Source organism: Pangasianodon hypophthalmus, chromosome 2, assembly GCF_027358585.1.
Source record: "Pangasianodon hypophthalmus isolate fPanHyp1 chromosome 2, fPanHyp1.pri, whole genome shotgun sequence".
NCBI classification, from domain to species: Eukaryota; Metazoa; Chordata; class Actinopteri; order Siluriformes; family Pangasiidae; genus Pangasianodon; species Pangasianodon hypophthalmus.
The window spans coordinates 25,844,699-25,948,528 of NC_069711.1; the positions used below are offsets into that span (position 1 = coordinate 25,844,699).

Consider the following 103,830-nt stretch of genomic DNA (forward strand, 5'->3'; position numbering starts at 1 on the left):
CCTGTCAGCCAAGAACAGAAAGCTGAGGCTGCAGTGGACACATGCTAACCAAACCTGGACAGTTGAAGACTGGAAAATGTAGTCTGGTCTGATGAATCTTGATTTCTGCTGAGGCATACAGATGGTATGGTCAGAGTTTGGCACCAACCGCATGAATCCATGGACCCAACCTGCCTTGTGTCAACAGTCCAGGCTGGTGGAGGTGGTGTAATGGTGTGGGGAACGTTTTCTTGGCACACTTTGGGCCCGTTAATGTGAGTCAATTATCCATTGAATGCCACAGCCTATTTGAGTATTGCTGCTGACCATGTGCATCCCTTCATGGCCACAATGCAGAGGTTGCATCTTATAAGAAGGCTGAAACATTTTGGTGTGAGCAAGCATATTTTAGAGATGGTTTATAAGAGTCTTGTGGAGGGTATTATGTCTTTCAATATGGTTATGTGGTATGGAAATGTGAGTGCTAAAGCAAAGCAAAAATTGTTCAGGGTGGTTAATATAGCTAGTGCGATTGTAGGAAAGACTCGAAAACAATTAAATGATATTTATACAGCTAAAGTTAAACAAAAAGCTTTAGTTATTATAGAGGATTCACTACACCCTTTGCACTGTCAGTTTCAGTTGTTGCCATCAGGGCGACGTTTTAGACAACCTCGGGCAAGTAAAAATGTGTATCAGATGTCATTTGTGCCAACTGCAGTTTGAATTTTAAATGCTGAGACATGAATATTAATATGTATGCAGATATATGTACATGTGGGAATGTATATATGTGTATGCTAAAGTGAAATGTTGAGTCAGTTGTATTGAATGGTATTTTATCTTAACTTTTAGAGTTGTTATGTAAGTGTCTTTTATTGTATTGGTCTTGTTAAACAACACTTAATATTTGGTTGCATATCCCTTGCATCAGGTCGGTGACCCACTGACATCAAACTGTTGTATTCTTCTTCTGTGATGCTTTTCCAGGCTTTTACTGCAGCTTCTTTCAGTTGTTGTTTGTTTTTTTAGCGTTTTTCTCCTTTCTGTCTCCTCTTCAGGAGGTGAAACGCATGCTCAATTGGGTTAATGTCTGGTGACTGACTTGGCCAGTCTAAAACCTTCCACTTTTTCCCCTGATGAAGTCCTTTGTTGTGTTGGCAGTGTGATTTGGCTCATTCTCTTGCTGCATGATGAAGTTCCTCCCAATTAGATTGGATTCATTTCTCTGTAAATTGGCAGACAGAATGTTTCTGTAGACTTCTGAATTCATTCTGCTGCTACCATCATCAGTTGCATCATCAATAAAGATTAGTGAGCCCTTTCCAGAAGTACCCATGCAAGCCCAAGGGACGACCTCCACCGTGCTTGACCAGTGAGCTCATGGAGAGTTTTGGATCATGAGTAGATCCTTTCTTTCTCCACACTTTGGACTATCCATCAGTTTGGCAGAGGTTAATCTTGGTTCCACAACTTTGGTGGCTCATCTTTATATTTCTTTGTGCATTCTAATCTGGCCTTCTGATTCTTACTGCTGATGAGTGGTTTACATCTTGTGGTATAACCTCTATATTTCTGCTCTCAAAGTGTTCTTCAATCTGTGGACTGTGATACCTTCACCCCTGCCCTGTCGAGGTTGTTGGTGATGTCACTGATTATTGTTTTGGGGGATTTCACAGCTTTCACATCATGCTTCTCTCATCTGTCAATAACTACTGTTGTTTTCCTTGGCCGACCTGTTCCATGTCTGGTTGTTGGTACACCAATGGTTTCTTTCTTTTTCAGGTCATTCCAAATTGTTGTATTGGCTATGTGCAATGCTTGTGTAATGGCTCTGATCGATTTCCCCTCTTTTCTCAGCTTCAAAATGGCTTGACTTTCTCCCATAGACAGCTCTCTGGTCTTCATGTTGGTGTATCCTTTTTAACAACAAATGCAGTCTTCACAGGTGAAACCCAAGAGTAGACATACACATTTATATATAAAAAAACATACAACAACAAGAAAAATATCAACTAGTTGATGTGTAGATTATAAACCTCTATAATGATATGTAACTATTAGTGAGTTTTCCTCCACAAGAAAGTCTTCAGGACCAGGCGTGGGGAGTAATGGAATACATGTAACGGTATTATGTAATCTGGATACAAAAAAACTGGTAAGTGTAATTCGTTACAGTTACGTCAAAAAACAAAGTAATCAGGTACATTTTGTGAAAAAGGGGGGGGGGGGGGGGGGGATACTATCAGGATTACAATTTTTCATTTAAAAACCAAAGAAACTCATCTTTTGACATAACACAATATAGACAGCTACTTGATTATGATTCTGGTTCTCTCTTGCTAGTCGTGACTCGTGTGAGCCTCCTCCTGGTGCATGTGCAAATAACATCTGTCTCTAATCATTCTGCTCAAGAGGCATGTTAAAATGGCTGTTTATCATGGTGATGATGCCCTCTGGAAAAAAATGTATTACAGTCATGTAAATTTCAAAATTATTTTGTCTATACAGGAGAAAATGGAAACAAGAACATCACAGTACTGTGCAAACTATGCCTTCCAGCTGTGAAGATGCTGTCTTTATTGAAGGACTCAACATCTAATTTAAAGAAGCATTTAAGCATGGAAATCATGTTAGCTAAGTTAGCTAAAATGATTTAGTGTAAGTTAGTGCTTTTTAAGTCCCTGGTTAGCATGATTACAGTTGTGGGTAAGGTTGCCAGCTGTGCTCAGTTAGCTGGGAACGTTCTGTATTTTGGTAGAAATGAACACTACTCCTCCCCATGATCACCTCACTCCATCCATTCCTGGTACGCGACATGCCTCCTGTCAAAGCCAATAAAGGGAACTCCTGCCATGAAGAAAGGTCACGGCCTTGATCAACAAGTATTTTTTTACAAAGTATTTTGAAATAGCCTAATGTACATGTATGGTATCGACTTTTTTGGTGTGTGTAATGGTAATGACATTTTTTTCCTTTTACTTGTTAACATTAGTTAATGAAATTTAAATGTATAAGAACAAAATGTATAAGGAATGTACAAAGAACTGGATTTTTCTGAATCAAACTTTTAAACATATAATAATGTATTTAGTCAGGATATACCATATAACAAAGCTTCTAAATGCATGTTGCAAAATTATGAAAATTAATAATATTTTCGATCTTCAAATTTCCGAATGGTCACTGCCTTTGCCGATGTGTGCTCCAGTATCACCTCTCATTTCCATCTTAACTTCAGTTGAAACTCTGAAGTTATTCTCTGAAATGCTTCTGTGATGCTGCTGATGTTGTTCATATTGCTTTTCTCTTTACTTTATTTACATATGTGACCTTGAAGTAATCCAAATGTAATCAGATTACATTACTTTCATATTGTGATACTTGGATTATGTTACTAATTACAATTTTTATGAAGTAATTTGTCACGGCAATGGAATACATTTTTTAAAGTAACCCTCCCAACCCTGTTCAGGACAGAGGAGTTTGTGATTTCTTGGTTTCTTATTATTAATCGAGAGGAAAAAAGGGAGGCTGGAGAGGGAAATGTTTATAGCTGTTATAAAATAAGTGGGAGCAGAAACCAACTTGTTTGTTGTTGATGTTTTAGTGCCATAGCACCCAAACTTTGCAATGCCATTCAATAGGACCTTTGTGACTGCACTTTCCCTAATTTAAATGTCAACTTAAAATGTACTGATTTTCCCAAAACGTTTTCCCTTTCTTCTTCCTACTAGTCTTTGTTTCCTACTCTTTTTAGATTTTTTAAATATATGTGCATGTGTGTACAGCAAGCCTGAGTGTTAGAAAGACTCTAACTAAATGAAGCGCATTACTATTACTTGCTTTGTGGGATTTTCAGAACATTAAATGTTACTATAAATGGATAAAAAGTATGATGTTCATTAATCAGTAAACAATTGTACTCATTGGCAAATTGCTGTGGTATAAGAGGAATAAAACCCTTCAGGATGTGCTGCTATAGAAAATGTATCAGCTTTGTGGTGTTAAAAGTAACTTCATCACAGCACCCCATTGTTGATTATTTTCCTGTAACAGCACACCCCCAACTGTTTATTCCTCATATAATATGTGAGACTAAATCATGATCAAGGATTAGAAAAAGAAAGACAGTAGAGCACTTGTTAAGAAACTGGGTAAGAATATATTTATAACCCATTACAATGACTCAGTTTACATGACAGCATTAAAAAAACATAAACATGACTTTAGTCCATAAGGAGTCAATCACAGTCTTTAGTTCTTCAACAGTATGGAAGTGACTTTGTGTTTCTTCACAGGTTCTGTTAACACGAGGTTCAGGTTTCTGCACTGGGAAAAAAAATCCGAGGTTTTGGAGAGGTCGTTCATAGTGCATGTACACACCCACACACACACACACACACACACACAATTCTACAGTCACGCACACTTCTTTTTCCCAGCGTTGGAGGCTCAGTATATCGGTTTCACAACTACAGTGGTGTGTCTGAAATCACTGAGGTTTAATAATGCATCTATAAATGTTTGAGAATAAAACTGTATTCATGAACACGAGGAAATACCAAACAAAAGATTTGACCTCGTGACCTCATGATGTCTTAATGAAAGTGGAACCTTAAGGGGTTAAATAAGGCAGGAGCACAGGAGGAGCTGAGCTCCGGTACTATAAAAGGATGGAAATATACAGTAAATCACAGCATGGCTTAATGGTGATTAAAAAAATAAAATTATTAGTATTATCATTAGTTTCTCACTCTTTTCCTTTTTTTAAACTTTTTTTGTTTACTGCTGTGTTTATGCAGGTATTAATTTAAGCAAATATTATTTATTTTACTAGTTTAAAGGCTTTAGTGTAGCATATACTTTTTAAAAAGAGAAAATATTTTAATATGATTTTAATATCAAAAGTGACAAATAATAACTGAAAATATCGTAAGGTCAAGCCTTTTAACTGTAGTTAAACTAAGGTCTTAGGGCAGAAAGAGATATAACATCCATGTTGGAAAAATATGTAACACAACTTACGTGGTACTTTTCCAATTCTTCTCGTACAAGACTTCTCATATCTCTAAGTGTTGCTATTTCTGTTGTTATCACATCAGTCACTGTTATCTAACTTTTAAACAGCCAGTAATATCGCTTATGGGAATTTTCAGCTCGTTAAGGTCTGTATTGGACAGGAAATGTTTCCTGTCACTCTCGGCATGATTTCTGAACACAATGGAACAAAGATCGGATGATAACGTGAAGATTTTCACTGTAGCTCTATAACAACAACTACAGAATCAGCCAGAATAGAGGATCGCAAACGAAGTGTGTGTAGGGGAAAGGTGTGAACTGATCTCCAGTTTGAGATATGACAGAGAAAGATAGAGAGATACTGTGTAATACTGTGACAAACAGCTGTCAAGCTAAAAGAGTGTGTACAGAGTGTATAGAGTGTGTATTAGGAGAAATCCCACACTCCTCCATCCGCAGGCTCAGGGCTCGTGTGGGTGTGTGTGTCAGTGTGGAGCAGCGGCGGAGACAGGGGAACGTCCACGGGGCAGGAGAGAGGAATGGCTGGGTACACTAGACTGAGGAACGAGTCCGGGGTGTATTTCTTCACCTGAGACACACACACACAATCAATCAATCATTATCATTTTTATTATGGATATTATAAGTAAGACATATGGAGAGACAAGGAGAGAGAGCAGAAAAATTGAGATTTTTAAATAGAGAGACCTTCAAACACTTTTATTATAAAACATTACATAAAAATACATAATTTTATTTCATTATAAAAAAAAACATTAAAAAACATCTAAATCTACTACCAAAAATAAACAATGCCTTATTAAATGAAAACCCCAAGTCTAGACATCAGTTTGTCAAGCAATACCAACAAAGGCACTAAGTGAAAACAGTCACAAAACAGATGAAAAGCATTTTCATTATCATTACAAAAGGACCATGTTGGTAAAACCAATGTATTAAATCTGGAAACAAAATTATTAATGGCCACTATACAATGAATTATCATAATATAGTAAAGTATAGTATAGTATAGTATAGTATAGAGAGAGTGAGAGAGAAGGCGAGAGAGAATTAGAAAGATGAAGAGAGAGAAAGAAGGATAAACAGAGAGACAAAGAGAAAGAGTAGGAGAAAAACAGATAGACAGAAAGTGAATGACAGGCAAAGAAAGAAAGAGCGAAAAGGAGAGAGAAAAGGAAAAAAGAGGGAGAGAGAGAGAGAGAGAGAGAGAGAGAGAACTCACCTGTTTAAAGAAGGGATGAGTGAGGAGAGCTGATGCTGATGGTCTGTGGGACAGAAACACAAAGAAAACATGTCTGTTTATATTTGGGGTGTAATGTATGAGTGTGTGCATGTGTGAGTGAGTGTGTGAGTGACTGACCTGCGTTCAGGTTGCTGTTGTAGGCAGAGCTGTAGCAGGTTGTGTAAGGTAGCGGAGTGGTTTTTGGGGGTGGGGCTTTGTGGTCTCTCTGCCGTGGCGGTCCGAGTTAGACTTCCTGCAGCCACGCTCTCACCGATCCCCGAGTCCACTCCGGAGCGAGACACCTTCAGAGCACTGAAATCTCCCAGAGCGTAGGGGGCGCCGTCGAGCATGCAGCTCAGAGAACCACGCAGCTTCTGCAGCAACATCTACACACACACACACACACAGACATACATACATACACACACAAACACAGAGCATACAATGCTATAACACTATATTCAGATATTCAGAGACAGGCAAAGTGTATTTTGTGTGTGTGTGTGTGTGTGTGTGCTGAGGTACCAGGGTGGGGGGCAGGTCCTGGAACGGAACTCTTCCACTGACCAGCTCCAATGCCAACACACCCACACTGTAGATATCAGACTTCACTCCGTAACCATGGAGATCCTGTAGCAACACACACACACACACACACACACACACACACACACACACACAAACACACACCTGATGAGATGAGCCCTGTGTGTGGTAAGAGATGGACTGGTTGAAAGAAGGAAAGAAAGAAGGGAAGGAAGGAGGGACAGAGGGAAGGAAGGAAGGAAAGAAAGAAAGAAAGAAAATAAATGTGCAGATAAGAAATGAATGAAGAGATAAATGAAGGGAGAAGAAACAAATATGTATGTGTGTGTGTCCTGTTTCCAGAGCTCTGGGCTGCAGTGAGAGTGTGTGTGTGTGTGTATATATATATATATATATACACACCTGTCTTAACAGCTCGGGGCAGCAGTGAGGGTGTGTGTGTGTGTGTGTGTGTGTGCACGCACCTGTCTCAGGAGCTCGGGGCTGAGCCAGGGCAGCAGTGAGGGTGTGTGTTGTGGCATATCGAACACAACCTCCATCCTCCTCCCGTCTCTCATGAGGCTGTACACACACTGCAGGCCAGAAAGACACACATGCCCCCCTGCCGACAGCAGCACATGACTCGCCTTCACACCTCTGACACAGCCGGAGAGAGAGAGGAGACAATGTGTGTGTGTGTGTGTGTGTGCGTGCGTGTGTGTGTGATCACCAGGTAATGCTAGCAGGTGGACAGGTAATGCTAGCAGAAGAACATTAACGTTACATTATAACCACACACAGAGGCTCGTTTTGGATGCTTAAGGAGTTGACCATGGTGGAAAAACCTCCCAGATGTTTCAGTAGCCATAGTAACCTCTGTTCGAGGAAGACCAGTCTCTGAGCTATAAGGATGCCTCTGTTGATGGACGTGAGCTTCCAAGCTGCACGTTATCAGTTACAGAACCAGCATTTTAGCTGAGACACATGGTTTAAGAATTGGTACACAGTATGATACACATATTTATTATTTGGCATTTTTGATTCATTTCTATTTATTGCCTAGAAAAACTACTAATCAACAACAAACTACTACTGGTCAACTAAATTTAAATTCCTACAACCCCTAGCATGTACCTGTGTATGTAGCCCATGTGGTGCAGGTACTTCAGAGCATTCAGGACTCCATAAAGCAGATACGCAACCAGAGATTCACTCATTCCATCTGGGAAAAATGACCTGAGTAACGAGTCTGCAGAACCTAAAAACACACTCACACACACACATCCCTCCATCAATTACACCTACTTCATCAGTTAAAAGACTACTGTATTTAAATGAATGATTAACAATAAGATCATGCAGCAACAATTTCTATGAAGGCCGTATGTACAGAATAATGATCTATGAATATATTTATAACATGTTATAAAGCATGCAATATACACATGGTTATAATTATTTATGAAAAGGCATTATGGTTTATAGCAATGTTCATCATGTAGATAAAAACTGATAACAGAATGCATCATAAGCATATAATGTGTCTATAACACCAATAAGACAGTTCTTGTGACGCACTGTAAAAAGGTGCACCTGGTTTCTTTCGTACTGGTGTTATAATGAACGAGGTTAACAGTTCATAATGCAGAATACATCTGTACAGATATAAAGTGTAATACATTTTCTTAAGTAATCATAACAATGTGTATAAAGCCTTATGAATGCATTATAACATGATATGTATATGAATGAATGAATGAATGAATGTCTTCATAGTTAAATAAATATGACCCTCATAGAAAGTGTTATGGATCCACAGATCAGCATTTTTATTGGATTTCTTTGGTAAGAAAGGGGTGTGTGTGTGTGTGTGTGTGTGTGTGTGTGTGTGTGTGTGTGTGTGTATATACCGTAGCTCATTAGTGGAGAGAGCACCCACAGCTGGCAGCAGGAACTGAACACCAACCTGGACGTCAGCAGGTTTGGGTGACGAAACAATCTGGACAACAGCGCCTCATTCTGACCACACACACACACACACACACACACACACACACGCACGCACAAAATAACAAAATAATTAGCTATTTCTAATAACAGTAATGAAATGAAGTGTGTATACATGCTAAGTTTACACTTACATTGACACTGTAAATTTTACATTTAGCATTACATTTTTTTTTTTCTTTCATTTTTTAAGCAGTGTACTTTTCTCAGCAAAAAACATTTTTTGCCCATTCTCGTAAAGGGAGCCAATATTTCTGGAGTTGACTCTTTAGATATATAGTGAGGAGGAGTGCATTTACCATAAGCTGCAGCAGCTCCTCCTCCGTACACTCATCCAGATTGGTGTTTTTCACCGCCACCAGTCGACCAGACGGTCTGTGACGGGCCATACTCACCTGGCTCAGGTTATTAAAGCCCCGTCCTACACACACACACACACACACACACACAAACATGTTATAACTTTGCACACTGCAATATTTATTTAGATGAGTTCTTTATGTGTGTATATGAGTCAGACCTGCAACATGTCTATTTTCATTTTTGAAATAAGAACTACTTCTGTGTTGTGTTATAATGACTGAAAATTACACGACACTTTTCCTCTTTTAGCTTTAATGTGGAGAAAGTTTTTGTCAGCTTGGTCTATCAAATGCACATTACAAAGCTAATGAGATGAATGTCTTTAGTGTGAATCAGGCTGGTGTCCCATGGTTTTATCATTCTTGTTGGATGGAATTTCACACACACACACACACACACAAACACTTACCGAGTACTGAGAGCAACTGATAGTCTGCAGGATCAGCGGACAAGCCGGAGAGATCATCATCAGCTCCGAAGAACGAGCCATCACTGCTCTGTTATACACACACACACGCAAAATTTGATATTTCTAACAAATAGCTACAGTACTAAAATGAAGAAAGGGGTTTCATATAAATATATATTCATACATCTGTCTATCTGTCTGAAGACTTTATCCACAGTCTGTGCTGCTCCTGTTTTTTTTTTGTTTGTTTTTTTTCCCACTAATATTTACAGAAATTCTGGACCAGGAACTGATTTCTGAGCACAGCAGGTGTTATGCTAATCTGAAACGTTCCCTTATCACGGCTCCTCCACTTGATTTATTCCGAATAATTATAAATGACAATACAAATTCTATTTTACATTTTCTGTCAGGAATAAAACACAACAGTGTGTGCTGTTATAGGAAACTAATCAGTGACCGGGTGGTGTGATAACGCGCTGTTACTGTTACCACCTCGAAGTGTTGTGGAACAGCCACGAGACAAGTTACTTCCTGTTATCACTTTTGTTATTACAGCGTCTCTTTTTTTTTAAATCTCTTCTGAAGGTAATACTACAAAAAAAAAATGTCATGTGATTGAGAAACCACTCTTCTGTCCTGAAAAATTTAGCAAACATCTAGCAACATCGTAGAAACCATCTGGAATGCCATAGCAACTGCCTAGCAACACCCTAGCAACCACCTGAGATATTGTTTAGCGGGCTTTATAAAGCCAACATCAATTCATTCACAAACTTTAGCCTTGTAGTTGCTGTTTGAAATCTGATTATTATTAAACAGCACTTGGCTTGACAGTTTTTGCCTTTAAAAGTGCTATAATAAATAAAAGTGATCTAATGAGACCACACCTTGGAAACACAGCACTGGTGAGAGTAAAAGATGAAAGTTTTCCCCCAATAAAACCTGATTTAACTGCTGTGGTGAGACATTTAACATGTACATATCTTACTTTCTCACTTTAAAAGGTGCTACAACAACTTGTGCATTTATTATCTAGCATTATTCAAAACCTTGTTAGGTAAGTTAGCTAGCCTGTTTAGGTGACAGTGTCTACACTTCCTCAGCTCTATGTTTGTTATTTGATCATTTTGTAGCCTTTTACTGCCTGCTGAACGTCTTGTATGTCTTAGTCATCTTTCTTCCTGATTGTCCTGTTTATTTTTTTTGTACCCAGTTAAACCCTGATTCTTACTGACCAGGTACGACCCACTGATGTCCTCATACTGATCCTCACAGCTGATTGGCTGGACCTGAGAGTGGGCGGAGATACAGGAGCAGTCCTGGGAGGAACATGAATATGAACAACAACAGCAACAACATGAATACCGTCAAGTCCAATTGTCTGAATGCACTACAACAAGACTTAGTCAATATCATGTTAGTCATTATGAGTGTGTCTTCGAATCTGAATAAAATATATGTTCTCGAACAGATTTTATATAATGAATATGTATAATTTCTCCCAATTCAGTCATCGTAAATCCCACACACTAGCTAGTTTTCCCCTAACATCTTTTTTTTTTTTCTTCAAATTGTTGCTCAAGCAAACCTCACAGTGCTTGGAACAGCGACGTTGAGAGCCAACTCACATACATGAACCACGTTTTTACTTCTTCTTTTTTTTTTTTGTAAATGTAGGCAATGCCATTACTGTTGCAGTGTCGTTTAAACTAAAGGTTTTAAAAGTTTTAAAACCTTTTATCAACATCTGAGCTGTTTGTTAGTGGGAATTCATTTAAATTACATAAACCAGGTAAACCTTTCCTTTCTTCATCTAATTACATCAAATAAAACTTTCATTTCTTTGTCTGTCTGAACAGTGTCCCCTGACTGTGGCTATGTTTCGGTTTAGATACAGTGCTGAAACATGTGACGTACGTTCCTTATGTTCTCGTTTAGTCGGAAAAACTTCTCAAAATATCACAAACTTTGTTCAATTTAAGACAAACTGGCAATTAAGGGAGCTGAGAGAGTCGACTCTTATTGGTGAGTCAAATGGTGTGACTCATGGACTCTCTCTTGGCAACATGAAGATTCATACTTATTATACATTTTATTCCAAACATAACGTAAAGTGAAAACACAGGAGTCTCAGGAAAAGAAAGTAGAGAAGAGTTTAAGTTAGAAAATGGCATTTTTGAGCAGGCAGGGACAGGAAGCAACCTCAGAGGGAAGGCAAAGATTAATGAGGACATTTATTCTTAAACGCTTATGTCTCTTGAAACCTGAAAAATCAGGACAGAGATGACATGCTTTTCAGCAAAACACAGATTTTAGAGGAGCAAGCTGAAACACAAGCACATGCACAGAACAAAAACTAGGCACGATAATAAGAGATCATCTTTACCAAGAACGACATGAGGTGCGTTTGATGGCAGTCCCGCTGTGCTGCAGTGCATTCATCAGTTTCTCACACTGCCGCTATGATACGCTTTAAACATCAACCGCTCGCCGGCAACATAAACAGACTTAATGAGCTGGAAAACCCAGAGAAGGAAAGTATTAAAAAGAATAAACATGATAATAGAACACAATACTGAAATAGCAATAATGAAGGAAAAACCCAAAAGAGTAATATGTAAGGAATGAAACACTTAGAGGCGTGTTGTTATACCACTTTTACCACAGCAATTTGCCAACGCAAACAGATTTCGAATTTATTAACAAATGACATGTTGTACTTTTATCTGTTTATGTTACATTTCATGTTGTGGAATTTCTGTGAAACAAGTTAGTTCAGCTTTTGAACATTCAAACTATGAAGGTTTTGAAACATGTTTTTAAAAGCTGAATGATTTTCTTCACATTTGGTTATGATTATAATAATTAATGTGCGTCATGAGGAAATCTTTTTAACCCCTTAAAGTCATAAACACGTCAGACTTCCACTCCTTACTCTTGTAACTACACACATTTTCTATAAGTATCAGTAGTATTGCATAATAATTCATAGAAGTTCCTAAATAATATAAAAAAGTTATATTTAAAAGGTTTTATGACAAATAACTAAATAGGAAACTGAACGTTTAATGAGAGATTTACTCACTCATTAATATGTCAATTGTTGACCTTTATGAAACATAAATGGAAACTGGCTGTAAAGTTTTAAAAAATCTGTTTGCACTATTAGGAGAAGAGGTTAAAGAATTTAAGTGACACACACTACACCACGGGATCCCAAACTAGGGGTCTAAACTCACAATATCCTTTTTATTTATTTTACAAATTATTATTACAAAGATTGTTCTAAATATAAACATTTTTGTGTGCTATGATATGATTTTGAAACCTTACTGAGAGTCTCATTCAAACAAGCCACATTTAATTAAAGAGTGTACAAGCTGTTTAAGTCTTTTTCACTATTCTAAAGGAGTTCAGCAATAGAAATGGTCTAAATTCTCTGCCCATCTACCTCCTCTATTTCCTCCATAACATCAAGTGACTCAAAAGAACAACAGAATTCAAGAAATCTAACACAAAAATATGCAGAAACATTTATTGAATATGGATTTACAAGTCCTAAATTATAAATCTGAAATTTAAAAAATGTAGTGTGATCAAAGCCTTGGGGTCGCAGAAAATTCATAACGTCCATTCAGGGTCATCTGTCCAAATGTTTATGAACACCAGTAGCTCCTACAGCAAGGGGTCCTAAACTGTTTTTTCCATCACCTGATAAAAGTATTTGCCTTAAGTGAGCATTGAGTGAAACTTTCCAAATAAATGGCAAAAACCTGACCGGGATCAAGCGCATACTGAATACGAATGAATGAATTCGGATCACAAAACCTGGCCATAAAGTTTATAATGTTCTTCTGGACTATCAGGAGAGGAACTTTATCACTCTGCTGTGGTATTTTTAATTAAACTGTAGTCAAGGTGAGGTGCGGTTTGTCCCCTTTGCCCCTCTACATGATGTAAGAGAGCCCTTTGTAACTCCTCACCTTTAAACTGACAGGAGAGAAAATCTGACCTCAAACATGATGAACACAACAATGCAGTGGATTTTGGACTACAGGCTGATCATAATTAGCTTTAGAGATAACACAGGTACAGACACAATTACCATGAAATCATATCCTGGGATAATTACATTACTGAAATCCCATCAACACTGGCTGAAGATCTCATCCAGCTTTCATCTGGTTAACCTTTAACAGTTGAACACGTCTCTCTCTCTCTCTCACACACACACACTCACACACACACACTCACACACACACTCACCGTGCGTGGTCTGGCTTGAAGGATTATCTAGATTATGATGTTCAAATCCGGACTCCTCTATTAGAACATCAAGGCAGCTTCTGTGTGTGTCCTTAACACACACACACACACACACACACACACACACACACACACACACACACACACACAACAACGTCCTCCTCCTCCAGCTGATCTCACACAGTGACGTCACACTGCAAGACACAATAAAAGTCCCAATGCTTGAAATATGTAATAATAATAATAATAATAATAATAATAATAATAATAATCATAATAATAATAATAATAATAATATAATGGTGACAGCAAGAATACAAGCAAAAATAAGTCAAAGGAATACTTCCGGTAGGATATATTCCTTGTTTACACACTTCTAGATATGCTTGTAATGTTATGGTTTGATTAACGGAAACATAAGCGCTAAGTCACAATTGTGTGATTTGCAAGTAAGTGTGAAATTCCCAGGTGGTGGAAAATGCAACAGAAAAGCATTTGATCTATTATCTGGAGGTTGTGGGTTCGAATCCTAACAATGCCACAACCATCCATGGCCAGGAGCCAAGAGAGCAAAACTGGCTGTGCTCTGTGGGGGAGAGGGATGGCATTACTCTCTATCCCCTGTCAATCACAGAGACATTAGCCAATCATGAGCATCGGTGAGCTCAGGTATGCAGAAGAGGGTAGATAGCGCTTTCCTTCGAGTGTGTTATGCTGCCCCATGATGCTGTATGAAACAGGTGCAGAGATTGTTGGCGTCACACTGCAGGAAGCATGTCTAAGCCTAAACCCTACCTGGCTGGTAGCTGTTGTGTGATGGGGAGAGAGTTAGCTAGTGAGTGGGAATTGGCAAGATGAACAAGTAGTTGTGTTCAAAAAAGTGGTGCTTGTTGGCGATTTACTCTCAGAGAGAGAAAGTAACTCACTGAGATTAAAAAAAAAAGTCACAATTGTGCGATATTAACTCACAATTGCAAGATAAATCTGTGTATTTTCAAAAAATGTTCGTGTCAGAAAATAGGCCCATATATGGGGCCTTGACCCTATACAGTAATAATGCATTGTATTAGTATAGGACATTGGATATAACATAATAACATAATAAATAATTTTGTATATAATAGTGTACTACATAGGGTGTTGTCATTTTTATTTTGTTTATTTTACAGTGTACAAGGGAGACAATTTGTTGGACAATTTAGGGTCACTTTAAAAACTAAAAATACAAGAATTCAAGAATAAATTTGTGATATTTCTAGAAAAACAGGTTGTTATATCTGACATTACAAGAATAAATAAGTCAGAATATTTCTTGCATGGTCTTTTAAAAGTTCTAATACTAATAATAATCTGGTTTAGTTGTGCCAGAAGATGAAGTATTTCTTAATTTCTAAAACTAATAGTAAAATGAGTGATAAAATAAATTTCAACTTCGCTCATTTTAACACACAAATCTTGCTCTTAGACAGTATTTATCATTTTGTCATAGTATTATGACTTTCGAAATATTGCTAATTTTTCTTGTAATATTACGACTTTATTTACGAAATCTTGTTTTTATTCTATTTTTTTAAACAGCGGCCCTAAAAACGCTGGAGTATATTTAATATTTGGACTCGGGACTCTTATTCTCAGATCCTTTATAACCGTTGGAAACGTCACGGCGTCCATTTTTGATTTCGTAATCAGAAGCACGCGCGGCACTCCTCCTTGCAGACTTCCGCCCTGCTCGCGCTTTGTCTGTTGACGGTTCGGGCTTGACAGCAGCGGAGTCGCGCGCGCTACAGAGAAATCAGTGGAAACGGCTATTTTAAGAGAGCTTACTGAAGGTTTGTGTGTGTTTATTGTGCTTATTGTTTACTCTGAATTTAAAACTGAATTGAGTTTATATGTGACAGTGTAGAAATATGAAACTAAGGAGGATGACAGCAGTAAAGACCCGGATGTTTCGCTTTTGCGCTCGTGCGTATCAGTGATGCAGCTCAGACATAATATACATTCTCTAATTGTATATTCTGCATGGCTCTATTTTATATTAAGTATAGATCCAGTTTAGATTAATACACTCGTGCATGGTGGATAGATACAGTGTGGTCCATCACCTCTCCTCCTAATTCAAAACGATTCACAGGAATGCAGCTCTAATTGTTATTTTGTGTACATTTCTGTATAAATGCATGGTTATACTCTGAATGCAATCATATATTTATATGTAGCATTGTTCCACTTATGCTATAATATGGTTTATATTTTTGTGTTCACACTAGAAAGTGATCTGCTCTTTAGTAAAGGACAATTATTGAGCCAGTTAGGAACTGAAACCATTGCATTCTATTATTGAAAATCACAAAAAGTGATTTTTTCCCCCCCTTCACAATGTACATTAGAAACCTTTACATGTATAAATAAGTCACACTTTAATGGATCATGTAAACATGTAAACATAAAAATTAAATAAATAAATACCACCACAGCACTAGGTGCACCAATCAATAAATATGTATTTTCTACTTATATATTTTGTATTGGTATATTTTATACTATAATATATAAAAACAAGTGTTACATAAACATCAGTACATTGTACACGAATGGATGGTGCACGCAGTGTTGTCCATCACCTTTCCCCCGAATTTAAAGCAATGCTCAGGAATTCAGCTCAGTGTTTGGTATTGATGCACTGCTATTTTTATGCTAAATTTGGTTTATGGTTTATGCATTTCAGACTAGAAAGTTTCCCAGAATAGGTCAGTGTTTTAATATATCACAGCTATTGAGCCGATGAAAGACAAAACAACTTTATTGCACTATATTATTTTTTCTATTTCTAATTAAATAAGCTCTTCATTCACGTTATAAAGCACAAAAACACAAATAGCTAAATAACCAGCATTTTAAAAAATTACAGCACAACAAATACTAGTCAGTTGTTGATGGTTCTTGGCTTTTTGCTTAATTTAATACAATTTGTTCATATAATCATTGATATCATTATAAATTTATATTCAGCACTCATATGCTACATTTTTGGATACAGAGATCCTGTATGTTTATATATTTAGCAGTAATACAGTGATACAGTTTGATACAGTGTAAGGCTATATGTAGCATTTATGCAATTCAGTATATTTATATTTAGTATTGATACATTTTTAATGCAGTAATATATTTTGATACGGTGATATGTTTAGTATTGATTCATTTTGAATGTAATGATATGTTTGGTCTTGGTGCATTTCATTACAGTGATATTTGTGGTCAGCTTTGGTACTTTATCACAGTGATATATTTGGTATTGACACATTTTTGCACATGTTGATATATTTGGGTAAATAGCGTGCTTCATATGCTACCTGTCAGGTGCTGTGAAATGCTTACTAAATGTATCCATGGAAACAACTTCTGGGGGGGGTTAAAAATACAAATATCCCTGTTTATCCGAACATGAGAGTGTTTGTTCTGAGACACTTCTGTGTACATTGCTCTGAGACACTTCTGTGTATATTTAACTTCTCGATGTATAGTGGATATAAAAAAGTCTACACACCCTTGGTTAAAATTGCAGGTTTTTGTGATGTAAAGAATGGAACCAAGGTAAATAATGTCAGATCTTTTTCCACCTTTAATGTGACATATCAACCAATAAACTTCAAGTGAAAAACAGTTACAAACATTTTAGGAAGAAAAAGGAAAAAAAAAAAAAAAAAACCTAGAATTACCTTGGAATTTGGAGCTATCCATGATTCCCTCTATCTTTACTAGAGCCCCAGTCCCAACTGACGAGAAGCAACCCTATAGCATGATGCTGCCATCACCATGCTTCACCATAGGTATGGTGTTCTTTGGGTGTTAAGCTGTCTTGTTTTTGTGCCAAACATATCTTTTAGAACTATGCCCAAAGAGTTTTACCTTGTTTTACCTGACATGGTCATATGGGCTTGGATATGGAGATATATAGGGCTTCAATCTAGCCCCCCTTTCCCATAGCCCAGACATGTTGAAGAACATGAGAGACTGTCACAAGCAGGGAGTCACCAGTACTTGCCAAGTATTCCTGCAGCCTCCCTGATAATTCTGTCAATTTTGGAGGGATGTCCTCTTCTTGGTAATGTCACTGTGGTGTTCCATTTTCTCCTCTTGTTGATGATGACCTTCACAGTGTTCCATGGTACATTTAATGTTCTGGAAATTCTTTTGTTCCCTCTCTCCTGATTGCTACCTGTCGACAATGAGATCCAGTACATGCTTTGTAAGCTCTTTGCAGACCATGGATTCAGCAGTCAGATGAAACCAAGAAGATGTCAAGTAAATCCTAGAGAAACAGCTGATCTTTATTTGAGGTTAATGAGAATCACTTCATTGATGACAGTGAAGGGGTGTGTAGACTTTTTATATCCACTGAAGATCATCATCAAGCATTGAGTCTGTTGTCTTATGCTGAATTTTGAACAGGACAGACTTTATGAAAGAAGGGAAACACAACCTCAGAATGTCACCTCGCTCATTTTATTTGTAGTTTGTATCTAGTGGGCGTGTAGCGAGAGCATAAATGGGAACTGATGGCATGTATGAACTAAACTTGATTATTGAGGAACTGAAATAACAATGGAGCACAATGGAGCACAGGCTTTCTCCAGTTCCAACGGTGAATTGGCTACACTAAATTGTGTGTGTGTGTGTGTGTGTGTGTGTGTGTGTGTGTGTGTGGGAGAGTGAGTGAGTGAGTGAGTGAGTGAGTGAGTGAGTGAGAGTGTGTGTGTGTGTGTGTGTGTGTGTAGGACTGGTGTCCCATCCAGGGTGTATTTCCACCTCACACCCAGCGTTCACGGGATAGACTCCGGATCTGACCTGACCCTGACCAGGATAAAGTGCTTATTGAAGATTGAGTGAATGATTGAATATGGATTGATTGGCTGCTAGAGATCTGATACTATAATATTGGGATCAGTGCAGTCATTTTGTGTGTGTGTTTTTGATATGGGGTTGTCGTCATGCAGCTGTCATCATATATCATCATACATGTCATCATACACTGACAACTTCCTAAATGAATGTGAAAGATTGAACATAATGACAAAAAAATCAGTTGTTCCTCTCGTGTGTGCGTGTGTGTGCGCGCACGCGCGGACAGTGTCTCTCTCTCACACTCTGTGTATCTTTCTATTTAGCTAGTCATCTGTCCATCTCCATCTCTCTCTGTTTATTTCTACCTTTCTGTCACTCTCTGTCTCTCTCTCTCTCTCTCTCTCTGTCTGTTTCTCTTGCTTTTGCTCTCTCACACACCCTTCCTCCCCCAAACTGTTTTCCTTGCATTGCAGCTCCAAATCGTGGCTGTGACTTAAGACTTCAAAAACAGGAAATACCCTGACACTGGAAGCGCGCGCGCACACACACATACACACACACACACACACACACACACACTCTGCGCTGGATGAGTGTTTGGCTGATGCACAGCTGTGGATGAGTAAATGTCACCAAGTGGGAGATGAAGGGTGAGAGCCACAGAGAATAAACAACCAGAGAGAAACAGAGTGAGATGAAGGGAAAGAAAGTGAAACAATGAACAAAGCGGAGAGAAAAGCGTGGTAACAGAAGCATCATCTGAGTCAAAGATTCCCCTAATTTGTTCACTTTTTCCAGACAGTTCTAATTAGTATTACGCAATTAATCACAACTATTGGCTTTCTAATTTAATGAAGTAAGGAATAAAACACAACGGTGCATGCAGTTTTAGGAAAATAATCAATTACAGTGTGGTGTGATGAAGCTGTGAGTTACTCTTACCACTCTGACGTTGATTATTTTCCTATAGCACCATGTCACAAAGTGTTTTATTCCTCTTATACCACAGCAATTTGCAGACATATACAGTTTTTAATTTATTAATGAATGATATGTCATGCTTTTTATCTGTTTTGGAACGTCCATAAAACAGGGTTGTTTCTATTATCACTTGATTATCATTCAGGTGATAAAAATCATGATTATCTTTTTAGCTGTTATCATGCATTCCCAGTTCTAATCCTGCAGTGTGTTGTTGGTCTCTTTCAGAGGGAGGAGGGTGTGTATGAGGTGGCGGTGGGACAGGATGTGAGGTCATGATTAACCTTTTCCGACTCATTGTCCTGCGCTTTGGGTGTGATTGAGGAGCTCCGCCCCTCTCCACCCAGCAGCCAGTCAGGATGCTCGAGGTGAAGCATATGAGCGCGGAGAAGAAGGAGACCGCTGTGGGAACAGGTGTGTGTGCAAACATAACTGTGTGTGTGTCTCTAAAAGTGAGCGTGTTAAGCATGCACCAGTGGCTATATTTATCTCTTGTCCCAGTGAACTACATATTCACCCAGCTACAGATAACATTCGCTGCCCTCAGAGAGATGTGGCTGTGTCTCAAGTTGTCCACGTCACCCCTTCTGCACTTCTGATGGACACTTGTTGATTAAGGCCTGTGATAGTCATATATGGTAGTGGTATATCATTACTTTATGCTACACTAAGTGGTTGTTTCTGTATTGTTATTGTACACTACTGAACACAGTTCTTTTTTAGCAAATCTTCTTTAAGTAAGGAATAAAAAGTTACTGTGCATGAGTTGTTACTATAAAAACGATAACGATATTAGAATAAACACAATTAAAGCCGACGCTACTGTCAGATCTGCTGTTATTGAAAATTAATCAACATATTCTGACCTATCTGAATTGAGAATTTAACAGCATTATAATATGTACAATATTAAACAATGCAGAGGCTTTATATAGTGAGAATGTTGCTTTGTTCTAGAAATAATTGCTTGAAGTGAGAAAAATTATAGAACAAGAGACTATTTGAGCATTGAAATTAGTAAGAAAAAAAATAGATTTACTAATCATATATTTGGTTAATTGTAATCTTTTACATGGAAGCACTAGATAAATTTGACTATTTAAGGTATTTTCACTTGCTAAGATCATTTTTTGCAGTGAAGGATTGCACAACAATATTAGCTAGCCAGTTAACTGTAATTGTTTGTAATCTAGCTAGCTTACGTCACTGAAAATTTCCAAACATGGGCTAAGATTATAGAAAATTCTTAAACAAAGCTAACTAGCTAACCAGAAAACTTGCTACCATTATAGAAACTCCCCAAAAGTTAGCTAGCAACTGCCAGAGAAGTGAAATCCAACCAACAGCTAGCTAGTTAATGTTTAGAAGAAAAATCATAGTCTTTAGAATTAGAAATCCTATTTGTTAGAGGATATTTTTGACAAAACTAGCTAACATCACAGAAATATCAAAACCCTGAAAAACATTACAGAAAATTCAAAAGCAAAACTAGCTAGCTAGCAAAGTGGCATCAAAGAAAATTTTCAAAAATCTTGCCAGCATTATCGAAACTCCCCAAACTCCCCAAAAGCAAACTAGGTAGCAAATGCCAGAGAAGTAAAATCCAACCAACAGCTCTAACCTTTAGAGAAAATCCCCTCTGTTAGAGAATATTTTCAGACAAAGCTAGCTAGCTAGCTAGCTAACATCATAGAAAATTTCAACAACTTGCTAACATGATGGACAATCCCTAAAGAAAACTAGCTAGCTAACCTCATAAAGAATCTCCAAAAACAAAAACTGGTTGACATTATTGAAAACAACTAAACAAATCTACCTAGCTAACACTGAAGAAAATCCCCTTCCAAAAAACTACCTAGCTAAGCTCAAAGACAATTTCCAAACAGAAACTGCTTAACACTATTGAAAATCACTAAACAAAGCAAGCTAGCAAGTGTCAGAGAAATAAAATCCAACTAAAATCTAGCTAGCTAACCTTTAGAGAAAAATCTCCTCTTTGTGAGGATATTTTCAGACAAAGCTAGTCAGCTAGCATTAGAAAATGTCCCAATACACAACTAACTAGCTATTGGTGATTCATCCAGACAGCTAGGTCTCTATGATTAATTGAAGGATGGAGGAGTGAGTCAGTATAGTTTGGGGAAGATGAGTTTGTTGTTTCTCTCTTTATTTATTGATTTTGATTAGTTTGGAGCAGTTGTGCTGTGATATTTTGGGGGGAAAAAACACCAAAACGTTGAGTTACAATTTTCATACTGTGTAATTCTCAGTCCTAACAAGAATCAAACAATTATAAAGGGTTCTAATATCTGTCTCTGTCATTTTCTCTCTCTCTCTCTCTCTCTCTCTCTCTCTGTGTGTGTGTGTGTGTGTGTGTGTGTGTGTGTGTGTGTTAGACGAGGGTCGTAGTATGTGTGTGAGCAATGCAGACCCTGTGTATGTGTACGAAACTCAGGACTGGATGGTTTCTCCCGCCTGCTCTCCAGATGAACACAGCTCCATCTCTCCACTGCTGGCTGAGGAGACGTTTCGCTACATGAGTGAGTCATCTGTGAGCGTGTGTGTGCGCGGGCGTGTGTATTCAGAGAACTGTCTGTATTAAGAACTGCATTTAGAAACTGCCCATTTGAAAGATGGCTGGATAGAAAGAAAAAAACATATGATGATTGGATGGAGAAATAGAAACATGGACAGGAAATGTAAAAGCTGAAGGAGATGCTGGTTAGTGGAAGAGTATATGTTCAGAGTGTGTAAATGGATAGCAGATAGGCACCTGCATTTTTTCAGGTCATTGGCTTGCTTTACTGGCTTCATGTGGTTTTTCCTCTGAATACCAAACATGCTAAACAGAAAAGTTGTAACCGTTTATTTTAAACCAAATACTTTTTTTGCCATCTGTTCTTTTGTGTAATTTGTACTTTGATCGGACAATGTGTGCTTAACGTGGCTAATGTTACAGAAATCCCATAAACAAAACTAGTTAGCTAACGAAAGAAGATATCCAAACAAAACCGGGATCATGGAAAATTTCCAAAAAATGTGCTAACGTAATAGAAACTCCCCAACCTCCCCAAAAGCTTGCTAGCAGTAAAATCCAATCAAAACCTAGCTAGATAACCTTTAGAGAAAAATCCTATTTGTTAGAGGATATTTTCAGACAAAGCTAGCTAGCTAAGCTCATAGGAAATTCATAACATCAATTCTGGCTGAAGTTGGAGAAAACCCATAAGCAAAACTAGCTAGCTAACCAAAGAAGTTTTCTAAACAAAAACTGACATCAAGGAAAATTTCTAAAAACATGCTAGCTCAATAGGAACTCCCTAGCAAATGCCAGAAAATTAAATTCCAACCAAAACCTAGCTAGCTAACCTTTAGAGAAAATTTGTTAGAGAATATTTTTAAACAAAGCTATCTAGCTAACATCATAGAAAACTCATAATGTCAATGGATGATATTAGAGAAAACACACAAAACAAAAATAACTTGCTAACATCGAATAAATTCCCCTAACAAAACTAACTAGCTAAATTCAAAGGTAATTTACAAATAAAACTGACATTACTGAAAATTTCCAAAAACTTGCTAGCATAATAGAAACTGCCCAAACAAATGGTAGAGAAGTAAAATACAACAAAAACCTAGCTAGCTAACCTTTACAGAAAGATTATATTTGTTAGAGGATATTTTCAGACAAAGCTAGCTAGCTAACATCACTGAAAATTTCCAAACACTGTCTGATGTTAGAGAAAATTCACAAACCATACTAGCTAGCTAACACTGAAGAAAATCCCCAAACAAAACTACTTGGCTAAGCCCAAAGAAAATTTCTAAACAAAAACTGACAATAAAGAAATAAAAAATAATTTTATAGAAAATCTCCATACATAGCATATATCAGAGATGTAAATGCCCAACTAAAAGCTAGCCAGCTAAGCTAGCTTTAGGGGGAAAATCCCCTCTGTTAGAGGACATTTTCACACCAAGCTACTCTACAGTCAGGGCTAGAAAGAAATCAACCCCACTGTCGATTCTTCATCATACAATTCTGCATATTTTTACGATGGTGCTGTTGCGCTCGGTTCCATGAAAGTCCAAATAATCCACCTTAAGACATTTGTTAGCAGCAAATAATCTGATTTGAATGGTAAAAATGAAACCTTATATTGATATATTTTCATCATTGAAAGCCATCCTAGCTCATTTATACCAGCCTTTCCTGTATGTTTATATGCTGTGTGTTATTTAAACTCATTTTATCTGTTATATTCTCTCTCTGTCTGGTTGTGAGACAGGCAAGAGTGGGACTCTTCACTGCTCAGTGTGTGTGTGTGTATGTATGTACTGTATGTCACTGTAAGTGTGTGTATGCTGTTTGCGCACCCTGTTCTGTGTATCAGACAGTGCAGCGAGGTCTGCTATTTATATACACGTTATTCAGTGTCAAGTGTACAGAGTTTGTGTGTGTGTATGTGTATGTCAAGGTCAGAGGAATTTATTGCTGGTCCCTTAAGTGCATCTGACAGCAGATCCAGGGCTAAAGTCACGGGATCGAGGGATGGAGAGTGGGGGAGGGAGGGAAAGAGAGACAGACGGAGAGAGAAGGAAAGAGAGGAGCAGCAGCCATGGCAGTTTTAAACCTTCAGAATGAGGAGCTTTATGACTGTTTTGTTGCTGAAGGTCAGAGTTTAAAAGGCATTGCGGTGTGTGTCTGTGTGTGTGTCTGTGTGTGTCTGTGTGTGTCTGTGTGTGTCTGTGTGTGTCTGTGTGTGTCTGTGTGTGTGTCTGTGTGTGTGTCTGTGTGTGTGTCTGTGTGTGTGTCTGTGTGTGTGTCTGTGTGTGTCTGTGTGTGTGCATGTATGACCTACCAATATAAGGTCACCCAGTAGTGTGTATGTTTTGAATTGTTTTAGTGGTGAGGAGTAAGTATTAAAATTGGTACACTTGAAATAGTGTTAGTGTGAGCCTGATGTCATATTTAAGTGTCCCTTGCTGCTAAAGAGGATACCTGAATAATACAGACACCCCTAGCTTTGCTGTTATAATAACCTCCACTCTTCTGGGAAGGGTTTCCACTAGATTTTGGAGCATGTCTGTGGGGATTTGTGTTCATTCAGCTACAAGAGCATTAGCGAGGTCAGGCACTGATGTCGAGTGAGGAGGCCTGAGGTTCAGTCAGTGCTCCAGTTCATCCCAAAGGAGTTCAGTGGGGTTGAGGTCAGGGCTCTGTGCAGGACACTCGGGTTCTTCCACTCCAACCTTAACACACCATGTCTTCATGTTCCTCGCTTTGTGCACAGGGGCATTGTCATGCTGGAACAGGTTTGGGCCTCTTAGTTCCGGTGAAGGGAAAATGTGAAAATATAAAATTCTGTGCTTCCAACTTTGTGGCAACAGTTTGGGGAAGAACCACATATGGGTGTGATGAGCAGGTGTCCACAAATTTTTGGCCATATAGTGTATAATTATATTTAAAACTGTTCGTGAGAACAAGTTATACAGAAATGTTATAAGAATAAAATTGTATGTATCAGTGCACACAGTTGCTGAAAGAGCAGAACCTCTTGGTGTAACTGTGTTTAATTTGCAAGATCCAGTTGAAAGTTTAAAAAAAAAAAAAAAAAAAAAAGGCTCCTCTGTTATGATGTGATGGCTCTGCGAAGTGAAGTGAAGTGCCGTGTGGCCAAATATGGTGGCCCATACTCGGAATTTGTGCTCTGCATTTAACCCATCCAAGTGCACACAGTAGTGAAGACACACCCGGAGCAGTGGGCAGCCTTTTTTGCTGCAGCGCCCGGGGAGCAGTTGGGGGTTCGGTGCCTTGCTCAAGGGTCTCACCTCAGTCGTGGTATTGAGGGTGGGAGAGAGCGCTGGTCATTCACTCCCCCCACCTACAATCCCTCGAACCCACAACCTTCAGGTTCACCTTCGGGTTACAAGTCCGACTCTCTAACCGTTAGGCCACGACTGCCCCTGTTGCTGTTAGGTCATACTGGAAATTTGGAGCTGAGTCTTTCATGAACGATGACATTGGGTATATCTGAGCTAGCATACGCTGTGTGAGTTTGAAATTTCCTGCCAGTTTGAACAGATAGCTCTGACTCTGAATTCCTGTCAATTATTATTAAAGGATTCCTTTAAAGTGTATAGAGAAGAAAAGATATTTCATGTTTCTGCACTAGTTTCAGGATGATTTCAGCACCTGTGCGCATGTCATATTTAGGCGCCTGGTGTTTTTGGTGCAGAGAGAGTGTCCTCAGTCGACCTTGTGTTCTGTTTTCAGTGCAGGGTCATGGAGTAGGCTGAACCGTCACTGTGTATGCAACAAGGGGTCAATTTGAGACACGCTGTAGATTGACAGAGTAGAAATAGGGGCTGAGCAGACAGAGAGGTCACTGCTTTAATTGGAATACTATAAACAGCTAAAAGAGGATGATGAGGATGGAAACAGTGTTTGAAATAAATAGCATAACAAGTGTGTTGCAGTCTTCCAAACGAGCAGCCACAATGATTCACATCTTATTTCTTCCACTTTGTGAAATAGTAAATAACGGCGTGTCATATTCAGAGTTTTTGCAGGGTAAGCTTGTGCTTTGCAAAGCTTCTGCCTTTAACCTTTGACTTCCAGTGTCAGGCTAAGGTCAGAGCTTGTTTGTTTCATGTATCTGAAACTCCTCCAGTACTCAAACATGCAGAGAGTGTGTGTGTGTGTGTTTGTTCATGTGTGCTTATATAATATATAATATGCAATAAACATACTTGTGTACATGGTTATGGTCTCAACCCAAACTTGTTTAATGTCATTGAACCTGTTTGGTGTTTATTGTCAGGGAATGAAACCCGTTACGAAGGACGGATTGTTTTACAAGGAGGTATAAAATCTTGGAGTTTCTTGACCTGCAGTAACACTGTGTGACCTATATAAATTTAGCCTCATGACCGTGAATCTGCTAACTATCCACAAATCTGACGTGTAGTGTGTATTAATTGTTACAAATTGTTATAAATTTCAATAGTATGTACTATGTATGTACCTTGATTTTGATTGTCTGGCTCAAAGACAGTTGAAGGGAAAGGGCTTCTCTGTTGTAATGCCGGTGGCTGTATGTTAAGTCGTATGGGAAATCTGGGGCTGAGTATTCGGCTGTACTGCTTTCAGGTGCGATGACATTGGATGAATCTGAGCTAGCTTATGACATGTGCATTTGAAACTTTAGCTTACTGTAGCTTTAAGCGCCTCTATGGATATCATATTCTTGAAAATGTATGTCTTTTAACTTTTCATTTGTGATGTAGTGTATATTACTTATTGTAAATTAATATATGTAATTTAATTATGAGCAGGACATGTTATTCATGCATAAATCGTATGACATTTGTTGGTTTTTATAGGGCAAGACAGATATGAAGCACAATTCTTTACCTAGTGCAGTTTCTTTACTTTAGTGCAGACTAAAATGTCCTGTTTTTACACACTGTTCAAAATCAATGACTTCATTTACAACACAGACCATCAGAGAAGCATTTGAGTATTATTTGCTTAACCTGGTATGACCGGTAGCAATCGACCCAATCAGGTGAAGAGGTCAGACTGCTTTGTAGTCAGACTAGTTTATGACTGAAACTAACAGTTTAGCTAGCTGACGTAGCCATGACAAAACAGTTAGGAACAGTAATATTTCTCACAGACAGGTTGGAAAATCACTATGGAAACCATCTTTTTGACTAAAATGACACTGTAATTGCACTTAGCATGGGCTGCAAACTGAACTTTCGTGGATTCAGCCAAACTTTACTACTTGTGAACTCTGAGCTCTCGTAAAATTTTGACTTCACTTGTGGAAAAAATACAATGACAGCCAAAGTTTTAAAGGTTAAACCAAGTTTCTAAATAATAACAAGCCAATGTTTTGAGATTCTGCCACACACACACACACACACCTGAGGGTAAAGAAAGCAATATAGAATTATAAGGATGTTATTTTAGGATAGGTGTTAAAGCCCATAGGCATTAATCATGTTTCAGCATGAGTCCTGTGCAGTCTGACTAGCCAGCATGTTGGAGTCAGTCATTGGCAGAATTGTGTCTTTTGGAGACTGAAAAGAAATAATAATTTTAAAAAAAGACAAACCGGGAATTAATAAAGCTAAACTATCATAAAAAAGACTAGGTAACACATGGTATGGTGTATGCTATGCTACAGGATGATGCAGTTAGGAGGCGCATGCTTATGTCAGAGGTGTCTACAGCAAGTTTTACACTGTGTGATTACTGCAGTCTTTTAGGATTATTACTTTTCACACTGTACTGGATGATCCCAATAAAATCTTGAATTTTACAACAGACTGTGTTACAATTATATAATCCATGTCAGATTATATGATGTGGAACTGTGATTAAAGCAACTCACTATGTTCTGCTTACGGCATCAACCAGTGTGATTATGGCTTGTAAAGAAAACGGGCAAGACACAGAAACAAGTCTTCAGTGCATTATTAACAGTGTTATATATGGAAAAAACATGGTTTAAAAGGTGATGAAGAGGAGTTTGGAGCAGTTCATGCCTGGGTAAGAGAGGAGAAGTTGGAAATTCTGTTTTTCAGTGTGAGCTTGAAGTAATAAGGATATTTTTCTGCCATTGCTAAAATATTTGCAGCCATCTTGCAGGTTTTTTTTTTTTTTGTGTGTGTGTGTGTGTGTTGTGTGTGTGTGTGTGTGTGTGTGTGTGTGATCCTATGCTGTGCTTCCAATGGTGAATTTTAGAGCATCATAGCAGTGCTCAGACTCTGACGTTAAAAAAAAAAAAAAATTATGTTGCATTCGACATAGCTCAAAAATATGAAGTTGAAGCTCAGAATGACGTTATTTTCCAATGCACCTCCATGTTTTCGAGTTCCAAAGTGGGGAAAAAACATGAGGTGTTCATGTTTATCTTTTGTTACCAACAAGCTAGCCAGCTAACTGTGATGACTGATGTGTGATTTACCTCCTCAAAACAGTGAACTATATAGTCGTGTAGTAGATTTAACAAGCGATTGTGTGGATGTTTTCTCATCTAAATACCAGTATATACATCATAACTCATTTAAAGGTAAGAAGTGCTACTGTATTTATTGTTGATGCTGTGAACAGCCATGTTGAATTGATGTCACTTGCTGATTTCAGGGTTGAGGAGATCTTCACGAGATAATGAATCGGAATTCTGAGTTGAGGGGGCGTTTTCTTTGGCTTTTCCTAGTCGGAGCCAGAAATTAGTCAAAGACAATATTTGTCATTTGCTGTCAAGTTATGTGATCGTAACTACCAACACTACCACCATCAACACACCACCGACCTCAACTCACGACCAAATTCTTTTACGATGTGCGATGTTTGTTTGTCTTCAACAGCAAATTCAGACCTAAAAATCATACAGTGTAAATCTGGCTTAAGGAAAAGTGTTGTAAGTAGTAAAACTGAGACGTGGCTGTTCTAAAATGGCAGTGTGGAAGGTTCAGAGAGGATATGGCCTGATTTAGTGTGTGTGTGTGTGTGTGTGTGTGTGTGTGCGCATGTGTGTGTGTGCGCGTTTGTGCGTGCGTGGTTGTGTTAAGTGTTGACATCACAGGCTACCTCCTTGTCTCAGGTAAGCGTTTGTATATAGGTGTGTGTGAATAAAATGAGGTAAATAAAAATGTTTGTATTTTTTTAATGTATTGTGACGCTGTAAGAAGTTAACTTTTTCTGTAAATACTGTGAGATTCAAATCCACTGGGATTGTGGGTAGTTTTTTTGGAATTTCAGTGCAGACAGTCATGTTGTGTTCATGACTAAGCAGAAACTGAGAAATCCAACTCCAACTTCTAATTGCTACTTGGAAAATCTGAGCTTCTCAAGAGTTTGGAGTTCTCCTTAAAATCACTTCTGCTTGGGAGCGGTCAGAGTTAGAAGAAAGAAAAGGAAATAATGACACATTTGGCATTTTAAGCAAATGTTTGAGTTTGTATTTGTGTATGATTTGCTTTAATTATAGTCACACTATGAGAATGAGACAATAGAATATAATGTTTATAAACTGTTATACTGAAAATAAATCAAAATAGTTGTGGGAAATATGTAAAGTAAATACTGAGCAAGTAGATTAGCTCTTTCTGGGTGTTTTTGTATGAAAGTCTATGTGAAAGTTTTTATATTGCACAGAGAGGTGTGTATGCTGGGTTCTGTTTTGTGTATATATGCATGGTTTGGTGTGTGTTTATGTTAAATGTGTAGATTTCAGCTACCTAGTTGGAGAGGTGTGTGTGTGTGTGTGTGTGTGTGTGTGTGTGTTGAGGTATGTGTGTCTGTCCTTTACTGTGCCTACTGTCCTGTTTAGTAATTGTCGTTCTATCTTGCGCTGTTACACACGTTGGCAGACGTGCACTTTATGCAGTCCTCTGTATGTCTTTGTAGTCTTATTTAGTTGTGTGTAGACTTATGTCGCACCATGGTCCTGGAGGAGCATTATTTCGTTTCACTGTGTACTGTACCAGCTGTATGTGGTTGAAATGACAATAAAGCCACTTGAACTTGATGATTGTCCTGAGGCATGTGTGGGTCTTGGTGTGTGTGTCTTGGTGTGTACGTTTGTCCGTGTCCTGAGGAGTGTATGTGTATATGTATGTGTGTCTTGAGACACGTGTGTGTGTGTATGGATGTGTGTGTCTTGAGGCGTGTGCGTTTGTGTGTGTCTTGAGGCGTGTGTCTTTGTGTGCGTGTGTGTCTTTGTGTGTGTGTTTAATATAAGCATTAATGTCACATTATGAATCTTCTTTTTGCCCAGGTGTGCTCTCTGTCTGAGTGAGGGGCGGAGCATATGGTCAGGTGCTGAGGCTCTTTCCAGCTCTCCACTCATCCCACCATCATTTTCTCTCTTTCGGTCTACTTTGTTCTCTCTTTTAACCCTCATTTGTATCCTCTCTCACTTGGCTGTACTATGGCCATTTTGCGCGCTCTCTTTCTCTCTCTCTCTCTCTCTCTCTCTCTCTCTCTCTCTCTGATGAATGGGTATCTCACATCTGCCTCAGCTGATTATACCCCCAATGTCCAGCATTTAACATATTTCTCTCTCTCTCTCTCTCTCTCTCTCCCCCCCAGCTTTTCTCACCCTGGAGCCCTCCTCTTCCTCCTCCTCCTCCTCTCTCTCCCGCTCTCACACTTTTTCCAAAGGTATCTTGCTCTAAAACTTCTCTTATTTACTTGTGTGTTCTTCTTGTGTTCTTTTTTTTTTCTCTTCGTCTTTGCTTGTTCTCTTGTACTCTCTCTCCCTCCCCCCTCCTGCTCTGTAGTATAGTTGTGCATGGGACTTAGCTCTGCCCACATGCTGTTTAGTGTGTTTTGCTGTAATTGAATCTGTGTGTAGTTTTGCAGTGGTAGTTTTAGGAGCTGGTCGTTCCTGCTCTGTGCTAATTGTAGGTCTTTGTAGCATGACACTGTGGGAAACATTTAGAGGCTAGATTTTGTTTCCTGCATGCAAGAAATTGTGCATAGTATTGTATGTCCATTTAAGTGTGTATATGTGTGTGTGCAGGTGTATGAATAAGTATAAGCCTTGTGTATATACACATTGTGTGCTTGTGTGCAGGCATGTGCCAATATTTAAATATTCATATTACTTAATATTTTACAGCATTGTCACATAACTTTTTGCTTAATAAATAATAGCATGTTTGTTCCAGGATATTTAATATGTTTATTTTATTTATTTATTTTTTTCGATATCCGATCTACCATTTTTTGCTGCTATCGGCCTGATCCTGGTACTAGGTATCTCTAATAGGAAAATGATCAACAGCAGATTGGTGTGATTAAGTGGAGTTACTGACACCACCCGGACATTGATCATTTTCCTATAACAGCGCATCCCGAAGTGTGTTATTCCTCTAACACCACAGTAACCTGCCAACTATTACAATATTTAGCATATTAAAGAATGACACTTCATAATTTATCTGTTTATATGTTGTGAAAAAATATGTTGTGAAACAAGTTATTTTCTGTTATCGTTTGTTATAGCAGCTATAAACGGTCGTTCCCTCACCAGCCTCGCTTTTTTGTCATAGTTAATCATACAAAAAAAGCATAAACTTTTGGTTATTATTCAGTTTTACTTCTCACTGTTACCAAGCACTGACACTGGAGACTCCTTCCATAAATGTTAAATAGACTTCTCCTTACTGAATCCTTTGTTGGCACATACCTACTTGTGGTGTGTGTATGTGTGTGTGTGTATGTGTGTATGTGTGTGTGTATGTGTGTGTGTGTATGTGTGTGTGTTTGACCCCGCTCTTTGTCTCTTTCTCTGTAGTTCTCACCTCTGACCGCGTGGAGCAGATGACCAAGACGTACAATGACATCGAAGTGGTCACACACCTGCTGGCCGAGGTGCATAATTGGTTGAAGTGTTTAAACAGCTGTAACTGTTCCTGACACCCGATTTGCTGTCTAATTCTAATGCTCTGTTTCGATTGGACAGCGGGATCGGGATCTGGAGCTGGCTGCTCGGATAGGTCAGTCTCTGCTGCAGAGGAACCATGTTCTTCAGGAGCGCAATGACTCGCTGGAGGAGCAGCTCGCGCAGATGCTGGATCAGGTAAACACACGCGCGCACGCGGCAGGGCTATAACCACATAGACAATGTTATGAATAGAATAGAGGTTATGGTCTTGTGGTCATCTTCAGGTCCATCAGCTGCAGCATGAGCTGATGAAGAAGGACGAGCTTTTGCGAATGGTGTCAAGTGTGAGTGAAGAGAGTGAGACAGACTCCAGCTCGTCTCCATCGCTCCCCCTTGCTCCCTCTAATCACACGCTCACACACACACTGACACTCAGCCAGCTGGAGGTGCTGCAGAGCAAACTGCAGGAGCTCGAGGAGGAGAACCACAAACTACGGGTAGAGGTGAGGGAGATCATGACTAATCACACACACACACACACACATACACACACAGGATAGAGAGATGGACAAACTGACAGACAGATAGACAGAAGAGGAGAATTGGCACCCTCCATGAAAATGAGCAAAAATGCTACAACTAATACTTGAGGCTTAAGCAAGACTCTTTTATAGTTACATTTTAATGCAAAATGGTCAAACTGGTTTCAAAATATTGAGTACCCTGCATTTAATAATTGGTTAGCCCTCTGTAGAGAGGACTCTGTCTTTAAAATTGTGAAAGGAGGCACTCTTACTGTGGAGCTCATCCAGGAGGCCTTCCCAGTGTCTTATCTAATCCAGGAGGTGTGTAGCTCGTGCAGTAGACCCCCTCTCAGTGTAAAGCTCATCCATGAGACCCCCTCTCAGTGTGCAACTCATCCAGTAGACCCCCTCTCAGTGTGTAGCTCGTGCAGTAGCCCCCCTCTCAGTGTGCAACTCATCCATGAGGTCCTCTCAGTGTGTAGCTCGTGCAGTAGACCCCCTCTCAGTGTAAAGCTCATCCATGAGGTCCTCTCAGTGTGTAGCTCGTGCAGTAGACCCCCTCTCAGTGTGCAACTCATCCAGTAGACCCCCTCTCAGTGTGTAGCTCGTGCAGTAGCCCCCCTCTCAGTGTGCAGCTCATCCATGAGGCCCTCTCAGTGTGTAGCTCGTGCAGTAGACCCCCTCTCAGTGTAAAGCTCATCCATGAGGTCCTCTCAGTGTGTAGCTCGTGCAGTAGACCCCCTCTCAGTGTGCAACTCATCCAGTAGACCCCCTCTCAGTGTGTAGCTCATCCATGAGACCCCCTCTCAGTGTGTAGCTCATCCATGAGACCCCCTCTCAGTGTGTAGCTCATCCATGAGACCCCCTCTCAGTGTAAAGCTCATCCATGAGACCCCCTCTCAGTGTGCAACTCATCCAGTAGACCCCCTCTCAGTGTGTAGCTCGTGCAGTAGCCCCCCTCTCAGTGTGCAACTCATCCATGAGGTCCTCTCAGTGTGTAGCTCGTGCAGTAGACCCCCTCTCAGTGTAAAGCTCATCCATGAGGTCCTCTCAGTGTGTAGCTCGTGCAGTAGACCCCCTCTCAGTGTGCAACTCATCCAGTAGACCCCCTCTCAGTGTGTAGCTCGTGCAGTAGCCCCCCTCTCAGTGTGCAGCTCATCCATGAGGCCCTCTCAGTGTGTAGCTCGTGCAGTAGACCCCCTCTCAGTGTGCAGCTCATCCATGAGGTCCTCTCAGTGTGTAGTTCGTGCAGTAGACCCCCTCTCAGTGTAAAGCTCATCCATGAGGTCCTCTCAGTGTGTAGCTCGTGCAGTAGACCTCCTCTCAGTGTACAGCTCATCCAGGAGTCCCCCTCTCAGTGTGCAGCTCATCCATGAGACCCCCTCTCAGTTTGTAGCTCATCCACGAGGTCCTCTCAGTGTGTAGCTCGTGCAGTAGACCCCCTCTCAGTGTGTAACTCATCCATGAGGTCCTCTCAGGGTGTAGCTCATCCATGAGACCCACTCTCAGGGTGTAGCTCATCCATGAGGTCCTCTCAGGGTGTAGCTCATCCATGAGACCCCCTCTCAGTGTGTACCTCATCCATGAGACCCCCTCTCAGTGTGCAGCTCATCCAGTAGACCCCCTCTCAGTGTGTAGCTCGTGCAGTAGCCCCCCTCTCAGTGTGCAGCTCATCCAGGAGGTCCTCTCAGTGTGTAGCTCGTGCAGTAGACCCCCTCTCAGTGTGCAGCTCATCCATGAGGTCCTCTCAGTGTGTAGTTCGTGCAGTAGACCCCCTCTCAGTGTGCGGCTCATCCAGTAGACCCCCTCTCAGTGTGTAGCTCGTGCAGTAGACCCCGTCTCAGTGTGCGGCTCATCCAGGAGACCCCCTCTCAGTGTGTAGCTCATCCAGTAGACCCCCTCTCAGTTTGCAGCTCATCCATGAGACCCCCTCTCAGTTTGTAGCTCATCCACGAGGTCCTCTCAGTGTGTAGCTCGTGCAGTAGACCCCCTCTCAGTGTGTAGCTCATCCAGGAGGCCCTCTCAGGGTGTAGCTCATCCATGAGACCCCCTCTCAGTGTACAACTCTTCCATGAGGTCCTCTCAGGGTGTAGCTCATCCATGAGACCCCCTCTCAGTGTGTAGCTCATCCATGAGACCCCCTTTCAGTGTGTAGCTCATCCATGAGACCCCCTCTCAGTGTGTAGCTCATCCATGAGACCCCCTCTCAGTATGTAGCTCATCCAGGAGGCCCTCTCAGTGTGCAGCTCATCCAGTAGACCCCCTCTCAGTGTGCAGCTCATCCATGAGGTCCTCTCAGTGTGTACCTCATCCAGTAGACCTCCTCTCAGTGTGTAGCTCATCCATGAGACCCCCTCTCAGTGTGTAGCTCATCCATGAGACCCCCTCTCAGTGTGTAGCTCATCCATGAGACCCCCTCTCAGTGTGTAGCTCATCCATGAGACCCCCTCTCAGTGTGTAGCTCATCCATGAGGCAATCTCAGTGTGTAGCTAAGGCAGCCAGGTTTTGGGTTAAAATACCCTGCCCCTGGACCAAGGCATGAATGAGCCACCTTGCCAAACATGATGGCGTACATGACCAGAAAGTTTGATTTGGTCTCATTTTATCACAACACACGATTTGAATTGTACATTTGCAGGCAAGTCAGCTGAAGAGGGAGACCATCACATATGAGGAGAAAGAGCAGCAGCTGGTCAGCGATTGTGTTAAAGAGCTCCGTAAGTTCATAACAGTCTGTCTAATGTGGTGCCTTTGTTTTGGTAACTCTTGAGAGAAGACTGATCTCAGAACCCACTGTAGTGAATATAAAAAATGTAGTTCACTGGGACTAAAAATTGGGGCTAAATGTGAGTGTTTGTGTTTCTTAGGTGAGTCGAACACTCAGATGGTGAGTCTGACTGAAGAACTTTCTCAGAAGAACGAGGATCTTATGAAACAGCAGGAGGAAATCTCCCAGCTCCTGTCACAGATAGTGGAGCTCCAACAACGCCTCAAACAGGTGAAACATGTGAAGGTGGGCAGACAAAAAAGAAAGATAGACAGAGTGGAAAACTGAGAGTAAGAAGAAGGAAAGAGAGAAGAGGGGACAGGTGAGGGATGTATAGAATGTGAAGGGGACAAATGGAGAGAGAGAACCCAAGAAGAGAAAAAAGAGGCAGAGAGAGTGAGATGGAGAGAGAAAACAGGAAAGGCAGATGGAGATGGGAAAATGTGATGTGTGTTGATGTTTTCAGTTAGCACTGGAGAAAGAAGAGCTGAGGATTCATCTGCAAGCCTCAAAGGATGCCCAGCGACAGCTAACCACTGAGGTATACACACACACACACACACACACACACACACACACACATTAATACAATTAAATATGGAATTATTTACAAAGATGCTAAAGATAGTATTTAGTATTGTAAGTAAATAATACTACATTAGCCAAATTTAGCTATGTTCTTAAACCTAGGTGGGTTTTTTTTTTCTTTTTTTTTTTCCCAAATAAAAGTCAAAGTGTGTATCTGCATGTGTGTCTGCGTGTGTTTTAGCTAAATGAGCTGGCCGACAGGAATGCGGAGTGTGTAGGGATGCTGCACGAGTCTCAGGAGGAGGTTAAGGAGCTGCGCAGTAAGAACACTCCGTCTGCAGGCCTGCGCAGGCATCTCTCTCATAGCCTCTACCCCATGGTGAGACACACACCTGTCTCTCTCTCTATCACTCTCTTCTGTTCTTCTACTACACATACCAAACTTTACCTTTCACTATAAGTGGTAGGAAGAAATGTTTCTGTGTCACACTTTATCTTCCTTTATCTTCCTCATCACCCTATATGGCAAAATTTAAAATACACTCCCCTAAATGAAGCCTTTTTATTTTATGTAAAGTTTTACATGATATCTTTTTTTACATCATGTTTGTCTGTCTCTTTCTCAGGAGTGCCTGGCGGCTGAGATTGAAGGCACTATGAGGAGGGAGATGAGTGTAGAGGAGGAGATTGCATTTCAGGACCAGAGGTAATACAAACACACAATTAATTACTGTTCAGACGGGATGAGAGTTCCAGACTTATGTCTGTTAAGTAATGTTGCAGGAGGAGATCTGGAGTAATTATGATAAACGGGATGCACGGAATAAGTGATCTCTGCAAATCACTGAGATGTGTTTTCACAACGTACTCGAGGTCATCACCCTAAAAAAAATCCATGTGTACTATATATACCTCATTTTATACTGATTGTTTTAACCTTTATTTAGGGTTGCACTTGATCATTAATTGGTCATATAACTATCACACAGTGATTAGGTCTGGTTGTAATTGGATCTTCCATGTCCTTGGACTATAAAAACATGCCTAATGCCATAGTGGCTGGCTTTACAGCACTTTAAATTATATTGATTCACATAGCTGCGTTCATTATCTATGAGGATTAACCCATGACCTTCGACCCTGTGTTGCAGGTCGAGCCATAAGCGTGTGTTTCAGACAGTGAGGTCAGCGAATGAGTCAATAATGCGAGCAGCAGCAGGGACACATCCTATTCCTGGGTCAGGGCACTGCAGTGTGGTGATGACGTCACAGCCGTTTCACTCCAACACACACCCCACACCTGACGGAGACATACAGCACGGCACGGACAAGTGAGTGTGTGGTCACTGTGCATCATACGTTTTTCTGTGTGGCCGTTCTGTAGTGACCTTTGTGTGTGTGTGTGTGTGTGTGTGTGTGTGTTCCATTCAACAGTGCATATGTGGGCCGCCCCGGCTCTCCTGGAGGAAGTGACCTCGTCTCTGCACTGCGTCGCCTCACTCTGAGGAGGCAGAACTTCCTGTGTGAGCGTCAATACTTTCAGGCCGAGAGGAACAGGAAGCTGCAGGAGCTCTCAGACGCGGTGGAGTCAGAGGGTGGCGGGAGCGGCTACAGCTCTCCAACGGGAAGCGTCCGTTCATCCTTTTCCAACCTATCAGAGTTCTCCGTGTCCTCCAGCTGCTTTAAGACGTTTTTGCCCGAGAAGCTGCAGATTGTAAAGCCCATGGAAGGTGAGTCCTTAACATAAAAGTCATAAATATTGCCCTGCTTGCTACACCCTACAACGGAGCACTATGTAGTGTACTCATATAGGGAACAGATTTTGAATGAATGTGCTGCCTCATTATCGGTCCACTGTGGAAGTGTCACAAACCACACCTCCTGTTCGCTGTACAGGGCGTATAAACATCATCACAAGCGCCACATCATTATCATTGTCTCAAACCACGACCCATATTCACCACCATCATAAACTTTTCACTATATTCTATCCACTGTGGATGTGTCCAAAACCACACATGCTATTCAATAAATAGGGCACATAAGAACCATCATAAATCCCTCCCCATCATCTGTCCATTGTGGACCTGTCCCAAACCACATCCTCTACTCCCTATGTAGAGCATAAATTCACAATTACAAATGCCTCACCATGTTCAATTCACTGTAGATGTGTCCCAATCCACAGACCTTATTCACTGTATAGGGTACAAAAACACCATCACAAACACATAACCTTCCTCAGTCCACTGTGGACTTGTCCCAAATGTCACATCCTAATCACTAATAGGGCACATAAAGACTGTCACAAATGCCTCATCTTCCTCTGTAAATCTTGGGGATGTGCCAAACCACACACTCCCAGGATTGACAGAGGATAGGGCTCATAACACACTAAATAGGGCACATAAACACAAACAGAAGTGCCTCGCCATCATTATTCCATCATGGACATGTCCCAAACCACGCACCTCTATTCACTATATAAGGCACATAAACACCATTACAAATGCCTTGCCATCATCAGTGCACCATGGGCGTGTCCCAAACCACACCCCCTTTGACGTTTGTCCTTTTCCTCCTGAAGGCTCTCTGACCCTGCACCACTGGCAGCAGCTGGCAAAGCCTCACCTGGCCTCCATCCTCGACCTGCACCCAGGTGTAATCACTAAGGGCTTTAGGCCCCTCCCCCAGGATGCTGTGTATCACCTCAACGACCTGGAGGAGGATGAGGAGAACGACAGAACTCCATGGGTGGACATCACAAAGAAGCGAGATGAGAGGAAGATGGGAGAGGAGGGTGATGATGAAGGGATCACGTTCAATGTACACTCATCCTCTACTCCAGAGGGAAGCAAAGAGAGGATTTTTTTCACACCACTTAAAGCCCCGCCTCTTTCGCCATCTATAAGAGCGTCTCCTGTCTCACTGGCTGCAGCTGTGACCTTTGACACCTTAGTAAAATCTGCGGCAGGGTCGACGGCTCTTCCTGTGTCCCAGCCAAGCCTGAGCGTTACTACAACAGCGCCCTCTATAGGTGAGAGGTTATTATTGAATTGTACCACAGCGCTGGTGAATTCTCAAATGTGATTGGTCAGAAGGTGTTGATTTTCTATAACAGCAGCTTTGATGGTAGTGCAGCTCCAAACTGCAGGTTTATATTAGTGCACTCATTCTGACCGTTTCTATAGTAACAACCTACACAGGAATGTTATTAAAGCCACTAATATGTTTGTGTGAGTATGTGAATGTTGTTTTTTTTTTTTTTTTCTAAAGCAGTGAATCCTGGTAAGTGTCAGAGCACCACCTTCTCCACCTACACCTTCACCACCTGCCGCATCCTGCACCCCAGTGATGTCACACAGGTCACACCCAGGTATTGCTCTGTGATTGGCTGTTGTTTCCATTCCTGCAGTATTTAATCGACTAGATTGTTGTGTGTGTTAGTGTTGTTGGATTAATGTGTGGGATTATTAACTCTATTGTCCTCTTTCTACCCTGTTGCTCCTCATTCTCATCCCTTCTTTCTTCTTTTCTTCTTCTACTTTCATGCTCTTTCTGTCTCACCCTTATCTATCTTTCTTTCTTTCTTTCTTTCTTTCTTTCTGTCTTTCTTTGTCCCTTTGTTGTCATAATATATTGTTTCTCTTTTTCATCACTCCTTTCCTGTCTTACACTTTTACTTTTTTCTTTAATTTCTATCTCTTTCTTTCTTTCTTTTTCTTGCATTCTTGTTTTCTTTCTTTCTTTTTCTCTTTTGTCTCTTTTTTTCTCTTTACTTTAATAACTTTTTTCCCTTTTCTACCTTTCTTTCTTTTGCTGGATTTCTTTTCTCATCTTTTTTCTTTCTCAATTTCATAACTATTTGTTTTCTTTCTTTTTTCCATCACTATTTTTTCTATCTTTCTTTCCTTCCCCTCCCCCCATACCTTCCCTCAGCTGTGCATCCACCCCGAGTTCCCTCCGCTCCGTTCCCTCCACCCCGGTCACTCCATGCAGGTTAAGTCTGGGTGACTCGTTTCCTCCTCGTCGCACCACAGCTCCCCCTACTGGTCTGGCTAAGCTCCTGTTAGAGAAAGGTATCTCTGCCCAGAAAGTTCCTGCTCCCTCCAGACTGCCCCAGCCCCTGCACCTGCCACCCAATACCCCTCCCAACTCCCCATGCCCCTCCCCTGTACCCTTCGAGTCAACCTCCACAATTCCTGACAACTTCCTGGCATCGCGGCCAGCTGAGCTCTTCCTGCAGGACGTATACGGCGTGAAACCCGACCTCGTTGAGCGTCTGCGCAAGCTCGGATTGGACAAAAACATCATTCGGACAGACTCGGACACTGCTCACCAGTCATCCACTCTGTTACCGACAGGAGGAGGAAGCTTATTGGTCGGTTTGAGGCGGAACCAAAGCCTGCCTGCTATGGTTGGTCAACGCAGCCCATCCTACCCTGCTCCCCCCCCTCACCCCACCTCCCTCGCTCTGCCTACACCATCCTGGGGTAACTTGAAACCACAGCCTACTCGTAGACATGCCTCCCTTTCTCAAGCTCCTCCTCTTCCATATGAGCATTAAAGAGTTGTTCGTGGTTTTGGGCGAAAAAGGGATTGGTGATTGGATGAAAATATATTTTGTGGGCGTCGCCGGGGGGGTGGAATAATCACTGACCTTTCTTAACCTTTGCTCGCCTTCCTATAAACTAACAATAGACTAAAAGGCATGAAGAAGAGATGGCCGCTCTTTTGTTGTGGTTTATTTTAAAAAGCACAATTGTGTAAATAGATTTTTGGCTTAGTTATAGGCCTAGTTGTACGTAGCAGCAGGAAATATTGCATGTCCTGATTTGACCTGGGTCAATAAGGGTGAAGCTTAAGGGGTGGATCTCACTTGAGCACATGGCCTCACCATTAGCTTTTTTCCATTTAATGTAGCTTGAAAATACTGGTTTCATCACATAATATAGTAGAATATGTAATGTTAGCTATCTTGCTAGCAAACTCGACAATATGTTAGCCTAACTTTAGCTAGCATCCTAGCAAAATTGTTTCCAGGATCTAATCCCGCATTATAATATTTAGCTCCATGGTATCTTTGTAAATAGCTTACCTAACCATAGCTAGCTTGCTAGGAAACATGACTAGCTATGTATGATTATATGGCTACTGTTTGGTTAAGAGGTAGTTAGTGGGGTAGCTGGCTAATGTTAGAACAGTTATGTATTTAGCTAGCTGCCTATATTAGCAAATTAGACTGGATTGTGTAAATAAAACCAATATTTTATGCTAAGCGCCGCCCTTGTTGACTCAGGAATGAGGACATGCAGGAATCATTGATCAAAATTTTATTTTTCCCCATTAAATATGACTATTTTGCTTTCACAGTTCACTCTTTCCACATTGAAGCAGTCATTCTCAGTCTTTAACCTCAGCTGAAGTCACGCTGTACGTTTATCCACAAGGCTCTGCAGGTTGAGAAAGGTGAGAGAACGTCGATCAGGGATACTGCACGTAGGGTGGAGTGATCAAGGGAATAAGGAAAGTGTTATGGAGTGAAAATTAGCAGTTCACATGTGGATTTATTAAAGTATAGAGGGTTTGTGGTAAGTCGAACAGGAGCAAGATAAAGATGGATCATGAAGGTGAATTGAAGGAGATGAACATGGGATTAAAAAGTAGAATAAGAGAAATAGGAATAAACGAAATGATGAGCTTGCAGAGCCTCAGGAAAGAAAGCGTGTCAACATTAAGTAGTACTTTAATTCAGTGCCAGCTAGTTTTAGTATTGCTGATGTTACTGTGTCTACAACTCCTCACCCAGCATGCACCTCTGCCTGGTATTCTAATCATAGTTTTAAACCCTAAAGCACATTTTACAGTGGGATTTCATGATCACTAGTCTATCAGGGATTTAAAGGTGCATTAGATAAGATTAGACTTTTTTATGATTGGGCCTCTAAAGATTAGGTAGGTTCAGCATTTGAATGCTGTCTGCCCATGTTCACAAAGTTCCGCCCCCAGGATATCCGTTGGCCTGTAGAATGTCTATATAATGACTGACTGAAAGCGTATCCAACCACAAACAAGCATTCCAGCCTGGAAGACAGTTTTCCAAATGAGTTTTCTCTGCGACTTAATACACTTTTGCTCAGGCCATGGCTTAATCCATTGTTTGTTTGTTTTTATCATGCTCTACATATCATTCAAGTTACTTGTACTTGTGAGGAATAAAAAAAATTGTCTATTGCAACTTTTAAAGCTGCTTGAAGAAACAGTAATTTTAGGGACTTTATGTTCAGGGAGCGAGAAGAGGGTGGGAACATGCTCGTCTTGCATATTTAATTTGTATTGTGTTTATTCTAAAGGGAACGTGCACCAGTTTGCCTTACATTTACACACACACGCGCACACACACACACACACGGTGGCACAGTAGCTCAATCCTGAGATCGCGTTACTGTCTGCCTGGAGAATGCATGTTCCCGTGTCTGTGTGGGTATCGGCTGGGTTCTCCGGTTTCCTCCCACTTCCCAAAAACATACCCATAGGTGGACTGGCTACTCTAAATTGCCCCTAGTTGTAGATGAGTGTGTGAATGTGTGTGCATGGTCCCCTGTGATGGACTGGTGTCCCATCCAGGTTGTAGTCCTGCCTTGGATAGGCTCCGGATACACCACAACCCTGACCAGGTCATTAACACTCTTCATTAGTACTACTTCAGTACAGTGTGTTCTGATTGGCTGAGAGCAGTAACACATAACGCACAAATATCACTATCGGTACAAACCAATCCGAATGGTATTTTCTCCTGACTCTCAGTTGTGACTCTGTGACCTTCCACCATCGCCTTTGATGTTTCTTCTTTTTCCCATTCAATGCACTTTTTATTTTAACCCACTAACATAATGATATTTATTACTAAATGACCATGTAGTATCTACAAGCAAGAGAATATAACCATAAACTAGTGGCATGAAGTAATTTTATTAAGCACTTTTATTTAGCAGAGGTATTTCATAATATATGTTGCTTATGAATTTATTTCTGTGAGTTTAAAAAGGGATTCACTTTCAAAACCTTTTTGTCCTGGTCCAAACCAAAAAGAACATCATTTGACCAGTGTTTTTGCTGGTTGGGCTTTATTACTGTTATTACTGTTACTGTTATTATTATTACTGTTATTATTCTTTTGTGTAAACTAAACTTGTATGTCTGTTGTTGCCAAGTCTTGCTTTTTGTGCCATTTTTAATAGTCATTGGATAATGCACTGAAATGGGGCGGGGCTTGTAATGTCACCAAGACATCGGCTTTAGATATTTATCATTTAATATAGTGGAAATAATTTGCTGAATGAATTAATTGCCATGTGATGTACTGTACAGGATTTACACAATGTTGGAATTATTGCAAAGAATGTAGTCTGGCACTGGAGCTACAAGGCTAATGTTCCTAACAAGTACAAGGCCTTTTCTGTGTATACATACACAACTTTTTATATACTTGCTTAAATCACATTAATAAATAACAATATAATTTTTAAATACACCATTTTTAACAAATATTATAGATAGTATAGCCTGCAATTAAGAAAATTAGGTTTAAAGTTTAAACTATAGTATACCATCATCTATCATCATCACTTTCAGCTTTCTGGTGGCTGCTTTCAAACTTTCCGACGATTCTGGCTGTCCAAAATGGCTGCCCATGGGCGATATTTTGTTCATGTTTATGGGTTACAAGAAGTCCCACTGTGTCCTAATAACATATTTTTGGAAAAGATTTTGCATGAGAAAGACTAGCTTTGTAGCTCCAGTCCAAAACTAACACAGTTGGACACAGAACATGTCTTAGCTGGCATCGCACCGCTACTCTCCTCATCCTCACGTCTTCTCAGTCACTCAGGATGACCGATGGAGATGATGTGTTTGTGATGACGTGTTTATGATGTTCATTTGATAAGCACAGAGATATGACTGTTGCCTTGTCTAAACCCTGATCAGTGCTGTTTTGTTGCCTCCTTTTTTTTAAATAAAGCAATGACAAATGTAAATTTGTGTTTTTGCCCTTTTTTCCCCACATATACCATGGAAGATAGTTCAGGTAAACTACTCTGTGTAAAGATCACCAAGTTTATTTACATATATTTGCAATCCTTATTCCTTCAACTGGTTTGTAGAAATGTAGATCACAAAAAAATACCTTAATAAACAATAACTTGCTTTTGATTAGCATTAGTAGTGGTAATTCAGAAACTTCTGTTTCTTTTCTACCAGCATGTGTAACTCAGGCTGTGTTTTGGCAGCTAAGCTCAGTTTTTTCAACAATCATTTATGAGCATTGTGTAAAATGTTTTAAATTGTTTACAAAATAAAATTTTGAATTATTGTCCACTGTAAGACAAGTGTGAAATAAAATGGCGGACAATAGAGGGCAGGAATGCAGGCAAAATGTCAGTTGCCCGTAAACTGTAGAAGTCCTGCTATTTTGCAAGACCCTGCTTATCATCTGTACATAAAAATATAACTGAATATTTCTGAACAGACTTGGAATTTTAACACCAAACTTAGAGCTTATAGAGTTAAAAAAGAATAGACAGTAATTGTATATCTATATGTAGATGATTAACTACACGCTGCTTTAAAAACCTGCTTTATGGTAAGTTAAACTAATGCTGTCTAGATGAGCTGCTTGGTTAAGAGTTAGTGAGTTCCAAATGGATTTCTATTTCTTGATTAAGTGCACTACATAGTGCATGAATTACTGGTTTGTGCACCTTATGTAGTATGGACATGATAATATTGTCATTATTTATAACTGTCAAATTCCTCATTTGTACTTTAAGTAGATTATTGTTATTAGAACAGAGGATACTTGTAAGATTTGGTGATTATCAAAACTATTAATCAACAGATTATTCCATTATAAATACAATCATCTGTTGCAGTCTAACTTTCTGTAATTTAAATTCTCACCTTTTTCTCCCTAATTAAGATGTAGCCAATTTCCACCCACCAGCCAGTTTGTGTAGTGTATGTGACATAAATATTGTCTCTTGATCATCATACAATAGCTACCAGCCGTTTCTTACTCTGAGACACGTGACAGGGTCACGGAGCAGCAGAAAACACTTGAAAGAAAGCGCTTTTCCTTCTGCTTTCTTCTGCATGCATGACTTCACAGATGCCCAACATTGGCTAGTGTCTCTATTATAACCAGCTGACATTCTCATCAAAACACACCAGCAATGTACATCACCATTAATGCCCGGGCAATAGAAATGAGCCATTAACCAGTGTAGCATTTTATTTTATAAGTGTTTCGTTTTCTGGCTCTCTTATTTGATTTTGCTGATTTTGCATTGGTGATGTATACGCCCTTCAGTACTGACCAGCGTTCAGTATGCCATGTGTATGCCAGGTGTATGCCACAGCACACCTTATCTACCCTAAGCTCTCCTACTCACCTCCCCACTGGCATTTGTTGAACAATGCAACAGCATCTTTCGTCAGGTGATAAATTGTTCGGGCGCTGCTTATTCAACAGTCTTCTCTGGCTGTGCAGGGTCCAGTCTTAGCCATAGGTTGTGGGAGCCAAGGAGGCTCTAGGTGAATGTGAATGGAAGGTCTCCTTCCTGCATTGACTGGAACCACCAGTTGGGCTCTTTTTGTGGACAGACCAACCTGCTTGACTTCGAAAATATCCAGATACACCTTGGCTTTATTCTTCCGTGGGAGAAGAAGCTTGTTAGTGGAAAAGTGGCAGAGGAGTAATAGGTCATGAGGCTCTTTAGGATGACTCAATCCACAATTTTGGCAAACATCTGCTGTTGCTGTTGCAGGCTGAGGACAGGTTGATGTTTGGTCAAGGACTAGCCCACTTGGGTGAGAGTATTTTGCTCCATACCTGCATTACAGTGTTCTCAGAGCAGTTCCCGGGTTTCGGTACCAGTGTAACGATATCAGTAGTCTGCTCATACTGCTAATATCAGTATGCCGCTCAGGAAAACAGTATTTTATTCACACCCATACCTCAGGAATTGTAGTCAGTCAAAAACAATATATTTAAAAAATTAAATTTTTATGTTTTGGTTAATTTGTTCTTTCATGTAAAGAAAAAGTGCCCATTTGAATGAGTGGCATACAACCAAGGTGGAGTTAATAAGTTTCTGCTCCGGCGTTATGTGTGTAGACAGTAAATTATAATTAGTGTTAGCATGGGGATATGAGGCTTACTGTCAGTGCCACAGACAGTATAATTTAAATAGGAAAAAATTAAACTTTTAATGGCCTCTCCAATCACTGTTTCACTGATCATGATCATCGTTTTGAGTCTTCATATCTGTAATTTTCACGCAAGCCAGAAGTGTGCAGTTAACTCAATGCAGCTATACTAATCAAGTTCTCGGGTAGAATTAGAAAAAGAATTAAATCTGACATAGTCAACTTATCTTGGATTGCATAAATTTTGTTAATTTTCACATTTTATGTGAAGTTAATTTTATATGAAATGCATACCAAGCTAATTGTTTTGTCTTTTTCTGATCTATGAATAAATGCTCTATCACTGCTCAGACTGCGGGATGAGTTTTACTGTTAGTGGAAATCTTGCGAAACACCAGCACATTCACACAGGAGAAAGGCCATATTACTGCTCAGAGTGCAGGAAAAGTATTAGTGATGCAGGAACACTCAAAACACACCAATGCATTCACACAGGAGAGAAGCCGTATCACTGCTTACAGTGCGGGAAGAGTTTTACCGAGAGAGGAACTTTTGTGAAACGCCAGCGGGTTCACACAGGAGAGAAGCCTTATTACTGCACAGAATGCAGAATGGAGAGGATTTTACATGAGAGGATAATCTCCAAAGACATCAGTGCGTTCATTCAGGAGAAAAGCCATATCACTGCTCACAGTGTGGAAAAAGCTTTAGGGATAGAGGAAACCTCAAAACACACCAGCACATTCACACAGGAGAGAAGCCCTATCGCTGCTCACACTGTGGACTGAGCTTCACTTACAAGTGTATTTAAGACACACAGGTGCATTACAGCAGAGCTGTCAGTACATAACACGTGAATTTGTCAAGAAACATAATAATTATTAGGGGTGTAACGATACACTTCGGTCACAGTTTGCTTCGATTCACGATAATGGCTTCACAATTCAAATCAATTTGATTCTCAGAATATTATGAACAGAAATCGAATGCAGAAAAATTGTGACTGAAAAGACTACTTTTTTTATTTCTGAATAAAAATAAACAATGCAAAACAATGTGCATTTTTGTCTGTATAAAACTAAATAAATCAAAAACTGCTATGAACAGAGGTTTAGTATTATAAACAAAATGTACTACAGGTTCACCATATCTTAAAAATAAATAAATAAATAAATTTATAAAATACTCCCAAAAATTTGATTTAATAAACAAAGTCTCTGATTGGGATAAATGATCAACTGAAACATAATTTTAACAGGAAATAGAGCTCCAAAGTCAGCTAAAATGCCTGATTGTCACAAACATGATTTGTGAACTTTTTTTGATGTTTTCATGGCAGATGCCAGTGCCAGTCCCAAGCCTGGATAAAACTGGTTGTGTCAGGAAGGGCATCTGGCGTAAAAATTGTGCCAAATCAAGTACACGGCCCAATGATCTGCTGAGGCGACCCCTAACGGCAGCAGCCAAAAGAGGAACAACAACAATAAATGATGCATAAATATAAAAAGTAGACTACATTAAAGGAAAGAACATTTTTCCATTCATTTCCAGTAACCATGTAACCTGCATGACCCGGTCAGGTTAGCAATATGGGGAGTGAATGATAATTGGTACTGAAAATGAATTAATTATTATAATCTCACTGATCTGTTTCATGTGACATCACTGTACGTATAACTACGCTGTCATATTTTTGACCGAAAGATTGTGGAGTTACTGACCAGTATCAACATGCCTTCAATCTGCTGCGCTGTGGGATGCGACACAATAGCTATAAAAAAAAAAATGATAGATTTTACTCCATATTCATAAGATATTTGTTCCAAAAGACCCTGGTTGCTGAAGAAGACTTTTAGGAGCAAGCAAGCAAGCAATAAACTTTAGCCCTATTCGGATTGGCTTAGTTTATCAGGGGGACGTCTTTTTTATTTATTACCCCACGACCCCATCTAATTTTAATCGTATCCAAATAGGGTTTCTGATACCAACAAAACACTTCCTTCTCTGTAATGAAGACTTTATATCAGGTAATTTGGCCAGCTCATTACATTGGCTTTGTATGATAAAGTTAGCTAGGTGGCTATATCTACATACACTAAGCTGAACAAATTATCTGAGCATTTATTGGTGACAGATGTGTAGAGGTTTTAATGTTTAATGTAGTTTGTTGCTTTACCAGTGGGTTTTCTGAATAATAAATACACTCCTGGGCAAAAAAATAGGCCAAAATGGCAAATATTAAGCTTTTAATGGTCTTAACAACAAATCATTGGTCTGAAAATTAGCAAGAATTAAACAAACGCACCCCTGAGACCTCCTGTGCCACCATTTACTCGTTTACTTTTGCTGCAGTGAAGTGTTTGGGGAAAAAGCTAGAAACAGGGAAATTCACTTAGTCTTGTGCATATAGTCTTGTACACAAATGTAAAATTATGATAATGATTAAAATGTTTGAGGTAAAATTCAAACTAACACACGTCTGAGTGCAGTAACATCTTGGATTTTTTTTTTTTTTTCTTTAAAGATTATTTGGTTATCTGCCACACTGATGCAGCTCATCAAGGGCCACAAGACTTCAACATTTAATGAAATCAAAGGGAAAAGCTCTCCCGTACTAAGTTCCTTTACCTATTTGTTTAATTCTTACTATTTTTCTGACCAATGATTTGTTGTTAAGACCATTAAAAGCTAAATATTTTGCCATTTTGGGCTTGGCCCATTTGTTTTGGCCCAGGAGTGTATATGGATTAAATATATGTAAATGTCCATGCATGACATCAGATATAGATATATATATTGTAGGAAATTCTCAGAATTTTCCTCCATTACTTTCCTGCCGTTGATCACGAGATAAAAAAATACATGAAGTGAATGCCACAGGTCAGTACCTGAGCTGAGCAGGTCTCTGGTGAAATACACAATCACTCACGCTAGGGGGCAGTAATGCTCGCAAAAACGAAACTGCTAATAAATCCCAGAAGAAGATGCAGAAGCAGAACACGACGCGCGGAACAGTCAGGTGAGTCTTCTGACTGGAACATAAAAACAATATTATTTACAGGATTCTAAAAGCATAATTAGATCTCGTCATGTTAAAAATGATTGTTATTGTATCTGTATCTGACATGGTTAACTACATGTGGCTTTAAAGCCAGCTTTAAGGTAAATTATACTAATGCTTGCTAGCTGAGCTAGAAGCTGGATTCCAAATGCGCTTCAATTTTTTTGTGCACTACATAGGTATGAATTACTAGCATATGCACCCTATGTAGTGCACTATGTAGCCAATGGCTCTCCATTTTGTATTCCGCCTTGGCGAACGTGTGGTGCATTGAGTTACAGTTCACTAAACTGATGATCAACACTGTAGCGAGTTTATTTCTTTTAAATTCTAAGTTTTGGTTGAGAGGCTTGGCTGGATTGCTAGCAGTTATTAGCATAATTATTATAGATAATTTTTTTCTAGACAAAACATTAGAGTGAAGTTTGTCAGTTTAGTATCTTTATTTTATACCATATATTTTCTGCCTTGTTGTTAAAAGAGGATGAAATATGACAAAATTATTGAATTCTTATAAAATACTAAATCAATTAAATGCAGAAATGCAGACTGTATGCCAAAATGAATGATTTTTTTTTTTTTTTTTATGGTTATTGATTTATTCTTATGATTTACATTTTGTTGCTCTATACATCGAGATTATTATTTTTTTTTTTCTTTCTTTGTTCCAGGAATGAGAACACCTCCTGACGATCGAGGAGATAGCTTTTTGTGTTCACTTTCCTGCAAACAAATCTCAAATTTCCCTCTGCACGCAAGCACATCAGAAGCTGCCACTATGATGAAATCAGAGGAGATTAAATATGAGAATGTACCCATGAGAATCTCCAGTGGTCAGGAGATTTCATCTGGAATTCACCACGTTAACAACACATGGAGAGAAATGCAGCCAGAAATGTTCCAGTGCTCCTGGTGTGGGAAGAGTTTTAGTGATATGGGGATTCTCGAAACGCACCGCTGCGTTCACACGGGAGAGAAGCCATATTACTGCTCACAGTGTGGGAAGAGATTTATTGAGAGAAGACATCTCGAACGACACCAGCGCATTCACACGGGAGAGAAGCCATATCACTGCTCGCATTGTGGGAAGAGTTTTACCCGAGAGGACACCCTCCAACAGCACCAGCGCCTTCACACAGGAGAGAAGCCGTATCACTGTTCAGAGTGCGGGATGAGTTTTACACAGCAGAGCACTTTCCAGCTACACCAGCGTGTTCACACAGGAGTGAAGCCTTACGAGTGCTTACAGTGTGGGAAGAGTTTTAGGCGGCAGGACACTCTCCAGCAGCATCAGCGCATTCACACTGGCGAGAAGCCCTATCACTGTTCAGAGTGTGGGAAGAGTTTCAGACAGCAGAGTCATCTCCAGCTACACCAGCGTGTTCACACAGGGGAAAAGCCTTATCACTGCTTGTATTGTGGGAAGAGCTTTAGTGATAGTCGAAATCTCAAAACACACCAACACATTCATACAGGAGAGAAGCCATATCACTGTTCACAGTGTGGCCTGAGCTTCACTTATTCAAGTGTGTTTAAGACACACAAGTGCATTACAGCAGAGGCGTCGCACATGAATTTGTCAAGTCAAGAAATGTAATTATTACTGTACTTTGGTTAATATGATTTTGCAGCTGTTTTGCATATAGCTCTTGGTTTTGACTAGATATTTTGAGCCTAGACACACATTGAAGACTGTTGATAGGGTAAGAGCACCTGGAATTGATTGTGAACATGCCGTGTGGTACACAGCAAGGCCCAATTTCATGGTCAGCTGTGAAAAATGTTTAGTTTGTGGACACCTGACCATCACACCCTTATGTGCTTGCTGAAAATCCCACTCCAGATTGAAGCACAGACAACTTAAGTTCTTCCACTCCACACTTGGCAAGTCATGTCTTCATGTTCCTCGCTTTGTGCACTGGGTTACTGTCATGCTGGAACAGGTTTGGGCCTCTTAGTTCCAGTGAAGGGAAACTGTAATTCTACAGCATACAAAGACTTACTGTACAATTCTGTGTTTCCAACTGTGGCAACAGTCTGGGGAAGAACCACATATGGGTGTGATGGTCAGGTGTCTACATACTTTTGGCCATATAGTGTGTTAATTTTGAGTTAAAATGGATCTGTCAACATCTTTACTGAAGATGCTTTATTGTACCACTGGTGGTGGTTTTTGTATATTCCTGAAAATATTTTCTGTGTCATTATTGCTTTGTTCCAAAGCATTATAAGTAGGGCTGCAAGATTAGTCTGAGTAATGGATGATATTCATTATGAAAAAACTGTCAACATAGAGTTTTTTATTTGATTAGTTGCTTACTTAACCATTTACAGAAAGATGAGTGCACATGCCTCTGTTCCTGGGTAGAATGTAATTCCACAGTGAAGCCAGTGGGGGCAGCAGTGCTGATATTAGTGCACCACACAGCACTGTGCACAAAGCTGTTTTCCCAACACTGATGCAGAACGCAAATAACTAGACTGACAGATTTCACTTGCAAAATACAGGCTTCTTGATTAGATAACAAGAAGTTGAACAAAGCCCAGACCAAATGTGGAAAAAAGGTTTTAATGTCATTGTGAATGTGACTGATAGAAAACACGATGGTGGGCCATGCTCTCGCTGTCTCGCAGACAGTTCTTTGAATGATAGCAACAATGAGAAAGGAATTAAAAAAAAAAAACAAGCAAAATTTAAATGAGAGTTCCACTGAATAAAAGTAAAAGCCCAATACAGCGTAGTCTGCACATAGCAAGATGCCTTTCATTGCAACACAAGCATTAAAACGAAAGTAGCCAAAAGCTTTTGCTTGGTGAGTGAAACATACTAAACCGTAGACATTATAGCCTCATTTTACGTTTCATTCAATAGGCTTGATGCTTTTTTATGTAGTAGAAAAATATATGTAGCAAGTTTAATGAAGCTGGTAAAGCTTATTTTTTAATTTTTAGCCTGTTTAATTTTGGCTTGTTAAAATTAATGATGAACATCTGTGTGATTTAGCATACTTTAGCTAGAGACAAAGATCCACTTAAATCCACAAAGTTCAAGTTTCTTGTGCTGTTATTGAAAACAAATTCCTTATTTGTAATTTAAATTGATTATTGCTCTTGTATCAGGGAATAATCATTAGATTAGCTCTAGAAGAGAAAGTCAGTAGAGTAACAATATGTTAAATGTTAAGTTGTTCCTCACACTATATAAATTACATTTTACTTTATATTATTGAAAAAACAACAAAAATCCCAAATGGTAATTGTTAGAGCAGTTCTCATATACCAGCCACATTTAAGCTGATTATTCGATTATTTGTTGATTAATTCACTTGAATAATTGACTATTAAAATATGTTTGTTGCAGCCCTAATTATAAGAGTTAATTCAAGTAGATGTTTTTAGCATTTTATTTTTATTGAATGTCTAAGAGTAATACATTAATAATCTAAGACTTCATTAACATCTGCTTAACCTTAATTGCCTTAATTCTTGATATTTTTTGTGGCTCATTTTCCTCAACAAAAATTACAGCAAGATGAAATTGTCTAATAAATCATTTAGCATAAATTTATTTTCATGTTATTTTAATTTGGAAGTTGCATGAACTATGGACTCTCTATCTTCTACCTAAGAATGTGTCTGAGTGAGTGAGTGTGTGTGCTCGTAAAGGTTAAAAATTCACCTTTTGAAGATCTGCAGTAGTCCTAGAACATGATAAAACCCCAAGTGCAGATTTGCAACAAGAAAGAGTCATTATGCAGGTTTAATATTTGACCTCATGCCATGTTATATGGTATTGTGTTGTACATGGTATTGTTTGAATGGCTATGCATGTGAGCACTCAAGAACACCATCTTTGCAACCAAGAATAAAGAACATCATTTCTGCAACCCAGATTTCTGACTGTGTCTTTGTACTAGGAAAAGGATTTAATAAACGTGACATGCCAGGTGCTGGGCGTTAGTTTAGTATCAGCCAACCTATAGACCATGGAGATGTCCACCATCCAGTGGGCAACCCTCTGCTTAGACAAGGGAGCCCCGTGTCTCTTTCCTCTGTGACAGTTGAACAGTTTGTCTGAGGATTGGATGACCGCTGTCTGGTCTAGATGGGACCATAAGGCATATGCTGGACACAACAAGGAAATCTTCAGGTTTGCTTTCATGGAACACTGCGAGGTCAATAACGTTGCAGAACTGGCAGACCTTGGGTAGAAATCTGGGGTTAAACCACAGAGTCAAGCCACAGTTATCTGGCCACCAGTTTTCCTACACTTTTTGCTGAAGTAGTCAAAAAAAAGTAATTTTCAAAGACACCCATTTCAGTTTCAGTTGAGTTCTTGAATTAGATAAAGAGGGGCCTTATGGGACTCCAGTACCAGAGGCAGATCCAACACCAGGCTTCTGGGGAATGAAAGTGCAGAATGGTGGTAACAAGCGTACGAGTTGCCATCCATCGTGCTGTGACTTGCTACTGTCTAGCTGTCTATGAAGAAAAGTATTTTTGGGGATCAGGCAGTGCACTGGATCTAGGCTATGAGGTGCAATATTTGTTGAAAAACCTCCACCTAAGAATGTGCAAGACCCATGTACTAGGGGCTCTAGGCTGCAATCCTTTTTTTGGACAATTCACTTGGAGGTGCCAAGTGACATGAGTGGAGGTGCCAATTCCATTTAGGAGTGCTCTCCATCCATTTGGGACAGCAGGGCTGCTTGAGGAAATGAGTGCAATGTGTGTAATATCAGTGGTACAGGAGGACAGATGGAGAGAGTAGATTGTGAGACCAGTGATGAGCCAGGGCATCCTGTCACAGCGGGTTGTCGGAAACTCAATCAGGGCTCATGTCTGCGACTCTCTTGCCTAAGACTCACACAAGGCAGGCAGAAGTGGGTTCACAGGTGTTGAAACACAAAACTGAGTTGTGGTAACCTAAAAGGTCCATCCACCACCTTAGCTTGCTTTTATGATTCTTAACCTGCGCTCTCTTCTCCAGGGACCTTGGCACACACAACAGATTCCGTAGGGTTGATTTTCACACATCCACCAGAGCAGATTTTGCAAACTACACATGGTAGACATGGTACATAATCTGGTAGACCAGATTATGAAGATGTCACACCATATCCTGGCCTTGGCGTCCCACGGCTGGGAGCGAGGTGTCAATCAGCTGTCCCACAGAGGGATCAGTTTATGCAGATTGGAATGATGGTTTCATTTCTAGCATTAAAATGACAAACACGTTCCCAGTGTGTGCCACATTCAGTATAACGCAATATCATAAGTTGCCACTAGAATGTCATCAGTGTATCTGCATTCAGCACTCTGGCAGCACGCATCTGGATGTGACTCAACAATCAACAATTACAAAGAACACGAGCAAGAATATTTTTGTAATCAGAGCAAAATTATAATATAGTTTATATACTTTGTTTGTAATTTATTTAAATAGCAATATTCATACATAAATTAAGATCAGAAATAAAGCAAAATTAGAAGTAAAGAGCATAAAACAAAAGTTTTTGAGAAAAATGAGTTCAGTGAAATAGAAATTTACACAATATTCAACTGAGAATCAAACAGTAAAAGTTATTATGTAACAATGAGCTAAGACATCTGTGATTGGCTAGAATTACTCTGATTGATAGGGGAGACATAAAGGATAGTATGGTATTTAATAGCACACTATTGCTAATCTAAAGTTAGCAAAAAATTTTTTAATGGTTAAGCCTATATTTAAATTTCAATATGTCTTTCTGGTACACGAGTATGAGGACTGCATGATACTTCGTTATGGCATTAGACTGCACTGGCCACAAACTGCTGTGCCGTTGACATCGGTTCCAAATCTCAAATGTCTTCTACAGAGGGCAACGACCTTTCTCTTTTTTTATTTTTATTTTAAATGAAATTGTAATTGTGTCAGTAACCTGGACAGAAGGTTAGGTAATAATGTGCGTTAGAGGGAGCAGATTTTAATGCTGTCTGTGGATGCACTGAAGTTTCCCATGGCGAAGTCGAGGCCGACTCCAACGCCGGTCCCAACGCCAAAAGCGGCAAACAGCGGCTGAGTGGATGAGACACCGTGGAACGTGTGCAGATGCACAAGCACATCATCAACACCATAGAAGGCCAGAGACTCCTCTTCCTGGTTCAGAAAGACACCCACTCGGGGGCAGTACGTCACTGAGATCTCCTGCTTCTGATTGGCATGCATAGCAGCGCAGCACATGTCTGACAACTCCAAACTCCATGATTGGCCATTGTAGCCAAGCCCCGCCCTTGCATCTGCACCTTTACGAGGTATGGAGATACTGGCCACGCCCACTGAAGAGCCTCGCCCACGCCACTCCACCTCCCAGTAACAACGGGAAGAGTTGAGTGGCTGGAGGCTGAGAATCTGTGTCCAGCTGTCAAATCGCTCAGGGACATCAGGGTACGGCTGGGTAGCAGCATGCAGTGTTGCTTTGGTGTCATCTTCACTGAGAACCAATCGCCGATGAGCTGTGTTGGGGTCAAAGGTCAACTCGCAGGCATCTAAGAGAGAGAGAGAGAGAGAAAGATTTACTTCATTGTTTTTCTTTAATATGTGTTTTTCTTTAATAGACATCTTAATAAACTCAAGTCTGGTCTCAAGACGCTTTCTGTATTAACTTGGACTTGTCTTGGACTTACTGGCATTTGTACTTGGACTTACTGGCATTTGTACTTGGACTAGGTCTTGGGCATTGGTCTCACTCAATGTGGTCTTGGTTTCAACTGAATGTTTATAAAAAATAATGTTTGTGTTTTTGTATGTATTCTTCTAGAAAACATAGCCTAATTGGTGCAATGCACAACTGAAATCAACTAGTTGATCTGGAAATCTGGAAATGCTTTCATTTGGATTCGACCTTGACTTGGCACTGACCCTCTTAAGACTCAATTTTGACTCAATCTTGGCTAGTCCTGGTCTTGGAATTGTCTTTGACTTGACAATAGCGGTCTTGACAATAGCGGTCTTGACAACAGCCTTACACAAAGGAGTGTACTGGGTGAGTCCATATGAGGTGTTAGTCATTGCACTGATTCCCATTTTACTCTCTGATTTGAAGGAGCTAAAAATAAAAATCTAAAAATTAATATCATTCAATATAAAGAGTTAAAAATGAAACAGGCAGCAGCAGTTTTAACTGAGTTACCATTTTGTTTTTTGATAAAAAAAGAAGTCATGTTTTTTCATTATACTTTTACTGAAACAAATGATCCCACATGGAAGTCTAATGTGGCTGACTGGCATTTCCAAATTGTCCGTAGTGAGTGAATGGGTGTGTAAGTGTGGGTGATTGTGCCCTGCGATAGGTTGGCACCCTGTCCAGGGTATCCCCCACCTTGTGCCCCGAGTTCCCTGGGGTAGGCTCCAGGCTCCCCGTGACCCTGTGTAGGTTAGGCAGTAAAGAAAATGGATGGAGGGAAGTCTAATACCTCTACTTAAAGCAGTTTAAAAGAACGGTGATCCAAAAGAAACAGTGTAATATACTCAGATTAAAGTGACTATATTACATCTTTAGAAGGAGTGTCTGACATAACATTGCATGTGATGTGGAGTGTTTTTTGGAAGTGATTGAGTAACGATGAAAATATGAACCTTTTTTGTGTAAAGTTTAATCCACATAAATATGTATGATGTACATGTATGTATATTGTATAATGGAATGAATTTCATAATTGCATGACCCCAGCTGTGTGTGTGTGTGTGTATGTGAGAGAGGAAGAGAGAGAGATTCTGTGTGCACTCACACTGCAGGAACTCGTCTCTGCTCCTTGGCTCGGGAGCCTGAATGCTATCAAGGTCGATCTCTCTCACTGTAGGGGAAAGAGAGTGGGATATTGAAGCTGTCAGAAGAAATGAAGGGACTCTGTGGATATGTATAAGTGTAAATAGAGTATCTAGGGGGATTTTATGCATAGAATGATTTTGAGGAGATGATGAAGATGCTCACATGTTAAGGCAGGGATGATGGAGGAATCCGCATTCGGTGAGTCCAGGAAAAGTCCAGGGTTTACTAAGCAGAGACACAATCAGACCAAAATCACCATTAGAACTAACTCCATGATTCTCAAGTGGAGTCCATGAAGTATAGCCAGGGATTATGTGATTTACAGTGGTGCAAACCAAAACCGAACATTATCAATGTTACTATGCCTGTAAATAATTTCAACTGGAATCTAATTACAATTTTAATAAAAATTGACTTTAAAATCTCTTTAAAAAATCTCTGGCTCCAAAATATTATTGTGCATGTTTCTGAATAGATTGTAAAATAAATCTCTACTGTACAAGTCTGTTTTTTTATACAGTTAAAGTGATCCCTGTCTAGAAAGTTTGAGAACCCTGAACGAACTATCTAACTCGACTCCTGTGTAGTTCAGTGCCATTTCCTTTCATATATTGTTTAAAATTCAATACTTTGCATAAGTCTTAGCCTCGCTGTTTTTAGTACAAATGTTATAGATGTCTTTTTATGAATTCTGCATTAGAGTCAGTACAAAACCATTTTATTATTATATTTTATTTTACTATTTTCCAATATTTTTTATAACAAAAAATAAAGTGGTACAGAAAAAAATGTTTGTATGTCAGTAAAAAAATTACATGACAGACCACTTTCCAAAAAAAAAAAAAGAAAGAAATTTGCTGGATTTTGCTGCAAAAGTGCATCAGTCAGTCTCCAGAAGAACTGTGACAGATTCTCCAAGACGTTCAGTAAAATTTCCCAGCTAATTTCCTTATGAAACTGTGCAAATTGTACCTGAGACTACTTTTTTTAAAAAAAGTATGTTGTTACACCAAATACTGACTTTGTTTAGTTTGACTGTTTACTGCTCTTTAAAGTATTTTAAAAGCATTATCTTTAAAGGCATGATTGCTTAAAAGCATTTCTTTGCATGTGCCTAAAACCTTTGCACAGTACTGTATATGTGCCTTCTCTTATAGTTTCTCTCACTCTTTCAACAAAGAAGCTATTTATATTCATATTTATATCTGTTGGTCTGTCCATATATCCATCTGCTTTGCTGCATATTGTTCAAATGTTTGACACCTCAGTATATCTGTATTGGATAGTACACACTCAAGTTTTACCTTCAGTCTGGTTTCCCCCTGCAAAAAGAAAAGTCGGTTAATGTTAAATGTCCAATACAAGATACAAAAATGCAAAGCATGTATGCATCAGGAAGTGAGTGTTTCGATTGGGTGTGACTTACACTGATCCTGAGGAGACTCTACTTCCTGCTGAATAGGTGTGGCCTGTTTCACTGGAAGAACAGAAAAGCAGTGTTTAACTAATGCCTGAATGAAGCTTCTCAAAGTTTTATATGAAGAACTAAAACAGCCAAACAATGTTATTTTTGATACTAACAATAGAAATTAGAATTAGAATTAGGATTTGGTTCAGGTGTAGACACAATGGAAATACCTGATGAAGATAATAAAATAGGCTGTGTTTGTATGAGCAGCTCAGGGATTATTCCTTCTCTCACCTGACTCTTGTCTCTTCCTCCTGTTTCTTGGTAACAGTGAGCTCAGACTCCAGCGATCAGCTGATTTTACACAGCAATAAGGAAACAAAAATTACAAACACAGACATGCATTCAACAGCATGACCACTGTTTGTGTGTATGTGTGTGTTTGTGTGTGTAGAGCATCTTACATTGTCTTTCGGGCTGCTGTCTGGCCGTTGCCGTCTGCTGTGTCCTGGGCGAGCTCTGGACATCTGCATTAGCTAACAGAGAGAGAGGTTAAATGTGTGTAATAAACACAGTATAATCAGCCCCTTATGTCTGTGTTAAGATGCTGTGTACCTGTCTCTCTCTCTTCTCTCCTCTCTCTGCCTCTGATCGACCTGATAGAACTTAAGCTCCAGCTGTCAGCTGAAAGAGAAGTGGAGAGTTAACATATGTGCATCTTTGTTTGTGTGTGTGTTTACACACTAGGGCTGGATGTGAACTACCGCCTGTACATCTGGTCCTGTTCCTATACGCTATATGGCCAAAAGTTTGTGGACACCTATGTGGTTCTTCCCCAGACTGTTGCCACAAAGTCGGAAGCACAGAATTGTATAAAATGTCTTTGTATGCTGTAGTATTACATTTTTGGGCAGTTGTGACCTAACGGTTAGAGGCTCGGACTTGCAACCCGAAGGTGAACCTGAAGGTTGTGGGTTCGAGTCTCGGGTCCGGCAGGGATTGTAGGTGGGGGGAGTGAATGACCAGCGCTCTCTCCCACCCTCAATACCACGACTGAGGTGAGACGCTTGAGCAAGGCTCCGAACCCCCAACTGCTCCCCGGGCACTGCAGCAAGAAAGGCTGCCCACTGCTCCGGGTGTGTGTTCACAGTGTGTGTGTGTGTGTTCACTTCTGTGTGTGTGCACTTGGATGGGTTAAATGCAGATCACAAATTCTGAGTATGGGTCACCGTACTTGGCTACACGTCAGTTTACTTCACTGGAACTAAGAGGCCAAAACCTGTTCCAGCATGATAAAGCCCCAGTGCACAAAGCAAGCTCCATGAAGACATGATTTTCCAAGGTTGATGTGGAAGAATTCGAGTGTCCTGCACAGAGCCTACAGCTCAACCCCACTGAATACCTTTGGGATCAACTGGAACACTGACTTCACTCCAGGCCTCCTCACCCAAAATCAGTGCCTGACCTCATTAATGCTCTGTTAGCTGTGTACATCTGTTCTAGTATACATATTCCTGTGTGTCCGTTTCGGTACATCTGTTCTTATACACATGTTCTTATACATCCTGTACAGCAACACTTATATGCCTGTTCCTCTTCCCGCATACTGTTACAGTTGCAAAAACTCAGCAAACTTCAAAACACACACGTAAACAAAGTGTACAGTCAGTGGGCCCATACGAACAAACACATACCACACACAAACGCACACACACCCAGGCACAGCAGAGAGACGCTGCTCATCCGAGCACAACCGCTGTTTCAGTTTACATTTCAGTTAACACAATTTGCATTATTGTGTTTTTGTTTTACATGAGCTAGCTGGGTCTGTCAGCATGGCAGTACTGTTGTACACACTTGGAGGAATTCATCCTGCGCTAATAGAAAAAAGATCGCATTCACACTGAAAGAATACATGTATCAGGCTAAATATGTTTTCAGGTCTTAAGGTAGTTGAAATCAAGGAAGCAATCCAAAACATTCATGCATTTAAAGACAACCTGAACCTACGTTTACCTTGTTACTTCATGTATCTGGTTATATTGTTCATGATTCTTTTTGTATCAATCATTTTAGGAAGAAATTCTTTTTTTCCCTGTTACTGTATAAATTGTATAAATGCAATTACATTTAGTCCACTTCTAAATCTAACGTGGTAATGGTATTAAGTTCAAATTTTGGTTATCATAATAACACCCGTGTGTTCTGCATCTTACATTGCCTCTCTGGTTGCTGTCTGGTCGTGACTGTCTCCTGTGGTCTCTGGGAACTCTGCACTTCTCCATTAGCTAACAGAGAGATGGAGACAAATCAACACAGAGCTAGAAAGAGATAGAAGTTCAACATATGTGAATGATACACAGAACAATTAGACTGCGATAAAATGCCATGTACTTGTCTCTCTCTCCTCTGTCCTCGGTCTGCCTCTGGACCTGACAGAACTTATGCTCCAGTTGTCAGCTGAGAGAAAAAAACAAAGTGTATGTGAATACTTGTATAGCTATGAGCAAGGTCTGGTCCTGGCCTAATCAGTGTACTTGCAGTACTCAATCATAAATATTCATGAGCATCTACTATGCACTGTGTGCCATTATGTGTGTGTGTGTCCATGTGAGAGAGAGAAACTCACCTTGCTCCCGGTTTTCTCTCCTCTGTGTCGACTGCCGTAGAGAGAGTATACTCCGAGTGTCAGCTAATGAGGCAGAAAATAATGTGTAAACTTTTAATGTGCAACTTTGCAACACACACACACACACACACACACACACACACACACACACACACACACTCACACACATTTTCTTTAGAACACAGCCTGCTTTATCAACTAAAATGTGAGCATTTGCCGGTATTCTGTGTTATTCAGATTGCATTTCAGTGTGGCACATCTGCAACATACTGATGAAATGAAATTAAATTCACATCAGACACAATGTCAGCATTTAATTCTTAAAAAAGCAAAACCCTGCTGATTGTTTTTTACAGCAATGAAGGTTTTGCTTTTTAGTGTGTAACGTTTTATGTATGTCAATAATAAACCGTAATGCCATTTGTGTACTGTATTTCACATTTTGTTTCACCAGTGTAACTGCTCTTCTATCTTGCGCAGAATCGTGTCTGTACACTAATGCTGTTAATTATACAAAGCTAATGCACATTAGCCATGATCAGTTGCCCTGATTATACATCACTGGAGGTCACACTGTTAAAGATGCCAAAAAACAAAATAGACAATTTTTACTTGCATCTTACCCTCGCCATCATTTGTGCTTCTGCTTTGAGATCTTGGCGAGTTTTGAATCTCTCTCTCTGTAGACAAAAGACATGTAAAAACAAATATACACTCAATACTGAATGAAATATGTACCATATTTGCTGGACTATTTTATAGTCTATTCAACCAGTAAGAGGAACCAAAGTGCCATTTTAAAGGCGGTAACAAATGAAAGAAAAATAAAAACACCTGTTACACTAAGGCAAATTATGTAATGAATGCATTAGGCTTTATAGTCCAGTAAATACTGTGTGTATTGTTACTGTACAGTGAAAGTATGATTAGATTACCTTGCTCTCTCTCCTCTCTCCTCTGCCTCTCACTTGGTCTCAGAGAGGTCACACTCCGATTATTAGCTGAGACAAAACACATACAAATAAAGTCTGAAAAGTCACTTAAAAAAAACAAAAAACAACTTTTAGCCAGTCATTGATCAGCTGTTGAAAATGGATCTTTTAATAGTTTTATTCCTGGACTGGATTTGGCTTCATATATACATGAACTGTTTCAGATAAAAGCATGTGCAAAATGAATAGATTGAAATACAAATGATTTTCTCTCATTGTTTTGTCTTTTCAGTAGCTTAAAGCCTTTCCTACAAAAGATAAAAAGAGGGAAGGTGTTTTTATTTTATGCAGATTTTGTAAAAGCTACAAGCTAAATGCAGTCAAGTGCAAAGATTTGCATACCCTTTGGGTGAAACAGAGAACACCAAAAAACTACATTTACATCAGCAAGACATTTAGCACATTAGGTTTTACAGATGTTACTTTATTATCACCTAAAAAATTTTATCAGTAAAAAAAAAAGAAATAATATATGTGAAAATAGGATTAGTAAAATAAATATTGCCTTCTTCAAATCAGGCAGCAACAAAGTTGTTTATATTGTTTATATACAAACTGCACTGTATTTCTTTTGAATTTACTTTGTTTTGAAAGTCAGACAATTCAATTTTAACTTCACAGATAAACAGTAAAATAGGTACACTGACCTTTTTTTGCATTCAACTATAGGAATGACAAACTTCTATGAAGGATTAAAGATGATACAATATAATACATGCATTCATGTGTGTGTGTGTGTGTGTGTGTGTGTGTGTGTGTGTCACCTTGCTCTCGCTCCTCTCTGTTGTAGCCCGCTCTTGGTCTTGGGGAGTATGTCCCTCTATCAACTAACACAAGGACAAAACATGTTTGGTAAAACATCTCATCTACAGCATGTGCTGATACTGTAATACGTTACACCCTGATATTCATCATGTATGATATTGCTATCATGGACAAATAAAATAATGTCACTTTGTGTCAGAGGCAGCATGTTTGGATGGTGATTATTCCAGGATGAAGTCTGTTTCATATAGCTGGCATTGGGAGGGCTGCTGTTATTTAAATTATTTGGCCATGCTAAAATGCCAATATTAGATTAGATTAGAGTGACATTTTAGCATGGCCAAATAATTTAAATAAGAGCAGCCCTCCCAATGCCATCTCTATGAAACAAGTGGACAGTGTGCTAGAAATGACGATGTAAAATTTAACCTTTAATTAAACATATTAATGAAAACAGGAACAGCTACATATTTACTACATTTTAAAACATTCTATCATGACGATATTTTCAGATATGATTAAAAAGTAGATTATTATGAAATTGATTCATCTTCAGCTAGTGCTTTATCCTTTTCAGGGTGGCAGTGGATCTCGAGAACACTCAGTGCAAAGCTCACACGGGATCATGGCACCGTGCACACACACACATTTGACGACAGAATACACACCTAGGGGCAATTTAGATTCTGGGAAGTGGAAAGAAACTGGAGAACCTGCAGGGAAAACCCATGAGGAGAACTTCCTCACAGATAGTAACCCCAGCCCTAATGCTGTGAAATTAAAATTTTGAACTGACACGTCTATATACTCAAGGTGCCCTCTCTCTCTCTCTCTCTCTCTCTCTCTCTCTCTCTGTCACACACACACACACACACATCTTGTGGCTAATTTCGCCTCCTAATATTCTGTGGACACTCTACAGGTCCTGAAGTGACAGACAGTTTTACAGACAGACAAAGATTTATAATCAATTCTGATAGTTTTGGATGCAGATGGATAAATATTGGAGACATACAGGCAGATTTAGAGACAGATGGACAGTTTTAGAGACAGACAGATTTGGAATGCTAATGGCAAACATCAAAGCAAAATGGCAGATCAGCGGCTCAGAAATGTTACCTGGGCCTCGAACACTCACAGAGGGCAGTGGAGGGGGACCTGCTACACACACACACACACACACACACACACACACACAGGCATATGAGATTAATGAGCAAAGACTGAAAATACAAAAATGAGTAGAATCAGATATTATTACATATACATGTAGATGACACCTTGTGTGCGACTGCTTGATGTTTTGGCTCCAATTCCTGAAAACACTGACAGAGAGAAAATATGTTTACAGCCTTATATTTAAGTAGTTATATCAATATTAACAGTGCAAAAATGTTGCATTCTGCTTACTGCACTGATGCTACTCATCATATTATTGCATATTATAACTGTGGACGCTCTGTTGATCGCAGCTACTTTGCTGCACATCCGTGGTTCCATACCTGCTGCTTTGCACCATTTGTACTATTCTTTACAACTATCATTCATCTTCCCTGGGGTTAATACTCCAGTATTACACTGACACTTTCACATCACTCAGTGTACTTGTGAATATAAAGCTATATTCACTTTATATTCTATACTGTTATAGGAGTATACTAATCTACTATTATAAGTTCTTTCTGAATATTTTTATGTTTATTTTTATTATTCTGGATACTATTGCTTGCACACTCCACTCTTTGGATTGCTACTGCAATCTTTGAATTTCCCTCTGGGATTAATAAAGTGATAGAGTGATTTGTCTGTCTGTCTATCAGTAGTGGACTTTACTCACATTTTAAAATGGCTGGCTTCTGTCCGCTCTGTCGGTCAGTCACTGTGAACGGCATTGTGTTGAACACTGTAGGAAAACCAATTGCATTAGGGTTTGCACAGTAGCATGTGGGCTTTCATGATTGAGAAAGGAAAGTGTGGGCAGTAATCCGTAATCAAGAACTGCATACTGAAGAGTTATCCCGCCAAATCAAAGCCTGAGATGAGCTCATCAACATCAGCTGAGTGTAATACACATACAAAATGTCCAACAATGAAGAGTGGGAGTGCTTTTAATATTGTCAGCCTGGTCAGAAATATTAATACATGTTATGATTTATAGACTGAGCTCAGTGTGACTGTATTTTGTAAAAACAGCATTTCTCTTAGATAAAGGCACAGATCTAGAGGAGTTTATGGGCATAGAGAGTTTTGCTAAACTGAGATGTTTTGATGCTGTATTACACTTCTACTGCTGTGCCTCCTTTCATGCTCCAGACCTGCCTGATTCATCCTGATACTGTACTTCTGCACATTCTGCTGCTGTGAATTTTCCAATCTTCATTCACAATTGGATTGTTCATTAGGGACCTAAATCTACATCCAGATTTCTGTAATATATCTTTAGAATGTCTATTCCAATACTAAGGGAATATACATACTATATACATGTACCAAGTGGCCACTTTATTAATCATACTGATCAATTAACCAGTGGCAAGTCATTGTGTATCACTAAGGAATTATCTGTGTTTCATTAATAACAAAAAGTTCTTGATGCATGCAGGATTTGAGCCTCACTGTAAGTATCTGTGTGCTTGTGTGTGGGAATGTTCCTGACCTGTCTTGTTAATTTTGTCCAGCTCTTGGTTGCATATGTTCTCCACTTTCTCCCTGAGATCCAAAATGATTTTTCGTACAGGATCAAACGAGGTGTCCAGATTCACTGTAATATTGCCGAGCTCACTGAGCTCAGGAGAGCAAAGACACTGATATGTCTGGTGAAAGCAGAAAGAGAAAAATCAAGCAGGAAATAATAAATGGCTTAAATATAATAAATAGCTTAAACCATATATTAAATGTATGCCTGATCCTTTCTGACCCCCATGGCTTTCGTACCCTAGACACCCTGTTTGTATCCTCTTGGCTGCCCATGTTCTTTACTTGCTCATTGCCTCCTTAATTTTTACTCCTTACATTTATCATTGACCTGGGGTCCCTTGAGGACTAGTGGTTAGACCACAGTGCTCTCATGGCTGAGGCTTGGGTTCGATTCCCGGCTAGGGAACCGACCCTAGCCACTGGGGTTTCATGCAACAGTGCGCTCTCAGTGCCACTGTATGCTATACAGCCAAAGAATGAGATCCCATGACTTTTATTAGCATTTTATTTATATTTCCTTTTAATGCATCCAATTAATGTAGATGCCAGGTTTTAAAAGTACTTTAACTGAGTAGAAATGTGACATGATACTTTCACTTTGCCAGTATTGTTTCCACCACTGTGTACCTTGAGAAAGTAGATATTGTCCTGACAAGTGACCAGCTCCTTTAAATCAGAGTCTTTCTTCCTCAGCTGACTGGTCTCTGTCTCCAGTTTGTCCACCAGCTGCTGGGCCTCACTGATCTTCTCCTGCCCGCTGGAGCTCATCACCTGCTGGATCAGATCCGCCAGACGCTGCACTGAGTGCTGAAGCTCACACAGCACCGTGTCTGTCTCCTCGCTCACCGTGTCGGACGAGCACTATACACACACACAGTACATTTGTCTACAGTACTACATAATGACATAATTATTAATGCAGCTAATTAACTCTATGCTACACTTAAATCTAACCCTAACCTAAACCCCAAAACCAAAAGGAAATATTTTGGCTCTTTTAGTTTTTAAATACAAGCTGCAGTTGTGGGTAAAAGCAGTTTTCTGCGTTGTGGACCAGCCAAATGTCCCCACAAGGCCAAAGACCAGATATGCTTATCCTTGTGGGGACATTTGGTTCCCACCAAGATATAATGCATATCAACACACACAGCCAGTGACACCAATGGCCACAGAGGGTCTCTCTCTCTCTCTCTCTCTCTCTCTCTCTCACACACACACACACACACACACAAACACACACAAAATACTGAGTTTAGATAAACTATTCCATTCATGGTTGACGTAAGCAGCTACTTTAGTCATCTTTCACACATTCAGACCTGTTTAACTTGTGTGATGGCTCTAACACTAGGGCAGGGTGTAAGAGTATGAATAGCATTAGGTGTGTTTAAGGCGTTCACAAACTGTTAAAGATTTTAATCTGTGTTTGAAAAGGTGAAAGTGTGTTACTGAATTAATGATGGTCACCTTGAGGGTCTCCAGGACTTTCTTCATGTCTTTGAGGTCCTTCTCTCTCTCCTGCAGCTTCTGCAGATTCTCTGTCTGAACCGCCAACAGGGTTTTCTGGGAAAAGGCATTGATGTTTTATTAAACATTAAACATTATTAATAAGCATCAATTATTGTATACTGTATGTAGTTACCTCACAATAATACAATAACAATAACACTCTAATAATATTAACACACTTAATAAGATGTTCTAACACTCATAAAGAACTCAATAGACCACACTAAGACATAACAACAACAAGCAGTAATATCCTAATATCCATGTTAACATGGTTTATAGCACAGTGTTGTTCGATTCTTAAGTCTGATTGGTCAGAAGATGTTGATTAATTTTCTCTAATAGCTCTGACAGTAGTACAGCTCCAAATCACAGGTTTATATTTAAGCGCTCATTCTAATAAGTTACTGTTTCTATAGTAATGACTTACACAGGGACTTGTATGCTGGGTGCTCCACACAATCTAAGGCTAATAATAAATGAATTAAGGAATGTGTTGTTATTTAACAAATAATAAATTATAATAATTGTGGAAGGAGTCTCTGATGTCAGGGCTTTGTAACAATGAGTAAGTTTTCCATCATGGGAAAGTCTTCAGGACAGAGGAGAAATAAACACTTTCTGGTTTCTTAGTAATATTACAAGCTAAAATTATTTGCTTTAATAACTTAATGAGAAAAAAAGAGGCTGGGAAGGGAACGGCTGTTTATAACTGCTATAACTAGGAACTAACTTGTTTCAAGGATGTTCCACAACATTAAATGTAACTGGTTAAAATCATATAAATGGTTAAAAGCATTGCGTTGTTAATTAATAAATTAAAAATTGTAATCGTTAAATAAAATGTTTAAATAAAACACTTCATGACATGCTGTTATTGGAAAATAATGAACTTAAGGCTGGTAACAATAACTCTGCTTCATGTCCGGCCACATCACACCAGCTTGTCGGATAATTTTCCTATAACAGCATATATTACCATATTGTTTTCCTTATTTGTAACACACACCAGGGGTCTTGTTTGTCAAAGTATGTGTAGAACATATTATTATTATTAGTTCTTATTATTTGTGCTCAAGAGCCATAAATACCAGTTAAATAACAGTTAAAGTGACAGCTAAAGAAACTTTTACATCTCACAAACATAGCATCAGTACCACAGAGGGCTGTGTACTACTTAAGCATCATCAATATACATTTTAAAATCCCTTCAGATTCTTCTTACATTTAGATTCCTAAATGGGTAAATTGTAAAACTCCTAAATTCAGCATGTCACATCAGTCGACTCTGCTCACCGATAAGACTCTTGCATTCTTGCACTAATAGTCTGCTATTAAATTAAAATGATTGTCCTTTTATCTTGTTGTTAACCTCCCCAATACACTACATACATCATTATAATAAGCAGCACTGCAATCAGACCCTTATCCTGCCTCAGTCTCACACACACACAAAACACTCTTAACACTCTCACTAAAACTGGCTCTAAATTCTGTTCCAAACAACTCAGGTGGTGATTCACTTGCACTCTGCTCATGGATGCACTGTGTGATTAGTTAGGTAGTTAGTTACTTAATTACTTTTATTTTTATTGGAAATTTGTCTTTGGCTTCACCATACAAGGACATTTACACAACATCCTAAAAAGAAAAAAAAACAAAACAAAGCAAAAGTACATTAAAAAAAAAACAGTATAAAAATCTAAAACTCCAATATACACTATATTTCAACATCCACACATATATACATTCCCAGGTGTACATACATACATACATAGCCACACCTACTCATAAACCCACATTTATGACTCAGCATTTAATATTCTAATGGCAGTTGGCCCAAATGACATCTGATACACATTTTTCCTTGCCTGTGGTTGCATTTTTAGAAGAAGGATCTTTTACGTCTCTAGTTATGTGAGTCGACTCAGAGCGTTCACCTAACTGACTCGGCTGAAAGAGTCGACTCGTTGGTAAACGACACATCAGTAACGCGCAGGGTTTAAACGCTTCTCACCTGCTTTTCTGTGCGCTCCGTCTGCGTAGACACGCTGTCGTGGTCCTTGTGCTGGTTGCTCGTGCACAGCCAGCAGATGTAGATCTGGCACGAGCGGCAGTAGAACTCTTGCAGGTACTTGTGCTCGGGGCAGATCTTCTGCGTCAGGTCTCCGGTGGGCGCGATGAGCTCGTGGCTCTTCAGCTTGGCCTGCGTCTCGTGCGGCTTCAGGTGGCTCGCACAGAACGACGCCATGCATGTCAGGCAGGTTTTCACAGCCGCTCTCGGCTCAATGCACCGGTCACACGGCACGCTCGAGGCAGGAAGTTGTTTCACGGCGGCTTTTCGGTCGCGCGCTCCTCGCTCGGACGCAGCCGCGGCTGCACGGCGCGCGTTACGGATGGACTCGCGTGCTGTGGAGCTGAGGTCGCCCAGGCGGAGCTGCTCCACGGCCTCCGCCAGCATGGTGTTACGGCAGAGAGGAGGACGGGGGTCGAAGGTCTGGCGGCACTCGGGGCAGCTGCACGCGCCGCTCTTCTTGCGCTCCGAGTCCCAGTAGTCGGTGATGCACTTCATGCAGTAGCTGTGACCGCACGGGATCGTCACGGGCTCGGTGGGCAAGTCGAGGCAAACGGGGCAGTTAAACTGCTCCTCCGTCCACAGACGACCCCTACTCATTTTTAAAGAAAAGAAAGGATCGAGCTAATGCACTAAACACAAAAATGTAATAGTAATGGCACTGCTTTACTCACACTCTATAGAGATGTGTGTGTGGTAGATTGGGGTGAGTTACTGTCACCTTTCAGGTGTTTAGGGGCGGGGCTTCACTCACAGAGCAGGTCTAAGGAGAAAAACAGGGACCAACATACCTGTCATTCCAGCATTTCTCTGACACGCCATCAGAAGCTTCTCTGTCCCACACTCAGGTGGAATGAACTTCCCCTGGCTGTCTGAACAGATGAGTCACTGTCTGTCTTCAAACCAAGACTGAAGACCAACTTCTCCATTAAGCACTTAAATGAGTACTAATTTAACTTACAAAATCCCTTAACTTTAGTTGTTTTTTTTGTTGTTGTACCAATTCTCAGTTTGGAAATCTTGCTGAAACCTGGCAACCCTGGCTTTTACCTTTTCTTTGTTCATCTTACACATGCGAAACACACCTACTGTATCAAACATAATTAAACAAGGTGTAATGATGACGTATTATTGTGGAGACGAAGGTGTGGTTGCTCTCTCAAGCACGCCCCTCCCTCTCGCTCTCTCCCGGGCTCACTGACTGTTTCCCCCCCCCCCGGACCGCGTGCTCGTGTGTGCCTCGCACATATTGTTTTCTATGTTTTGGATTATTATAAAAGACAGTGTCGGAAGGTTAAGTCACCATCAGCATTTCCAATAAAATATGCAGAGAGTATCTACTTTTCGGTATCTGTCTCGAATTTATTCCCTTTCTTCTGGGCACTCCCGGCGAAGGCTTAAGCTAAGGTTGTAGCTGGATTATTACAAAGGGTACATCTAAAACCATTCAAAACGACTGTCTGCTAGATAACTGTATGTTGTTGACTCTCAACTGTCTATGACGGGCATACTCAAAAAATTCACTAGACAGTAGGCTATAGCGTAAGTCAACAGTGATAGCCTCTCAAGTATTATTGTTGTCCTGCAACACCAAAACACCTGCTGTTGTCTGCTCCAGAATTATATTCCTCACCCTTGTAACTTCATACTGTAGTGTCGGCAAGGAAGAAGCTTGACCAGGAAGCACTGGTAAAACAATGCACTTGCTCTTTTCTTGGCAAACTCACATTAACAGCACAAGCACAGGCTGGGTGATTAGTTCCAGAATTGCCAGGATAGGGATAACCAGTGTTGGATGGTAGTTAGAACAAACATAATAACATGAACACTAACACAGCCAACCCATAAACACATTTCTCTTACAACAAACACTTATTCTAATAAAACAAAACATCAAGCACCACATTAACAGGCAGGCACAGGAGCTTGCAGTTATACAAATTAATGCCTGATTTAATAATACACAATGCTACAATATGCTTTAATAACGCTACAGTAGATTTGCTAAAAATACTGCATATTAGCTGCTGAATAAAGTGAATTTTAATCATTGGTTTAAACATTGGGTGTCCAAGGACAGTTATGTAAATGCTTGTATGATACCAAATTTGTATATTAAACAGCTAAAAGATTTAAAAAAAAAAAAAAACAAGACAGAAAAGGGTTAAATACTGCTCAACCACCAGGTGAATTCACTGAGCAGGCCCACCCTGACTTTCTTGGTGGGTGTGGTCTAATATTGTAATGAGAATGCTTGATTGACAGCCCTCTGTCAGACTGTCAGTCTGCAATGCCAATCAGAGCTAAACCACAGCTGACTGATTTAAGAATCCATGGGAAGCATGGCCTCCTGTAAAACGTTTATATATTACATGTAGCAATGTGTTTATTATTCATCACTCTTGGTGAAATTCAATATTTTAGTGAATCAAATTATTATCAATATAAAAAAAAAAACTTTTTCACCTAGCATACAGAGTAGCATGTGGGCACATACTATGGGCTTGGAGCTTTCTAAGCAGAAACAAGAATTTTGGTCCAAAATGCAAAATGGAGTGTCGCAAAAGAAAAAGCGTTCACCCTATTGTCCGGAGATCATAAGTTCAGATCCCAACGATGCCACAGCCGTAAGTACAAAATTGGACATACCCTCTGAGTGGGAGGGGTGGCCTGCTGTCTCTCCCTTGTCAATCACAGGGACACTAGCCAATTGTGAGCATCTGTGAACTCAGGTATGCTGAAGAGGCAGATAGTGTTTTCCTTCCAAGTGTGTTGCCCTGTGATGCAGCATGTAGTTGGTTGGCTTCATGTGTCCATGTGTCCAGAAAGTGTGTGTAAGCTTTTGTCCTCCTGACTGGTAGCAGTTGCATTATAAAGGTGGGAGTTGTCCTCAGCCTGCCTCCCGCCTCCTCATTCCCGACCCAACCCAGGAGAAGTGTTACACTAGCCACATGAAGTAAAGACATGACTGACTGAAGCATAGTCACATGAAACCTCTTCCTTCTTAAAGATAATCTTTGGAATGGCATTATTAGAGCTGGTGACATTGGCATGAAAACTCACTGTTGTGTCAGACCTTCAGCAGATTTCTCAGCCGAGAGACTTGGGGGTAACTGAGCTGTGGAGTAGATGTCCTGATCAGGAGGGTTTGTGGGTAGTTGAGCAGTAGAATAAACAGTATGTGCAAAATCACATGGGCTTGTAGGTAACTCAGTGTTTGTGTAAACAGTTTGAGGATCAGAGGGGATCGTGGGTTTTTGAACAGTAGAGTAAACTGTGGAAGTTCCAGTATCTGAGGCAGAAAGGTGTCTGGTGTCTTTAATCTCCTCGAACTCACGGACATCAAGAGAAACCTTAGAGCAAAGGGAAACCGAAACAAAATATATAAATGTTTTAATCTTTTTTTTTTCCTTGCAAAAGAAAAAGTTTTGGTACTGAACGCACACATACAATGATAAAGACAATTACCCCTTGGTTGTTTCCTGAGTCTTGGACAGAACTCCTGCCAGTAGAAGCTGTGCCTGCCGAAAGAAGCAGTAATTAGTAGTTGTTATTACTGTTGCTATTTTCAGTTGTGGATTTTATGATGTTGATCTCAACAAGCTCATCTAGTTTCTGTAAAGTCAAAGTCAAAGTCAACTTTATTGTCAATTCTGCTATATGGACACACAGAGGATTGAAATTTCGTTTCCCCCAGACCCATGGTGTGAGAAACCAACATAAGACAAGTAATAAAAAAAAGTAAAATAAAATACAATATGTACACTATAGACATTCACGGCACATGTGAGTGTGAAGATATTTACATTTTAGTGCAAACAAGAGAGAGCAGCATTTGTGGAAGTGGACCTGGTTACATTGTAGTGCAACAGAGAGAGCAGCAGTAGTAAAAGTGGCTTGTGCATTTGTGCAATTTCAGTTCCACAAAAGGTTGATGAATTCTATCAGCCAAGCATTGCACCTGGATTGACCTGTTATGTGATATCAAGCAGGCTTATTTCAAATAAGCCCCGTTTTTGCTAACTTGCTTTGTAGAATATCCCCCAGAAATCCTGTGGTGTATTTATTAATCCCTATTGTGTGCAGTTCATTTTCTATGTGCTCTCGTCTGTGTTCATTGTTGATAAGCTTTGACAGTATCACTGGGACACTGCTCCTCCTATGGAACATGTAAAATCCTGTTTCTGACTAATGAATGAGGTTAATAGAAAACATACACACACTGCACTCAGATCTACACTGTAACTTTTAAAATCATGCATGATTGAAACTTTTATAAGATGATTAAATAGTAAATAGTTTCCTTAGTCGATGAATATATTTAATAACTTCAGTAATTGCTTTATCCTGGTCGGGGTCAAGGTGGAGCCAACACTTATTCAGGGCACCATGCATTCAGTATACACACAAACACACACACATGGACACACTCATTCACACACTCAGAGAGGAAACCAGAAAACCTGGAGGAATACAAACAGAGGAAGAACATGAACTCGCTGTTTGTCTGGAAGCTGGAGTTGGGATGCAGTCACGCTACTGATAATGATTTAGTCACACAAAATGAATGTGTTAAACATGTGTGTTGTGTACCTTGCATCTTGCATCTCTTTAGTAGAGTCAAAGTGAGGAATGAGATTCCAATCAGAAGCAGCAGCAGCAGAATTACAGACACAGTGATCTTAGTGGAAGCTGGAAATCCTGGAAGAGAAACAGTCACTTTAACCTACATGCTGATCATTCTTAAGGAATCAGATTCATCAGAGTCATGTACACTTAGACCATGCATGTGATGTGCTTCTGAGCAGAATCACCTGTTGGAGGAAAGGCTGGAGTAGGCCAGGATTTGTGTTTATTTGTGAGAAGTAATGGTGTAAATGATGATGATGATGATGATGAAGGTTGTGTTGGCTTTGAGGTTGAAACTGAAACACGTGGATCTAAAAAAGTGCAAAAAGTTAGATAATGAATGACACTGAGAGAGTGAATCTAGTATATGACTGATAGCAGTACAGATGCAATACAATACGGTATACATTTTGTATGTGTGGAACTTCAGAAATACTGACTGCTGTTAGGTGAGAAAATCCCCAGTTATAGGCTGCTGTGACACATTGCTGTGTTGCTATTAATACAGTCACAGGAAGTGGAGTGAAGCAGAAACTACACATGTGCACATAGTAAGAACAGAGAACAGAATCTGCTCATCACATCATTTAGTCTGACAGGACAGAAGTGAGAAGGTTGACAAATAATATCAGATAGATCACCTCAATTCCATGTGGTAACAAGCCTCTTTCAAAAAATAACTGCTCTATTTGTACTGCCATTATTGTTATCTTCACTAACTGCCAATGATGTAGCCAGCTAGTCTTGGTTATGATGTGCACTGACTCTGTTTCATACAAAGCCTCTGTAATGTCAAAATAGTGAATGCAGTGTTTCGTCACGTCTCTACAAACTCACCAGTAACTGTCAGGTTGATCTGTGTGAAATAAACCTTCGACTCCACACCTGCTTCAGCTCCGCACCAGTATTCACCAGAGTCCTGCTCAGTTACATTTCTAATGCTCACAGTGAAGATTTGTTTTGCTCTGTCATCATACAGGGACAATTTCCCCATATTTACATATTTTCTACTTTCTTTAACAGTTGTATAATAAGAACAAGCAGACTCTTGCAGCCTCCTGCAGAGAAACTTGGGGTCACTCCTGTGGGATTCTGGGTATTTACAGTTGACCTTCAAATCTCCTCTTACATGGACAGTCTTCATGATGGACTTCTCATAGAACAGATCTGCAAATCACAACCAATCAGATCAGTTTATGTTTACATGAGTCCTAGCACTGCTTAAACAAATATTAGACAGTTATACATATATTTATATATAAATATGATCACAGCATGTTTCTTCTGTTAAAACACATAATTATAGCTATTCACCTTCTCTTACATTCAGCTTCACAACAGTGTAGATCTCGATTTCATCAGACACAACAACAGTACACGCGTATATTCCAGTGTCCTTCGTAATCAGCTCGCTGATAAACACACTGAAGAATCCTGCACTTCTGTAGTCATGAACTGAGAATCTGCCATCCCGTACCAATTCACTGTTTAGTTTTGTTGTTATTCGATTAAAACACCACTGATGTGTTCCAATCTTACAGAAAAATTTTGGTTTGTATTTATATTCATCCTCATATCTGTACTTGATGTTGATTCCTCCCCCTGCATATGCAGTCACTTCTTTAGAGATCATGGCCCCTGTTAAAAGCAAGTTAAAATCATGCTCAATCAATTACTAACTACTGACACAAGGTAAAGGAGATAAATGATGATTAACAGAAAACTGATGAGTGTAATAGGCAGGTGTTTCTAATCTGGACTGGATAAGATTGTGTTTTTTCCTGGATTGCTGGTGAATTCTGGTGTGACAGAAATCCAAACACATTACCTTGGTGTTCATTTGAATTTATGAAAAATTTCCCCACAAGTTCAGGTTATTTTCCCACTTAAACAGTAACTGTATATATGAAGACCAAGTAAGACTTATAGGCAGTCCTTGTGCAGAGATAATTAGTTGAAGTATTCATACAGATTAGCTTGGGTTTAAATGGATGTTCTAAAAATAGTTGGGAAATCAATTTAACATGCACAGAAACATCATTGGTTTCTCAGCCTTGCAAAAGGAAAAAAAGATTAATTCATTATCCTTGAGATTTTTCACAAATAGGTAAAAAATCTGAATGAAAACATACAGATAAAAAGTCTCTTAAAATGATACTCAAGTTTAGTAACAAAGGAAGGTTACTTTTGTATTTTCCACAACTCTTAATGATACTAGAGCTTTGTGAAGATAAACAGAAGGCAGTGGTGGGAGACTCACCTTCCTTTACTTCCAGTTCCACAGGTGTGTGAATGTCTCTCTTCCAACCTATATCAATTCCAAACTGGTACTTCCCGGTGTCCTCTATATTGAGCTCTCTGATCATCACCCTGATCTCCGTTGAATTGGTGTCATCAAACAGAGAGAATCTTCCTGAATTTACCCACTTATTTTTATTTCCTGTCTTTATTTGGACAGAACAAACTAGCCATGAATCCTTACAGAAATATTTTTGTTTTTCTGTGTATTTTTTATCATACTTGCACTTGATATGGACTCCTCCTCCTGAATATCCTCTTACTTCCTTGGAGCTTCTGCCATCTAACAAACCACCAAATATCCATCTCAGCAAAACCTTCCTTCATGTAACACTAATGCTGATAGTTATTTTAAAGTGCAGTTCTTTACCTGAGATCAGGCAGAGGGTGAAGATGAGGAGGATCTTCATTCTGAGTTCACACTCACAAATCTCCACACCAGCTCCACTTCAGAAAGATATTAAAGCTCCTGTTCTCTTACACACTGTTACTTTCTCTGTCTTGCTATGTGAATGTGCCATGTCTTTGTGTCTTTGTCTGTATCTTAATAAGGTAAGTGATGCAGTAAGCACTTCCCCTTCTGACCGAGTAAGAAACAGCTGCAAACCTCATGAGCTGGGGATTACCGTAGCTCTGAGCAAGGCCCGCTGTTTCAGACCTGCTCTTACAGGACTCTGCAGTTCCTTGATCAAATGCTTGGTGGAAATTCATACACAGCTTTAGTGCTGTGACACACAGAAGAACAATTTTTCCCGACTTGATATAACAGTTAATTTTTCTATGTTGATTAGTTTTTTCCAACTATAATTTAGCTATTTTTTCCAAACTGGTAGCTGGAAAAGTTGGGTTGCACTGACTTACCAGTCTAGTCAGAAGTGTTGTTTTGGTATAGGAATATCCTTGCCAGGGTGGTGTGATACGGCCCAGTGCCAAGCAGCCTGGTTTATGCTTGATGCGTGATTTTGCGTGCACGTGCAGAAACAGCTGTAACGTAAGCAGCATTGTTCACACACTTGTTGCATATCTTAAGTACATCCTGAAGATTTTTTTTCATTAGATGGCATGTTAGAGCCAAAACATCCCTGAAACGTAAAATATTTAGCGATTTCATACACACATCGTTAAACACACTAATGACACTCATAACTAACATAGTACGGAAACTTGTTCGTAAGTTAACGAGTAACCTGACCCATTTGTTATTCACTAAGTATTTTATTATTCAGAACTTGTGTGCAGTTCGACCTCAAAAAGACAGGCCACTAATTTCTATACAAAAAAGACTTTGATTTAGATAGAGTAAGTGTGACCTACTACCTCGGTGTTAACTTTATTAATAAAGTTGTTCATGGCTTGGTGGTGTGGTTGTGTAGTGTGTAGTTGTACAGCGTGGCCACTTCGCAACATCGGTGTCTTAGGTTAGTGCCTCAGTTCAGGTAACTGTCTGTGTGAGGTTGTACATTGCTTCTATTAATCATGTTAGCTGTACGAAAACAAATGAAGCAAACTGCATTTAAAACTATGGTCGTGTAAATCAATTCATTCATTGTAAGAGATGAATTTATGTTGAAGTTAAATATTTCATTTGTGTGGAACCAATGTACACAATTGATTCAAGAAAATTCAATGAACTATTGAATTGAAATGAGTGAAAATTCAATTACTTTTCCCCAGTTAATTGGTTCCAGGTGAATTAATAGATTTGCATTACAGCCAACATGTCTTGATCATGTATAACCAAAGCCCTATAATAAAATTAAACTCCACACAGGCTCAGGATCAAACCCCAGACCTTGAAGTTGTGTGATAGCAATGTTCTCTCCACTGAACTACCTTACCACACATGAAGTTGTTGTTCCTCTTTTGGCTGCTCCCATTAGGGGTTGCCACAGCGAATCACTGGTCCGCATATTTGATTTTGCACGTTATATATGTTATATTATATTATACTTCTGCTGCATTATCAGGAATGTAGCAGAGGTTTGATTCTAAGTATTCAAGTTGCCTGATCAGGTTCTCTGGGGTCAGACGGTGATCCAATTAAAGTTGATAACTCCTTGAGATATTGATAAAACTATGTGCAGTAGCTAACGTGAGTTTGACGCAGTAGTGTGGCGAAGTGCATATATTATATCTAAGACATATTTTCAATGAGATGAGGTAATGATCTGAGATAGCTTCAGACTGTGGAAGCGTGACTGAATTTTTTATATTAATCTGAATGTTAGTATTAAATCAAGAGTGTGACTACCATTATTAGTGGTTCCTATTACGTTCTGATTAACCCCTACTGAATCTAGAATGGACACAAACACTGTTCTTAGGAGGTCGTGTGGAGTGGATTATCAAAATGAATATTAAAGTCTCCAACAAGTAAGGCTTTGTCTACAGAAACAACCAGGTTTAAGATGAAATTTGCAAATTCACAAAGAAATTCAGAATACAGCCCTGGGGTCTGTAAATAATAATTAGTGGAATTGACTGAGTAGACTTATTTTTGTGGCTACGTATGTTATGTTAGTATAAAGAACAGTTAGTGTAAAGTATAAAGAATGCATCAAATTCATGACCATGTTTTTGTGTGATGTAGAATTTCATTATAAATAACTTCGATGCCTCTTCTTCTGCTTCCTAGACAGGACTGATTTATATAACTGCTTCGACTCAGACGCCAGCAAGGTGGAGGTGGGGTACTGGTATGGGCAGGTATTATTAAAGATGAAGTAGTTGGACCTTTTCGGGTTGAAAATGGACTCAAAATTAACTCTCAGACCTACTGCCAATTTTTAGAAAACACTTTCTTCAAGCAGTGGTACAGGAAAAAGTCTGCATCTTTCAAGAAGACTTTGATTTTTATGCAAGACAACGCTCCATCACATGCATCAAAGTACTCCACTGCGTGGCTGGCCAGTAAAGGCCTTAAAGATGAAAAACTAATGACATGGCCCCCTTCTTCATCTGACTTAAACCCTACTGAGAACTTTTGGGCCCTTCTTAAGCAGGAAATTTATAGTGAAGGTAAACAGTACACCTGGGAGGTGTCTGGGAGGCTGTGGTTGTGGCTGCACAAAAAGTTGATTCTGAGCAGATCAAGAAACTGACTGACTCTGTGAATGGAAGGCTTGTGACTGTTATTGAAAAGAAGGGTGGATATATTGGTCACTGAGGTTTTCTTTTTGAAATTTCAGAAATGTTTATTAATGTTTATTTTGAGTTTGTTTATTATTCTCACTTTGACAGGTGAAAATAAACAAGTGAGATGGGTAAATCTTTGTCATTTAGTTGCATAATAATTCTGCACACTAATAGTTGCCTAATACTGGTGTACATGTAGATATTCTCTTAAGAAAGCCAAAACTTCACTTTTACTACTTATATGTTCAGATTTGAGGGTTTGTTAATATTTTGGATTGACCAAGAGCACTGTATTTGTACAATAACAAAATTTATCCTCAAAAATACAACTTGCCTAATAATTGTGCACACAGTGTAGACTTTACAGCAAGTACGCTGCTCTCACTCTCACTAACCCTCTCTAGCATCTGGATGTGCACCTCTAATGCTGCAATCTTCTCCCTCAGAGAGCTAACTAATATACACTTATCACAAATAAAGCTATTACTAACGACAGCTGCAGCTGGAGATATCTGCTCACATCTGGTGCACACAAAGGAAGAAAGCGCTGAGCGTCTGCCCCCTAGTGTAAAAACACTGAAGTGAATGCTCGTATTTACCCATAATGCACTGCTCTCGCAAAGCACAACACATCGCCATTTTCAGCGTTCTGGGAGCTCTGCAGACTGGATCAGCAAAGTAACTAGGTCACAAGATCGCAGAGAGGAAAATAAAGGAACAATCTCCACCAAAACGACGGATTTAAGTGGCTGATCTCACTGCTCCGACCCCGCCGACTGAGAGCAAATGATCGTGATCAGCTGGTCCGCTCGGATGAAGTATTCAAGCGCAGGCCCGGGCTGAGGACAGAGCTGAGCGCCTTCCTAACTGCCGTTCCAACATAATCCAGGTAGCAGGACAGCGGAGGTTTTGCACTACCACCGTTTGCTCTAGCATTATTAGTCATTTAGTTATCATTATTGAGGGCATTACTTCCGGGCATTTGACCTGCTCCTGTGGTCAGGACTGATTTGCGCTGTGTATGCTGCCAAACGAGTAGCTGGACGAGTGAGTTATTTTCTCCGCCCGTATTCCGACAAAACGTCGCCTTCTGAGATTGACGAGTAAATAAATGCCCATAAATGGGTGGGAAAAATAACGCGGACGTGCGTCTGTTTTTGAACTGAAGATAGACCGACGCATGAAGTAGTTTGTTTAATAAACACATAATGTTTTCCTTTTTGAGTAAAATTGGTTGTTTTTAATTGCCGATCTGTTCATGCCAAGGTCGGCGTTGCCATGGCTATGATGTAGGGGGCGTGGTCGCCTGTGCAGTGACTATACTACAGGCTGCTTCTCAGGCTGAGGCTGCATTAAATTCACTGCAAGTGAGTCTGTACTTTTCTTAGAGCTGTTCTGCATTTACGACAATGTATATAAAATACTAAACCTTTTGATGACATCGGTGACAAACTATTTTCACCATTATATCAGTGAAAAACAGTTTTTACAGCTTGGTTAGAAGTGTATGACATTACATTTGACAGTTTACTCGACAGTGATGTTCATGATGGACTTTAAATCAGTGCATTAAATCATTTTTATTGAACTGTTGCTGTTTTCTTGCTGGTGAATCAGCCATGTGCCCTGACAAGGTTGTTTGGATGTTTAATAGTTGTAGATTTGTAAAGGGGTCCTGTTTGAAACCTACACAGAACCTTTAGTTCCCGCAGAGAGAGAGAGAGAGAGAGAGAGAGAGAGAGAGAGACTTTTCCTGTGTGGTGCGAGATTGAATCTGTGTTGTACTCAACCACTGAATGTTAGTCGGTAAAATCAGCTGATACTTAATTTCCCAGAAGTTATCAGTATCTGTGGAAACCATGCCATTAAAGAACAGATGTGTGTTATTGAATATATCAATAGATGTGAAGCTAGTCTGTAACTGTAACAATATTACATTACCACAATATCCAGTGATGTTTATCGATTTAATCGGACTGAAATCATGTGAATTTGGAGTGACACTTCCTGGCAGGTGTACCCACTTCCCCCATGTGCTCTTGCACTCTATCATGGGAAATGTAGAATATTTTGATTTCATTAATTTGAAATAAAATTGATCAGTATATGTTCAGCTAGCTAACATTAGACAAGAAAAAAAAACAGAAAAAAATGAACAAAGATTTTGACCCAGAAAGATAAAATAGATTTGACACTTCACTGTAGGCCTAACACTTTTCAAATAATGTTAATAATTATGATAATTAGAAGTTGATTAAACACTTGGTGTTTTGTTTTTTTTTTTTTTTTTTTGTGGACTTCATGCTCCTGTTCTCTCCTCCTCTCTCCTGCTCAATACTAAGCAGAATCAACAGTGATGTCGGCAAACTGATTTGTAAAAGGATTATATTATGGTTTTTTTTTTAACTGCTTACTGCGTATTACTGCAGAATCACTTAAAAATCCCCAATCCAGTTGAGTTATCGTGATTGCCATAGTTCTCAAGTGCACAGCTGGTAACAGTGCTGCATGCACTCTCCTTAAAACTGAAATGGTGGAAATTTTCATGGAAATTTTAATGGTCCAGAACTGGTAGCCTAGAAAAGACGGGTAAACGAGTGTTTTGCTGTCTTTTTTTAGGCAAAAGGTTCTGGACCATTAAATCATTTATTGTGATGTTTTAAAATGAAAAATTGTGATCAGGGAAAAAATCAGTATCACACAAGCCTATGTGAGGCTATTTTAAACAACAGGTAAACACACTGTAGGGTGCTTGAGGATGCTATGTAGATATTCACTTTGTGAATACTCACTTGAAAGTTAGTTTCTTATAGTAGACCATTATAACAGGGTAAATCTCTATTAGTTGGATGTGTGTGTAGCCTTTTTACCAATTACCAATGTATTGATTTTGTAGGACTTTCAGAACTGTAAATTTTAGCAGTTTCAGATGAACCTCACATGTTCATTACATGTCCAACTGATGATGAAAAAGCTTACCTTCGAGATTTTTTTTCATAATCTGATTTGTGAAAGTCTTCAGCACAGTTGAGCATTTCTCCAGTGGAGCATGGTGCCAAAGATGTAGCCATGTTACATGTAAATCAGGTGTATGCAGCAATGGCAAAGAAAAAGTACCTACTAAACCATGACAGCAAAATCGTGAAGCGTTACCATATTTTTTGGGGCAGTCGTGGCCTAATGGAGTCGGACTTGCAACCCGAAGGTGAACCTGAAGGTCGTGGGTTTGAGTCTCAGGTCCGGCAGGGATTGTAGGTGGGGGGAGTGAATGACCAGCGCTCTCTCTCCCACCCTCAATACCACGACTGAGGTGAGACCCTTGAGCAAGGCTCCGAACCCCCAACTGCTCCCCGGGCGCCGCAGCAAAAAAGGCTGCGCACTGCTCCGGGTGTGTGTTCACAGTGTGTGTGTGCACTTGGATGGGTTAAATGCAGAGCACAAATTCTGAGTATGGGTCACTGTACTTGGCCACAAGTCACTTCACTATTTGAACCATGTTGTCTTGGTCTGCTTAATAAAACAGTAGCAGCTGCTGACATCAGCCTCCAAATAGGGCTGGTAAGTATTGACATGTATAGCAGAGTTGCTGAGCTCAATAGCTGGCTGACAAGCAGAAGCACACAACCATGTGCTTCTAAATGATGGTAACTAAAAACATTATGAGTTTGTGGATTCACAGGTTTCGACAGTTAATGAGAGGATCTGTATATACTGTTCCCTCTAAAAGTATTGGAACCGCAAGACCAATTATTTGTTTTTGCTATGCACTGGACGTTTAGGTTTGAAATTAAAAGAAGAATATAAGATCAGAATTTCAGGTTTCATTTCCTGATATTTACATCCAGTTACAGTTGGGTCCATAAGTATTTGGACAGTGACACAATTTTCAGAATTTTGCCTCTGTACACCACCACAATGAATTTAAAAATGAAGCAATCAAGATGTGATTGAAGTGTAGATCTTCAGCTTTAATTCAAGGGATTTAACAAAAATATTCCATTAACTGTTTAGAAATTGTAGTCTTTTTTTTATAACATAAAGTCCCTACATTTTCACAGGCTCAAAAGTAACTGGACAGTTGCCTGATAAGCAGTTTCATGGCCAGCTGTTGTCTGTTTCCTCATTATTTCATGACAAATTAAGGAGATAAAATGTCTGGAGTTGATTCAAAGTGCTGAACTTGCAGTTGGTAGCTGTTCATGGGAACTTTTAATATGTGGTCCAGAGAGGTGTGGGTGCAAGCGAAGAAGGTCATCACCTCCTCGAGAGTGTTTTTAACTTGGCTTGATGTTGTGAAGGGGTTTGTCTTCAACAAGGAAAGAATTCTGTGATCATCCACTTTAGTTGTCTTCCATGGTCCACTTTATTCTTTCCAAATTTTAGTACAAATACTTATGGACTAGACTGTATGTTAAACAACTTATAATATGGCACCTTTGGTAGGAGACCATCCAGTTTTTAGGTGAGCAAAAGTATTGGAACAAATAGTCTTAAAGTAAATACCCCTTAATATTTGTTTGCCAGCAACCCACTGACATCACTAAACTGTTGCTTTCTTCTTTTGTGATGCTTTTCCCGGCTTGTACCGCAGCTTCTTTCAGTTGTTGTTTATCCAGTGGATTAAGGTCTGGTTATTCAATTCATTTCATTTTTATTTGTATAGCGCTTTTTACAAAGGTCATTGTCTCAAAGCAGCTTTACACAAACAAAAGTAAAGTGAAGTGTGTGTGTGTGACGTCTCTGATGAGCAAGCAGGGCGACGGTGGCAAGGAAAAACTCCCTGAGATGGTGATAGGAAGAAACCTTGAGAGGAACCAGGCTCAACAGAGAACCCATCCTCATATGGGTTTACACTGTAGTGTGCGTGTGTGTGAGCACAATGTGTGTTGGTGTAGTCCATGGAAAACAGCTGAAGCGTTTTCGTGGCAGTATGAAGCATTGCCGGTGGACAGGTCCAGAGTGAAGGGGGGGAGGTCTGGATCACCGGCAGCTCAGGAGTGTAGCTCGGCAGAAGGAGAAGGAAAGTGGTTAGGTAAAGAGATGTTATCAATCTAAAACCTTCCACTTTTTTCTCCTGATGAAGTCCTTTGTTGTGTTGGCACTGTGTTTTGGGTCACTGTTTTGCTGCGTAATGATGTTCCTCCCTGTTAGATTGGATGCATTTCTTTGTAAATTTTTCTGAATTTATTCTGCTGCTACCATCATTAGTGATGATTAGTGAGTCCGTCACAGAAACAGACATGCAAGCCCAAGCCATGACACTGCCTCCACTGCGCTTGACCGATGAGCTCATATGTTATGGATCATGAGCAGATCCTTTCTTTTTCCACACCTTGACCTTTCCATCACTTCGGTAGAGGTTAATCTTGGTTCCAGAACTTTTCTAGCTCATCTCTGTATGTCTGTACAAATTCCAATCTGGCCTTCTGATTCTTACTGCTGATGAGTGGTTTGCATCTTGTGGTATGGGCTCTATTTTTCTGCTCTTGAAATCATCTTCAAGCAGTGGATACCTTCACCCCTGTCCTTTGGAGGTTGTTTTTGGGTTTTTCTTCACAGCTCTCACAATGTTTTTGTCATGAACTGCTGTTGTTTTCCTTGGCCAAACTGTTTCATGTCTGGTTTGTTAGTAGTAGTCGTTTCTTTCTTTTTCAGGACATTCCAATTTGTTGTATCGGCTATGCCCAATGCTTGTGCAATGACTCTGATCAATTTTCCTTCTTTTCTCAGCTTCAAAATGGCTTGCTTTCCTCCCAGAGACAGTTCTCTGGTCTTCATGTTGGTTTATCCTTTTTAATAACAAATGCAGTCTTCACAGGTGAAACCCAGGGCTCAAGCCAAGAATAGACATTCAGAGCTATTGTTTAAACAATCAATCTAACAGGGCACACCTGGGCAACAAGAAACACCTGTCAGTCACATGTTCAATGTATTTTTGATCACTTGACAAAAGGGTGTGTTTAAATAAAATGTGCCAAGTTTTTCAACACATCTAGATGTAATTATTAGGACATGAAAGTTTAAATTCTGATCTATCGTCTCATATTCATCTTTTGCTCTCAAACCCAAGCCTCATTCATCATCTACCCACTCTTTTCCTAGAATGAAAAGAGGGCAGAAGAGAGGAGATCTGCAGGAGGATGGAGGAGGCCCAAGCCCTGGTTTCCCTGAAACCTGCAAAAAGCTTCGTAGAGAGGGTTCAGAGGAGCCGCTGCAGGAGCAGGGGATCTGCAGCCCAGAAACCAGAGTAGACTGGGGCTGCTTGCCTCAGGAGATCCTGTTACAGATTTTCCAGTATCTGCCCTTGCTGGATCGGGCATTCGCCTCACAGGTGTGCAGGAGCTGGAACCAAGCTTTCCACATGCCTGAGCTCTGGAGGTGCTTCGAGTTTGAGCTCAACCAGCCTGCCAGCTCTTACTTGAAGGCCACACACCCAGACCTCATTAAGCAAATCATCAAGAGACACTCCAACCACCTTCAGTATGTCAGCTTCAAGGTAAGAGCATGTGTTAGGTAGTTTCTAACACATTAGATATTTGTGTAAGCTGTGGTGTAGTGACTTTCCTGTAAAAAGATATGATTTCACATTCAGCAATGTGTGTGCATGTTTTTGGACCTCTCAGGTGGACAGTAGCACTGAGTCTGCAGAAGCAGCCTGCGATATCCTGTCTCAACTGGTGAACTGCTCGCTCAAAACCTTGGGGCTTATATCCACAGCACGACCCAGCTTCATGGAGTTGCCTAAGGTAAACACAACCACCTGTACACCTCTCAGGAGGAGGAGGATGCGAACCTTCAGTAGTAGATGAAAGCAGAGTCACTATAAACAGGCTCAGTCTGCAGAGGTACCAACAATACACTTTAGCGGTGTAATTTTCGGCTACCTACTGTGGTGATACAGGAGACACCTGAAATCCTTCTGCTTGTTTGGACCAAAATTTGCCCAGCGGAAAAGTAATTTCAATGAAGGGAAATGATCCAAGACATGTAAGATGAGTTGTTTGCAGGAGCAGTTATTTTTGTACTGATTTTATCTAGTTGAACTTTGACCTGTGAATTCATGTCTTGTGAGCCAGTATAAACCAAGAAGGCATATGTATGGTCTCTTTGACTGGCAAAAAAACTGAGGAGCTTTTAATAGTATTAAGTAGCAGTCACTTGCCTCATGTATTTGCTTACTGTTGCATGACACACATCTCGGGGGGAAAAGAAGCAAACTAGCTTAACATTACCCCTGCTTTCACTCTAAAATTACACATCATCATGACTTCCTGTAATCGTCTGGTTTTGAATCATCAGCAACTAAAATCTGCTGAGCCTGTGACATAAAACCCATTACAACAAAATCACTGTTGAAGCCTGTGACCCGATGATGATACACAGGCACCCTAATTTTCTTTTTTTTTTTTTTTTTTTAGTACAAATTTTGTTTGAGATGTTTGTTGTATGATTTCTGCATTATTGAGTCAGTACAAAAACATTGTAGATTTCCAAACATTACTGTTCCAACAAAAAAAATTACATAATGCACCACTTTTCAGACAAAAACATAATGAAGGATGTTGGGTTTTGCCCACAAAACAGCAACAGCAAGTGTGACAGTGTGTCTCCAGAAGAACTGGAAGATTCTCCAAGATCTTTAGTGTACAAAAATGTACCTGAGGCTACTGATGCATTTTTAAAAAGGAAAGAATTGTTGCATGAAATATTGACTTTGTTTAGTTCATAAACACGTACTGTATTTTATAGTAGATTTTTTTTATGCAGAAATGTAAAAATTTTCAAACTTTGTTTTTACACAGTTTTGTAACAGGGTTAAAAAGGACAAACATGAAAAAATATTCATCAACTTAGGTATACCCAAGTCTGGCATCATCTGCATATAGACATACTTTGTATTCCCTGCCTCCAATAATAAGCCCTCCAAGGTTGGATCCTGGAAAAATGGGTAATAGTGATGCATTGTTCATAATCCAGTATAATGGCCAGTCATCCTGCCAACAAATAAAGTTCAGGGAAGTTTACTACTTTATCCAGAAATGAAGAAAAATATGGAGAGTATTTTCAGAAAATGGGGAAAAACCTCACCGTGGCCTTAACCTGAGAAGTCAAGTCCCATTCAAGCATATACAGGGTCATGGCTTTTTAAATCAGCTTACTCATCCATCTCAGTATCCTCTGGGGCTAACCTACAGAATCCCCGCAGCTTACGCAGCTTCTTGCGTTTGTCTGGGGGTCAGTCTTAACCCCGCCTCAGCCTGTGGCAATTCCTCCAGTAGTTTTCCAGGGAAAAAGCTTGGTGAGGGTTTACTCTGTGATGCCTTTGGACTTGCTTTCGGGAACGGATTCCAAAGGGAACTGCCACTTTCAAATCCTCTGCAGCTTGTGAAAGGTGACGTTGCCTGTGTTGAAGTGGAAACGCCTCTTAGTCTGTGGAGTTTGGAAGCATGTGCCTTTGTATTAGTACTCTCTTGATTGAACCTCCCCTTTTTGGATTTATCCCCGTTCACTGCACACCTAAATAGGGTGAATATATGCAAAATAGCACTTGAATTCAGAGGGTTTTTAGAGACCAATGCAGGAGCACACTTACTGTGCTATCATACCTATTGCTGCAAAATGGTAGAAATGGAAGCATACTTCTAAAGTAAGTTTAATGCATATACATAGAGTTGAAATGTTTAAAATAATCCATTGATAAATTTAATTACAAAAATTGAGTTTATATGCACTACTCTATTGAGCGTGACGTGTCCCCCTCAGTCTAATCCCTAAAATTTCACCGAAAAAGAAATCGGCAAAATATTTTTTTGCTAATTTTTTAAACAAGATTTTCTCATATTTTCAGGTTTTTATTGAAACTGAGTTGGAATGTCATTGTCAGGTCTTTAAAAATGTTATAATTAATTTTTAAAATTGAAAATGTGTCTCCCATTTTAATGTCTGGTGTATTTAAGCTACTGAGATACAGTTGGTGGTCTGGAGGATTTCCACTGGAGCATCAGACGGTACCTGGCTATTAAATATGTAAAGGCCAGAGTATCTAATTGCTTTGTGTTATACTGAGGTAAATCCAATGGCACCCCAAAAATTGCTATACTGGGGCAGACATCAATTTTAATTTTAAGAATTGCAGAAATAGTCATAAAGTGGTTAGACCAGAATCTACAGCACTGTGTAAAAGTCTTAGACACCCTATTTTTTTTTTTTAGTACAAACTTTTTATAGATTTTTATTTTATGACATCTACATTATTGATTCAGTGCAAAAACTTTTTATATTTCCAAACATTAGTTTTCCAGCACAGAATTAAATGTTACATACAAATGTGTGTATGTCAGTAAAGAAAGCAGCATATTACATAAGAGACACTTTTCAGACAAAAAAACATGAAGGCTGCTGGGTTTTGCTGCAAAAATAAGAAGCAAGTACGACAGTCGAAGTCTCCAGAAGAACTGTGGCTGGTTCTGCAAGATGCTCAGTAACACTTACAGCTCATTTCCTTATAAAACTGTAGAAATTGTACCTGAGACTAATATATCTAATATATTAAGCATTCAGCTTAATTAGTGGTAAGGAGGTCAAACTCAGTTAGCAGATCGAGTCAGCACTTTAACAATTGTGGAGATGAGCTCTTTGCTATTAATTGATCAAAATTGATCAAAAATTGATGAAATGAATTGTTTGATCCATATTTTATACCTTTTTCTCAGATATTCTGAATAGGAAGTTATCTGACATTGTAGATATGCTTTTAATGATTCCCATAAAATGAGAATGTTACACTACCATTTTGATTTACAGCAATGAAATTATCAATAGACATTGAGATGAAATGATTAAAGTTGTCATCAGACAACAGAAGAGAACTAAATAGAACTAAAAGAACTAAAAAGATTGGACTGCTAGTTTATCATCTAGACTAAGGGGTGCATGGTCAGATAGAACAATGGCATGATATTTGGAAGACTCTATTTTAGAAGCAAGGGTGTTGTCTATAAAAAAAAAGTAATCAGTGCAAGAGTATGACTGATGATTGAGAAAAGGAAGAATTCTTTATCGAATCTCCAAGGATCTGCACAACCAGTTTTAATCATAATGTAATCATAACAATGTCTGTTAATGTCAGTGTTCGAGGATTTGAACGATCAAAAGCCGGATTAATAACACAATTTAAATTTCCACCAAATATTAAATTATGATTGTCTAAGAAGGGAAGTCTCTCGAATAATTTAAAAACCAACAAAATTTGGCGCATACACATTTTACCAGCAACACTGGGTTGTTAATTGAATAATTAACCAGCAATAATAAGATACCTACCATTGCTATTCACTATAACTTTGGTGCAAGAGAGTTGATCACGTCTATTAATTATAATTGCAACCCTTCTAGCTTTAGAATTAAAATTAGAATGGAAAACATCCCCTATCCATGGACACCTTAGGTTAAGATGATCTTGATTCCTTAAGTGTGTTTCGTTTACTAGGACTGCCCCTACCTTTAATATTCCAACTAACAAATCTAATAGAGGTACAGCTATGGTCACTTAAATCACCTGAAACCTTGGCCATTAACGATCCTACCTATAGAAGACTGAGGAAAGGGTTCGTACCCCCTGACCCCATGATAGAATGGAGGAGGGGGGAAAAAAACAAGCTGTGATCCCACCCTTCCCTCAAGGTACCCATTCTAATGCACAGCAAAGGTTTCCAACCCATAGAAACAGCAATGCTGACTCCAGTAGGAGCCACCATCCTTAAACAACTTCCCAAAATATAGGGAATTATATTATTATTATGCCCCATAGTAAACCAAGCTGGAAATCCTGTATTTGTTATTTTTAAAAGAAAAAAATGGGTTAATTTTTCAGATTGTTTCATAAATTAAAACCTAAGAGGGGATTAAAAAATATAAAATTACATGACACTTAAAACTGTTGCTAAAGAATATAGAAAAATGTATTATTGCTATCTAAGCATAAAAATGAAAAACTCCTTTTTGGATTTTTTTTTAAATCACTGTTTTTCTTTAATTACTTTGTATTGGTATTTACAAATTCAAGGACATGTAACAAATTTGGTAAAATTCTGAAAATACATCATCAATTTTTAATGTGCACATTTAGTGAATTTATACACTCCAATTATGGTTCGGTATAATGGTACAAGAATTTAAGAAGGGTAAGGAGAAACCCTTTCCAATCTTTCCCCTTTCCAGCTCTGAATTTGATCCACTTTTGTTGAATGACCCATATACGGTGCATCCAGAAAATATTTTAAATGATGAATATAAGGCAATAGATCAGAATTTCAGCTTGAATTTCCTGGTATTTACATTTATTGTGTTAAACAACATAGAACATGTCACCTTTGAGTGCAGAGCACTCAATTTTTAGATGAGTAAAAGTATAGGAACAGATAGTCTTAAAGTAAATAACACTTATTAGATATTTGTTTATATCTCCCCTGCTTGTAATAACTGCACCAAGCAGGCGACCCACTGATCATCAAACTGTTGCATTCTTCTTTTGTGATGTGATGTACCACAGCTTCTTTCAGTTGTTGTTTGTTTTGGAGGGATTCTTCAGGAGGTGACATGCATGCTCAGTTGGGTTAAGGTCTGGTGATTGACTTGGCCAGTCTAAAACTTTCTTTTCCCTGATGAAGTCCTTCGTTGTGTTGGCAGTGTGTTTTGGGGCATATTTCAGGACATTCCAATTTGTTGTATTGGCAATGCTTGTTCAGTGGCTCTGATTGATTCCCCGCTTTTCTCAGCATCAGAATGGCTTGCTTTTCTCCCATAGACAGCTTTCTGGTCTTCATGTTGGTTTATCCTTTTTAACAACAAATACAGTCTTCACAGGCCAAACCCAGGGCTCAAACCAAGAGTAGATGTTCAGAGCTATTAATTGTTTTAATTGTCATGTTTCAATATATTTGGTCACTTCTAGATGTAAATATCAGGAAATGAAAACTAAAATTCTGATATATCGCCCTATATTACTATTTATGCATTGAACTGATCCATCCACTGACATACAGTAGTTTTTGTGGTAAAATTCTGTTTTTCTGTCTGCCTGCAAGGATTACATTAGCATGTACGTATACATTCTATGTCATATCATCATCACATCAATTTTTTGGAATTATTTTTTTGTAAATGTGTTTAGTGAAATGATAAATGTATTTAGAGTTAAATTCAGCTATTTAGTAAGGCTGCACGATTACTCGGCCAGTGACCATAAATGTGGTTGATTTTCGCCCTGATAGGTGCTGACAGGCGAGCAGCAGATTAGTCTAAATATAGCTGTTCTATATGCCAATAAAGGACGAGTGCACACTGCACGACTTTCCAAATCCCTTTCACACTACATGATATGAATTGCTTGTGATAAGTTGTGTGGTGTTATTGGGGAGTGCACACTACAAGATCAGTTGCAGACAAGGTACACTCACTACACCATGTTTCATCTGGAGGGATCACCACCGAAGTGAGCCTGACCCCCAGTCCCACTCACAAAAATAAACACAAGAGCTGCCCAGCATGTGACTGTCACTAATTTGTGCAGAAACAAGAAAAAATAGAAATATGAAAAAAAATGTAGAGGAAATGTTGGTTAGGGAAACACAGGCAGCGTATAGTGAAAAGAAGCATAGCTATTTTTATGCTGTGCACTGGTAGGAATCATGTCATGTTTGTGTTTATTTTTGTTCTTCTTAACCATTTGGGTATGATATGCCAAATAAGTTCATATAGAAGCATTATTACCTCATGCTCCCACACAAGTGGATAAAAGATTAACTGGATACAGGAATCTGCAGTGCACGAGAACAGATAAACTTGATTTCCTTCAGGGCCGTCACTAGCTGTTTCTCATTGCTGTACTTGCATCTCATCACAGGGGGATTCACACTACACGATTCGTCACTGAGAAGCTCAAAGATGCTCGAGGCTCAGCAGTTACTTGCAGACTGAGAAAACCTCATCACTGGATGGTGCACACACATTTATATTTTAATATTAAATTATATAATATAATTTGGAAAAGATTCTTTAACCTGGTGCACTTTATTTTCATCAGGAAAAGTTGCTCATTAAAGGTAAAAAAAAATTTGTATAGGCAATTAATTATTTTAACGTAAAGAAGATTGGTATCAGCCGGGGTTGGTTTTGGCAGGCCAGGCTGCCAGCTGAATTTTAAAATGTTTAAATTTCTTAAATATTGATCAATGTGTTAGATGGCTCAAACAGGACAGATGGTTTTGGAAAACATTCAAGGCACAATATGTAACATGGAACAAAATTTTGTATTTCATGTTAAAAATACTAAACTTGTATCCCCAATGCAACGGGTCGGGAATCTTGAATGAGTGGTATGGAGTTCCATAGCTTTTCCGTGGAAAGTCACAGTCAGTTCGATTAGTTGTCTGTCCTTATTTTTTTTTTAATCCTGCATAACTTTCTGTGAATGTATTAGGTATTTACTTCCTTTTCATGTACGAGCCTTTAATTGTTTCTTTAGGGTATACTGAATGTTGGACTTTAATTTAAAAGTCATATGCTCTCTGTCTCTCTTTGTGTTAGTCTCATTTCATCTCAGCCCTGACTGTGGTTTTTGTAAACTCCAAGTCCCTGTCCTCACTGAAGATTGATGACACACCAGTAGATGACCCTTCACTCAAAGTTCTTGTGGCCAATAATAGCGACACACTCAAGCTGCTGAAGATGAGCAGCTGCCCTCATGTCTCACCTGCAGGTAAGAGGAAGGTAGACACACAGCATGAGCGGGCACTTGAGAATGTGTATTCATTAATCTTTGCTTTATGCTTAGAAATTACACATAGTCAGTATTGGGTCAATAATCTATGTATCATGATTTAAATATAGGTTGATATTGATAATAAGTTATCGTGTCCATTTTATGTCTTAGACTGGAATGGTTACCATTAAGATGGTGGGAAATCTTTGCTGGGTCATGGTACAGTCTTTCTGTTTTACAGTATATAGAAAGCATTCATTCATTCATTCATTCATTCATTCATTTTCAATAACTGCTTTATCCTGGTCAGAGTTGCTGTAGATCTGGATCCTAGCCCAGGAACACTGGGCACAAGGTGGGAATACTCTTTGGATAGGACATAATAGATACCCTTTAGTCAAGACATTTAACGTGACGTTTAATTTTATGCCATTCTTGTTTGCCTTACCTGCTGAAATTTTCTTGATTTTCTTGATCTCCTATTATTAAACATATTAGAAGAGTTTTGGAAGTACATATTATTCTTATTTTTTCCCCCATTTTCTCCACAATTTGGTCATCTTCCAGTTCCCACTAACTAGCCATCGCTCCCCTCACATACGACCACTACCAGTCGGGGAGGGTGAGGGCAAATACTTGTTTCCTCTGAGACACGTGTTTTTTATTTGTTATTTGTGTAGATAAATCAAATTTGTGGTTTTGGTAGGTACCACTGTTGAGCAAGGGCAAACCCTGTAGCTGGGCGCTAACTGCCCTCTTCTGCATACATGAGCTTGCAGAGCAGACACCCATGATTGGCTAGTGTCGCATTGTTTGATTGGGGAGAGTCAACCCAAAGAAAGGTTTTGTAGCACACATATGAAAACCTGTTTTATTGTTCAAAAATAAACTACCTGTACAAAAATTTTGCTTCATACATTCATATCTGAGAATTTAGAAACTACTAATGAATTTAATGAAAATTCTAGAGACAAATAATCAAAACACATTTGTAAAAAAAAAATAAAAATAAACTAAAGCAGACTTATAGAAAGCTATTAAAACAAACCAAAATGGTTATGTAAACAATCTCACGTTCATTAGCTACGTCATTTATTTAGATGCTGTCTAATAATCTGGTAATAATCTGACTGAGAGCTCAGAATAATAAATTATAGCCTATACACCTCAATTGATATCGATTAACCCGACTGAGGCCAGTCCAAAATCCTAGGAGATTAAGGAGATGGATTGATGTATTTTTAATAATCTATTAAATAGAAGAATAATAAGGCTATTAATAGTAAACCTTTCTGTCTGATTGCTCACAATACCAGAATCTGCATGTGTGTTCTACGCATGTGTGTTTGAGACATAGTTCATATTGCCCATTTTAATGTATTTAAAATGATTATGAGATTAGTTAAAACTAACATTTTAAGCCAGATGGGGACAGGAATTTACCTCAGTAAAGTTGGCTCAGCATTTGAAATTGGTCCAGTACTCAGCAAGGATGCAGAACATACACATGGTTTTCTTGTGCAGTTATTCACAGACAGTGCTCTGTAATATTGGTAATGTTAAAAGATGAGTAAATGCATTCTACCAATGGATAATGTGTGTGTGTTTTGTTACTTTCATCAATGAGAGCATCTACGCTCCTGAATGTTGAGCAAATGAATGCCTGAGCAGCTTTATTGCGTATCACAAATAACGTCTCGCTGACTGTTTTGCTATGAGGAAATAATTTAAAAATCATTAAAAACACAGAAAGCTGAACACGCTGACTGGAGTCATGTTTTGTTATGGTAATTTTGACACTATACCATGCACCCAGCATGAGCACAACTTAGGATCAACACACATGTGATGTGCATATAAATGAAGATTGTCTGCAGTGTGTCCAGTTTGGCATACATATAAAGTCTTGGGAAGATAAACATCTCAACATGCAATTTGTGTTTTTGACAGGCTATGCATAAAAACTTTATCCCATTTAAAAATTTAATTACCGGTTATTTAGGGCATCTTTCTTGCCAGCATTTCATCTGCAGCTTGACAGTTCATGCAGAACATAACCTTGTTGGCTTAGTCATAAAAAGGTAAATCTTTAACCTATCATGTGTTAAATCAGTAGATTTTTGTGTTAGCTTAGAAGGCCTGTCAGTTGTGCTAACACTGGAGCTACCTCTAGCCATAAATGGTGAGACATTAGATTCTGACAGTGAATCGTCCTCTAAAGGTGGTTTCTTCTCTGAGGATGGTGTGTCATGGTGTTGGCTTGTTGAGGTAACATTTAGCGCAGAAAAATACCTTATCATTGTTTCTTATTCTAGTTAACTTCATCTAGCATTGTTAATTAGCAAGAGAAAAAGCTGCACTGTTTCCTTGACAACACACTCTCGACAGCGCACCAGAGTTAAGGTGCTCAAGCTTCAGGACAGACCGGAGTGGTCCAAGAAGTACATAGTTAATGTTTGTAATTTGATGACGAATGTGAATTAATGTTTAGCTTTGCACAGAATAATTTGTAGTTGCGAGAGTGTGTGTGTGTGAAAACTCTCACACCGTAGAGGTCTGAGAGAGTAATACAATCCCTCTCATTCAGAGATCACAATTTTGCATTCTTGTGCTCCTGGCAATGTATGGCTGTGGCATTGTCGGTATTTGAACTTGTGATCTTCTAGATTTTCTAAAATTCTGAGATGAGTCCATACAAATTCTGCTTTAATCATGTACAGTGGACTTCCATAATACGTTAGCATGTAAAATTGTAAGAAAAAAAAAAAAGACAAGACAAGACGCCTGCTTACAGTTGGGAATTGTAGTAGGCCCAATTAAATTACATACAGATGTAGTGCAGTACAACTCATCACACCATTCTCTTGGGATTAAATCTAAATTAAAATCTAAATGTGGTACATTTGAGTTCATAACATTTGTTTATCTCTAAATTGCTTTGTCTTGCTGCTTTCCCTTTCCTGACTTCTTCAGGCATTCTGTGTGTGGCTGACCAGTGCCATGGCCTACGTGAGCTAGCACTTAACTACCATCTGCTGAGTGATGAGCTGCTGCTGGCGTTGTCATCTGAGCGTCACGTGCACCTGGAGCATCTACGGATTGATGTGGTGAGTGAGAACCCAGGGCAGATGCAGTTCCATACCATCAAGCGCAGCAGCTGGGAGGCCATGGTTCGCCACTCGCCCAAGTTCAGCCTTGTCATGTACTTCTTCCTGTATGAGGATGAGTTTGGGCCATTCTTCTGTGATGAGGTGCCTGTCACACACCTCTACTTCGGCCGCTCTGTGAGCAAGGAGGTGCTGGGCCGCGTGGGGATGACGTGCCCTCGCTTGATTGAGCTAGTAGTATGTGCCAACGGCTTGCGGCCTCTCGACGAGGAGCTGATTCGCATTGCTGAGCGCTGTCAACATCTGTCTGCCATCGGCCTAGGGGAGTGTGAGGTCTCCTGCAGCGCATTTGTGGAGTTTGTAAAGATGTGCGGCCGCCGCCTCTCTCAGCTCTCCATCATGGAGGAGGTGCTAGTGCCCGACCACAAATATGGTCTCGACGACATCCACTGGGAGGTGTCAAAGCACCTGGGCCGTGTCTGGTTCCCTGATATGATGCCCACCTGGTAGGGTACAGCCACATCACTGTGCACAGGGTTTACCCACTTCTGCAAACCAAGCCTTGCCCTACTCACAACTTACTCACCTCACAAAGGAGTGAATATTCCTTGAGAAATTACACACATTTCACTGAATTTGCAGTATTACTGGGAGTTTTTTTAGTTGAAATTTTAGAAACACTGCAGCTTTAACCAACTGTCACTACAAGTAACACCCTCTTAACTGGTCTGGTGTGAACTCAAATTCAATTTAGTCATGTGTTGAATAATTTCTTTTAAACGTCTGAAAGTTGTTTTAGCCTCTGTAAATTATTACTCCTCTGCCATTCCGAGTATCTCATAGTAGTATTACTGACTACATGACTTTTTCAATCATGAAGATATTTTGCTAGTAAATCCCCACCATTTAAACACTTAATTACATCTATACTTAGTAGAAAAAAGAGAAGGGGTGGTATTTTTTTTTTATAGTTGATGGGTGGGTAAAAAGCCCCCCATTCAGAGATGGTTAATCCAGTTTGACATAGCTGTCTAGAATGTGTAAATCATTTTCAGAAGAGTGTCTCTTATCCTTCAGGTCCAGGTAGACAGCTGTGTCAGGACCTGGAGAATTTGCCCGCAGTGGGTAGCATTGCCATCTAACAGCTCCATGGTCCTGGGTTCGATCTGAGCTTGAGTTACTGTCTGTTTTAGGTTTTGCATTTCTCTCCATGTTCACGTGGGGTTCCTCCAGGTTCTCTGCAGGTAGGTGGATTGAAGATGCAAAATTGCCCCAAGGAGTGACTGAGTGTGTGAATGTGTGTAAGAACAGTGCCTTGGTATGGACTGGCGGTGCATCCACCAACACATTCTAACTATCCTGATGGCTATCCAGTTGGACAGTGTAAATGGCTGTTGGAAAATGTGCTTTCTGCAGATTTAAGATAGAAAAAAAAAAGTTATGTCTCTTAATAGTTGTATCTCTTATTAAGTGTTTCCTTTTAGTCTATTTTATAGTCCTCTACAAACCTTAATAGTCTGCTGTCTGATTTTTGGGGCAGAGCAACAAAACATTTTTCTTTGAGGCTTCTTAGCTTCCCTTGATTGTTCCAAACAGATAAAGGTATCAGTGTCTCCACTTGCAAAACATTATTGGAGATTTAAAATAAGAAAATGAAGTTTATCGGGGCTATTTCATTATACAAGAAAGCAAACACATGCACGTGTAGCTTTATTTCAATTTTATAATGAGATTAGTTACAGCTAATAACTTGTTAGGCTTATTTACTATCCTGACTTCAGTTTTGTAAGCATTCCTGACCTTGTTAACAATTAAACACTAATGCTAGCAATTGCAGCTACAGCGAGAAGTAACTAGCTTCTCGTATTTTGTCTGCTGTAGTGATGTAACATGTACATGATACATGTTATGTATGTCTGACCACGCTCCCTTCTTTTCCCTTCTTGGTGTTGCTGCAGCAATACCCTGTTCACACGTGCACTGGCTGCAGCCTACACACCTCCTAAACCACGGACTATAGTTATTGGGCATGTTAGGACAATGGCATATTGCACACAATCTCACAAGCCTTCCTTGTGCCCAGTGTTACCGGGATAGGCTCCGGATCCACCGTGAACCTGATCAGCATAAAGCTTTTACTGAAAGTGAGTGAGATTGTACATGTATGTGTGCTTAAGAAATGGTTTGTAAGTGTGTTTCTCAGTTTGAAATACATGGATTAATCTTCTTGTAGCTATTTTGATAAAATCCCAGTTTGCATATGCTTTTAAGATTTTTCTCAGATGTTTGCACTATTCATCACTATTCAACACTATTTACCTTTTGTTGTCATTTTTACCACTTCTACCCACTATTTTGTTTTCTGGTGGAAGTCAGATAGCAAATACTAACTAATGTGAGTTGGCTTCCTGTAAAATTCAGTCTCTAAAGTGCCATTCTCCTTTCTACATGCTAAAGAGCCCAGTGTCTTGAGCATCTTTCTCTGTGAACTCTGTGAAGGAGGTGTCATATCAATATTTTTGTCAGAGACATAAATTACAGTGATTAAATAGTGGGGATTTTTCCAGTCATAAAGACTTACTATTGTGAAACATTCAACATAACCTGTCTGACTGAAAACCTTCACAGTCCTTCTGGATAATATTCTATTTATGTATACATGTAAACTTTATTCTGCTCCCTTTGTGTCTCCAATTTTGTTTTGTTTGTTTGTTTTTCTGGAACCGTAAGTGATGAGAATGCTAAACATAAATTATGCTCCACATTAAGAGGACGTTTTCAGCAAGTAAATGTGTCAAACTGCTTTCTGATTAACCTTATTTATTGACATTTCATTATTGCTTTTTGTGGCTTTTGATTTGATATATGTCTGTTAAAAAAGTGTACATTTGCAAGGTGGCAGAGGGTAGCACAGAAATTCAAGGTAAGGTATTGGAGAGTAGGAATGAATAACTGAATTATAAATTATATTTTTGCTTTTGATAGTAGGCGTAGTTGAGATTAAGGCGAACGTCAATTAATCAGTATGAGCAATGCAATCAGTCTCAGTGTCAATGAGATTTTTAATAATTAATACATCATTAATTAATCACATTTAATGTTAAGACAAACTGCTGTTTAAGCCAAATTACTGTTTTGAGAGGACAGCAAGCTTTCAGTTGGTACAGTTTTGTAAGGATCATGTAAAGGTCTGCCACTTCAGGAACAATTCTGATTTTCACGCTGAATCAGAGACTTGAATTCTGTTTACTGATTATAATACACTAGTCAACTAAACAGTCTTAATGAGAAGCAAAAGTATGCAATCAAATGTATCTGTGAAACACACAAAACAAACAGGTAAAATGACAAAGCATGAATTCTGTTGATAAGCAACTTTTCATGTGAACATACTTAATACATTATTGGGAAATTGGTTGATTGGTTATTATATCTTGACCAGGTCTTTTGTTGTTAGTTTATGCGTAAGAGCAAACTAAATGTTTATTCAATCCTAATGAATGGCATTTGTATCTGTTGCTGTTGCTTGTCAACATGAGGACCAAATTTGAGGCTGGAGACTCAAAATAAATCAACCATAGGCTCAATCAAAACATTAGAAGAAAATCATTTGTCTTAATCTTTTAATCTAAATCATTTGTTTTAAGCTCAATATTTACTGAGTAATAGCAAACAACTTGTCAGACTGCAGTTATGGATGACTGAAGAATATTTTCAGGAAGAAAAACTGGTAAACAAATTAAAAGCTGTATACAGGGTGTAGGCTTAGATGTGTCAAAGACTACCATAGAGAATGTGGAAGGAATACACCAATATGAGCTCAAATATTGTTTATGACCAAATGCAAACAGAAAAGCTTGTAGAGTTCTGTGACAAATTCTTATGTACAGATGAGATGAGTCTGCACCAGCTTCTTCTGGGTTCTCTGGTTTCCTCCAATCCCTCAATACCATGTAGATTGGCAACTAAATTTTCCTTAGGTATGAATGAGTGTGTGAACCTGAGTGAAGGTGTCCTGCAATGGACTGGAGTCCCATCCATGGTGGATTCCTGCCTCATGCCCAGTGTTCCTGAGATAGGCTCCAGATCCAGATCCCTGACCAGTATAAAGCAGTTAATGAAGATGAATAAATGATGATGAATAAATGAGATGAGAACTAAATGTTCATAAGCAAAAGCATAACCACCTTATCTATGAAAAGTGATTGCGTGTATATGTATGAATGTCAATGGAACTTGTCATTATTGAAGGTGTGACTGCAGCATGACTTGAAAAGCATACAGTAGTAACTCCACAGATTCAGTCAAATAACTCAGAATGGATGATCCTTCACCTTGCAGCAGGACAACATGAAACATTCTACTCTATAACAGCTATGGAATTTCTCCAGAGCCTAAGATTGGAATGTGTCTGGCTAAGTCAATCACCCAACTTACTGATGTATATTATTTCTGAAAATGACTGAAGGGAGAGAGCGCTTGACACAAGCAGGAGCATAAAATGCCTTCATTACCTGGCTGAGCATCACCAATGATTATACGCAACTTCTGGTGGTGTGTGTGGGTCAGAGATTTATGGCACGCACCAACTGAAAGGATTTTGTAAAGGAAAGTAATGAAAATGACAATTTCTTATCAATGTATGATCAATTTATGATCAGTTAGGAGGCTGTATGTAAAACAGATTGTATGTTCAGTTGGTTCATTCAGTGGAGATATTATTAGCATGTATGGTAATGCCCTCTAATTAACACTGTAATTCTGCACTTCAAACGATCATTACAGCATAAAACTAGAATTTAATATATTTTTGTCATGGTACTGTATGTATTATTCTGTTGCCTGATATTATATCACTTAGTGTCAGAATTCATGATTTTCTTTTGGTTTCCTGGTTTCAAACATCAGTGTAGTGAAACTATAATACCTAGCAAGAATTGTGCAAATATGTAATTCATCCATCAGTAATCCCTACTGTGATCAAGCAGTCTGGAACTTTCAGTGAGACACTTTCAGTGAGGAATAGCCTGCCTCACTCGCAAAAACCGCAAGCCAGAATTTGTTTTCTAAAATGTCACGGTGAGCTGTTGGGTGTTCGTAAATATATTTGTTTCCTGCATACTATTGAATCGGACACCTTTCCAACAGAAGACAACTGAAGGAAGGATAGCACTCTTAGGACACGGGTTTTAGGGTAAATGGATCATTTTGTTTACGAACACCAAAGCGGTCTATACACCACCAAAAATGAAAAGTATTTATGATTTTGCAGCCAACACTTCAAACTGGAGGACTATGAAAGATATTTGAAAGTGGAAATACTGGGTCTTCTGCCAAAAATTGTAAAGAAAATGGTGATTCCATGTGTTTAGTACAAAACGGAGAGCAGAGAACAGTTGCATGCGTGCCCAAACAAGCAAAAGGAGCCGAACTGTGCTAGAAGAACTAGCTAATCTCCTCTAGCAAATGCTTGGCTTCACTCATGTAACTACTAGTAAGATGGCTAGTAAAGTCACTAACACCAAGGTAAATGATCATGTAATATTGCTAGCTAAAATTATGGTAGTTATTCGTGTTGTTGCTAACTTCACTTATTTGACTCAGTGTAATTGAAAGACTTATATTTAGTCTCTGCTTGTTTCCTGCTGCTCTTCTCACTGGTACAGTTCTGTATATTCTGGCTTGAACCTGTATGGATGGATGTCACTGTACAGCAGTAACTCAGAAAAAATCCTCATCCTTGAATCATTTCTGTCACTTCAGTAATCCATTAGCTCCACTGCAGTAATCTACATACAAAGCAAAGTGATTGCTTATTAGCAGTACTCAGCTAGCTGTCTGGCTTTCCTGAATATACCATTAGCTAGTGAGCATCACCCCCCATTTCCCCTTTCTCCCCACATTCCCCACACGACCATTGTAGTTTTTCAAATTTTGTAATCCGAAGGGGGTTTCCCCAGTATGTAAACGGTCAAATCTTGCTGCAGAGCCACTGTGCCATCGCTGTAAGATGCAACACATGTAACACATATATCAATGTTTTTTTTTTTTTTTTGGGCCGGAGTATCCCTTTAAGTGATAATATTTCTGGGCTTTCACATGCAGTGTACAGGATTACAGAGTCAAAAAGAAAACCTGCAGCACAGTCAAAGTACTGTCTAAAATCATTTTTGCTGCTGTATGACCAAAAGTTTAAGACTCAAAGACATAAAAGTGGAATGTGCTCATCTGGCTCAGCAGTTGTGGGGCAGGAAGAACTGGACATGATCACTGTAGCCCACTTTTGCCAGTCGACAAGCATCCATGTTAATCTAAAAGGAAAGACAAGCACTAATTATGACCCATGTTTCATATTCTCTTCAAATGTGAAATCTTTGCTGGAATTTTATGAAAAGAGGCTCAGGTCGGGTGTGTGCAGCTGAGAAACTAGTTACTTTTATGGGTTGAACACTGGTTTACTAGATTCCCAAGTCCCAAATTATGCACACATGAACATCTTTTACAGTTTATTAAACACTAACAGATCCACACCAATGTTTTGCTATAGTTCTTATTATTTCCTTTCATCTTTGGGAAAGGGACTTTGTATTTTCTTACTGAATATTATAGAAAATTGGTCATGTGTTTTATTCTGTATAAAAACCTGTGTAAAAAAGGAAACACTTATTTTTATATGTATGCAGAACAATTTTGCTGTTTTTAGGACAGTTATTCCTTTCTGACTACATTTTGTACATATACAAAATTACTTGATTTTTCTTTTTCTTCCATGTTTTCTTGTCCAACTTTCAGATAAACTGACAAAATGACATCGGTAGACTGAGAACCATATTACAGATAGCTAATGTTCAATCTGAGTTCCTTGTAGGCATGTGATGCTCTTATGTGCTCCTGATCGACTTTGCCATTGCTTTCTGTCTTATTATCTTATGTCTTATCTGTCTTATTCCTGCTCTTTTTTTTTTTTTTTACTCCACACTTAATGAAAGCACTTTTACAGGCACCTTGACCATCTCAAAAGTGCATAGTTGCAGGATCCACTTTTAGTTCTCTAAATTACTTTCAGTACCTGCATGCATGTGTTAAGGCTTTCTCACAAATGTTTCTCACAGCGTTGACTTTTCATTGGTTTGCACCATGAAAGCCCTATAAGCACTTAGCAGGCTTGGCCAGCCAACATACTATATCTGTCAATGTACCATGAATTCTAACCCCCTGTTTAAGTGAATGCACATGTCCCTCATTTAGTTTAGTTTGATTATAATTGTAATTAGATATTTATGTTCTTTTAATCTTTTAATCATTCTGCCCTGCACTTTATTTAAAGTTGTATTGCTTACATGTACATAATAGTAATGAAATTGTATGAATATTTCTCTTGATTATTTTTCTTGGTAGTAAGTAAGGTGTGAGCTTGTTCCAAAGCACAACTGTGTTCTTTCAAGATTTCTTTAATGTCTTTTGAGCCAGTTTGATAAATATTTTTGTGTATGTTTCCTTAAAGCATTTTAAAGCAGAAGTGGCACTTAATGTCATGGAAGTGTTTTTGTTGTTTTGGAGTAAATTTTGTGAATGTAATAATTGTCTGTCATTTTATTTGTATTAAAACATATACAAATATACTACTGAGGAAACTGAGTAGTCATACTTTGTTGCAATTTTAAGTTTTCACCATTTTAATTTCAGATGGACTTCTTAGCAACTTTAATGGATACACAACATAGTACTATGTCGCTGACATCTAGCCAACTAGGAATTCCTATTCCATTTTCATAAAACTATGCCTCATATTTGAATGTTGTTTTCTATAAATGTTGAAAAAGAGTTATTTATTTTGGATGCTATTTAATAATACTATTAATAGC

At 39.4% G+C, this 103,830-nt stretch overlaps 6 protein-coding genes across 15 annotated transcripts; 3 read left to right on the top strand and 3 right to left on the bottom strand.

The window, feature by feature from the left end:
• Window positions 1-4,121: 4,121 nt before the first annotated feature.
• On the bottom strand, window positions 4,122-13,985 carry stradb (STE20 related adaptor beta). The gene is made up of 12 exons (XM_026933620.3): window positions 13,818-13,985; window positions 11,938-12,067; window positions 10,787-10,870; window positions 9,549-9,636; window positions 9,076-9,197; window positions 8,680-8,788; window positions 7,904-8,027; window positions 7,255-7,426; window positions 6,770-6,874; window positions 6,383-6,630; window positions 6,245-6,287; window positions 4,122-5,590 (listed from the first exon to the last, which is right to left on the bottom strand). The coding sequence occupies exons 2-12, from the start codon at window positions 11,947-11,949 to the stop codon at window positions 5,429-5,431; spliced, it is 1,269 nt and encodes a 422-aa protein (XP_026789421.3). The 5' UTR covers window positions 11,950-12,067; window positions 13,818-13,985; the 3' UTR covers window positions 4,122-5,428.
• Window positions 13,986-15,493: 1,508 nt separating this feature from the next.
• On the top strand, window positions 15,494-43,915 carry trak2 (trafficking protein, kinesin binding 2). 6 transcript variants are annotated; one of them, XM_026933073.3, is made up of 17 exons: window positions 15,494-15,646; window positions 19,872-20,057; window positions 22,040-22,183; window positions 30,757-30,828; window positions 31,967-32,043; window positions 32,135-32,251; window positions 32,341-32,559; window positions 35,220-35,298; window positions 35,449-35,579; window positions 35,815-35,889; window positions 36,118-36,255; window positions 36,503-36,582; window positions 37,028-37,207; window positions 37,311-37,606; window positions 38,464-38,913; window positions 39,153-39,252; window positions 39,816-43,915. In XM_026933073.3, exons 2-17 carry the CDS (start codon window positions 20,003-20,005, stop codon window positions 40,441-40,443), a joined length of 2,841 nt encoding a protein of 946 aa, XP_026788874.3. In that variant the 5' UTR covers window positions 15,494-15,646; window positions 19,872-20,002; the 3' UTR covers window positions 40,444-43,915. The 6 variants fall into 6 exon arrangements, with proteins under 6 accessions (XP_026788874.3, XP_026788875.3, XP_026788876.3 ...); XM_026933074.3 differs by having other exon boundaries at window positions 39,156-39,252; XM_026933075.3 differs by lacking the exon at window positions 30,757-30,828.
• Window positions 43,916-48,992: 5,077 nt separating this feature from the next.
• LOC113538142 (zinc finger protein 239-like) lies at window positions 48,993-52,714 on the top strand. The gene is made up of 2 exons (XM_026933011.3): window positions 48,993-49,104; window positions 49,818-52,714. Exons 1-2 carry the CDS (start codon window positions 49,029-49,031, stop codon window positions 50,741-50,743), a joined length of 1,002 nt encoding a protein of 333 aa, XP_026788812.3. The 5' UTR covers window positions 48,993-49,028; the 3' UTR covers window positions 50,744-52,714.
• A 1,845-nt stretch (window positions 52,715-54,559) lies between these two features.
• trim25l (tripartite motif containing 25, like) lies at window positions 54,560-70,224 on the bottom strand. Of its 4 annotated transcripts, XM_026933420.3 has the most exons (22): window positions 69,709-70,220; window positions 68,978-69,626; window positions 66,919-67,014; window positions 66,079-66,312; window positions 65,411-65,567; window positions 64,592-64,657; window positions 64,035-64,079; window positions 63,874-63,915; window positions 62,754-62,816; window positions 61,933-61,998; window positions 61,621-61,677; window positions 60,998-61,060; window positions 60,763-60,828; window positions 60,585-60,656; window positions 58,984-59,052; window positions 58,833-58,904; window positions 58,663-58,722; window positions 58,387-58,437; window positions 58,265-58,282; window positions 57,123-57,185; window positions 56,920-56,985; window positions 54,560-55,677 (listed from the first exon to the last, which is right to left on the bottom strand). In XM_026933420.3, the coding sequence occupies exons 2-22, from the start codon at window positions 69,530-69,532 to the stop codon at window positions 55,100-55,102; spliced, it is 2,559 nt and encodes an 852-aa protein (XP_026789221.3). In that variant the 5' UTR covers window positions 69,533-69,626; window positions 69,709-70,220; the 3' UTR covers window positions 54,560-55,099. The 4 variants fall into 4 exon arrangements, with proteins under 4 accessions (XP_026789221.3, XP_034168570.2, XP_026789220.3 ...); XM_034312679.2 differs by having other exon boundaries at window positions 58,833-58,895; window positions 68,978-70,224; XM_026933419.3 differs by having other exon boundaries at window positions 63,874-63,912; window positions 68,978-70,220.
• A 19-nt stretch (window positions 70,225-70,243) lies between these two features.
• On the bottom strand, window positions 70,244-76,657 carry LOC113538391 (polymeric immunoglobulin receptor). Its single transcript, XM_026933421.3, has 8 exons — window positions 76,332-76,657; window positions 75,924-76,244; window positions 74,978-75,301; window positions 74,501-74,830; window positions 73,849-73,974; window positions 73,628-73,735; window positions 72,503-72,555; window positions 70,244-72,387 (listed from the first exon to the last, which is right to left on the bottom strand). The coding sequence occupies exons 1-8, from the start codon at window positions 76,369-76,371 to the stop codon at window positions 72,094-72,096; spliced, it is 1,596 nt and encodes a 531-aa protein (XP_026789222.3). The 5' UTR covers window positions 76,372-76,657; the 3' UTR covers window positions 70,244-72,093.
• Window positions 76,658-79,699: 3,042 nt separating this feature from the next.
• LOC113538280 (F-box/LRR-repeat protein 3) lies at window positions 79,700-103,587 on the top strand. 2 transcript variants are annotated; one of them, XM_034312040.2, is made up of 6 exons: window positions 79,700-79,985; window positions 80,363-80,463; window positions 85,199-85,592; window positions 85,720-85,842; window positions 92,684-92,855; window positions 95,832-103,587. In XM_034312040.2, exons 3-6 carry the CDS (start codon window positions 85,200-85,202, stop codon window positions 96,473-96,475), a joined length of 1,332 nt encoding a protein of 443 aa, XP_034167931.1. In that variant the 5' UTR covers window positions 79,700-79,985; window positions 80,363-80,463; window position 85,199; the 3' UTR covers window positions 96,476-103,587. The 2 variants fall into 2 exon arrangements, with proteins under 2 accessions (XP_034167931.1, XP_026789019.2); XM_026933218.3 differs by lacking the exon at window positions 80,363-80,463.
• Window positions 103,588-103,830: the final 243 nt, after the last annotated feature.

Excerpts from the sequence above, each read along its gene's own strand:
- stradb (XM_026933620.3), bottom strand. Across the intron at positions 9,637-10,786 it reads ACATCAGTGGGTCGTACCTG|AGCAGTGATGGCTCGTTCTT; the intron begins GTCAGTAAGAAT and ends TGTGTATAACAG. Across the intron at positions 9,198-9,548 it reads TCAGTTGCTCTCAGTACTCG|GACGGGGCTTTAATAACCTG; the intron begins GTAAGTGTTTGT and ends GTGTGTGTGTAG.
- trak2 (XM_026933073.3), top strand. The coding sequence starts at position 20,003 with ATGCTCGAGGTGAAGCATATGAGCGCGGAGAAGAAGGAGACCGCTGTG. Across the intron at positions 36,583-37,027 it reads ATTGCATTTCAGGACCAGAG|GTCGAGCCATAAGCGTGTGT; the intron begins GTAATACAAACA and ends CCTGTGTTGCAG. Across the intron at positions 39,253-39,815 it reads GTCACACAGGTCACACCCAG|CTGTGCATCCACCCCGAGTT; the intron begins GTATTGCTCTGT and ends ACCTTCCCTCAG.
- LOC113538142 (XM_026933011.3), top strand. The coding sequence starts at position 49,029 with ATGCTCGCAAAAACGAAACTGCTAATAAATCCCAGAAGAAGATGCAGA. Across the intron at positions 49,105-49,817 it reads ACGACGCGCGGAACAGTCAG|GAATGAGAACACCTCCTGAC; the intron begins GTGAGTCTTCTG and ends TCTTTGTTCCAG.
- trim25l (XM_026933418.3), bottom strand. The coding sequence starts at position 69,634 with ATGAGTAGGGGTCGTCTGTGGACGGAGGAGCAGTTTAACTGCCCCGTT. Across the intron at positions 67,015-68,977 it reads CGGAGCGCACAGAAAAGCAG|AAAACCCTGTTGGCGGTTCA; the intron begins GTGAGAAGCGTT and ends GCCTTTTCCCAG. Across the intron at positions 64,658-65,410 it reads GGACAAAATTAACAAGACAG|TGTTCAACACAATGCCGTTC; the intron begins GTCAGGAACATT and ends GTTTTCCTACAG.
- LOC113538391 (XM_026933421.3), bottom strand. The coding sequence starts at position 76,371 with ATGAAGATCCTCCTCATCTTCACCCTCTGCCTGATCTCAG. Across the intron at positions 75,302-75,923 it reads GGAACTGGAAGTAAAGGAAG|GGGCCATGATCTCTAAAGAA; the intron begins GTGAGTCTCCCA and ends TGCTTTTAACAG. Across the intron at positions 73,736-73,848 it reads TCCAGCCTTTCCTCCAACAG|GATTTCCAGCTTCCACTAAG; the intron begins GTGATTCTGCTC and ends TTTCTCTTCCAG.
- LOC113538280 (XM_034312040.2), top strand. The coding sequence starts at position 85,200 with ATGAAAAGAGGGCAGAAGAGAGGAGATCTGCAGGAGGATGGAGGAGGC. Across the intron at positions 85,593-85,719 it reads TTCAGTATGTCAGCTTCAAG|GTGGACAGTAGCACTGAGTC; the intron begins GTAAGAGCATGT and ends TGGACCTCTCAG. Across the intron at positions 85,843-92,683 it reads GCTTCATGGAGTTGCCTAAG|TCTCATTTCATCTCAGCCCT; the intron begins GTAAACACAACC and ends TCTTTGTGTTAG.